At 36.6% G+C, this 144,179-nt stretch overlaps 6 protein-coding genes across 8 annotated transcripts; 2 read left to right on the plus strand and 4 right to left on the minus strand.

Moving 5' to 3' along the window:
• Positions 1–948: 948 nt before the first annotated feature.
• On the minus strand, positions 949–10,766 carry LOC121430992 (peptidyl-prolyl cis-trans isomerase FKBP1A-like). The gene is made up of 5 exons (XM_041628444.1): positions 10,597–10,766; positions 5,806–5,853; positions 4,737–4,849; positions 3,832–3,905; positions 949–2,306 (listed from the first exon to the last, which is right to left on the minus strand). The coding sequence occupies exons 1-5, from the start codon at positions 10,631–10,633 to the stop codon at positions 2,252–2,254; spliced, it is 327 nt and encodes a 108-aa protein (XP_041484378.1). The 5' UTR covers positions 10,634–10,766; the 3' UTR covers positions 949–2,251.
• Positions 10,767–15,050: 4,284 nt separating this feature from the next.
• Positions 15,051–47,243, minus strand: LOC121430469 (HBS1-like protein). 2 transcript variants are annotated; one of them, XM_041627735.1, is made up of 18 exons: positions 47,083–47,243; positions 41,864–41,938; positions 41,177–41,323; positions 40,270–40,440; positions 36,446–38,485; positions 35,613–35,901; positions 31,960–32,053; positions 30,388–30,623; positions 27,497–27,614; positions 26,081–26,302; positions 25,522–25,639; positions 24,005–24,073; positions 23,499–23,603; positions 21,122–21,212; positions 20,111–20,219; positions 19,300–19,400; positions 16,909–17,053; positions 15,051–16,579 (listed from the first exon to the last, which is right to left on the minus strand). In XM_041627735.1, exons 1-18 carry the CDS (start codon positions 47,123–47,125, stop codon positions 16,568–16,570), a joined length of 4,185 nt encoding a protein of 1,394 aa, XP_041483669.1. In that variant the 5' UTR covers positions 47,126–47,243; the 3' UTR covers positions 15,051–16,567. The 2 variants fall into 2 exon arrangements, with proteins under 2 accessions (XP_041483669.1, XP_041483670.1); XM_041627736.1 differs by lacking the exon at positions 36,446–38,485.
• Positions 47,244–55,480: 8,237 nt separating this feature from the next.
• LOC121430876 (putative pyrophosphatase PpaX) lies at positions 55,481–61,493 on the minus strand. Its single transcript, XM_041628300.1, is given in 6 exon segments — positions 55,481–55,626; positions 57,438–57,695; positions 58,320–58,440; positions 58,442–58,592; positions 59,388–59,557; positions 61,017–61,493. Coding segments are annotated over 5 exon segments (780 nt in total). The 5' UTR covers positions 59,531–59,557; positions 61,017–61,493; the 3' UTR covers positions 55,481–55,519.
• A 5,968-nt stretch (positions 61,494–67,461) lies between these two features.
• LOC121430826 (putative pyrophosphatase PpaX) lies at positions 67,462–73,903 on the minus strand. Of its 2 annotated transcripts, none has more exons than XM_041628241.1 (5): positions 73,802–73,903; positions 72,089–72,240; positions 70,985–71,259; positions 69,971–70,228; positions 67,462–68,036 (listed from the first exon to the last, which is right to left on the minus strand). In XM_041628241.1, the coding sequence occupies exons 1-5, from the start codon at positions 73,832–73,834 to the stop codon at positions 67,933–67,935; spliced, it is 822 nt and encodes a 273-aa protein (XP_041484175.1). In that variant the 5' UTR covers positions 73,835–73,903; the 3' UTR covers positions 67,462–67,932. The 2 variants fall into 2 exon arrangements, with proteins under 2 accessions (XP_041484175.1, XP_041484176.1); XM_041628242.1 differs by lacking the exon at positions 73,802–73,903 and adding an exon at positions 73,745–73,789.
• Positions 73,904–80,160: 6,257 nt separating this feature from the next.
• Positions 80,161–83,279, plus strand: LOC121430780 (stathmin domain-containing protein 1-like). Its single transcript, XM_041628174.1, has 2 exons — positions 80,161–80,800; positions 81,617–83,279. The coding sequence occupies exons 1-2, from the start codon at positions 80,455–80,457 to the stop codon at positions 82,234–82,236; spliced, it is 966 nt and encodes a 321-aa protein (XP_041484108.1). The 5' UTR covers positions 80,161–80,454; the 3' UTR covers positions 82,237–83,279.
• Positions 83,280–87,816: 4,537 nt separating this feature from the next.
• LOC121430511 (regulator of chromosome condensation-like) lies at positions 87,817–104,085 on the plus strand. The gene is made up of 9 exons (XM_041627792.1): positions 87,817–87,906; positions 97,557–97,655; positions 98,077–98,270; positions 98,946–99,125; positions 100,227–100,443; positions 101,158–101,316; positions 102,275–102,388; positions 102,736–102,894; positions 103,726–104,085. The coding sequence occupies exons 2-9, from the start codon at positions 97,577–97,579 to the stop codon at positions 103,893–103,895; spliced, it is 1,272 nt and encodes a 423-aa protein (XP_041483726.1). The 5' UTR covers positions 87,817–87,906; positions 97,557–97,576; the 3' UTR covers positions 103,896–104,085.
• The last annotated feature ends 40,094 nt before the right edge of the window (positions 104,086–144,179 follow it).

Below are 144,179 nucleotides of genomic sequence, written 5' to 3' on the forward strand. Positions count from 1 at the left end.
TAAAAATTGTTTCAATGTACACATTAAAACCTCATATTTCAAAAGTGTATATACATATCTACCTCTCTATTTTTTGAGTAGGTAATAGAACCTTCATTATTGAAACTGTCCCTAAAACTGTTGGTGAACGAAGCAGCAAGCAAGAGACCACCAGGACTCATCTGGCGCAGTTGAGAACACCAATAGTTGATGCAATTTAATGTATATAATTCTATACTTTTTTGTTACTTAACATTTATATCTATATTTTATTTCTGACAATTGTAAGCGCTGTGATACTTTTTGTGTATAGCGCATATAAATAACCGTTATTATTATTTTTGCTTGTCATACTAAGCACAAAATGGACTTTTTTTCACAATTCAATAAGTTGAATATACCTTCCTATTTGTTAATTCCATTAATATAATTCCTATCTGACATTTCATGCCAGGGTCCTCTTACACCAGGGGTACCAACAGATAGTAAAATCATTTTAAAGATTGTTAATCATTAATTATCTTAATGCAATTAATCATGAAAATTAGTTCCACGATCAATCGCTGAACTTTGTGCGATGACACACCAAGGTTTACTTTATTCATGTATTTATGCCAGGTGTGTGAAAAATCATTTGAGTTCTTTGTGATATTATTTGAAACTCATCTGGGTACAATGAGGTAAGTCTTTTGAAAGAGGGTAAATTCACAAGTAGAAGAAAAACTACGGCCTCATATAAAGTTGATACAATTATAACAGAGCTGCCAACCCGAACAAGAACATTTCAGTATTTTTAAAGCTGAAAATTAGTATTTTGGCGAGGAAATCAGTATTTTCAAAGAAATACCATAGGACAACACATAAAACTGAAATTTAAGAAATCAGTATTTTGCATGAAACCATCAGTATTCTTCTCATTTTTCAGTACTAAATACTGAAAATCCGTACTACTTGGCAGCTCTGTTATAATGTATTCCTCTATACCCTTCCTGGTGGAGGACTTCAGGGAATGGAACTACAAGGTAAATGAATATCACTGATTAGCAATACTGGTAAGTGAAATGTAACCTTATGAAAATAATTCTCCATTAGAAAGTATCACTAGGGGTTCCATTAATGTCAATTTTATATTGTCGCGTTGGTGCAGAAACGCCCTTATGCAATGCCCTAATGTACGATGATAAGAGCATTTCTGCGTGCATGCAATGCACAAAAGTGTAGTGCTAAGGGCTTTCCTGCACTGACAGGACGATACAACATTGAATGGGTGTAACTGATTATAGGCAGCACAAAACGATTCACCCAGAAAGCGAAATGCACGTAACTCACTGATGTGTACTTTTAGGGCAGTCAGAGCTACCAAGTCTCACGCATTATGCGTGAGACTCAAGCATTTTGGTCTCTTGTTCATCCCCTCAAATCTCTGTCTCACGCAACTATCACAGCCTATCCCCATATACATTGTACACAATGTCTGTGATCTCACTCAGATTCATAGAAAATCTCACGCATAGCTGGTCTTTGAACTTGGCATCTCTGGGCAGTTCCATATAATAATCAAGCTTTTTGGACATCCAATCTGACCCCCCCCCCTTCTCAATTCCTCCTCCAACTCCACAAACCACTCAAACCATAATATGAGGGCATTGCAACTTTTCATGTGACCTAGAAAACTAGACAAATCATTTCAGAGAGGCCTCACAGGTTGTAAAGGTGCCCCTTTAAAGTAAGCCTTTGGTGGACTATTTAGTGAAAGATAGCTAACATGGATCTTGCTGGTGTGAGTGATGTGTGGTTTGGAGTTAATAGATAGGAAGAAGGCAGAGAACCACCTTCATCCACATGAAAACAAACCTATTCAAAATCTTGGAATATGACTGAAAACTTCATGAATGCCATTCTTTCTACATCCATGTGGGAAATATCTAGACTTTCAACAAGTCGGCATTTTGCTTTTCGGATGTCTCTTTGAAGCCACCTTATTTTTCTACACTACATTGTATTCAAGAATTTCCGGGGGTAGTTCTGGCGCTTTTATCTCCTTTCCAAACTTGGCCCTTTTCCACATGACGCAAGACTATGTCACTTCGCTGCATTTCATCGGTCAGTCATTATACTTGCAGTTGCATATATGAATATTCAGGTGCTACACTGTACATAGTATTGATGAAAAAAAGAAGAACTTTCCCTGACTTGTACTTCTGCTGGATGGCAAATATTGAGATAGGATGATATCAGAGTCATAAATATTGTATTCCATTCCACAGAGAAATCACTCTATTTTCAACAGCTCAACTTCAAAGGTCAGCTCTGCATTACCTGGTATAGTGCTAAGATGTCAAGGAATTTTTTTTTTCATTTTATTATCGCTTCATTTATGTCACATTCAAGGCCATCAAAATAACAAAAATACAAATTGTTACGTATAAGAATTTTGCAAGCAAGAGTGACACAATTACAAGAAAAAATCTTCAACATACCAGTACATAAATACTTGACTATAAAAGGCAAAGCTAGTAGAGTCTAGCCTAAGCATAAAAGGAATGGAAAGCGAAACCCAAAGAGTGCGTGGGGTCAGGCTCGGACGGATAAATAATGTATTACACATTGTGGATTCAAAGCACTGTGCGACACCTATCGGTTACAGCAGACAACCCAATTTCAAACTTCGGGGTCGACATCGCAGAACACAGTGCTAGCATTCTGATACTTCACGAATGAAACCCATAGCAAACGTGGAAGAAGAATTCACCCAAAACGGTCCAAATTTCGCAAAGAAATCTGCAGAAAATTTCTCTCTCACTCCTAGATCCTGGTCGACATTATAATAAATTTCGGCCTGTCCGCTACGACCAATAGGTGGCGCACTATATTGGAATCCACCTGGTTCAAGTATCAGTCTGACCTCATGGAAATAAATTGGCAAACAATTTTTTGGTCAACCCTTATGTACAGTAAAAGTGTGACCGAATACAGCTGTGATACATTAATTTCTATTCTAAATGCTGTTAAAGCATTGTTTCAGTTTCATCCCGGCTTATAGATCTGCAATTACGGCTTGTAGACCTGCAGTAACGCTCTGACTTCAATTTCACTTTTTATTTGTATTTTGTCTATGCAGGGGAGCCCTTGTAAGTAATCATGGAAGTATTAAATCCTGAGGAAATCTAAATCAACCATTCAATGCTAGTAAGGTTCCACTGAATGTTGTGCAAGGTAATATCAATTTGATACTCCTTACATGCTTCATGCAAACTAATTACCTTTGACCTAGTTTTGTAGCGCTATTCAATTCAATATTTTATAGGATTCTCATATTCAATTACCATCTTGTTAAAGTTTCATTGAATACTAGACTAATTTTGAAATCAATACAAAATATTGCATTTTCATCTCTGAAGTGATCACTGAACTGAAATTCTACTCCTCAAAACATCAACTCTACTCAATAACCATACATATTTTCATAAGAATTAACAATTCAATAATGTAATAAACAATTCAAAATCTTAGCCTTTTGGTTCAATCTTTTTTTATGTTGATAAGTCAACAAAGTTGAAGTTCTCTGATCTCTAAAGACTTCTGACTTAAATTTCATACTGCTTTTTATTATCTTCATTTGATTTATCTATATTATACAAGATTTGTCGAATTTGGTTGACTTTAATACAGGAATTTGAATTTAATGACCTAAACTGACCTTTGACCTTGACAGATGATCTCATATGTTTATTTTTATTTTATCTTAATCTTAAATCTTGACCTGCTTGAACAACCATACCTGTTATCATAATATTAATATTTGGTATCAAATGGTTTGCTAATATCAGTCATTTATATGTAAAAGGATATACTCCCGGATAACCCATTTTACCATAGCCATAGTCCGGTGAGCACTTCAATTTAGCCTTCTCTCCCAAACTCATCTGAAAGGGAAATCAGATCAAAAATGAATTAGATAACAATGTATATATTTACTTTCTAGAGATTGTTATTGCATATAGTCATTTTAGCTACAAAATGAAAAAGCATACTCTTTGCATATAATGATGAAAACAAAAATAATCTCTCCATCCAAAATCATTCTCCATGTCAATGAATTCAATTTTACTTTATAAGGATTGTTCAATTAAATTTGCAGATTATTATAAACGCAGTTAGGGAAAGCTCTCGGACTAGAAGCCGGAGCTTCAAATATTAAGTTGAATAAATTTACTGTATAAGGATTGTTCAATTAAATTTGCAGATTATTATCAAAGCAGTTGGGGAAAGCTCTCGGACTAGAAGCCGGAGCTTCAAATATTAAGTTGAATAAGCAAAATAAAAGACTACAAGGAACTGGTTGATCAATCATATGGGATGATAATGGATATTATGTACAATTGTAGTAGGCAGTTATTATTGTTTTTTATTCACGGGGGGGGGCCACATTTCACAACCTAGAGTACTGCCTAAATTTGCAACATTGAATAAACTTTAACATTGCAGTGAAAAGCATTTTTTTTTGGGGGGGGCTCTTCTTTTATTTTCCAGCTCTTTTCAGCATTTTGGGGGCAAAATCGCACCCCAAGCCACTCTGTATTGTCCCCCTCTGCATCATAGTATGGTTTTTAACAGCCAAAATAATTACTTTTTTTGTATTTTCACACAATGGCGTATAGTGATATTTTTCTGAGTATTATATTCAGGATTTATTTGCTAAAATGCTAAAAAGGGTTACAATGAATTGAAACACTCAAAAAGTAATTCAGTCATACCTGAGCGATACCTTCATCCATCCCTCTCACAACCTGACCGCTTCCTAGAGTGAATTTGTGAGGCTGGCGCACGATAGACTGATCGATGATCTTGCCATTTGACGTTAGTTTCCCTGTTTGTAAAAGAACATGACAAAGCTCAGACCAAAATTCATTCATCACTAGCAAAACATTATCACCTTTTATAAAGAAAACTGTATCAGCTGCTGTGTTTTTAACATATCAACATGCCCTTACATCATCCCAGGCAGTTTCTTTATGTGTATTCTGGATGTATACTACGGTCAATAATACACTTAACACAGTACACAATCACATACATTTACACATGCTTAAATGATGTCCACATTCTCTAAATGAATAAAGGTATATATCTGCACCAAAAGACAAGGCCATCCATGGTCATTGCAGCCAATTCCTGTCTCATTGGCCTTGAAGAATGGAGTTTTTGGTGCCTATTTAAAAAAAATCTTGTTTGTGTGCTTTTATAAAAAAAAAAAGAGTAATAAAAATGGCCTTACACTAAAAAAGTGCAATCCAAGGCCTGGATTGCTTGACATAATAATGTATGTGGTCTAAATTGAAGAAAATACTGACAATGTGCTAATATGGTTTGTTTAAATAATTTTGAGGAGACCTTTATGATTTGGAGTTTCCAGAAAACAAATATGTAGACAGCCTAGAAAGCCACTCTCTCTTTACTTTTAAAGTTCAATCATACCTACTTGACAAAAACTTTAATGGAAATTATTTTTTACATACATCATTTTAAGAAGTTTTTTAACAGTCAAATACATTCTTTAGGCAAGGCTCCACTCTTACTTCTTTTCTTGGTAGTCCGATCAGTCCACTAATATCATCAATTTCATTTTTTTGGTGGCCCGCAAAGCAAATTTAGTGGCCCTAAGACAATAGAAAATATAATAATATATCAAAACTTTGGGAGCCCAATCGGGCAACCAAGTGTGGGTTTTCACAGAATTTGGTGGCCCGACTCTCATTTTTGGTTGCCCCAGGCCACTGCTAATGTCGAGCCCTGTTCTACGAGTTCATACTAAGAAATACTCACCTACATAATGTATAACACATGTTTGTCCTTTCTTTGGTCGATTCACTCCTATAAAGAAATGAGAAAAAGGAAGGTTCTGATTAAGTATAGTCATGATGTAAAAGAATAGTACTAAACATGCTCTGTATTAGCTCTGTGATGATTTTGAAATATATTTTCATCTTGTACCAATAGCAGGAGCGGATCCAGGAAGCGTGCAAGTCCCCCGCCAGTGCGGGACAATATGGTTGCTGGTGGGGAGGGAGTTGATGTCATTTTCATCCGATATTTGGAACCGTTGGATATTTGGGCACTTTACTCTAGATTAAATACCATTATAACAGTAGAGGCACGCCTGCTTTGGAAAAGGACAAAAGAAACAACACCAAAAAGAGTGTCATTTTTCCTTCCCAAAATGTTGTCTCAATGAGGTCAGAAGCCCATTTGTTTTGTGTGATGATGACTACAAAATCCTCATGAAAACAAAAGTACCGGTAGACAGTGAATTTTTAAAGTAGGTGGTGAAAAGGGGTGATTTTTCACGAGGAATCTGCTTATCACATTTTTATTTGCCATCAACATATAAGTAATCGTTCTGCAGCAAATGTAAACAGAGGTAATTGGTATCATTAACTGGAGGCTATCTCTCAAATTGGATATGGTACCTAGGGTGCGTTTATTCGACACTTTTTTACCCTAGAATCATGATTAGAATCATGATTCAAATCACGATTCTGCAGAATCACGATTGCGTTTAGTCGAAATTGAATATAATCATGATTAGAATCACAAACATGAAACACGAAAAAAGGGGCGTTTGGAAAGACGTTTCTGTAGAATCACGAACGAAAAAGGTCATATAAACGATATCGTGATTTGAATCATGATTCTATGACGTCATTGTGTCGTGCTTCTTCCGGCTTCGACTCAAAGGCGCGCGCTGTGTTTCGTGCAGGTTAATTTTCGTGTAGCAGTATTGCCACCATTTAGGAATTATTATTCTGTGTACTGTACCCCCGGGGTTGTACTGTAGCGTCATTTGTATATTTCATTGTTTTCATCAATCATTTCTTCAAGTTCCAAAGGCACAAATTGGACTGATTGACGATGAATTAACTCAGGGCTCTGCTTGTGCTTTGGGCTCAGCCTGAAGCACAAGCATCCCTTACCGGGATTCACAGAAATAAGACGATCCCTTTCAGCGGCGCTTGCGAGGGAGGGACTTCAACGGAGATGTGGCACCGCCTGTCGAGACAAAATTAACAGAATTCGTGCCCAGTACAGGACCATCATAGACAAGAAAAATCGATCGGGAGGTGGGAGGGAGGATAATGACCCCTTCTGGTTCCCGATCAAAAACAATATGAGGTACAATACACGGAATTCTGGAAGTAAAAGATTTATTTTTCGGAAGCCGAGTAAGCATTGCACTTGCACAAACGTTTGCTCGTTAGCTCCGGCGGCAGCAAAAATCTAGCAGCCGACGTGAAGTTAGAAACACGTGCGAAAATGTTGACCTATACTTCCTGGGTCAAACTGCGCACTGTGATGCGCACTGGATCGGCCCGAATTCAGGGAGAAACAGCGTTAGAAAGATGGTCGTATAAACGCTGATTCTGTCGGATCGTGATTCATGCTGCTGTTTTGAATCATGATTCAAATCGTGATTCAAATCATGATTCTGGGTTGAGGTCGCATAAACGCAGCCTTAGTAAGGACTACATAAGTCTCTGATTGGAGATAATCTCCCACTTGGGAGATAATCGAGATATTGGCAGTGCGCCTCTCTGTATAAATAAGACACAGCCCCATCCTGAACTTGGTGTTCGGACTGCCTTAGGACTTTTAGGGCTTCACTCTTAGCCTATAGGGCTGATCTCCGAATGCAATGGAGGGAGAAAATCAAGAAGGTAGTGGTAACAGGGTTCCCACAGAAATTTGAAAACAGAATTCCGTGACTTTTCCATGACTAAATTGCTGCTTTCCATGACCTGCTTTCTGGCAGTTTCCAAAATCAGACACATTATGATGGCCTCCATAACCTCCCCTTACAGCCATCCATTCCACCCACTACCTTACTCATGACATGTACATCTACATGTACATACATTGGTATATGGTCTGTTTCTGACCAGGGTACAGTACCATATTCATTTCACCAACATCAAGATTCAAAATTGTCTTGAACACAAACTCATGTAATTTCTTGAACTGACAGATTTCCATGAACTATTTCCAAATTTTCAGAACTATACAATTTTGAGGATAACAGGAGGATGGACACGGAGTGAAATACGGGTGTAGAGTAAGAAATTAAGCTATTTTTCTTTCTCCTATATATTTTTTTCGATAATTTTTGTTAACCCACCTTTGCCTCTAGGCAGTAGAGGCGCACGGCCAATATTGGAGACTGTCTCCAATGTGGGAGATTATCTCCAATATCAGAGACTTTTGTGAAGAATTTGGGTATCCAATTTCAGAGGCTGCGTTTATGCGACCTCGACCCAGAATCATGATTTGAATCACCATTTGAATCATGATTCAAAACAGCAGCATGAATCACGATCCGACAGAATCAGCGTTTATACGACCATCTTTCTAACGCTGTTTCTCCCTGAATTCGGGCCGATCCAGTGCGCATCACAGTGCGCAGTTTGACCCAGGAAGTATAGGTCAACATTTTCGCACGTGTTTCTAACTTCACGTCGGCTGCTAGATTTTTGCTGCCGCCGGAGCTAACGCGCGATCGTTTGTGCAGGTGCAACGCTTACTCGGCTTCCGAAAAATAAATCTTTTACTTCCAGAATTCCGTGTATTGTACCTCGTATTGTTTTTGATCGGGAACCAGAAGGGGTCATCATCCTCCCTCCCACCTCCCGATCGATTTTTCTTGTCTATGATGGTCCTGTACCGGGCACGAATTCTGTTAATTTTGTCTCGACAGGCGGTGCCACATCTCCGTTGAAATCCCTCCCTCGCAAGCGCCGCTGAAAGGGATCGTCTTTTTTCTGTGAATCCCGGTAAGGAATGCTTGTGCTTCAGGCTGAGCCCAAAGCACAAGCAGAGCCCTGAGTTCATCGTCAGTCCAATTTGTGCCTTTGGAACTTGAAGAAATGATGGATGAAAACAATGAAATATACAAATGACGCTACAGTACAACCCCGGGGTACAATACACAGAATGATAATTCCTAAATGCTGGCAATACTGCTACACGAAAATTAACCTGCACGAAACACAGCGCGCGCCTTTGAGTCGAACCCGGAAGAAGCACGACACAATGACGTCATAGAATCATGATTCAAATCACGATATCGTTTATACGACCTTTTTCGTTCGTGATTCTACAGAAACGTCTTTCCAAACGCCCCTTTTTTCGTGTTTCATGTTTGTGATTCTAATCATGATTATATTCAATTTCGACTAAACGCAATCGTGATTCTGCAGAATCGTGATTTGAATCATGATTCTAATCATGATTCTAGGGTAAAAAAGTGTCGAATAAACGCACCCAGAGACAGTCTCCAGTTTTGGAGACCAATTTCCTTTGTTTACATTTGCTGCAAAAGGATTACCTTGGAGGCAAATAAAAATGTGATAAGCAGATTCCTCATGAAAAATTACCCCTTTTCACCGTCTACTTTTGTTTTGATAAGGATTTTTGTTGTCAATCACACACAAAACAAATGGGCTTCTGACCTCAGTGAGACAAAATTTTGGGTGGAAAAAATTCATGCTTTAGTTGGTGTTGTTTCTTTTGTCCTTTTGCAAAGCAAGTCTCCAATGTGGGAGATTGTCTCCCCTAATGGAGAGTCTCCCATATTGGCCATGCTCCTCTACTTTTTTTTTTAGTAATCTTTTATTCTCTTCTCTCATAAAACAAAATTGAACATAGTAAAATATAACATTCATTACAAAGTTTGAATTGAACTTACAAATATTATGGTTACATTTGACAATTCTTAACAAAAATGAATTTAAACAATGTCATAAATAAATTCTAAATCAATTCAATTTGTTGTAAATGTCTGATGTACATTCTTTTCTCTTACATTTTTATATATACATAATACATATGTTAATTGAAGAGAAAAAAAAGTACAGCCTAAAATCAAATTATTCACCATTTATCACAAAGAAAACTCTGTAAAGAAACCTGTAAGTTTATTAAGATATGGGATTTATGAGAGAAGATTTACTATTGATAATCTTCGGACCTTCTCGCACACTCACATCCCACCCCCATCACACTCAAAACCGATTCACGCACAAACACCCCCTGCCCACACACCCTTACACCCTTACACACACACACACCCCCGCACACATACCCTCACACACACATACTGCTAGGAGTATCCGAACAAGTTCACGGTCCCGAAGTTCGAGTAGGTGGAGTGTAGTGTAGCGGTAGTGAAGTGGAGTGGAGCCTGCATGGACTTCGCCCAAGGCATTTAAGTTAAGACCGTTGGCGTTGACGTGTACGACAAGATCGGAGTCGAAAAATATTATTACAGCCGTTCCTGATCACGATATTTGGAAAAGGGATGGGCATAATTCACTGTTTATTGACCTTGAAATGTGACTAGATCTACATGTAGACTTGCTATTACATTTTTAACTATTTCTGGCGAGAAAATTAGCTCGAAGTCGGCCGGTGCAAAACTGTATTAGCGCCACACGAACAATCATCACCTGATTTACCCGAATACATCACACAAAACAATACATGTGGGACAATACAATACTAGAGTAGATAAAAGTTAAACGTTAGAAGAAATGTCTTAATATACTAGATCTGTCCTCAGCTTACCATCTCCTTGTTTTATTGTTTCAACCTCAACACCCATTGTTTCTCCACCACGTAGAAAGTGAATTTAAGTCTTTAAAACTACGAAGTTCTCCACAAAAAAGTGCTCCAAAACACGCAAATTCAGTTTCTGCCAAAAAGATCAACAATTGAGCGAGAGTTGACGCCCTCTACGTTCGATGGTCGCACTATAACTTCAAGAGATTTTTTGACAATAATGACTAAAGTTCGACATCACCCATGACATATTGATTTGTTTACGTCCAGCGCATGTGGTCAGCGTGTGTACGTTTATTGCTATTGTCTATTTTCCTTTTTTGAACCTTATAATAGAGGGTGCATGCATGCTCTTAAATATAAATTACTCCCCCCCCCCCCTCTCTTAATATTCATCTCTTATCCACACAAAATCTCCCTTTTCCCTCAATTTCCTCCCTGCTCGTTTCCTTTCTTCAGCTCCTCTACCTCATTTTTCTTGCTTTTCTTTTATTGTCTTTAAGCTCATTTGAGTCCCTTTTTTCTTCTTATTCACTCTTTTCATTTTTCTTCCTCTTCTCCTCCCACTCCTGTTTCCTCCATCCTCTTCTATTCAGTAATTATTACTTTTTTCTTATCATTCTTCTACTTCATCTTCTATTTTATCTCTGTTCTCCATATACCCCCATTCCTGTTTTAATTCTTCATAAATGAATATAAATATACTTTCAGTTCTTCCTCGTGCACTCCTTTCTTCCCCTTGCTCTATTCATTCTTTCTTTCTCCCTCTTCACTATTATTCCTTTTCTCCCCATCCTCTTCTATCCATTCACTCAGATTACCTTTTTTTTTCTTATTATTCTTCTACTTCATCTTCTATTTCATCTCTCTTTTCCATCTACCTCTTAAGCCAAAAATCCATATTCTATGACTTCACTCTTGATCATAGTCCTTACGTCTCATTGATGGAAGACAACATCCACAGAGAGCAGGGGCCACAGAAACGAGGGGAGGGGGCTGGGTGGTCCTCAGCCCCCCCCCCTTGCCAATAAAAGTGTACAGAAACATAAAAATTACCATCTAATTGTGATTTTTTGCATGGTCAGCCCCCCCCCCCCTCCCACTTTCGAAACCGTTCCACGCCCCTGGATATTGAAGCATAACAGCAATAAATCTGGCAAGGCATAACTGTGTTATATATTATCTGATAGCATGTTCACTTTATTCAATATTTCAAAAACAAACTTTGGCTTGTAATGAGTGATGAATATGCATGCAATAGGTACATTATTTAGAGCATCGTAATACCCGATCCACATGAGAATATGCAGATTTAAAACATGGTCCATGGGCCTGTCAGGAGACGCAGTATCTGAATATTTCATCATGACCCACAGACATACATAAATCAAGTCATTACAATTTTCATTTGCTGCATAGGTCTCATACATGTAAAGTAAGATCATTGTGCATGTCACCCATGATCACTAGATTTCTCTTCAATTAAAAACATGGACAGCTTATTCAGGTTCTCCAAATATATTTCCAAGATTCTGTTAGCAAGCCAGTCAGTGGTTTCGATGATACAATCATTTATGCATCCCCCCTCCCCCCAAAAAAATAATTAAATAACTAAATAAATATATAAACAAACAAATAAATAAATAAATATATAAATAAATGAATACAAAATAAAAAAAAATAAAAATAAATAAATAAATCATGAGTAAATTAGGTTCATATAAAAATGCTAGCCCCAACCATATTTCAACAATTTGGTAATTAAGAAATGAGGAATTGATAAGGCAGCCCTCATGAGACTCATTTCATATCCAAAAATCAATTGATGAAAATCTACACACAGCTTTGGGATCAAATACACATTCTTATTGTTGCCAACAACATACATTTTTTTTCTTTCAATTAGAAATAAATAAAATAGACAAGACCATTCAGAAATAAAGTCAACCTTCGAATAAGGGGAGCTATACTGGAATTTTCAAAATGATCTAGATGTGAGAACAATAATTGTGACTTTAGAGTAATGTACAATAAAGTGACGGGTAAGTCAAAAGTAACTTGGACTCATTTAAGGTTGAATAGCATAAAAGTAGAACTTATTCTAGAATGCACTATATCGGATTATGTGCACACAAAAATGAGGCCAGATTTACCAATGCCAGAGGCTGAGGTTGAACAGAACCGCACGAAGGATGATTTAGTATGTGAAATATACACAGTATAAAATCCGAAAGTGAGCTATGGTGTACATCTCTCTTTCTTCATACATTTTCTTCAATTCTGCTTACATTACAAGCAGAGCTAAGGACAATGGTAACATTGGGTTACAATGCTTAGTTTGCTTTTGAAGCATGATCCTACACACTTTTGTATGGTTCTAGTCATTACCAGATCTAAATTATAGTGCACAATAGTTATATAATATTGGATGGCCTTGAGGTTAATACAAGGAAATATTTTGCAAAGCGAGTCCTATATTTCCTCGTATTGACCGAAAAATGGGACATCCAGTATTATGATTATTATTCATACAGAGAATTTTCGCAAATAATTTTTAACTTACCCTCCCGCCCTGAGACTCTGACTCTGCTGTATGCATACAAACTTCGGGGATTCCCCTTCTAGTCGTCCAATATTTTCAATATTGTGTCACCTCGGAAAAAAATATTAGGCGAGTTCAACAAACTTTTTAAGTGGGTCGAGTGCATCAACAAAATAACACTTGAATTTGGGCTCTAAAATTGTCTGTATGAATAATAATGCACTGTATTAGGACTGCATGTCAAAGGATGGACATCAAACCAATCACAGCACATATCACTATACGCTGATGCCTTCCTGGTTTGTTTCAAAAAAACACACAAGATAAATAGTTTCAATGCCTTACTTTTAGATTGACACAAGTAAACTTTTATAAATAATAATATATCTAGGCATTTTATGCTTTACAGTAGATTTACAATGATCATGTCGTCGTGATATATAACAATGGACCAACACATCAATGCATTCAATGTTGTCTCAAAGTTAAATACAACAAAGTCTTTCAAACAATGATCTCTACCCCCTTATTTTGTTGTTGTTGCTATAATAATTAAGTCATATCAGATAGAATTTTCTCCTTCTTTCCCCAAGGAAATACAAGTAGACGCACATGGACTACAAGATCAACTCCCTTCCTCTTTTGCCTTAAAGAGAAATTCCAGTAGTTGCAGTAAACACTGATTTCATGAGAAAGTCTGTAAAACAAGGCTTAATTGTCAGTATATCATCGAGGATCTAGATCTGGTACAGTTACATAAACTGAACTTTGCGAAATCTTGAAATCTACGCTGAAAAATATTCACCCTGAAGATCACCAACACAGATAAGCGCACGTGGGACAATGTATAATTATTGCTTAGAGCGTCGGGCCCGACGCTCTACCCGAATCCTGTGCTTATTTGCTGATTTCTCAGCAATTACACAATTTCTTCCAGAATCCTTTGGCACATGCGTTTTCTTTATACAAACAGACACTTTGGTGGTCATTTCATTGGATTCTGTATGAACTCATTTTGATTTTATCGTTACCAAAACTAGCATTTACCTTTAATATACTGACAAAAGAAATATTGATATTTTGTTCAAATCAATGATTATAAATTGGATTTAAGAAAACAAAAATCTTTTCAAAGAGTGATCTTAGCTACAACATAACCATACAAATACAGGGCATGTTTGTGAAGGCAAATGAAATACTACAAGAGAGTACCTGGAAACTATATCAATATCTTTGTTTCACTTTTCAATAAGTTATTTTAAATCCAACCAGGGCCCAAATTACACAAAGCCTACCACTTATTTATCAGGATGGTTTTGACAATTGCTTGCATTGATCATTATGTACACCATCTAGTATACAGATCAAGGGCACAGGCATTTTCTAAGCATTGTGTTACATAGACTAGGGGTCTGTTTCATAAAACTGTTCCTAACATTATTGATAGCTTTGCAAGCAACTAGTATATAGAGTGCTTAAATGGGTACCAATGTTTTCTTTAAATATTTTAAAGGATGTTAACTTTAATAACATCTGATTATCTAGGCCCAAAGCTTCAGTCTCTGTAGCATTGATTGTTCTATCAACTACATTGGCTACACTACCTAGTAGTGGCACATAAAAGGTACAATTTTTTTAATGAATCCACAGAAAAGACAGTTGTTTCTGTCTACCGATAATCATAACTTCAGCAAATGCAATTAAAAGCAGAAGACCTACTGGCTTGTCATACACTCAGTATTTTGAAGGCCATGAGTCATATTATGAACAGATTAATAAAACAAGCTATTCAAAGAAGAAAATCATCATTCTGAAGGTGATATAGAAAAGAGAATAAACAATCAGACACATGTCAATATAAATTATATATATCTGATTCTATAACATGAGAAAAAATTGCACATAAAAGAGAAATGTGATGTAAAGAAGATATGAAGATAACTATGATCCACAGAACAAATATGAATCTTATCAGATGGATCATATTATCTTGAAACACTGTTAAAAAATAACAAATTACGATTAGAATAGCTAATCAAAAATAGATAAATGTGTGCTTTGTTGTTGTTTTTTGCAATGCAAAGCAAAACTTGTTTGAGTATAAACCTAATATATTTTCTTTTCATAATTTGGTCAATATGCATGCCATGACAACCATAAACAGTTATCGATTAAGGAATATTTATCAAACTCTTCATTTCTATTGAAATTGCAAATGAATAAAGTTAAGGAAGTAAAATGTATGAAAAAATACAAGGAAACTAAAATGGAAATGTCAGGAAACTGGAAAGGAAGTTCACAATGGAAACACTTTCAAATCTATAAGTTTCTTTCAATAGCTGAAAATCAAATGAGAATTGTTATGAGGATAGGTAAAATAAAATAATTTTGTTTGTCACTGGATACACAGGGCTTACCACCCCGGCAACGGCCTTGGGTATCTGATCGGTTGGCCTAAATGCCCATCTCGTATCCGTGCCCTGCTTCTTTCCCCATCCCTTACCATCTGTGCTGAAATATTGATTTATGCCCTCCATACCAATATATCAAACCGGATGTGGGATAAAATGACCCACAAAACGGATAGATAGAGATGCTCATACATAATCAGAACCGATCGAGGGGGTCAATTCCAGAAAGAGCAGCAATAAAAGACAAAATAGTAGATTGCTTTCATTTTTATGAAACAATGCCAAGAATACACAAACATTCATTTAATGCAATAACAAGTAGTATTCTTAAATCAATGTGCACAATGTAGGTACACATACTTTGGCTAAATTGTTGTAAGAGTACAACAGAAGATACAGGAGATAGAATTAAGTGAGGGTTTTAAAACTTTACAAAGACCATCTGAAAAATACATGCATTTTTAGAAAATGCATAGCATGTCTCATGCAAGAAGCTCTCCAGCAAACAAATATATCAAGATGCTTTCATTATTATCAGTGTATATTATTGCTACAGTTACCCCAGAAGTTCAATCAGCCAACCTTACTGATGACAATGTTGTACAAAGGACCAAATCTTCTCAAAGATTCAAATGAAATATGTACCTCCACTTCGTAAATAACTCTGCTCCCTTATATGCATTAAAGTATTTATTTACCCATATTCAAACCAAATGCACACCATTCAAACATGATTTGTTCGTGGCAGGCTGAAAGCTTGCCTGATTATATGACATAGCAATTGGCAATATATGCAAATCCATGACCCCAGATTGCAAGTATTGCAGTTCAATTATGACTAGCTGGTGAATGGAATACTTTGTCCTTAATTAGGTCATCAGGAAAAACAACGTTCATCCATACAGCTGTTACAATAAACCAGTACATTGCAGGTTATTTATCGATTGTCCTAGATCACAGGTAAACTCAATTTGATTGAGACTGTTGACTAGGTTGGCAAGTCAGCTGCTTTTCCAAGAGAACATCAATTCTTAAACTGCAAGAAAGCAAATATCAGAGAAGGTTATATAACAATATCACAGATAGTTTGATGTTATGATGGCATAAACAAAACATTCATGTGAATACTGGAATGATGATGTGGTATCACCGGATGCAAGAATCACTTGAACATTGAAAACCTCATGATTTGGGTTGACAGCATTTATCATATAATAACAAGAATGTCGCTAAGGCGAGCACATAATACGCCCGCTTGTAACAAGGAAATTGGAGTTATTGGTCAAGCAAGAAAAGTAGAAGGTGGCGACTTCACCTTTGATCTTCAATTATCATCTATTATTATTCTTATCATTACATGCATACCTCTGTGACGACACCTGCTGCAATGGTAGAGCCTCCATACCTCAGCATAAACCTTCCTAGTTCCTTATAATCCTTGTAAAGCTCTAGACAAACCGGTCTACTCGTCTCGATCTCAATGATTGCATTCATCTGTTTAGTGAGGCATCTATTACAACAAAAAATAATTTCTTACTTTACACAAGAAAATAGATATGTTCAGGTAATAAAGACTATCATGACCTACATGTATTCCACTTTGGTGGGGGTGATTGTTATTTACCTGATTGCTAACGAAGTACTTGTATGGATGTTTGTAAGCAAGCATCTACAGGACCGAAGGCTTAAGGTGTACAGCCGAGGTAATAATATCCACATCCTTTAGAGACGTAATTCATAATGTGATATGCGGTATTCAAGAACTGTCTATATTATCATTAAGGTCCTCTCTCCTGGTAATGAGGATAAATGGCTTAACAAAGGGCACCAGTGCACAGAGTGGGAATTGAATCCAGGTAAACCAGGGTAACAGGAATCCAAAACCCCTTGCTCTACTAAATGAGCTATAATGCCTCCCTTAAAACCATGACCCCTAAATCTAATCACATTATTGTCAATCCAATACGACCTCATGAACCAAGTTTGAAGTTGATCCTTCAAACAATTCTTCATTCTATGGCGAGAACAAGATATTTCAAAGTATTGCATAACCTGTGGCCTTGATGATGATGTTGATGATGATGATGTTGATGATGGTGATGATGATGATGATTATGATGATGGTGAGGATATTGATGATGATGTTGATGATGACTATGATGATGATGATGATCATATTGATGATTATTTATGATGATAATTAATGCATGTCGATGATGCCACTTATCTGCAAGACATCCAAGCATTGTCACTCCAGCATACTCTTTTTTAAACCATGTTTGAATTTGATACGTCTAAGGGTTCTTTACTTATCTGATAAATAAGATTGAAAGCGGGGGCAGATGTATGGATGGATAGACAACCAAAATAGATGCTTCCAACAAACACCCAATGTGGGCAGAGGCATAAGAGAAATGTTGGTAATTGCAGTACGATATCATATAATAATATTCTGCATTTATACAGTGCGTATCAAAAAAAAGTTTACACTTTGAAAAAGCCCTGGGAATTAAAAAATATACAACATGTGGGTAATTTTTTCACATATAAATATGGGTTTGGGTCTCATCTATCCGATGAAAGTAAAAGTTTTGACAGAATGTTACACTTGAGTGAGCACTGCCCTATTTTGTAAAGCTCGCAGAAATCTGTTTGCGCATGAAATGCTTGTTTTCACGCTGTGTCAAGGGGAAAGGGCGAAATCAAACTTACCCTGTAACACATTTCTCATACATTTTCTCTTGCACTTTTAGTCAATTGTAATAAAAGGCATACATTCAAGCCTTTTATGACAATTTTTGCCTCCCAAATTGAAATGTTAACACTTAGTAAGCACAACCTTAACCCCTTTTGTGCCAGCTAAAGGATATAACTGAATCTGAACAAAATTTTATATCAGACATCTCCAGCATTTTTACTAAGTTTTTATCATTTAAAGTTGGTTTACGTTTCATTTTTCATTTAATACTTGTTTCTCCACACTTTTCCCAAGCTTGGCAATGATTAACAAAATGAAAATCAAGCCTAAGCCATTTCATGTAAATCACAGCTCAGTGTAAAGCAAATATCGTCACGATGGACTCGGTGTGTGGGGGAGTGGGGTGGGGCGCAATGCACTCTTCGAACTGTTTTGGGCAAGGAAACAAGTTTAAAAAGGTAAAAGATATCTTCAAATCAATTTAATAGCTAATTTCCACGTGTTCTTCATGATTAAGGTCTACTTTTATTCGCATAACTATTTCAAAGTTCTGCGCAAATCATTTTTCACCAACTTTTCAAAAGTAAGTGGTGCTCACTCAAGCGGAAATATTTTTTGACAGTTATATCGTCACTTGCTTAAATGGATCTGTACCAATGCTAAAATGTGGAAAAATTGTCAGGATATTATAAATATATAATTTTACAGGATTTTTTCTAAGTGTAAACTTTTTTTTGATACGCACTGTATAGCGCTAATACATCGCAACGACATCTCTAAGCGCTTTACAGACACATTATTACCCCGGGTCATCGTATCCTTGCGAGCCCGCATGCAATGAATGCACCTTCTCCACTCCCTGGGGAGCATTCCAACAAGAGTTCCAAGACTCAATTTCTAGGCATACTACATATTGGCTTTCACATCCTACCGGGTACCCATTTAACACCTGGGTGGAGAGTGGCAAAGTGTGGATTAACGCCTTGCCAAAGGACGCTAGGCCATGGTGGGATTCGGACACACCATGACTATATCATATCATATCATCCATGACTTACTTTGGTTTCTTCTGTACAACCTCTCCCGTGCTTTTATGAAGGACACTCACAAGCTTCTTAATGACAGCTGGCTCACTCACGGACTGGTAGTGGACAAGTACCTATTAAATAAGAATAATAAAAGGAATTAAAGGTCAAGTCCAAACAATAAAAATTTCATTTTTAACAAAAAAGAGAAACATCCGACTAGCAAAATGAATGATAATTTAATCAAAATAGGATGAAAAATAAGTCAGTTACTATACTTTCAAAGTTTCACTTATTCTCACAAAAAAGTGATCATGGGTGGTATGCACAAACAAAACCAACGACATTCAGCGTTCACAATTTATTTTGCATTTTATTTAATGTAGTACTACATATTTGATTTTTTTTTTAATAAATCAAAATTTATCCACGGCAGGAAATAATTCCTCAAAAGGCTGTGTGCACCTGAATCGGTAGCCTAGCTTAGCCGGGTATTAATAATGGCAGGCCGGGGCTTGGACTCCCGACCTCCCGGTTGTGAGGCCGACACTCCACCAATAGAGCCAACACATCGGTAATAATGTATATGCAAAGGTTTGAAAATCACCATCATGATTCATAATGATTTGGTTGATACCTGCTACATCATTAAATCTATCAAAAAAATGTATAAGGTTCTATTGAGAACACACAAGGGACGGAGAGACTAACGGATGTACAGACGGACAACTTAAAAACATGATTCCTCCGGTGACCATCTACGTCGGACAGAGGCATAAAAGATGCTTGGGAGTGTATAACCATAATAGAAGTGAAGGATTCTAAATTGAAAATATTGACTTACTGGAAAGCCCTTGGTGAGAGGGACCTCGATATTGAAGATTACTACTCGAGCTTGGAACCTTGTTGTTGCTCTTATAGGATCATGATGGGAGCAGATAACACTGCCGATCCTAAGAGAGGAAGAGTTAGAAAAAAAGTGTCAATATAAAATGGTGCATAAATGACATACTAATCAGCAGTGGTGTTGTTGTACAGATCTTGTAAAACAATAATATTCACAAAAAGCAACAGTTAGTCGCAAGGGATGCTTCTCTTAACATACAGTAGTTCAAAAAGTACTTTAGTCTGCAAAAAAATAAAAAATTTGAAAATAAGGTTATCTGAAAGAGTAATTCTTTTCATACTGTCAAAATTTGAAGTTGCAAAATTAAGTAGAAGGCGAGATACAAGAGTTTATTTGCCATATTTTCCTGACTGCTTGCAAGTTAAACAAGACTGCTCAGTGTGGACATTCTCATGCTTGAGTGAATCCCAAACTTCACACCATGTTTTTTCCTCCTTTATTCTTTGAAACTCTCATTCAATTTCTTCTCAATTCCATCAAAAACCGAGTGGATTCTTGTTGATTAATTTTGACAAGTTATGTATCACTCTAAAGCGTGGAGCGTTGTGGCCCAGTGGATTAGTCTTCGGACTTTGAAACAAGAGGGTCGTGGGTTCGAATCCCAGCCATAGTGTAATTTCCTTCAGCAAGAAACTGATCCACAAGTGCTGCACTCAACCCAGGTGAGGTAAATGGGTACCGGTAGGAAGTAATTCCTTAAAAAGCTGTGTGCGCTATGAACGCCTAGCTTAGCCGGGTAATATAGGAGCGCCGTGAGCACTAACAAGGTGGATATGTGCGCAATATAAATATCCTATATCATGATTATTATTAATACACGCCTTTTAAAGCTCATTAAAAGTCTCAAGATTCATTTTGAGCGACGTAAGTTTGGTTGTGGGTTGACAAGTCACATTTGTTAAGACCTGAAATGCTTTGTGAAATACCACCTACAGGTGAAATACTTACGTTATATTCATCATATCAACACCAGTAACAACTATGGTAGTGTGATCACCAGCACAGGCCCATCTTGTGTCTTCATCGTGTACTGTGATTACTGGCAAATTAAAAAGAGAGAAAGATTAACAGTGACTCATGGGTGTTATAAGAAAATAACTACAATCCATTACAAATTTATGTTGCAATGTTATTACTGATACATGTAGATTAATTTTGTTTTATTTCCTTGAAATGTACGTGTAGTCAAGGAATTTGGTATAATAGGCCGGGGCGAATATCTGGGCCTTTTAATATCTGGCACTAGCAACTGACCAGCCAATGAAAACAATACACTAACGACCATACAGCAGTGCCATATTTTGGCATGCCTACAATGCATAATACACACACATTGCATACATACGTTGTGCTGAACGTCATGACAATCGAGTTTACCCATTTCCTTATCTAAGAGTTTACACATCTTTCTTGAAGTTTTCAGTGCTGCTTCTGACATTATTTCATGGTGTTTTTTATACTTTGTTTTCATTGAACTAAGGTCAGTGCTGTCATCGTGAAGCGGATGTGACATCGCTCTGCCATCATTTAGATAACTTGATTACATTTCCTTCCTAAGTAAAACTATGTGGCATGACCTCTGGAAATTTGGGGATTTAAAGAAATATATACCAAGCATTTCTACACAAAAGTTAAAACGAAATTTGGACGTGTCCAGTCAGAAAAATATGGTTTGCTGCACCACCTCATAGTCATAATTTACAAAGAGACATGAGAAAATCAATTGTACAAAGGCTTCCCTATAGTGAAACATGTGTTAGTAGACACCACACTTTTCCAGTCACCTGTCTCAAAATGTCGTATTTTGTGTGTTTTATTCACGTGGTCACTATGCACAGGTTTCACTGTACATGACACTATCTGGCCTTGCATTGAAACATTGTAAGCCAAAGCATTGAAAACCTAAAGACCTTCAAAAGGTTTTTCAGCCTTTTGTCAATCCAACCACTTTCTGTTATTAATGTTGTAGTAATATGGTTGTACCCTTTTGTATTCTTTCATACTTCTGTAGTTTTAAAGATAAATTCCAGTTTTGGTAACGATCTCAAAATGACTTTTGATAGAATCTAATATAGTGACCACCCAAGTGTCTGTTTGTATGAATACAAAATATGTGCCAAAGGATTCTGGAAGAAATTGTGTAATTGCTGAGAAATAAGCAAAATAACCGCGGATTCGGTCACTTCCGTCGAGTCTTTATTCCAGCAATATTAATACACTGTTCCACGTGCGCCTATCTGTGTTGGTGATCTTCAGTGTGAATATTTTTCAGTGTAGAATTCAAGATTTCACAAAGTTCAGCTGATGTAACTGTACCAGATCGAGATCCTTGATGATATTCTGACAATTAAGCCTGTTTTACAGACTTTCTCATAAAATCAGTCTTTACTGCAACTACTGGCATTTCTCTTTAACCCTAAACAGCCAGGGAGGGGGGGGGGTGAATCAACCCCCCCTCAACATTTTCTGCGATCATTCCACCGCGCAAAATTGTTTGACCGTGCCACTCACAGAGTTTATACTTTTAAGTCTCGCGCATCTTTTGAGACCAAATTTACGACACCCCGGGTACGTGGTTCCGAAATAACACAACATTTTGTAAATGCATGTCAGACCAAAAATGGTTCCAAAACATGTTTTTGTGTACAAAGTCAATGCAAATTGAGTTTTCTCATCTTATTAATAAAGATATAATCATTTTTACTTTAAACAGCTGAAATCAATTGATTTTAGCATAATTATGCTTCAAAAAAGGTTGTGCAATAAATCTGGTGAAAAAAACAAAGAAATACATAAGAAATTCATAAACAATAAAATACATTAGAAATTGATTTCCAAACTGAAGTTTTTTTCAATTGCGATTGTTAAGAATGCTACAAAGAATATTTTTTACAAAAAATTAGCATTCTAGGAGCCTTATTTAGTGAATTAGAGCAAAAATTATGATTTATTCATAAATTAGCATAATTAATTCATACAAAATAAAATCTCATTATTATATTGTTTAACTTTTTTAATATATAAATTTCATTAAGTTCATTATTTTGGAAAATTCTACCATATAGCCTTGTAAAATTACATCGCACACTACCAGCGTGCATCCCCCCCCCCCCCGCCCCCCCCCCCCCCCTCGGCCACAGAACAGCCAAAAAAGCCTGGCCTACATAGGGTTAATGTAGTTCTGAATGTTTTTATACCATTGTACTTGTATTTTTTTCAGATTGTGGGAAAAAATAAACTTGAAACTAAAATAGACTTGACAATTGGATCACCTTGCAGCCACATTTTCTGAGAGACTCTCAAACATTCAAAAACAATTTCTTACCTTTGATAAGACCATTCTCACCAGCCGGCATCACCATGATCTTCTCTCCGATTTGGAGACTACCTGTTTCTATTTTCCCTGAGACACTCACTCCTGAACCCATACCTACCAAAAAAACAGAGAAAATGTAACCATCCATCAAACATTCTATTGACGTTTAATTTTTCTTTTGCCACCTTTGCACAATAGTGAGTCAGAGTGTTAAAATTGTTTTAGTATCATCTGCATTATCATCATCATTATTATCTATAATACCCATTTGGAACACATACATGTATTAAAAGGGAACTTATTTTACAGGGATTTTGGCTTTATTTTGTCAAACTTTTTTCATTTTGGATTACATAATTTGGTTCATTTGATAACTCTCTTTACTTATAATTCATGGTATGAGATATTATTGTTAAACTTTTCAATTGATGTCCCTGAATTTTCTTGTAATGACCTTATTATATATGAGGAAGGAAATAAATGAAGAAACAAACAAACATAGCATGCATACCCACCTTTGAAAACATCTGATACACACAATCTCATTGACTGTTCTATTGATCTTTTAGGCGGCTTCAATTTATCTGATATGACCAAAAAAAAATAGACAAAGGAAACACATTCATCAAATGAATTTTGAAAAGACAAGACACCTTCATTGCTAGACATTCTTATAACTGCTCTACAAAATATATAAACTTGATTAATTAAATCTATATGAATAATGGCTTGTCTAAACTCTAAATAAACAAATTATTCATCTATTAAAAGAGAAACAAAAGAGCAGCCTCAATAGTGCCATCTCAAGTCCTCAACTATTCAAATCTGGTCAGCATATTAAATGCAACATCCTATAAAGCTGTGTAGTCTTGTAATGTAGACCCACTCGAATGATAACATACTAATTCACCGCTCAATCCATTCATACCACACTAATAATGTTACCAAGTAGCAAAACAAGAAATTACTTCTCAAAAACATTAGGGTTTCTCTGTAAATGGCTAATTCATTCTCTGTATTATTGATGGTTATTTCAAAATGTATATTCTTCATTTCTTATAACACACATTCAATGAGAGACCACGCAAAGTATTGGTCAGTTTGCTCCCCTCCCCCTTTTAACAATCAAATACACTAACATCAATTTATCTATTATTTCTAAGAGAGGGGTTTATTTCATCATTTCTCTAATAATTCATATAGCAATTTAATTATCCATTCCTTTTTTATTGCTCTTTCTTTTCTTTCGTTTAAACTGTGTATTAGTGTATAATTTGGATAAATTGATTTGATTTAAATGATTGAATAAAAGAAAAAGAAGTGACTTGACTTGAAATATTCCTCATTTAATCCCTTCCTTCCTTCTCTCCCTCAGCTGAGTTAAAGTACCTGTAAGGTATAGTACACACATCAAGTACCATGATATGAGTGCAGGTGGGTTTTCATAAAGCTGTTCGTAAGATACGAATGACTTTACGCACGACTGGTGATCCTTTCTTGTGCTATGTGATATCCCTATATAATTGATTTATGACCTAACATGTTCAAACTTTACGAAACGCCCACCAGGTTCTTCATTGAGAAGAGGACAAATAATCAACTGAGTGTGAGCAAAATTAACTCTCTGATCTAGCAGGCAAAATGCATGTTATTTCAGGGGGGATGGGGGGTCAAGTGATTATGGTTACTTTAAGACATATTGGCCCATATTTTGAAGTCAGGTTTAGCTTAGACCATGGTCTAACTCTTTGATAAAATTATGGGAAGCCATAAGTGTCAAAATTTTTATTAATTTGTATGTTTCCTATATTTGCTGGGGTTTACTGTACTCTTTCCTGATTCGTCGATGGTGAAGACAGTCACCTCCTTATACTTTCTACACATTTATGAATGATTTGAGAGGCAAATGAGCTAACATCTGATACCTCTACCGCTAGTGATTTATGTAACAATTGGCTATCCATACTCAAACCACAACTTTAAACCCAAGTTTAAAATAAACCGGACTTCAGAATACAGGCCATTAAGTTACCTATATGGTCTAGTAGGCACGGGCCAGTATACCACGATGTAAGCGCTGGTTCTTTAGCTTTCTCAGATAGATTCTCACCAGTCAAACCACTGCATGGTATATATACCACATCTGATTCCTGTGGGAAAATGGGACAGAATAATAGCAATGATCACCTCCAATAAAAACACTTAAATCTAAATTCAAGCTCTGGTATAGAAATCTAAATTTTTTTTAATGTTGGAAGTAATCCTTTATTATTTATCATACGACAGAAGGCCAATCTAGAAAAATAAATTTCAATTAAATCATTCAGGCTTACTTCAAATCATATTTATTTCACTACTACATGTACATACTTTTCTTTGTATAGCTAACACAGGGAACAACATGTGGGCCACACTTTAAATGGAAATGGATTTTAAGGAATTGTTCTGATCCTCATTTGGTTATTACTCTATAATCATACATCTTCCTGGCCCTGTACACTCTTATTTTATGTTGGTTCACCATTTCAACGACATAAATTTGCATTCTGATTTGATGAATCAATGGAAAACAGAATTCTTCTGGCACTCACCTTGAAGCCTGCCTGCTTCAAGAAAGAACCAAGCTTCTTGACAATTTCTGAGAACCTCTCCTCCGACCATGTCACCGTGTCCAATTTATTGACCCCTACTACCAGCTGCCTGACCCCTAGTGACCTGACAAGTAGGGCATGTTCTCTCGTCTGACCGCCGGACTCAAAGCCAGTCTCAAACTCACCTCTTGTTGCGTCGACTACTAAGATAGCAGCATCAGCCTGATGGATTAGAACACAGATGGCAATGAGAACATATTAAAGGGGGAAGTCTAATATGATATTGCAGGGGAAAATTAAACAAGGACTCGGGGCAAATTTTGTCTCCAAAATGCCCAAAAGAGCCATGGTGAACTAAAAAGAGCCGCAGGATATCTAAACAGTCCAATGTAAACTTTATGACAGTGTAGTCAAAATTTGGCTGGTGAGCTTAAGAGCAACCCTGGAAAGTTTATTTTTATTATTATTCTTGCCAGGTAAATTGTTATCATTCAAACTTTTAAAACAGATACAAATTATAACACTACAAAACCCAGCATTATAATCATTACCAGTTACTACTATCATCATCATCGTCACCTCCGACACTCTACCACCACCATCATCATTATCACCACCAGCACCATTATCACCACCACCATCATCATCATCATCACTATCATCACCATCATCATCATCACTATCACCATCATCATCATCACTATCATCATCATCATCACTATCATCATCATCATCACCACCACCATCATCATCATCATCACTATCACCATCATCATCATCATCATCACTATCACCATCATCATCATCACTATCATCATCATCATCATCACTATCACCATCATCATCATCACTATCATCATCATCATCATCATCACTATCACCATCATCATCATCACTATCACCATCATCATCATCATCATCACTATCATCATCATCATCATCATCACTATCACCATCATCATCATCATCACTATCATCATCATCACCACCACCACCACCATTACCATCAACATCCACACCATCATCATCGTCACCACTACCACTCTACCACCACCACAATCATCATCATCACCATCACCATCATCATCATCACCATCACCATCATCATCATCATCATTATCATCATCATTATCATCACCATCATCAACACCACCACCATCACCAGACCACCTCCATCAACATCCACACCATCACCACCACCATAATCATCACCACCACCATTCCACCACCACCATCATCATCATCACCACCATCAGCACCATTATCACCATCATCATCATTACCATCATCATCATCATCATCACCATCATCACCATCAACAGACCACCTCCGTCAACATCCACACCATCACCACCACCACCACCACCACCATCACCATCACCACCACCACCACCACCACCATCATCATCATCATACCTGAGCAGCACCTGTGATCATGTTTGGGATGAAGTCTTTGTGTCCCGGTGCATCTAGTAAGGTCACTAATCTATGAGTTGTCTCAAAACGTGTTAAACCAACATCCATAGTGATACCCCTGAAAAAGGCCACAATGTTAGATTTCAATAGAAAATGTTCACAGAAATTTGAAAACAGAATTCCATGACTAAATTGCTGCTTTCCATGACTTTCTGTGATGTCCCGGGAGTTGGGATGTCACAAAACTGGGAAAAATGGAAATCATGAACACCAATTATCATAGCAGAGTACATGTATGATCACAGAGTATGAGAGTTGCGAGACACAGCTGCCATAGCCAAGAGGAAAATGCAATTCCATGACTTTTCACAAATTTTCCAAATTCCCTGACTTTTCCCTGACTTTCCATGACCACAAATTTTTCCAGGATTTTCCATGACTGTGGGAAACCAGGGGTGGTATTCTGAAACCCTGTCATAACTTTTGTCATAAATTTTGTAATTTCTCTGCGAGATGTGACACCGCTATGATTGTCACAAATCAGTATTCTGAACATTGTCTTTTTACTGTCATATCTCTAAAAGTTCACGCCCATCTTTTCGGAAGTAAACCAATCAAAGTCATTGTTAGTTTCCAGTGGAAGCCCTTCTAGCCAACAGGAAGGCCCAGTGATAGGTAGGGCGTATCCCCAATACAGTTGCTGGCATCGCGCAACTACGCGAAAATTGATGCACTTAAAGAGAGACAGGGAGCTGTGAAGGAATTTAGAAGAGAAGTAGAAAAAGAAGGAAAATAGAGAAATAAGGGAGGAATTCATATGTGGGCCCTAACTAATTGTAGCATGAAAAAGTAATTTTGTAAATTGTCATGGATGATGAGTGAAACTAATACCACAACTTAATCTAAATGATATCATTATATGCTTGACATTCAGTCGGCAGGGTATCAGGATATTTGCTACTAGAAGATATGACAAAATTTACGACTGCTACCCCCCCTGTCATAACTTTTGTCATATCTTTTGTTGTATTAATTGATTAGAATACCGCCCCTGATTACCATGTGAAAGTCCTTGTAAGAACTGTTTGGTATTCTCTTAAAAAAATTCTTTTCACTGCCATGTCGCATATTTTTAATACTCTTTCAATTTACATATTTTCAGTAGTAAATCTGAGCAAAGCATCCTTTACCTTGTATTCATTTACCTATTTACTTGGATTTTGTTTACCGGTAGGGGAAGGCGGGGTAAGTTGAGCATAGGGGCAAGTTGAGCCACCAGCCCCAGGCCAATAATGAATGAGTCAGACATTGTGGTGGTGTCACGTATTGATGACCCATAGCATAACCCCTAACCCCACCACATTGTTTCCAACTTTGAAACAAAAAGTAGTTTTTTAGAGGGAAAAATATGAATTTTAGCCAAAAAAGTAAAAAAGAGTGTGAAATAGATAAGTGCTTTATAAACACACACGTCTTTAAATATAATAAAGACATGATAATAACATTATTAGTCCAGGTATGGATCTTCATTCTTGTCATAGTCTTTTATATGATGGATGCATAATAAATGTGTGGATACAAAATTATCGCACTAAGTTCGGACTGGGGTAAGTTGAGCCAAACAGCATGGGGCAAGTTGAGCCATGGTAATTCCTATGGTAATGTATCTTAAAAAAACAAACAAACCATAAAAATCGATTGAAATGCAGGCTGAAAGGAGCAAATTTACATGACTGCTCTTTTCCTATTACAGGATGTTGGTATTTATAGAGAATTAGCAAGTGAAAAGACTTTAAACAAAAAATTGACATGCTGGTTCTCCCCCATTTTGTACATAGTTTTTGTGGCTCAACTTACCCCAGAAGGTGGCTCAAACTTACCCCATATATGGGGCAAGTTGAGCCATTTGACATCGTTTTTTTCAAAGGTCACGATGACTTTCAGTGTGGGGAAAGAAAGTTATATATAGGTGGAAAATATTTCAGAAGAATTAAATTTCAAGGCAAGGTACTTATTTCGACAAGATTGTTAATCATATCAATTCTAACATGCAAAAAGCAAAATCTGTCACAACTTACCCCGCCTTCCCCTATACATGTATTTGCTTCATTTGATGTTACACATACTATTTGATGTATATAAATGTAAAGGTATGTTTCTGTTTCTGTTACAGTAGCTCCAGTAAGGACTCAGCAGGCTGTACTAATCCCATTACATAGGAAATATTTTTTAAGGTCCAAGTTTGTCAGTCAGTGGCTGAACTTCTAAACAATAAAACTTCCCCTCTGGCTTGTTTATTAAAGTGGAGAATATGACAGAGCAGGGATTCCAACCTCATCAGCAGGAGCCCAATGCTATATAACCACTATGTTTGTAAACTCCGAAGCAAATCAGCTTCTTGAGTACAGTATAATTGTGATAACTGCATAGAGGTTTTAGGTCCAAGTTTAGTCAGTCACATTGACTGAACTTCTAAACAATAAAACTTCCCCTCTGGCTTGTTTATTAAAGTGAAGAATATGACAGAGCAGGGATTCCAACCTCATCAGCAGGAGCCCAATGCTATATAACCAGCTATGTTTGTAAACTATGAAAATCAGCTTGCTAAAGGGGCTATCTATGCAATAAAGACAGGAAATTACATAGCTGCCAACCTTCTGAGACCAGAAATCAGAATCAAGTATGAGAATTTTTACAGAAGTTGTATACTTTAACATATTTGGCTTTTGATGGAAAAAAGGAGGAATCTTAGGAAAATCATGCATTTCAGGAGGTTGAAAAAGTAATCATTAATAGGAATAGTTACCAGCAAGGAAAATAAATCAATAACACAAATAAATGATTAATCAATAACACAAGTATATAAAATAAATTGAATCCTTGTGTCTTACCTTCCTCTCTCTTCCTCAGTCTCATCCAGCACCCAAGCATAGGCAAAGGAAGCCTTGCCCTGTTTACGAGACTCCGTCTCATATTTATGCATGACCCTCTGATTGACCTGACCTAAGAGGTACAGAAGATGACCCATCAAGGTCGACTTGCCAGCGTCAACGTGACCGATGACCACTAGATTCAGAAGCTCCTTGCCAGACTGACGCTTCTCAAGCTCTTTGGCGATGTCAATTGACTGCATAGGATGTAGAGACAGATGTAAATCAAAGCCAAATCTTTGGTTGCTTCATCACTTTGAGGGGAAAGTAATGTTATTTCATTTTCTCGAACTTCTTGAGTACAGTATAATTGTGATAACTGCATAGAGGTTTTTAGGTCCAAGTTAGTCAGTCACATTGACTGAACTTCTAAACAATAAAACTTCCCCTCTGGCTTGTTTATTAAAGTGAAGAATATGACAGAGCAGGGATTCCAACCTCATCAGCAGGAGCCCAATGCTATATAACCACTATGTTTGTAAACTCCGAAGCAAATCAGCTTGCTAAAGGGGCTATCTACGCAATAAAGACAGGAAATTACATAGCTGCCAACCTTTTGAGACTAGAAATCAGAATAAAGTTGTTGTTTTTTTAAAGAGAATATTTACAGAAGTTAACATTAACATAATTGTGATAACTGCATAGAGGTGATGGCTGAGCAAATTGAAAGATTAAAATCTCATAGCATCTCATATCTACTAAAATTCGATTACAGTATGTCTGTAACACAGAGCATAGCAAGTAATTGCAAAATTGATTTGGAAGATTGATTGCACAATCATTGTAAATATCAATGTAATCAAGTGTAAAAGCCCTCTGGTGAAACACAAAGAATTGTTTTACGTTACCTGTTTAAAAAAAAAAGAAACCAACATAATTTCCCAAATAATCATAATGAAAAAGTCAGCCAGCAACACTGACCAATCAATAAATGCCAAGCAACAAGTCCAAAGCCTGTGTGAAACATCCACCAAGCATTAAAGGTCAAGTCCACCCCAGAAAAATGTTGATTTGAATAAATAGGGAAAATTCAAACTAGCATAACGCTGAAAATTTCATCAAATCAGATGTAAAATAAGAAAGTTATGACATTTTAAAGTTTTGCTTATTTTTCATAGAACAGTGTTTGAATTATAAAATATTTCATTTTTACAAATTTGACAGTAAGGACCAACTTGACTGAACCATATAGTATAAAATAATGCTATAGTTGTTTCACTTGACAATGAGGATAAAATTTGAATATTTCATATTTCATATAATAAAATAGAAAAGAAATAGTGAGTGGATGACATCATCAATCTCCCCATTTGCATACCGGCCAGGATGTGCATAGGAATGTTTTGTGAAATTAAAGCAAAACTTTAGAATGTCATAACTTTCTTATCTTACATCTGATTTTGATGAAATTTTCAGTGTTATGCTTGTTGGATTTTTCTATTTTTATTCAAATCAACCTTTTGTTGGGGTGGACTTTTCCTTTAAGTATCAATGGACATTTCAGGTTCACAAGGAAAGAAGCGCAGTACTTACAGAAGCTTTCCTGCCTTCCTTTCTACTTGGTGTTGATGTTGCTGAAGAATATGCTTGAAGGTCGGGTTCACTACATACATTTGGAAGGGACTCCCTACATAAAAAAAAGAAAGATCAATCAGTTGTAAGAATCAAAGAAATTTTACTAATAGCAGCTGGTATTTCAATAGCATATGGACAAGTTTACCTTGGCTTCACCTTACTATGCAGCTCACTGATAGTAAACAGTGGACTCATTGAATTAAAAGTAGGCTCATTGCTGTATCCTTAATACCAATAATTTAGTATGCTGTAGCTGTTATCTAAGGGGGTATTTATCAGTGGATGCCCTCTCAATATGCAAAGTGAATTAAGCATACAAAATATATGCATAAACTAGTGCTGCAAGTCAGGCGTCATGTTCGGGTTCGGTTCGGTTCGGCAGGGTTCGGCAATTTTTTTCCGAACTTTGGTTCGGTTCGGGGTTCGGCAATAAATGCCAAATTATATTTAACATATAAAAAATAAAGATCGCCAACCCACAAACATGTGATCACCAGCATGATCTGTCATATATTTATAATAAATTTTGTTTCTAAAAAGAATAGTTATGAAAATTGTTTAACTTTCTTTTGTTTTAATCTTTGAACAAAAAAATAAGTCATTTCTACTTTCTTTTTTAAAATGAAAAATAAAGAAAAAGAAAAAATATTGATAATGAGAGAATCAGGACAGAAACAGAATTACAAAGATCAGAATATTTTTTTCATGATTATTTCAAGTACATGTAGCTATGATCATGATCGATTACGATTAGGCCTGGGAGTAAACATCGATTGATCGAATGGTTCGATTGGCATGCCGCCAATCACCAATCGAAAAAAAAAATTAGAAAAATTTACACTAATCGAATGTTCGGTAGATCCTGATTATGACATTGGGATAACTCGAATACCCAAGTAATAATAACAAAAACAAGAAAACAACGATGACAACGGTTTTTGAATACTTCATACAGGTTTAAAAATTATGTTACCGAGGTAATTTTTCAAAAATTATCAATGATTGTATCACATTCACAGTTACACACCAACATGAAAGCGCTCCAAAAATTTTAATCCCACCCGACCTTGCCGTCGATACACAAAATAAGTCATTGTCTGCGTGCACAAAACAATAAGTAAACACACAACCAGCTCACTTGAGCTGATTGGACCTTCGGATAGCCAATGAAACTTTGGGAAACAAAGAAGAAGGCACGTGGTTCCCTTATCAGGAAAGGTCATGACTGCAGAAATGAATTGACCCCTCCCCCATCTGTGTGTGTTGTGTGTGTGAGAGAGGGACAGAGAGAGAGAGAAAGATAGGGTGGGAGCCGGACAATTCCTTTCATGTTTCAAAACAATGCAACCTTTTTATATCCCCTTCACACAATGAAAACGACATTCCAACATGCGCCTGTCTTCCCCAGTACTTTCTCGACTAGTCTCCAAAAATAGACCCAGTTATACATGTAGGTTCAAATGATAAAAAATCGTATTTTTGAAGGTATTTCAAATGAAATATTTTGCAAAATATTTTTTTTTAAAAACATGTGTAGCATCGTGGACAGTGCCACAAGTGGGGGCGGAGACATGGTGTGGGCAAGGGATGAAATTTTTCAAGTGAAATGCTCCACCTGGGGTCAATCTCAAAGAATACTTCATGAATGAGTTGTTTACGTCTTTGGGCTGATTCATTCATATATCACATGCTTAGGTATGATTTAATTACCAGTCTTGTTTGTATTATTTACATTGTATCTTTTAAATTGTCACATTTAATTTGTATTCATTCAATTATGTGAACATGTTAATCTATCATTGATTTCTGAATAAAATGCAGAAACTCCTGCAAAAAAAAAAAAAAAAAAAAAGGGTGTGGCACTTGGAGGATGTATGCATGATGCCAGAGTAACAGCATTGATTTAGGAAAGATTATAATTGGAACAATATACTGAAAGATTTAATCTCATTTCATGTAGTTTCTTTTGATATAAAAATCATGGAAAAGGGGAAAAAGGGCCTACTTTCATTTATGCTAAACATGTGACATTGATGGAGATTTCTTCATAGAGGGGGCACCATAAATTAGGTCACCTATTGTGACTTAAAAGACGTGATTCCCCAACGAACAATGGAATCATTCGATTATTTTTTCAGGAAATAATCGAATGGTGAAAATGACAATCGTCCCAGGCCTAATTACGATGTCATTGCCAACGCAGCTTCTCAAATTGGAAAGTGTTGATCGGGAATGTCGAAACAGTAGACATACAACCTCCACTCAACTGTTATTATACCGGTAAAATTCACATTCCAAAGAATATGAGTGTTTTAGAAAGTCCCTATTTTCAAAAGTGGTGAAATCTGGTCAATGAATTTCTTTAAAAAGATAAAATATCAGTCCAGTTGTCCAGAAAGATCGACGCTACGTGACTTCAAACATATTTCCAACACGAAAAATGAGTACATGGGACTACACTGTATTTTAGTGTTGTAAAATCACCCGGCGTTGATCGTCAGAACTAAGACGGAACTGATAATTCCGTCATTTCATTTTTAGTAATTGACCAGATTAAACCACTTTTAAGAAAATATTGACAATGGAAAAACGTTTCAAGTTCGGAATACGAATTTTACCTGTATAATAGCAACCGAGAGCAGGTTGTTTGGACTTCCTGTTCCAACTTTCCTTACCAACCATTTCCGGAACATCGATCAGGGAACATGCGTTGATTTGGTTTGAATTTTTATATTTTCTGTTTTTTCACCCTCATTCCTTCATCTCTTATTTATTTATCTTTTATATTAATATGGAAATTTCAGAAGGTGGAATATATATACTTTACCATTACTTTGTCAGTCACAAGGAATTAATTTGTCTTGTCTTTTTCTTTTTTTAAAATACAAAACAATTAAATGTACGTCCGATTACAGCAATACGTAATTCAACTACACTTTTTAACTGGGTTAAGCTTAAAATGTCCCCACATTTTATAAGGAAAAAAAATATATTCATGTTTATAAAAAAATTGAGAATGATAAAAATTTAATCAAACTCGAGACCGAAACTGTCATACTTTGTCATTTACGAGGAATGAATTTATGTCTGGTTCTTTTTCTTTATTATATACAAAATGATTAGGTCCGATTAGGATCACGATCGATTATGGCAATACGTAATTACACCACACTTTTATACCGAGTTTAGCTTCAAAATGTCCCCTCATTTTATCAAGAAAAAATATATTTATGTTAATAAAATATTCTTAAGTTGATAACAGTTCAATCAAAGACGTGATGGGAGCTATCATAGTGGATTTTAGAAATATATTGAGTGGAATTCTCTTTGTGCACAATCACTAACCAATATTTTTTTGTTTAATTTTATACTTAAATCTAGTATGTAGTCATCACGCTTACGCATTGCATGTTAACATTTTTTTTTTTTACCGAACTTCCGAACCAGGCCTTTGTGTTCGGTTCGGTTCGGTCCGGTTCGGAAGTGCCAAGTTCGGCGAATTTCTGTTCGGTTCGGCTGCAGCACTAGCATAAACCTTGGTTTACAAACCAATGGAATCAAACCATCTTTGTGAACTGGGGCTTAATAAAGAGTACAATAACCATACTAACCTGCTGCTTCTCCTACTACTACTTGACTCTGATAACCGTGTAGGAGAAAGCGCTCCTTTGCGGGATCCTGCTCCTTCAACCTTCATCTCCCCTTCCCCTCCTCCTCCTGTTCCTCCTCCTCCTTCAGGGGTTTTCCCTTTACTTGTGTCTTCAACTTTGACTTGGAATCCTTGTTTAGGATCTTTGCCTTCAAAGGTGAGTCTTGTGATCTGGGTTGCGGCATCATCAATAGTTTGAGTGACCCGTAACCTAGAATCAAGCTCTGCTGTGTTGTCTGTTCTCTGGGTCCCTTCAAGATATTGGGGGGAAACAGAAGCCACAAGTTAGACAGAGCCTCCAAGGAGAATATGAATGTATCATTTCCTATGCCAAAATACAAATAGACCAACTCGTAGTGTGCAATTCACCAAAGATCTATTCAATCTGCCTCACAAACATAGAGCGTTTTCATTTCACACTTTAGCATAATCATTACTCACAGCAACTTTTCATAGAAAATACGTCCCCTCCCCCAAATGTACAAACCTTTCAATCAATACATCTTAAAATACTGAATAATGGTTTTATAACTTTTATGAGCATATAACTGCCTAAAAAATGGTTTTCCTAATTCAGTTTGCTCTGGTATCGACACATTGTGTACAATATCAAAGAAATTCGAGCACATAGATAAATTATAATTGTAGCAGTTTGTACAAGTTCCTGTCTGTATTTGTACAGAAATTACAAGACATTAATCAACCATCCAAAATGAAAAAAATGACAATCTGTATTCTAATTGTCTCCTCAATAATAGATGATGCAGTAAATCCAATACATGAAAGTCCCCTTACTTTGATTCAGAGGAACAAAAGCTCTCTGCTGCTGTTGTTTAACCATATCATCAGGTGAAGGAATTGAGAAGTCAAAAGGCTTAACCTCTCGCCAACTCTCTTCTTTAGCTTCCTCTTGTCTGCTCTTCTGTCTTTCAAACGAGAACTGCTTGTGGAGGACTCTCCTCTGAACACCACGATACCCTACCCTACTTCTTGCAATTGCTGCAGCTTTGGCAGAAGCTGTTCTGCACTGATGGCAAAGAGCATTCCCGAAGGTCGACACCGGAGCAAATAAGCCAGATGAGTTCAGGTTAGCTTTGGAATGTGTTTTAGGTTTGTGTAAAGAGGTATATGTGGCTTGTTGATTTGATTTCCTTGAAGAGGATAATTTCTCTGACTCTTTCCATGAGGGGATCCCTGAGACAGGCAGCTGAGGTTGCATATTTTCATCAAAGTGAAAAGATTTGGAATGACTTGGAGGTTGAATAAAAGATTCAAAGCCTGGTGGAACACGAGGAGTTTGGAATTCTGTAGGAGACTGTATGCTCCCACCTCTATTAGCAGCATCGGAAACACCCAATGAGCCTAAACTTAATGTCCCTATCTGATCATCTGCTGCTTTCTGCTTAATTTCTTTCCTCGTGTGCAGTTTTGAAGAGCCAGACTTGACAAATTTACCCTTTGAGGTTCCTGATAGTTTTCCATCTTTCTTTCCCAACTGCAACCCAATAGGATCTTTAAAAGTAGTTTGATCAGCAGTTGCTAAATCTGCAAGAGAAACACCGCTTCCTTGGGCAGTCCTGCCTCCGATACCACATACATTATCAGACAAAGAGCCTAATGCTGAGGTATTCGATGAAGAAAGATGACTGGATGCTAAATCTGCTAGAGATAAACCACTAGATGGAGTAGACTTGCTTCCAGTTGTTTTCATACTACTATGCTTGTTGCTTAGCAGATATTGTTTTGGAGATGATGAAAAGTGACTGGACGCCAAGTCTGACAAGGATAAACCACTAGATGGTGTAGGCTTCACACTGGGTGTATTCCTGTCTTCCTGCTTGGTGCCAAGTACAGACTGTTTGGGAGGTGATGACAAGTGACTGGATGCTAAGTCCGATAGAGATACATTCCCTGAAAGTGTTGATTTAAAACCTGTTGCTTTACCCTGCTTGTTCATTTGTGGAATTCTGGAAGAAGGTGAGTGATGGCCACTGGCTAGATCAGCAAGAGAAATGCTTTCCTGCATGGTACTACTTGGAGGTGTTGGATGAGGCACTTTTGATGACAACAGCTGACTTGAAGCCAAGCCACCGAATGGGACGTTAGAAGGCACAGGAATTTTTCCCTTTAAAGAACCTTGTCCAAATGCTAAATCTGCCAATGAGCCTGAACCAGATTTACTTCTAATACATGTACTAAAATCCCCAGATGTCGATGGCTTCCCAAACTCTGAGGAAGTCATTTGACTGGCTGGTAAGATTGAGAGTCCAGTAGAGGGTGCTAAATCTTGTCCAAGTGGAGGGACACGTTCCTTTGTTCCTTCCAAAACTGCATTACTCCTACTTTCTTGCATATTTGACAACTCTGAAAGGCTGACTCCACCAGCTTGCATAGACAAACCAGGCTTAACTAAGAGCCTACTTTGCATCTGACCTTGCACTTGACCTTGCGGTATATACCCCTTACCTTTGGGGTAAAATTGCATAGTTCCTTCTTGATTGACACTACTACAGTCCTTGACATCATTTAACTCAAAACCATGTGCAATGCACTCTTTTAACTGTGGACATGCCCCGCTACTACCCAAGTTAAAATGTACCAGATCTTTATCAGCAGCAACCTTTTCATAGTACGACTGGAATCTACCGGTTGCAGGTTGATTTGCAACAAGGGCATCTGAAAAGGACGATGCATTGGCCTGTCCTTTTGATGACCCAATCTCTTGAGACACGGTTTTCTTTGACCTTTGTACACCGCCTGCCCTACCATCCCCACCTACACTACTCTTTATGACAGCATCTTGTGATTTATTTTTCTTTCTATCTACTGTTGGGTCTTACCTTACCGTGGCCAAGGTTCACATGCAGGAGGTCAAAGGTCACCAAAGAGGTCAAAGGTAAGAGTTCCGAGGAGAGAAAGGAAAATCACGTAGAGAAAAGATAAAGAAACAGAAGGCAAAAATTTAGCATCTATATACTAATTTCATACAATGGAAGCAGAGCTCAACTAAATGTTTTCTAAATATTACAGACCTCAGTAAAAGGTCATATTGAAATAGCAAAGTGATTCCTATTACTAAAAGAATACCATAGCCAAATGAAATAGTGAACAAGACATTGCATATGAAAACATATATGGTTAACAAAAAATCATTAATCAAGAGAGCAGACAAATGGTTTTACAAATTTTCCTTTGCTGATGATGCGCTAAAGAATGGTACGTTCCCATTTTCCCAGTAAAACTGGCATCCCTGTTTTAAGACAAAAGATGTCACCCACTAGCAATGTGTTGACTTTTGCCATTTGTCCACTATCAAATTTGGGAATGTGTTCATCCATTTTTTCACGACAGAGTAACTATGTCATTTTCGTCATTGAAAAATAAAAAAAGATTTACAGTAGATGGTTGACCAAAACCGTTGCAATACACTTTTAAAAATAAAGGTATTTGCAGAGCTACCTTTTATGGTGATATACAATAAACAAGTGGAATGCCTCTGGCCGTCTCACCTGCACCACGCGATTCAATATAGCAGCAGTGCTGACTTTGAAAACTACTATGACTCGCACAAGATGTTCAGTGATACTTGGTTACTCTTATGTCCACATTTTATGAACTACATGTAGACCAATACACTTACAGAGATATGATGGTAATTCAACAAAAAAAAAACAATTCGGCCAAAGTTCATTGACCTTTGACCTTGGTCATGTGACCTGAAATGCGCACAGGATGTTTAGTGATACTTGATTACTCTTATGCCCAAGTTTAATGAACTAGACCAATATACTTTCAAAGTTATGGTAATTCAATAAATACCCCCAATTTGGCCAAAGTTAATTGACCCTAAATGACCTTTGATCTTAATCATGTGACATGAAACTCATGCAGGATGTTCAGTGATACTTGATTACTGTTATGTCCAAGTTTCTTGAATCAGATCCATAAACTTTCAAAGTTATGATGGTAATTCAACAGATACCCCCAATTCGGCCAAAGTTCATTGACCCTAAATGACCTTTGACCTTGGTCATGTGACGTGAAACTCATGCAGGATGTTCAGTGATACTTAATTAACCTTATGTCTAAGTTTCTTGAACTAGGTCTATATATTTTCCAAGTTATGACATTTCAAAAACCTAACCTTAGGTTAAGATTTTGATGTTGATTCCCTCAACATGGTCGAAGTTCATTGACCCTAAATTACCTTTGACCTTGGTCATGTGACATGAAACTCAGGCAGGATGTTCAGTAATACTTGATTAACCTTACAGTTTCATGAACTGGGTCCATATAACTGTCATTTCATTCAATAATATAACCTTCGGTTAAGATTTGGTGTTGACGCCGCCGCCACCGCCGCCGTCGGAAAAGCGGCGCCTATAGTCTCACACTGCTATGCAGGTGAGACAAAAATCTCTATTCTAGGATTATTCAATTCAATTCTATCATACATGCAATACTTATTATAACTCATAGCTCATTACAACCTAAGCTGCAGCCCGTATGAATGAAAAATGAAATGTTTCTACATTAGTAGGCAGTGATGACATATCAGATTAAAAGTAAATGGATACCCTGTAGACTTTGAAGCAGTGGATATTTCTTTTGATATTCACCTGTTCTCGAGTCTATCCGAGTCTTCTGTTTGGTTTCTTGCTTGTTCAGGATAGCATCCAGAGCTCGTTCATAGTCAAACTTGTTGGCAACCACTGCATCTATGAGAACATGTTCTGGTGTGGTGTCACCGACTACATTACGGATTTCATCAAGGCAAGACTGTAATCGAGCTGTTGTAAAGGACGGGAAAGAGTGAGTCACGTGACAATGGCATAGCAGAGTGATACTGGTATCTTTCAAGATGTAAATACCATCAATCTTCTCATTTTAGTCAGAAAGATTGATGTCTAGGGATTTCTTTATAAAAGAAAGCATTAAAGCCTTGCTTAAGTGTCGATGAAATTCCACAAAAAACAACTCGGCTTATAAAATATTTGTGCTATCATGACAAATTTGATATCTAACAACTGCTTTGTCATCAGGAGCTAAAAAATATTTAGTTGTCATTTTCCCAAAAAATCTTCAAATGTTATACAAATGAAAAATAAAAACTTGACAAAAGAATTTCCTATTTGTGCTAGATACATCTTAAACACACATTTCAGATAACACTTTTTTGTTCAGTGGTAACATATCATGATAGAAAATGTAACATAAATCATAGATATGACATTTATATATTTCTATGAAATGTCTGATAATAACAAATGATAGAATACATTTGGCACGAATATTACTTGTTTTTCTTCAAAGAAAATTCCACCAGAAATATACTTTAATCCCAACAGCATCTCAATCATGTGAAAGAGCTTTAAATACGCTCTTTCATTTGATACCAAATTCATCATGGTAGTATTCATATTTCTGCAGATATAGTGAATTTTACAATGTTTGGCAAGCGAACAAATTTTGCTGAATTCCATGGATGCATGTGAAATTTTGGCCATACGATGGACATACATGTACCTTCATCTACATCACTGAGTTTTGGTCGCTCATAATTCCTCGAATCAGCAAGAGGTTGCTCTGAATCACTATTTCTATCATCCTCTCCAATATCTTCTAGGTATGATGACAGTTCATGATGGCCACGACGATACAAGAATTGTTCGGCTGTTTAATCAAATAAGTAAATATTCATAAAATGAATAAAGAAGTAATGATGAAATGGTGATGATGACAGTGGTGGTGGTGACGGTAAAAAGATAAAACAAGAATAATCAAGCTGATGAAAAAATGATACTGATAGTTGGTAAAAAATAAACAAAACTATACAAGTCTTTCTAGAGAAAGATCATTACCATATTATACCCGCAGAAGCACTGCTGAACTACTTGTGCAGAAAATGCTGTACGCAAAAAGAAACACACGACTGTTCGAAAGAAAATAATAACTTTCAAATTTTACTTTTCAACAAAATAAAAGACAAAAAGTTGAAAAATAACTTCTAAATGGTAAATTTTCTCTTACAATACCTACATAATGTCTTAAAGCAATGACAAATATTAAGCCATACTCCTCATGTCAGTCAAATTTATACACATTAAGTTTTCAGCATTCCAAGATCAGATTAATGTTCCTTTCCAGTTGGTACGTCATATGATTAGAGGGGGGTTTTTAAGATTAGGTGGATATTTTTAGAGTGATTTTTACCTGTAGCTGGTGATGCACCATACATGAAGTCATCCTCAACAGAGTGGCCATACACATCATCATAACCTTCATAATCTGCAAAAAATCAATTTTAATTATCAAAATTTGAATCGGCATTCATTTTTAATTTCAAATGTGATGAAAGAGTACAAATTGAAGGGATGCTGAATAATTAAATATTTCTCAATGCAAGCAAATTGAATGGATTTAGCAAATGAATGCCCATCCTTCCTGTTTTCGCCATTTTCCTAGAATGGCAAAAAGAAGCTGCTGAAAAATGCTTATCTTATAAAAGAGAGCCAATGGAGTAAATGAAAAATTAAAAAGGGGCCTAAGCTTTCGATCCTAGCAGAATCTTTGTCGGAGGCAAAATGACAAACATAAAAAGTGGAACTTGTAACCATAATATACATGTATTAAGTTCGGATAAACTAGGAAAGTGGGAGTTGCGCGGCAGCCAAAATATCACAGTTTTTGTTCTTTAAGTTAATTTTTTTCCCATTTTGGTGCATTTCAGTTCTTTTTATATATTTTTATGAAATAGAGAAAAAAATTGATGAGCCCATTGGGGGATTTTACATTGTTAATCACCTATAATGGCGGCTGCACGATCGCGAGCCATCTGTGTACGAGGAGAAAAAATGTTTAAAAACTCCTTTCAGACAACAAAATACATAAGAAATATATCAATCCACTCACTATTTCAAACAGTGAGTGGATGACATCATCAGTCTGCTCATTTGCATACATACCATGCATACTGACCAGGATATGTATATAACTGGTCTGTGAAACTGAGCATGTCATAAGGTGGTCCAATTTCGCGAACAGGGTAAAAATGGTCAAAAATTTTATTTTTTGATATGTTATAGCTATTATCATTCTCTAAATAATGAAAAAGTTTTAAGTCTCAAATATCTTTATTTTTCCTTAAAATGACTAATTAACAGCTAATTATTAGATAGACGTAGTGCTGCAGCCGAACCGCCGAACCGAACGGAAGTTCGCCGAACTTGGCACTTCCGAACCGGACCGAACCGAACCGAACTCAAAGGCCTGGTTCGGAAGTTCGGTAAAAAAAAAAGTATGTTTGTATGCAATGCGTGAATGCGATGACTACATAGATTTAAGTATAAAATCAATAAAATATATATTGGTTAGTGATTGTGCACAAAGAGAATTCCACTCAATATATTTTTAAAATCCACTATGATAGCTCCCATCTTGTCTTTGATTGAACTGTTATCAACTTAAGAATATTTTATTAACATAAATATATTTTTTCTTGATAAAATGAGGGGGCATTTTGAAGCTAAACTCGGTATAAAAGTGTGGTGTAATTACGTATTGCCGTAATCGATCGTGATCGTAATCGGACCTAATCATTTTGTATTTAATAAAGAAAAAGAACCAGACATAAATTCATTCCTCGTAAATGACAAAGTATGACAGTTTCGGTCTCGTGTTTGATTAAATTTTTATCATTTTCAATTTTTTTATAAACATGAATAGGCCTGGGAGTAAACATCGATTGATCGAATGGTTCGATTGGCATGCCGCCAATCACCAATCCATTAGCAAAATTTACACTAATCGAATGTTCGGCAGATCCCGATTATGGCGTTGGGATACCTCTAATACCCAAGTAATAAAAATAAAATGACAAGAAAACAATGATGACAGCTGTTTTTTACAGGTTTAAAAATTATGTTACCGAGGTAATGTTTCAAAAATTATCAATGATTGTATCACATTCACAGTTACATACCAACATGATAGCGCTCCAAAAATGTTAATCCCACCCGACCTTGCCCTCATACACAAAATAAGTCATTGTGTGCGTGCACAATAATAAGTAAACACATAACCAGCTCACTTGAGCTGATTGGACCTTCGGATAGCCAATGAAACTTTGGGAAACAAAGAAGCGGAAGGCATGTGGTTCCCTTATCAGGAAAGGTCATGACTTCAGAAATGAATTGACCCCTCCCCCATCTGTGTGTGTGGTGCGTGTGAGGGAAAGAGAGAGGGAAGGATAGGGGGTGGGAGCCGGAGAATTTCTTTCATGTTTCAGAACAATGCAACCTTTTTTATATCCCCTCAACCAATGAAAACTACATTCCAACACGCGCCCGCCTTCACCAGTACTTTCTCGACTAGTCTCCAAAAATAGACCCAGTTATACATGTAGGTTCAAATGATAAAAAAATCGTTATTTTGAAAGGTATTTCACATGAAATATTTTTTTTTAATACATGTGTAGCATCGTGGGCAGTGCCACAAGTGGAGGCGGGACATGGTGTGGGCAAGGGATGAAAATTTTCAAGTGAAATGCTCCACCTGGGCTCAGTCTCAAAGAATATACTTCATGAATGAGTTGTTTACGTCTTTGGACTCGGCGGGGCTGATTCATTTATATGCAGGGGTGTGGCACTTGGAGGGATGAATGCATAATACCAGGGTACCAGTATTAATTTAGGAAAGATTTTCATTGGGACAATAAACTGAAAGATTTAATCTCATTTCATGAAGTTTCTTTTGATATAAAAAAATCATGGAGAAGGGGGAAAAGGGCCTCATTTATGCTAAACATGTGACTTTGATGGAGATTTCTTCATGGGGGGGGGGGTCACCATAAAGTATAGGACAACTATTGTGACTTAAAAGACGTAATTCCCGACGAACAATCGAATCATTCAATTATTTTTCCAGGAAATAATCGAATGGTAATAATGACAATCGTCCCAGGCCTAAACATGAATATATTTTTTCCTTATAAAATGTGGGGACATTTTAAGCTTAACTCAGTTAAAAAGTGTAGTTGAATTACGTATTGCTGTAATCGGATGTACATTTAATTGAAAAGACATAAATTAATTCCTTGTGACTGACAAAGTAATGGTAAAGTATATTCCACCTTCTGAAATTTCCATATTAATATAAAAGATAAATAACTAAGAGATGAAGGAATGAGGGTGAAAAAAACAAAAAAGATAAAAATTCAAACCAAATCAACGCATGTTCCCTGATCGATGTTCCGGAAATGGTTGGTAAGGAAAGTTGAAACAGGAAGTCCAAACAACCTGCTCTATCGCTATTATACAGGTAAAATTCGTATTCCAAACTTGAAACGTTTTTCCATTGTCAATATTTTCTTAAAAGTGGTTTAATCTGGCCAATTACTGAGAATGAAATGATAAATTATCAGTTCCGTCTTAGTTCTGACGATCAACGCCGAGTGATTTCACAACACTAAAATATGCAGTACAGTCCCATGTACTCATTTTCGTGTTAGAAATATGTTTGAAGTCACGTAGCGTCCATCTTTCTGGACCAAGAATGGACTGATATTTATCTTTTTAAAGTAATTCATTGACCAGATTTTACCACTTTTCAGAAAATAGGGACTTTCTAAAACACTCGTATTCTTTGGAATGTGAATTTTACCGTATAATAACAGTTGAGTGGAGGTTGTTTGTCTACTATTTCGACATTCCCGATCAACACTTTCCAATTTGAGAAGCTGCGTTGGCAATGACATCGTAATCGATCATGATCATAGCTACATGAAATAATCGTGAAAAAAATATTCTGATCTTTGTAATTCTGTTTCTGTCCTGATTCTCTCGTTATCAATATTTTTTTCTTTTGATTTTTTTTATTTTCATTTTAAAAATGAAAGTAGAAATGACTTATTTTTTTTTTTTTGTTAATTAAAACAAAAGAAAGTTCAACAATTATCTTAACTATTCTTTTTAGAAACAAAATTTATTATTAATACATGACGGATCATGCACGAAATTACTTGTTTGTAGGTCGGCGGTCTTTATTTTTTATGTGTTAAATCTAATTTGGCATTTATTGCCGAACCCCGAACCGAACCAAAGTTCGGAAAAAAATTGCCGAACCCTGCCGAACCGAACCGAACCCGAACATGCCGCCTGACTTGCAGCACTACATAGAGGTCAATGTAATTGTGAATTTTGAAATGTGTTTTTCTCAAATTGGACCTGCTGCACATAAAATGGTGTCAAAAGTTAATGCAACGTTGGATCACCCTAGTATTTTGCAGTTATAATCTTTAAACATCAGTAATTAAATCTGTACCAAAAATAAAATAATTATCTATTATTGTATGCATATTAATTATACTAATTAATTAACAGTATTTAATTTCACATTTTTGCCCCCAAAATACCTGTCACTGTATTATATGCTTGGCAAAATGACAATATCATGGGTAGAAATGTTTATTGCAATGATACACAACATTTGTACTAAAAATTAAGATTACAAATTAGATAATTAACCAAATCTCTCCGGTTTACTAATTGATTAGGTTGCAGATCAGAGCTGACATACACATGTATTCCAATGCTGCATATTTTCAAAATTGTCAAATTTTTATGACATTTAGTTGTTCCCTGTTTTAAAACGCCCAGAAATATGAGGATAACAGTCATATTACATATTATAGTAAGTTGTTAATTAGGTTTAATTAATATTTTATCATTTACCACATCCACCGGCTCCGCATCCACCGGCTCCGCCACCCCTGTTACTTCAAACTTAATGTGCTATAGTTTTTGTTCCTGATATTGTATTGATTTAATTCATAGTAATATATTTAGCCTATAGTTCTAGCTTCAAAATGAGATATTACTCAATAAATTTGGTCAAGATACTGTGATGTAGCAACAATTTATCCATGGCACCGTGTGGAAAATTGTTCATACGCCACCCTTTTTGCATACCCAACTTATGAAATGCGACCATATAACTGTTCTGTGAAACTGAGCAAATATGTCATAACTTTCTTCTTTTTCATCCAATTTTGATTAAATTTTCAGTGAAATGCTTTAATTTATTTTAGGTAAATATTAAATCTTTATTCAAATAAACTTTTTGTTGGGGTAGACTTGTCCTTTAACAAGTTTAAGTTTAGTTAAGTTTCATTCCTGTTTTGCAAATTCTCATAACCATTTTAAAACAGTCCAGCGATTTCTGCCAGGGTCTGGCATGACAACCCGAGACTGGGCTCCCCGAGCGCGCGAGCGCGCGATGCGATCCGACAAGTTTAGGATTAGATACTGTATTACTAACAGTAACACGGTGTGTAATATGTGGGACTTGGTAGGAAAAGGCTCTCCCAAGATCGCGATCACAGGAAATAAGTTAGCATCTGACCATCATGATTCTCAAGTTAAGTGCATAGTTACCTTCATCAAAGTTCTTCCCTCTGATATTTCTATGGCGTGCCATTGATCATCAATCTCCTAGGCACAAAACCGCAAACAACAGAACATCATTAACGTAGGATCATCTCAATCGTGAACGTGTTTCACATAGAATTCCACCATATTTGCTGACGTACACAACGCATGCGCACACGTACGTAGGTACGTAAGAAGGAAAGAAGGAAAGAAAGAAAGAAAGAAAGACAGACAGACAGAAAGAAAGAAAGAAAGAAAATTAAAAGAAAATTAAAAGCAAAAAAAAAACCTTTAACCTTCACCAATAATTAAATATTGGAAGTTTACCCTGACAAAAGGTTTGACGTAAAAATAGCAGATATAACAAAAAAAACATTGCCGAAGGTTTGAGAAATATCCATTAAAAAAAATTAAAAAGTTATTAGAATTTTATATTATTTGATTTGTGACGTCATATGCGAGCAGTATTCCACCATAGCGGTCACAAAATACATGAAATGTCACTTTCTCGGAAAATTTATAATAGCCTTTTCTGTCGGTACCCTTTATCATGATGCAATAGACAAATCATTTCACACCGATCATGAAATAAATCATCAGGAACCACTAAAAAAATCCATGTATTTTTGTATATGGGCAGCTATGACGTCGATCACAAATCATTCTAATAACTTCTTAATCTTTATGGTTTCCTCAAACCTTCACCAAATGAATATTTTTTGTTGCTATTTTTACAACAAATTTTTCTTCAGTTACCTTTTCTTTCTCCTCAAACCTTTTCTCTATCTCTTCTCCCCATTCCTCATTTTTTTCTTATTCCATTCCTCCCCTTTGTTCTTCTTTATGTTATTGGCCTTTTCTTCTCTCCTCACACCTTTCCTCTAACTCTACTCCCCATTCCTCATCCTCCCTATATTTTTTTTCTTTATTTACTTTCTCCATTTCCCGGCTTTCTCACAGTCTTAACTTGTATTTCTCACCACATATTCTCTCTCTCTCCCTTCTCCCTCAAGTTTTCTTTCTCCATTCTCCGGCTTTCTCTCACTCTTGTGTTCCTCACCACACATTTTCTCCATCTCTTCTCCCTATTGCTCATCCTCCCTCATTTTTTCATCTTTCCAGTCCCCTTTCTTCTTCTCTACCTTTTCTTTACATTCACACCATTTTCTCTATCTCTTCCCATTCCTCACATCTCATTTTTTCTCCACCTTTCTCTCACCATTCCTCCCTTTCTCTTTCTTTCCTTTCTCCTCATAAATTCTCTCCCCCCCCCCCCCTACTGCTCATCCTCCCCAAAGTTTTCTTTCTACGTTTCCTGGCATTCTCATACTCTTATCTTGTGTTTATCATCACACATTTGCACATTTTCTTTATCTCTTCTTTCCATTCCTCCCTCTCTTACCTTTTGTCTCTCCTCATGCAAACTTTTTGTTTTGTATCTCCCCTCTCACCATTCGCCCATCATACCTTTTTCTTTATCCTTACCCTTTATCTGTCTCCTCTCTCAATTCTCCTCTCTCCCTCCTCCCCCCCCCCCTTTCTGGCTCCCTTCCCCCCCCCCCTCTCTCCATCTGGCTTCCCTCCGTTTTCCTTCACACCTCTTCCCCATCATAGGCGGATCCAGGGGGCCCGCCCCCCCCCCCCCCCCTATTGGCGGAGCAAGAAAAAAAAGGGGAAAGATAGGAAAAAAGAAAAGAAGGAAAAGAAAGTAGAAAAGAAGAAAGGCAAACATAAGAGGAGGAAGATGGGTGAATAAAATAAGATGAGAAGACTTGGAAAATATTTTTTGTAATCATGTCGAGATATAAAATTTTCGCTCGCGCTTCTCATAGCCTTATAGCTGATTTACTTATCTTACTCAATATGGAGCTTAAAATAACAAATTTTGAAGTCAATATACAAAACATATTTTCAGCTGGGAAATAGAACTTTCATCATTTTGTTTGATTTACAAACTAATTTTTTTTTTAAAGTGCTCTGTAAAAATTTCCGTTTTATGGTCTGAATATTAACATTTTCTGCTTGCGCTCGGCGAAATTTGACAAGTCGGGTACCTGTTATTTTTCTGTATTCCATAAAGTTCTCAAAATTTCCCTATTCGGGTCAGATTGTCAAAACGTATCAGCTAGCGCTACACGCTCACATTTTGATTAGTGAGTTATGTATATCTCAATATTAATTATAAAACAAACTACTTAAAATCACCATATGGTGACAGTTAATCAAAATTTCGGCTCGTGATTTCCTCTCGCATTGATAGATATTAACTCATGCATCTTATTCATACTTTCAAAAGTGCTTTAAATGTCCACTTTTCAGGCCATAGTATTAACAGATTTCGCACTCTCATGCTTAGGAAGAGAAATAGGAAGATCGTCATTTTCATATGACATAATGTCCTTATAGAATGTCCCGGTCCTTTGTCAAAACTCTAAGTAATAATAATGAAAAATATCAGCTCTTTTTTAACTGTGATACATATATCCACCTCACAGTTTAGTTTATATACTTATCCTATATACTTATTCTTTCCACGATCACAAAAAGTGTTAAGAATTTCTATCATTCAGGTAGGAATGTCAAAAATTTTCAGCTTGCGCTTTGCGCGAGCAATATTTGAATGTTGAAATATGTAACATCTTCATGACTAAGTGCAAGCAGTCCTTAACAGTCAGGGGCTTTAGGCCTTAAATTTGAAGTTTTGGGGACAGAGTTTACAAAAGCACCAAACTTTCCCTATGTCACTATTAGGTCAATAGCTTCATTTTTTCCAACAGAACATGGTGTTGAAAATTGCATCTTCATGCAAAAATATGCTAATTTATGCAAATTAGCAGTAATGCATGAAGCCATATGCCATTAGGAATTAATTAATAAAAGTTTATAAAAAAGATACCAAACTTTAGGAAAGTCTCTATCAGGTCAATAGCTTTAATTTTTCCCACAGGACATGGTGTTGAAAATTGCATCTTCATGCAAAAATATGCTAATTTATGTAAATTAGCAGTAATTCATGCATGAAGCCATATGCCAATAGGAATTAATTAATAAAAGTAAATAAAGAGATACCAAACTTTAAGAAAGTCTCTTTTAGGTCAATAGCTTTAAATTTCATTATCAAACATGATATTGAAAATCATGTCTTTATGCAAAAATATGTTAATTTATGTAAATTAGCAGTTAATTTATGCATGAATAGTAAAAATTAGTAAAAAGGAATAAAAAGAAACCAAACTTAAAGAAAATCTCTATCAGATCGATAGATTTAATTTTCCCTATCAAACGTGCTATTGAAAATCCCGTCTTCATGCAAAATATGCTAATTTATGTAAATTAGCAATTATTTTATATGTATAAATTAGTCCAATTCCAGTGGGTATTAACAGTGGAAAAGGGGCCAAACTTTTGAAGTACCTCTATCACTCAGTTCAAAAGCTTCAATTGTACCAGCAAAACATGCTATTGAAAATCCCGTTTCCATGCAAGAGTGTACTTATATTATGTAAATTAACAATAATTCATGTATGGAGCTGTATTCCTTTGACTAATCAAATATTACATAAAGGCATTTAGCCGTATGCCAACGAGAACAGTGGCAAAATCGAGCCAGAGCGGCCAGAATATAGAGTCGAATTTAGCCCGAATCCTCCGATCATCGCCAAATGACGACCTGAATAACGACCCGAATCGAACAATTATGCCCGAATTTGCAGAGTACGCCACAGAATTTCCCGAAAATGTGCCAGATTCTCGAAATGGGCTATAATTTACCGATTCGGCAGCGTTCTGGATGCCGTTTTTCTAATTTCTGGCCAATTCGTCTCACTCGTCTATATTTTTCTTTGTATTAGAGTAATGATTCCTACGATATGGGGGGGGGGGCAAGAGTCGGACCTTTACTCTACGACTGCATACGAATAGGTCTTAATCTTCCCAAAATACCCCGAAATGCCTCCCAAAATCCAACCGAATTCCATCGGAATACATCCCGAATGTGGCCCGAATGGAATTTATCGTAGCCACACTCGGTGGTATTTTGGAGGTATTCGGCTGGTTTTGATCATTTGAAAATGACCTGAATTTTTCAGCCAATGTTCCAGAATTTTCTTGCATTTACGAAGGCAAAACAGAATATTCCCGAAACCACCAGAATACGTGCATGTATATGGATGGATTCGCAGCTGATTCGGTTCCGTTATAACCCTAGCTTTAAGCAAAGGGTTACACCAAGTTGGCCAATTCTGCCCAAAATGGCCTGGATTCGGTACTTATTAATCTCGGATTCGGGAAGCTCCCGGAATCGATTCGGAAGGATCCGTGACTATTCTGTTTTCCCTCCCCAACGGAAACATTTGTGGAGAGATTGTGCTTGTCTTAAAAATTTTAAAACCAGCCGAATATCCTCCAAAATACTCCAAAATGAGGCCAAGACACATTTCTTTCGAGCCACATTTGGGATGTATTCGGATGGAATTCGGTTGAATTAATTTTGGGGAGGCATTTGGACAATTATTTTGGGAAGTCGATAGCTCTGATTCGGGACCTATTCCAGACAGATTCGACTCTGATTCGGCTTAAAATTGATTGGGAGAATTTGGTCTTGGTATTACCTTAGTTTTAGAGATAGATATCAATTCATAAGCCAATAAAGAAAAATCACTGAAATTATTCGGGTCACCGTCAATCAATGGATGACAGAAAAAGAAGGATCGGGTCTCTTTGCTCAAATCTGATGTGTCCCTGTTCCAAAAAAATGTACATTTAGTTGTAAGAGGTGCAGACATGAACAGACATGAACTATCCATATACCCTCCTCTTTCTTAGAGGGGAAAACTCTACTTGGCAAAGAAATCTGACCTCTTGAACTGCTTTGAAAAGAAAGATGAAATACTGTTTATCTTTTCCATATGATTTCTGGGTTTTTTTTAATTGTGAAAGGGGTATGCACAGGATTTATAATTTGCATAAATTTGCATTTTAAATTATCAATCACGATGCTCTCCTGAGTCTCCTCTGGTCGCATGGGAAGTCACCATAATGAATAAATTGTCTAACAATGTCTCATACGCATGGTGTTGTGCTTGTCCCTCGGTTTAAAACTTCAAAAAAGGATAGTTGATGAGTTTTACACATATTTGCATAAATTTTGCATAAATTTGCATTAATTAACATTGAACGTTGATTCTTATTCAGGAAGTGTACAGAAATCAATCTATATTCGATGCCCTGTCAAAATAAATCCCAAATACCCCTCCCCCTCCCGAAAAAAAAGAAAAGAAATGGGCTTCTATAGAAAAGTTTAGGTCTGTACTATACATATATAGTAATTCACGGTGAATAGTGTGATTTGCATAGTTTTGCATAAATTAGCATTATGAAAAAGGATTCCAGTCATTGATATCGAGGCATCCTATCAAGAATTAATGCTTTTGGTACCAGTGACACATGTGGAAAAAAATTGTGATTTTGACAATTCTATATGTCGATATATGATAATACATGTGTTTTAACATGTGATTTGCATATAATTTGCATAAATTAACCTTAAAAAATATTGATTCATACACACCAATTTTATAAAAATCGACCTGCAGTTAAATGTTTAGCAATATAAGACCCAAATACACAAAAATTGGGCATTTAAAAATTATTTTTAGTGAGATATGGTGAATTATGAGTTTTTTGCATAAAATTTGCATAAATTAGCATTTTAAAATAGGGTGCCCTTCACCGATTTCGGGGCACCCTATCTAGAATTAATGCTTTTGATACCAGGGACCCACATGCAAAAAATGGTGCTTTTGTAAATCCTGTCCCCAAAATTTGCTAAGGCCCCTGACTATAACAGGTACGTTTTCGATCAGTTCAAAACGTATATAAAAATGTTGTGCTCGCGCTCTGCGTCACACTTACTCATCCTTTTCATGATTTACAAAATTTGAATAGTGTCTCGTTCAGGTCTAAATCTCGATTTTTTTTGCCCACTCTTCGCCCTCGCATCATTTGTTTAGTTACATACCTATTCTGTTACAAAAAGTGCTTAGAATTTCCATTCCTCAGGTAAAAATGTCGCGCTCGCATTATTTGATTTAAAAAAAATATGTAACGTCTTCATGGCTAACTGCAAGCAAGTCTTTAACGGTACCTTTTCCATCACTTCATTTCTGCTCGCCTTCACGTTCATAGTAATCATTCACTTGCATGCACATCTTTTTCAGGATAACAAACATTGCCCAGAATGTTCAAAATTTTAGGAAAAAGTACATAAGATTTCCAAAAAAAAATTAGCTCGCGCTTCACATTATATAAATAAGGATTATGGTATACATATTTATGTTTATTCGTAATAAAGAATAGAGCAAAGTGACTATTAGGACTACCCCTTCATAGAAACCAAAAATCCCGGCAAAAATCATATTCGAGCTGCCAATCGGGGAAAATATGGCTGAAAAAAAAAATTCCGCCCCCCCCCATTGGCGAAGGCTGGATCAGCCCCTGCCTCCCCATTATATTATCAGGTTACTGATTTCCATTGTTAGTTTGCCTTTCTTATGAGCAGTGATTTTAAAAACATAACAGAACAGAACCATAATAATATTCATGACTTGAAATAAAATAATGAAGCAGAACACATATTACTGTTTCATATAAATATATTATATTCTATAAGTACTTTGTACAATAATAATTCAGTTTTACATATGATGAAATTCAGCATAATATAAACAGAGCTATGTTGGGTTTAAAAATGAAACCCTACTTCCCAACCTTCTCACACGGTTAATGCAAAATCAGTGACAATGGATTCCCATCACTTGAATTTAAAACTTAGTAGCAATCAAATATTACCTTGAACATGTTTATAGGACCATGATTCACCAATAAACTTGAATGGAAAGTTTTCAAATTGGTTCCCTTGTAGGCTTAATGCAGACAAAGGAATCAAAACAAATACATTCAGACATGAATATCGTGCTAGTTTGCATCCCATTTGTTGTTTAAAAATTCATCTAATTTATGAAACCTGTAAATAAAAAACTTAGTATTTTTTATTTTCTATTTGAAGCATTAAAATAATGCTTTCTTTTCCAATCTTGGTATAATGATACTAATAATTAACATTATTTGTACAGCGCTTATCACAAAACATGTCTCTAAGCGCTTACATGTAGTTAAATGTTTATATAAATCTTTTCTCTGGCATGCATGTACATGGTACATAATAACTATAAACATAATCTATATCAAGTGAAATCCACTTCACGTAAAATTCCAGACAAAGATTTAGAAACAATAGACTCATTTACCTTCTTTTAAATAATCAATAATAAACGAAGTATCAAACCCGGGTATCAAACAGTCCGATATCTTGAGGAGCTCTTCTCTACTGACAAGTGAAAGACAAACTCAGGTTTTTGCAACTTTCCCAACCAATATGGAAAATGGATGAAGAAGATCTTAAATTGTCTGAGAGTTTTTTCTCTTACTTCCTTTTGAGTTTTCTCCCTTTTCCTTGCTTTCTTTCCATCTCTGTCCCCCCCCCCAACGATATGCCCCCTGCCCTTACCTAGACACGCCACAAGCTGGTGTACCTACCAAGTTCCATCATGGCCAACTGTGTATTAGTATTAAGGGTACACTCAGATGAGAACATTGATGTAGAGTCTGAATATGGTTTGCACAACATTATGAGCACCTTCAAGCTAAAATAACTGGCTAAAGTTTACCTCTGGGAATATCATGAAACCTCTGGCCAGTGTTATCGATAAAACTACTTTCAGCCAGTTAATTTGAGTTAAATTGCTCCATTATGTGGCAGTTGAAAATATGCTTACATAAATATATTGTGTAAAATCATATCCTACATAAAAAGAAAAGGAGTGGATATAGTGTTCACAAAAATATACATTTCAATAAATATCCACAAAGAAAATACACTCTGTATCACTAAAAATAAACACATTTTTTAAAATGTGATAAATAAATTATGCATAAGAGAACCCTCACTTCATAATGTTTCCCCAAGTACTATATATGTACAGTTAAAATAAGTCAAATAAGGAATTTGGGGTTAAGAAATGAAATCTTCACAACAAAAACAAAAACTGTCTAAAAATTGTGCACAACATGTACGAAATTCCCGAATTTACATTGAAATTTAGTAAATACACAATAAATGATTTTGTCAGTAAGCATTAGAATGAAATGCAGAACAAAGTTTTGGTATTATTTGGCTTCCAATACATAAAATGCTAGCAGTGTCTAAGATTTAAAAAAAAAGCATACTATATTTCAGCATAAAGCCATGTTGTTGATGCTGCAGTAGCATTAGTAGCACACAAAGACATCTCGTTTGGTCACACTGACATATGAAATTTGCAGTACAGATTTTCGATCTATTATTGAGCTTCATAGAAGCCATAAAACATAGGCATCTCATTTCTTAGCAGTCACGACTCAAGATCAAATCAGCTGCTTCTTCTATACTCTCAACAACAAAGTCAGCTTTTTTCTCAAGGATTCTCCTGTCGACACCCCCAGTCAGGACATCTATAAAGAAAGAAGAAACCAACAGAAAGAGCAAAAGAGAGATTAATTCATGATGCCATCATTGTTTGAATTTCATAAGAGAAATATTCAATAGTTTGTCAGACATTTAAATATCAACCCTTTTTTCTAGAAAAGCAGGATGATATGCTGATTTCTTGTCTACAACTTTGTTTCACTTTGTCCAATGAAAATTCAATTAATCAGCAGTTCATATACATAATAGGTGCTAGACCAATCATATACATGTATTAGTCCAAATTTAGTACACAAAATGTTTTTAGAAAAAATAGGATGAGACCTTGTGGGACAATAATAAATGAAAAATAGATGACGTGAGAGTATAAACAAAGAGGCAATTCACATCATGCCCTACTTCCCAAACTACCAAAAGAAGCCGACTCAATATAATAAAAAAATACACAAAGTTTGGTAATCAGAGGTCCATTACATGTATGTCTAAAGTGAAGACAAATTTTAGTCTTCCTGCTATTGTCTGAGACTAAGAATAATAAAATATTATGAACAAAAATAAAAGAGCTCAGATCACATCAAGGATGACGCAAATGACGTGAAAGTATACACAAAGAGGCAATTCACATCATGCCCTACCTCCCAAACTACCAAAAGGAGCTGACTCAATAAAATAAGAAAATTATACTTATTAATCAGTGGACCATTATGTCTAAAGTGAAGACAAATTTTAGTCTTCCTGCTATTGTCTGAGACTAAGAATAATAAAATATTATGAACAAAAATAAAAGATCTCCTATCTATCACATCAAGGAGGCTGGTGCAGACCATTAAGTCTTCCTGCCATTGTGTGAAAATAGTCTGCTGTGCAAACCCTTTTACTCCAGTTCAGAGTCTGAATGTGCAGCCTATTCATGCCTCGTGTACAGAGGGCCCTCTCACACAGGAAGTAAAACAGCAAGTTTTGTTTATGCTGGTCTTTGAATAGAGATCCACTTGTTGATCAAAGTTTCAATCGGGGTCTGTGCCTGCAGACTAGTGTGAAACTATGACTTCAAGATTTGAAAGTGACTTTGATCAATTTTGCCTTTTGGGGTTGTAATTATTTAGAGAGGTGTGCTTCCTTGTAACTACAGATATCAATTCCACCCCATCCCCCACACTGCGTCAGATGTAAAGGGACAGTAACCAAGCTAACATTAGTGGTTTTTTCTGTGCTTGGCCAACTATGTTAATTTTTACTATTCAAGCACAATTTTTCATGATTAGCCATATAAAAAGAAGACAACAAAAACGTTGAACTTCCACCCTTCATACACTAGTAATAACAATAATTCATGCTTCAGCAATCAAAGGTCCATTAAAACCACAAGAATGGTTTCCCTTTTAGTTTTCCCCATCAGTCATAACAAGAATTTGTCCCCATAGTGTAAGCCAACCTGCTAACACTGACTACTTTGTTTTCTCCTAAACAGTCTTTACATCAATGGGAAATGTTTGCTACACAATATATGACCTCTTGCAATAAGTGGTGATCAACAAACCTTCATCAAACAGAACTATCCAGTGAGGAAAACAGGAAATAAAACAACAATTTTTATGAATCCTATAATTGCACCTTCTTTACATGTTAGCCTCTGCTTTTGCAAAAAGGTAGACCTCCATGAACAGTTTTCACACTGATTGATATTCATGGAAAATGATCCAACTCCTTGTGAAAATCAACAACCACAGAAAAAATACCATTTTACCTCAATTTATATCAATTTTTTCTGCCTATTTCTGGAAAACCATATTTTGGGGGGAGAAATGTCTAACTGAAATTCAGAAGAGGTACTTACTTATGACAAGGCCACAATTTGCGTTCTTGCCGCACATAGCATCAGTGACGGTGTCCCCTACAAAGACTGCATTCCGAGGATGTACTCCTAGTCTAGAACAGATCTTCAGGGCGGTGTAAGCATCAGGTTTGGGTTTGATCCCAGCATCGTTTCCACAGACAACCATGTCAACGAGGTGAGACACGCCTAGTCTATCAAGGGTCCCCTCTGTCATGATGCGACTGTCTGCTGTGTCTACGGCAATGTAATAACCCTCATCTAGAAAAGGGAGATAAAACAATAACTACAATAAGGATTTTCCACTTTTTATACCATATTTATAGTTTATAGTATAAATGACCTCTCGCACTTTACATTTCAGTTATTGAGTTACGGCTCGACCACAAACAATGTATGCATATCATCCACTCCCTGAGGTGCATAATACAACACATGATTTAACTGCAATGCACACTCCAATTGCTCTAATACCTTACTGGAAAATCATGTAACACCTGGGAGGACACTGGGTGCAGAGTGGGAAAGTGTAGATCGATAACTCAGTACCAATACCAGACAAAACAATATCAATTGTCTAGGTATATTCCAACAAAAAAACCTGAAACTTATACTGTAGATAAATGTCTGAGATTGAAGAAAGGCTTGCAAAACATATCCTTGATCTAAACAGATTGTCAGATGGGTCTTGGTGTTGCAATAATGTAACATTTTTCCCCTTTTTAAATTTTTTAAAATAAAAATTATCTTAACCGCCACGAAGAATGCAATTTAAATCCAAATAACTTCATTCTAGCTGAATAAGAAAAAAAAATCAAGCACACAATTCTCCAAAGACAGGACTGGATTTAGTTTTTTGTAACATAAGAGATCAGTGATCATTACCTCTAAGCCTGGTGAAGATCTCATGCACATCTCCAAACTCCAGGAGCTCTCCGCAGACTGCAGCATTACCATCATCAAAACACTCTTCGCTGATCAGACGAGCTCTCTCGGGTGAAAGCCCCCTTCTTGACAAGGAGTTCACACAGGTACTCGAAGCAGACTTGGTTGGTGCACTCCATCAGGATTCCAGGACCAAACACACGGGCATCGATGTCAAACCCCATCGCCTTATAGATCTCATCTTGAAGAGAGAGTCCAGTGGCAGCCTCCATTCTGTTTGACAGGATATCAGTGAATTACAATTTAATAATGGGCCCTACGTTGCAAAGCCATATGATCTAGGGGTTTGCACGAACCCCCTACCCCCTTCCCCTGGAAAAGTAAATAGTGGTCTACCAAAAGTACAAAAAAAAAAAAAAAAACTTTTTTCTGAACCCCCCTTTTTTTTTTGGGGGGGGGTTGATATTCCAAAGGAGGCAAATCGTCCATCTACCAGTCACCACTTTTGTCAGTGAGAACCAAATATTAGAACAAGTGAAACCTCTCCCATACAGTATCATGATCTGAATCTGATATGATTGGAAAATCTAAAGATAGGTCTATTTTATAATTTAAAAGAAAAAAGTTACATCTAGATACATTTACATGTACTATGTAGGTCTACCGTCTAATCAACCAAATAATGATCATAAAAAAGTATCACAAACAACACTCTAGCTAATATGAAGTCCAATTTGTCTTATGATGTGATTAAAGTGACAGTGAGCCTGTGTCATTAAAATTTGCGTAATTTAGTATTAGCTAGCACTGCAGTAACCACAACTTCAGTTGAGAGTTACTTTAATTCAAACTCAGGTTCAGAGGTCTGATTAATCAATCTTGTTGTGATAAGAAATCTACAGTTAAAAGCTACCGAGATCCTTCAATCTGATTGGCTAATCGCAAATTTGTAATATAAATTGTCATTTTTTATTGATAACAACTCTTTATGAAACAGGGGCCTTGAATATGATGGGCCAATGCCTTGGACAATGGGCTCCATAACATTAAGTTTGGGTCTTTTCATACCTTTCAGCTGTCTGGATGAGCCAAGGTGCCCACATGGCATGCATACAGGTGAGGGTTCCATCTTTATCAAAGATTACAACCTTCTTCTCATCACTCATTTGAGTATAGAAAGGGCTGATGTAGTTGTCAAAGTTGTTGTTCATCTTGAAGAATCGTTGTGCCCAAAATGTCTGTAAAATAAAAGTTAAAGAGAAAAATGTTTTTGACTAAATTTCAAAACTTTGTGCAACCAGGGAAACAAATAGTTTTTATTGGGGGCTCTGCCTCTGGATGATTTAGCCCCCTAAATCAATGTCCCCCCAAAATGCCAATTATTTCATAATCATATTATAGGCTAGTCTAGCCTAGACCTAGAATATATATCTGAATTGAATGAAGTCTTAAGACTTCATTCAATTCAGATATAGGCTAGACTAGATGATAGATCTAGGCCTAGGCCTATATGATAATGAAATGAATTTTGCAAGGACTGTCAAGTTGCAGTTCACCCATTTTTTGACATGGTGCATGGGCCATGGTGTAGATTTTGATTATGATCAGTTCTACAATGTCATAGGGCCTACTCATAAATACATGTACATTGCAATCAATTGCCAGCTGCAAAGCCAATGGTCTTTGTTCATTTCAAGAGATGAATAAATACAATAGCAGGGAATTAAATCCTATAGAACTAATTTTTACTTTAGAATTCTATCAGCGACCTGGGGTGGTATTCTGAGGTCATTTTATCTTTAAAATATTTAATTTTATCTCTTAAAATGAAATTGGTATTCTGAGATGAGATTTTATCTCTCAGATAAAATTTCAGATTTTATCTTGCGTATAAATTTTATCTCGCGTATCTACAGATGATACGCAACAACCTGCGTACACATATCCATCGCGTATCTGGCCATTGCAACGCAGATGATGTGCTTGCGCCCATGTTACTTTGAAGAAAAAATAAACTTAAAAGAGGGTAGGCCTAGAGGCTATTTTATCTCTGCGACGTTGATTTCACCAATATTTCTAGAAGTAACCCCAAATGGTGACATGAAAATGAAGAAAAATTATAGGCCTAGGCCTATATTTATTGAGAATAACACCTTTACGTTGTTCCTGTACAATCAGAGAGTAGGCCTAGGCCCTATTTCATAAGACTTTTCTTGACTAGGCCTAGGCAATAATATTGTCTTTGAAATGATGCTTGAAAAGATGGGATAAAGACTTTGAAAAAAGATGAGTATTGTCCTTTTTGTTAAAAAGAAATCTCTGTAAAGACGCATAGGCGTATAGTGCAAGCGTATTTGAAGTCAATGAATTGACGCAATCTCACCCCTTTGCCACACCTCCTGGTGGAATGGATTTTAATTGGTTGAGTGATATGAGAGCTATAAAAGCGCGTTTCTAATTGGATATTGATTAAAAAATATTAGTGTCTTACAGAGATAAAATGAAGATAAAATGGTTCTCAGAATACCAATTCGGAGAGATTTTAAGGGTATTTTTATTATCTCACTGATTTTAACGGAGATAAAATATATTTTACTTTAGGCCTATCTGAGATAAAAATTAAAGGCCCCTACCAGTACACCCCTGCAATTTGCAATCTCTCCTGCTATCCACCAAGGCACCCCTTCAGTAACTTACCTAAAATAATCTAGAAATGAGAATATGCTTGACTTCTTCCAGAAAAGTGCTGAATATGACTCGAGTTGAATTAACGTCGACCGGACCCGGGATTGGATTCCACAATTTTTCCAATTCCACTTCCACTGAGTGACTGACTAGGCAGTAACTCGCTCAGCAACTACCGGTACCTACTAGTACTACTCACTGATGATCTTGAACAGTTGAAGCCTATATCTAGTGTTCTTCTAAGTTACTTTGCAGAATTGAAAGTAGAAACTTCGCACAATGAAAATTGTGGTGATACAACTACAAGAAAGAAGTTTGATGACAAAATGATCAGCGGCAGATCATCGCACGGATTACAGTTCTGATGTTAACATTACGGAACTGTAGCCCAGCAGCGCGCCGAGCCGTACGGCGCTAGTGACACATGCGTGGCTTGGTAGAGAGCTTGCATGAAACACCGGTGATCAGCTGTGCATTTCGTTGTTTACTCATGCCGGGGAATCCCTTCACACATGTCTGTCACATGCACAGTCGTTGTAATAGTCTCTGTCGGACACAGGGTTAAAATGTTTACATTACTTTCTACCAACTTTCCCTTCTTTTTTCTCACTTGGAACTTTGATTCATGCATAAATTCAATTAAGCAAAAGTGTGCAATTTATTTATTGCACCAAAATTACAAAATATGTTTTATCTTGAAGGGAATTAACATATCACAAATTAGAAGGCAATAAAATCAGCTGAAAGCCAAGACCATCACTAATAACTGAAGACAGGCAGATACTAGCGTGACGTCATGCAGGGTCAGGGAATACCGTTTGATCATAGAGCCCCGGCATAGAGCTATCTGTTTGATGTTTTGTTCTGTTTTGTTTTAGTTTATATTTTTTTATTTCCAGGCAAAAGACAACAAGATTATGAAGAAATAACCACCGACTAGTGCCTGAGGCCTAGCGCCTGAGGATGACTAAAAGAAAATCTGGTTTCCGTTATCAAGCTCTGGTTGGGGCTGAAATCAGGGGGGTGTTTCATCAATATTTTTGTCCGACAAGTTGTCAGATCTGACAACTTTCCTGGATTCTGATTGGTTGAGAAGCACTGTTACTATAGTAACTGTCGGATAAAACAGGACCTGTCAGATAAAACGTCCGACAAGTCCTTTCATGAAACGCTCCCAAGGCTTCACCCCCCCCCCCCATCTCACAATAACAAAAAGTTGATTTGAATTAAAAGAGTAAACAAGCATATCACTAAATTTTCACGAAATTGAATGTAAAATGAGAAAGTAATGACAATTCAGTTTTGCTTCTAGGCCCATAATACAGGGTCAAAATGTTTTTATTTAAAAAAACAAGTCTTTATGTTTTAATATGTTTTAAATCATTTTAAATATTTTTTCAAACGAATGATGTAATTTTCTGAAAATCAATTAAATTAAAACTTAAAACAGTATGATTTAAGCTCTTGATGTTTTAAATACATTTTTGGAGGAAGAGATGACTACAGTTTTTTTACTGAATTTCGAACAGAAAAATTCATATTTCCCCTAAAATTACTAAATCATTGAAATTGAATGCCTAAAAAACCCCACTAAAGTAAGTTGAAATTTTCTATCAAATTTATTCCTCATACCCAGGGTTAAGGAAAAAAAGTAGTGTGAAAAGTCAGAACTTTGCAGAAACCAGACGAAAGCCAATTACAACCAAACTTGTTGTGGAATAATAATTATTATTTTGCCATTCAACCATTAGAGATCGCACTAATAATATACATTGCTATAATAACATACATCTTTCTATAAGTCAACTTGGCAAAATAACATATCTCGGGATCTCTGCTGACATGCAACTTTGTAGAAGTCATTGGCAAAATAACACTAGAATGAAAGCAGTGCAAGCACAAACTCATATATAATAACAGGACTAGACTCCAAAGACTCTGTCCTTGTAAGGCAGCCTAGGCGCGGATCCAGGGGTGGGGGGCACAGGAGGGGGCATGTGCCCCCCCCCCCCCTTTGAGAAGGAAAACTAAAATTTGTAATGTAAAATTGCAAGGTGCGCACCCTCTTTTGAAGTTGAAGACTTTTTTTTTGCTCATCAAATTTTTTTTTGTACGAAATATCCTTATTTTGTGGTTGAAAACCTTTTTGGGGGGGCTTGTCAAAAATTTCCTTCAAAAAATTTGCCCCCCCCACACTTTTGGAAAATCCTGGATCTGCCCCTGAGCCAGCTATACATAGCAAATCTAGACTCACTGCTTCAGACTTTGCATTATGGACTATTGCGAAATTGCGAAAATCAAGGGTCTAAATCCGTAGAATAATTACCTATCCTTTTTTCAGTCAGTAGTGTGATATGAACAAAATAGTAGTGAGGTTAGGTGTAAAAAATGCAAATGAAAAATTTTCCAGCACCTCCCCTGTATGTGTAGTTGGTAGTGGTCCAACTTTCCTGACGCATTTATACCAGGCAGGGTGGGCAGTCAAATATATTGCTGACCAAGGAATTTCCAAACACCCCTAAACGAGTTTTTCTCTTTGTGCAAAATAACCCTCTAGACAAGTTTTTCACAGGCTTTATTTACACATTTTGGCCCCTATACAAGTTGTCGGCCAAAATATGACCTCGGGGGGAAAGCTTGGGAAAACAAAAAAACATACCCCAAACACGTTTTGCTAGTCTTTAAAAAAATAAAGTTTGGGGAAAAACATAACCTAAATATGTTTGACCCCGCGACTGACCATTGACCAGTCTCTCAAAACTACCCCTTTTCTTGAAAATCTCTGTTTTTGATACCCTTAATGAGCCGAAGCGCGGACTACGCCCCAAACTGAAACACACCCCTTTAAACACGTTTTTGGGGTCACACGTATGTACAGCAATATATTTGATTTGACTGCCCCCCCCCCCCCCCCCCCCCGAATATTTACACTACCAAAATCTGTTGATTTCAAATTTGCCCCCTCCCGGAATCTTGGATCCGCCCCTGCAAATAACCATAAATGGTTTCCTTTGTTCTTCTGGGCCTTGGTGGTTGAATATTTAGATCTGTATTTATGATATTCACTTGGATAAATCAGAAGTCACACACAAAAAATATAATCCATTAAATCTGAAAACTGAAGCACATTAATTGTTAAAATTCCAATTTTCTTTAATATTTTGTTACAGCACTGGGTGGCATATCTTTTGGTGTACATAAAGAGAAAATACTATAAGTTCATGAGGCAACATTCACATAAGATTTGAATAATATATATACATGTAGCCTGATCATATCAGAAATTATAAATGTACAGAATACATACATACTAATAAAACCACATAGTAAAATTTCATATTATAAATCATCAAACAATAAGACTTTCAATACAGTAAAAACTGTCTATTAAGGCCACCCAACATACAGAGAGTTTTTTATGCAGCCATTGGAGACAGGTGGCATGCATTTCTTTCAAATGGGAGACAATGTTGGTGGCCACTAAAAAGACAAGATAAAAAAGCCTGGGCCCCTGTAACACAAAAGTTAGTGATTAATCGCTAAATAAAATGGCCTATCAAGATCATCATTGCATGCACACTTTGCACAGTACACTGACTAGGAACCAATCAGAATTGTTCTTTCATATTAACAACTAATCTCTTTTAAACCTCTGTGTCATGGAGCTCTTATCATATCATAAATTTCATTTTTTTCAAAATACACATACATCACATGGAATATTGCACAACTTTATTCCATATGATTCATCTAAACCAGTTGTAAGCAAGGCCCAAGGACTGTCAGCAATTGGATTCGATCAGGGTCAGTAGCTAGATTTCAATGGCCAAGGATAAGACCCCTATTTATTGCTTAAAGGTCAAGTCCATCCCATAAAATTGTTGATTTGAATCAATAGAGATAAATCCAACAAACAAGATGCTGCAAATTTCATCGAAATCGGATGTAAAATAAGAGTTATGACATTTTTAAATTTTGCTTATTTTTCACAAACCAGTTGAATGCCCAACTCAGCGATATGCAAATGAGAGTCTATGATGTCCTTCATTCACTATTTCTTTTGTTTTTTATTGTTTGAATTATACAATATTTCAATTTTTACAGATTTGACAATTAGGACCAACTTGACGTAACATAAATGTTAAAATAATTTTAGCTCCACATGTTCAGGGAGGAATAAAATTTTGTTTCACATGACAAGGAGAAAATTATAATTTTTCATATTTCATATAATAAAATACAAAAGAAATAGTGAGTGTGTGACGTCATCAGTCTGCCATTTTGCATACCGACCAGGATGTGAATATAACTGTTTTATGAAATTAGGAGAAACTTTTAAAAAGTCATAACTTTCTTATTTTACATCCGATTTTGATGAAATTTTCAGTGTGTGCTTGTTGGGTTTTTCTCTTTTTATTCAAATTAACTTTTTGTTGGGGTGGACTTGTCCTTTAACCAAGGCAAGCCTAAGACCAATTACAAAGTTGAATATTTTAAAAGGATTAGCTTTACCAACGAACCTTGTCTTGAAACGAATCTGTTTACATCCCCGGGGGGGCCACTTACATTGATGAGTGGATACCATGCGCGACCCCAAAAATATGTAAAAAGGATGTCTTTTTCACGATAGGGCACGTTACGTACGTAACGTGATAAGGGTGTCAAAAACACAAAAATAATGAAAAAAGGGTATCTATTTCGCTAGGGAAATTAAGTGTTTAGGGTCGAATTTGCGGGGATGATAAATCAAAATTAAGATGTTTTATAAAGGATGTCCTTTTTGCCCCAACACTTTGTGTTTAGAGTCTGATTTGCGCGAGGTGTAGAAGGTGGGGTCGTACTAAACCAAGTAAGGTAAAGCCGACGACTGAATGACCCGTAACAATAAAACATTCCTGTACTTGTTTAGGGGTTCATTTCAGGAAATATTTGCCAAGAGTATCGTTTTGTTTCCAATACTTGTTAAGGGTAGGGTTTCACATGCCAATACTTGTTAAGGGGTGCATTTTCGGAATACAGAAATTACGTGTTTAGGGTGCTTTTTGAGACCCCATGGTCGTGGATGGTATCCACTCGTGAATGGAAGTGGCCCCCCGGGTTTACATCGGAGCATGCACTCCTCACCTATTGGTCATGGAAAGTTTCCACTATTGACCACAGAAAGTTGGGCAGTATGTTTCAAATTCCTGACCACTTTCAGTTAGTCTAAAAGCACAGACTCTAATTTAAATAATTTGAATACATTTTCAACTGTACTGTAGTGTACTATAAGCTTGGCTTATATGGCAACCCCTGCAACCTTCTAAAAATCTATATATATTAATAAAAAATGCAATTATGTTCAATGTTTTGATTGTCAGTTATACGTATATTATTATTGTATTTTCTTCGTTCATGTGTTTTTGAAAAAGTGTTGCAGAAACCAATAAATGAAATGAAAGTGGTCTAAAAAAGGAGCTGATGATCTGTGTCAATATTTTGGACTTTGATATTTTAACATACTACACTTCATAATCCAAATTCTTCTCTTTTGGACCAACATTCACACCACTATTGACAAAGTGGGGTCTGTGCTGCATACTGATGCAAGTGGACCAAGATGGGTTCGGCTTTTCATTCACATCAATGGATAGGAGGTACAGGGTCTGGCCGAAATCAAGCCCAAGACTACCTCTGGAGGTGGTCTCAGGTAGGTTTGCTAATAGGTGGCCCAAGGTTGGTTTGACGTGTTTACATCTCTTCTTTTTGTTTCTCACTCTCTATCTCTGTTTTTTTTAACCCGAGACGGCCTCTGGTAAGCAATTTTCTACATCTGGGATGAGAACGATCACAAAATAAACAAAGCTGATGTAGATCAGGGGCCTGTTGCATAAAACCTTTTACCAGAGAAAACTCTGGTAAAAACTGAAAACTAAGTTTAGTCTGATTTCTGCCATTGACTTGAACACAGGGCAAAAACTCCGGTAAAAACAACCTGAGTTTTCTCAGGTAAAAAGGTTTATGCAACGGGCCCCAGGTGGAAATTTAGCAATGTGCCTACCTGAATGAGACATTCTTCTTGTGATATTTATTGTAAATCACACTAAAACATACAATCTTCACTACACAAAATGAACATCCCTGCATAAACTCTACAATTAAAATGAAAAAAGGTAGTCAATTTATTGAATACTAATGGCAAGGAATTTCAAACATTCATGAATGAAAATATTCTGAATAAGGCATCCACACTGAGTTGACAATGTATGTTAACTACATTTTCTTCAAGCTCACTTCATAAATATAATTTCATTTATTACAAACTGCCCTCTATAATGCTTTCCATTGTGATTTCCAATACTCTGGCTGTTTGAACCGTCCTATTCCAAATTTCCAACCCCATCCCCCCCCCCCCCCCTCTCTCTTTTTCTTCCCTTGCCTGCCACATACAGTACACTGTGTGTCAGATGACTTCAACTCATGGGCAAATTATTATTTAGTGACAATAAAAATGCAGTTGAATAATACTTACATTTCTAGGATCATTGATCACTGACACCAATGTTCTGTAAATAACATCATGATTGCACTTGATACACTTTACATGCTATTTGAAACAATTAACTTTTTCGAAAAAGAGAAAGGAATATGGATATGAAAAAGCCACCAATTGTTGGATATTTTTGTGCTGTAGGATTAAAATGTGCCCTTCATAAAAGTGAGCTTGTCCTAAAAATAACAAACATGAAGGCCTGTTATCCAATAGAACATTGATACCAATTTCTCAATAGGAAGCATGTATGATGGAAAAGTTTACATCAAGAATATATTTGTATGAGCACATCATTATCAGACTTTGGTATATAAAATCACAAACATAAAACCACTATAATATTACTCATCTGTATGACTTCAAATCTGTATGACTTAGAAGCCATACAAAGATACGTTAATCCTGGTTGAGTATGAAATCAGCTGCTTCTTCAATACTGTCAACAACAACATCAGCTTTCTTCTCCAAAATTGACTTATCTATCCCTCCAGTAAGGACACCTAAAGAAAGGAGATGGCAATGAAAATAAGGAGAGACACAGAAGTGAATATTCAGCATTTAAATGTATGTGGCACTTACAAAGCTAAGGATTATTTACAGTACATCTCTAAACACAACCAAGTTCACATCAATTGTGCTCAAGAGGCGATTAAAAGGAAAATAAATTCATTCATTCATTCATGTTGGCTTCATGCATGAGCTCTGTTCTGGGCAGACGGATGGATGGAAGGGCAACCCAGAAGCATGATGATTCTGCCAACAACTAAAGGTGGGAGGAGGCATTAAAATACCTCAAAAGGTGCAGGGTTAGGGACTACATGCAGTTCAGTGCTATATCAAAGTCAGAACCATAATTTGGTAGCCTATGACCCCTAACCCCCACGCCGTTTTGACCCCTTTCGTAAGAGGACATTATTATCCTTCAAAAGGTCAGTCGTATTCAAGACAACCAAGAGAAATACGACCCCACCTCATATTAAAACACAGACAGGTAATTATGCAGGTATGGTGCAAGCAAGACTATTCTTGCAATTCAACACAACCATTTCAATGTACTGGAAGGATTGGTTAATACATGTATCTCTCGGTCAGTTACTGGCAGGGATGTAGTCAACGTCGGTAGTTTGGAGTCATGAGGCCACTGAAGAAAACCTTCTTCTATAGACATAGTACACAGGACTTAGGCTGAGGCCGGGCCAAGGTCAACAAAATATGGCCTCAACTACATCCCTAAGCCCTATCTTACAAAGAGTCATGATTGATCTGTTCATCTTTCCAGCAATGACATAATTTTTTGTCCAGGAAATTTGCATGATGTCTTTTGCAAACAAAGGCAAACAACAGCAAATTGTCGAGAAAACTATGAATTTACGAATATATCCATCATATCTAGACAACATTTTCAATTAACATGCATTTTAGATGTGGGCGTTGCTGGCTTTCAGTAGTTGAGACTGATCAGGAGAGTGTTTCATCAATATTTTCATCCGACAAGTTGTCAGATCTGACATCTTTCCATGATTTTGATTGGCTGAGAGGCACTGTTCCTATGGAAACTGTCGGATAAAATGGGACTTGTTGGATAAAACGTCCGACAAGTCCTTTCATGAAACGCCCCCCTGATCAATCGCAACTGTCTGTAGACAGGACCCTGATCATCTTAAACTATATGGAAATCCAGCAATGTCATAAGTTTTTCTCCAGGAAATTTGCATGATGTCCTTAGTAAACAAAGAGAAGCATGGTAATTTTCAAGAAAACAGTGAATGTATGATTATACATCACATCTAGAAAATATTTTGAATGTGCATAATAGATGTTGACGTTGCTGACTTTCCATAGTTGTGGTTGATCAGATCAATTGTAACTCTTTGTAAGATGGAGCTCTGTGGTGACTGTGTAAAAGCCATTTAGGAATAGATCAAGTTCAGAATATATTTTAATAATAATAATAATAGCGGTATTTATAAAGCGCCTTTTTCCTGAGGATACAAAGCGCTGCTATTATTACCCCGGCTTTAGCTCGAGCTGCCATCACCGGCGCTCAGTGCATGCAAGGAATTAATCCTGCCGGGTACCCATTCACCTCACCTGGGTCGAGTGCAGCACATTGCGGATAAATTTCTTGCTGAAGGAAAACACGCCATGGTTTGGATTCAAACCCACGACCCTCTGTTTGAAAGGCGAGAGTCAGAACCACTAGACCACGACGCGCCAGCGTTATGATACTGATATTTTGTCATGATACTGTATCTGATACACTTTCTACTGAAAGCAATGTGTGCAATTCCAATTCCATTGTATGGCATTTAAAATTACTGGTACTAGAGGTAGAGTTTGAATATCAGTAACTTAGCTTTTTCCAATACCACTTTACATCTCCAAGACTCCCTACTGTCAATAATAAAATGAGGGTTCACACGATTCTACTCACTTATAACAAGGCCACATTCCGCGTTCTTTCCACACATAGCATCGGTGATGGTGTCTCCAATAAAAACAGAATTCTTCGGATGTACTCCTAGACTAGAACAGATCTTCAGAGCGGTATAAGCATCAGGTTTGGGTTTGACGTCTTCATCGCTCCCACACACAACCATGTCAACCAGGTCAGACACACCTAATCGTCCCAGGGTATTTTCGGTCATGATGCGACTGTCGGATGTGTTCACAGCAATCAAATAACCCTTGTCTACCACAGAAAAGAGAGAAATAGATAAATGATGAATAAATAGCTACCATGATGGCCAGCTCTTATAATAATGAAATAAAATTCATGTTAATTATCAAGTTCTGGATCTATTGTTTAAAGGGCAGGAAGTATATTTCTAGAAGGAATAACAATAATTATTGTAGCAGGTAAGCAGGGGATGCTTGGAGAACAATTTTCAAAACTAGAGTGACTACCATGGGTAACCATGACACTATCATTATTATCTGTTATTAAATTAACATAAACACCAACAAAATAAAAGATACTATTCTAAATGCATGGGAGAAGGCATTTTAAGAAAACATTCTTTTCAAAAACTTTTACATCATTTGAAAAAATCCTATTCAAGCTTTGTTACTTTCTAAAATCATATGACAAAATGGACTCAGGGGGGACCACTTCCATTATATGAAACTCTAATAAGAACTATTGCTTCAAAGTGCCTTAAACAATAAAAAAAAATGTTTTCCACTCTCTGAATGTCTCAAATATTCAATTTTCACAAGCCTGTTGAAAATTATTAATTTCTTCTTTTTTGGGGGGCAATTCTGATCCCCTTTCACTGTAAGTGCATTCATCGCAAGATCATGAAAACAACCCTTTTTACATGCTTTTGGGAACTAGCATAGTGCCTACCTTGCAATGGCAGCACCCATCCCCTCTCCCCCCATCTCTCATCACCAACTGACCCATGCTTTGCTAACCAAGAAACACCAATTCAAAAATGTTAATTACCTCTCAGTCTTGAGAATATACTGTGCACATCACCGAAAGGTAAGAGTTCTCCAATAAGAGCAGCACTGCCATCCTTATCGTAGCAATGGACAGACACGTCCCTAGCTTTTTCGGATGAAAAGCCTTTCTTTTCAAGAAGACTAGTCAGTGACCTAATGCAGACCTCATTGGTAGACTCCAAGACATGACCTGATCCAAATTTACGGGTGCGAGGATCAAAGCCCATATCCTTGTAGATCTCATCTTTTATGCCAAGTCCTGTGGCAGCTTCCATTCTGATGGCAAAACAATGAATTTCAGTGAATTTTAACAATCTTGTAATTATGGTAGATATTTTTATGGCTGAAAATAACTTTGGGATTCTTTAGATAAAACGCGAAGAGCCACAATCATGCCCGCAGGAATATGAATATGGCTACATGTCAACAGAGGAACCTGAGTAATGGCAGAACAAAGTGATATTCCATCTGATCCTGTGCCTATAATTAAGGATGTTGAATTGTACATTAATCTACAGTGACCAATCTGTTCATTTCATTATTAATGCAGCATGCTGAAAGAGGGGAAGCAGTGAAAGTAATACTTTGGTATATAAAATACATAATGACCCCTACACACAGACATGTTGGTAGAAATTATAAATCAGGAAACAACAGCTCTTTTGATACTCCATATATGAGTGATCATGCTTCCCCCAAAAAAAAACCTTCCAGAGAAACACAGGCTTCAGAAAACTTGGGATTTGTCTTCAAACATTTATTCATTTATTTATTCTTGAATATATACTGGGTGGCCTGATCAGTATAAAAAACATACAATATATATGAAATACATAGTAACAGGACATTATGAGATACAAAAAAAAACAAATAAAAAGTAAAAATACAAGAATATGTTACAAGATACCTGTTCAAATGGCAAGATACATCAATAAGGCATTATAGTCAGCCACTCTACAGGAGGGGGGTGGGAGAACTTTACCAAAGACTGCTACCTATGAAGAACATCTCAAAACTAAAATATGAAGAATACGATGAATTTACTATTCAAATCTCTCCAAGTCTGCAAGTTGTACTTTATAGGGAACCATACTTAAATGTTTACCTCTCTGCCACTTTGACCATCCAAGGTGCAAGCATAGCATTCATACATAGAAGGGTTCCATCTTTGTCAAATATGGCCACTTTCTTTCCATCAGTGGCTGCAGTCCTGATGCCATTTGTGCTCATTGTGAGTCCACCTCTGCTAAAAAGAGTCTGAAAGATACAGAAGGTAAGATAAGAAAATCATATAATAAGATGTTATAAGACTCTATTGCCTCCAATCGGAGTTTGAGATTCTAAACATCAATGAAATCCCATACTGAATTTGTGTGTATAAAAATGAACTGATTTAATCCTTAATGGTGCATTGAAATTCAACATTCATTTTTTTCTTGGGGGTGTTTGGAAAATGTTTTAATCAAATAGGATATGCAATATGAAGAAAAATTTTGAACATTCTCAAAACTTTGTTGCGAGCAATCACCCAAGACTCACCCGCAAGGCTTAGCCTTGCACAGAACGAGAACAAGGTTACATCCACTCATTCAATGAACTAGCCTAGTTCATTGAATGAGTGGATATAATTATAACCTTGTTCTCAGTTATATCTCCATGTGTGACAAAATTTGGCAATGAGTGGCAATGTTTGGCTTATTTTCTCTTTTTCTTTGGGACAAATGCTTGATTTTCTTACACTGTCAGTTTTCATCACACCTATTCATCATATAACTTGGCTCTTATGTAAATTTAATTTTTTTAATTATTTTTTTCTTAATTTAAAACAGAGATTGAAAAATGAAAATTTTCTTGCCATATTACTTTCCACCAATAGAGGGCGTACACAAAAATATGCCCAAAATTAAAGTTTCTGAACGCTCTGGTGAATACAAAAATTATTCCCACATTACTAATGATAAATAAATTAAAACTGTATGGAAATTAGTAATTTTGGCCACAAAAGTGATATTTTAAGGATTTTTTAAAGTGTGTGCTCAATACAGCATTGGCATACCATAGTCCTACCTGTAGATTCTCCACAGGCCAGATGGTAGCAGTGAACAAGTCCTACACTACTGCATTGCCATTGGCCTGTCCATATAGATATAGTCATTGAACCTGTATTCCCCACAGGCAGGATGGTTGCAGTGAACACTCATTCAATGAACAAGGTTACATTCAATGAACAAGGTTATAATATAACCTTGTTCTCAGTTATATCTTCATGTGTGACAAAATAAGGGTGGCAATGTTTGGCTTATTTTCTCTTTTTCTTTGGGGCAAATGCTTGATTTTTTTACACTGACAGTTTCCATTAGACCTGTTAATTCATACTGCTTGACTCTTATTTAAATTTGATTCTTTATATCATTTTTTCTTAATTAAAAATAGAGATCAAAAAATGAGAATTTTCTTGCCATATTACTTTCCACCAATAGAGGGCGTACACAAAAATATGCCCAAAATTCAAGTTTTTGAGCGCTCTGGTGAATAAAAAAATTATTCCCACATTACTAATGATAAATGAATTAAAACTGTATGAAAATTAGTAATTTTGGTCACAAAAGTGATATTTTAATGATTTTTTAGAGTGTGTGCTCTATACAGCATTGGCATACCATAGTCCTACCTGTAGATTCTCCACAGGCCAGATGGTAGCCACTCATTCTGAACAGGCCAGATGGTAGCAGTGAACAAGTTGCAATGTTTGAATGATTACCGTTACGCAATGAAAAACATCCCCAGAAAACTCGGTATACTTTGACAGAATACTCACAAAATAAGAAACACGCTGGGCAGAACGAATCATCAAGATTCCAAATCCAGTTTTTTTGTCACAGAACTAGAAAGTACCTCCAGTCTCGACGTCGGTCTTAAATTGAATTGAATTTCCGAAACAGCTGATTCCAGCGTTAGTCTTTACTATGGTAATTATATTTGAGTTTATTTTGAAATGAAAAAAATAAACCCAAAATCATACACTGTGTTTTTAATTCATTTTATTAAAAGAAATATTTACAATTTTACTTCATTTTATAGCAAATGAAATTCGATAAATTCAAATATAGCGACAAAGTCTAATCAACCGGGCCTGGGAACAGACTAGGAGAAGCCTCGGATATATGAAAAGTTACAACAAAAAAAATATCCTTTTTGAGCTTCGAAAATTCCTTAGATTTGGTTAAAATTTCCCGGTTAAAATTCCTTGAATTGATGTTTTGACTAAAAAGTGACTTTATTTGTAGTAGCGTAACGAGCCAAAATTTTTAATGGATTCACTCACAAGTCTTACAGGGCAAAAATTTTAAAAGGCTGCGGTAATCGAGCGAGGCGAGCAAACAAAAATTGCTGATCTTTTAAATCTAGAAGTAAATACATGTATATTGTCATATATTTTAACAATTTATTCAAAAACGATTAATTTCCTCCTTCTCCGATCCTTTTCTTCCATTTTTTTTTGGGGTCCGTGCCCCAACTTAATTGCCCCTTATCTCATCTCATCTGTATACGGGAGTGTTGTGGCACAAAGCTGAAGTTTTTAGTAATTCCAACCTGAAACCGGGGCAATGTTGATACGCTTTATATAACAATAGCATGCTTTTTGGACAAGTCCAACCCAACTAAAAGATGATTTGAATTAATAAAAAAGAAAAATCCTACAAAGAGCAAAACTGAAAATTTCAAGAAAGTTATGACATTTTAATTATTCGCTTAATTTCACAAAACGGTTACGTGTATATATATATATATATATATGCACATCCTGGTAGGTATGCAAACCCGGTATGCAAATGAGGATCACGTCATCCACTCACTTTTTCTTGTGTATTTCATTAGAAATATTCTAATTTTTCCTCATTGCTATATGAAACAATATTTTATTAGAGATCAATTCCTTCCTGAACTGTGGAATTAGAATTGGTGGATCCAGGGGGAGGGGCACATGCTTGTCTTTTTTTTTTCGTGGACGAAATCGCCTTAATTTGCTTTTTTTTGGGGGGGTCAAATTTTTCCTCGGGAAAATGTGCCCCCGGGCCCCCTTCCCAAAAATTCTGGATCCGCCCCTTGTTTTAACACTATGTTAGTTGTTCAGTCAAGTTGATCCTTATTGCCAAATATGTAAAGAAATTGAATATTGTATAATATTGAAGCAATAACAACAAACACAAAAGAAATAGTGAGTGAGTGACATCAATGTTTATTTTAATTTGTATGTCACTGAGTTCAGGGGCGGATCCAGGATTTTCCGGGGGGGCACATTTTCCCTGAGGAAAAATTTGACAAGCAAAAAACAAAACAAAAAAGGTAGTCACTTTCAAAAGGGGGGCACACTTGTGTTTTAAAGGCATTTTTACATTACAAATGTTGATTGTGTCTCTCAAAGGAGGGGGGATGAGCCGGATCGTACCCCCCCCCGTGAATCCGCCAGTAACTGAGTGGCCTCCATTATAACTGTTTTGTGAAAAATAGGCGAAACTTTAAAATGTCATAACTTTCTTATTTTACATCCGATTTTGATGAAATTGTCATGGCGTTATGCTAATTTGATTTCTGTCTATTCATTCAAAGCAACATTTTCTGGGATGGTCTTTAATTTTACTAATCGCTCAATCCTAGGCAGTGTGGAGTTGATATTACTCCGCTCTCCTGAAAGGGGGGGGGATACATTTTGTAGTTTACAGGGACTCATGCAGAATGATATTAGCGCGCAGCGCGGGCTGAAAATTTTTGATTTCCAGCTCTTCTCTTATTATGAACATTAACCAGGGAAGTGCATTGACCATGATCATGATGGCCCACGTATTTTGAACTCGGGTTTAAATTTTTTTAAATCAAACCCTGGTTTAAAGTTGTGGTTTAACTATGGAGAGCCAACTGGGAAACAAATCTCTAACACTACACATTCAATTGATTAACTCATATGACACCCAAATTGTTGTTAATTGTCTAGGAACGATAAATGAAGTATTTTTAAATATTTTCTTCATTATGAAAGCAAAGTATTAAACATAATAAATATACGATAGAAACATATTTTTTTAATTTTTGGCTCCCCATAATTTTAGCACAGCGTTAGACAGTGGTATATTATTGTTAAACTTGACTTATTACGGGCTGATGTGTACGCCTATAGGTTTGGCTAAAGTCTGCCATCTAGTCTTTTAGGTGAAACGTAATATCATCATAACCACTGATGATATTCAAATCAAGTGGACATAACTGGATTGTGGCTTCTGATTTCCCACATTATGTTCAAATTACAGGCAAGTTAATGTTCACGATGAGTTATGCAATAGAAAGATGCATCAAAAGTGTAAACTCCCAGATCATGTTATACCCCCACCCCCCCCCCCCCCCCCGCAGGAAAGTAGCTGCAACCTTGCCAAGTTATTAGCTTGATACTCGGCCTACTCAATAAGAGACATCAAACGGTGGATAAAATTGCATGGGTTCTTTATAAATTTTGGTCACGGGGGGGGGGGGCACCGCACGTACATATATCACTGAATATATACACTCCTGCCAGTAACATGCCCCTATACCCAGTAATTGACCATTTGTCTCTGATTTAATTGCTCGGATCGTATCGTACGGCCATATTTGTACACATAAAAGATGAATTTAAATGTGGTGTCCCCAGTGGCGGAAGTATGGGTGGGTTGGGTTATAGTAGGTTCCCCCCCCCTCCCTTGGACTTCCAAGTAAAAAGAAAAGACCTACATTTAGCAGCAAACGCCAAAATACCTTCATTTTACAGTGAACCTGTTTTTTATTTTTCTATTTTTTTGCTTGTGAAATTTCTCGGTACCAAAATGACCTTCATTTTGTAGTTAAGCCTTTTTTTTTTCTTGTCTCGGTCGGGCGATCCTTGAAAAAAAAACTTGATCCGCCCCTGGTCCCTGCACATCAGCCCTATATGAATCTTCATCATCATTACAGAAAAACAATAAAACAAGCCAAAACAAACAAAAAATTACAGAACCAAAATAATCATGTACTAGATGCAAATTAGGGCAGTCACGGATATCGTAAAATTTGTTTACCTTAAATAAAAATTTTAGTTTTTGACCTCTTTAAAATATAATTTGGTGATAGATTTGACATATCGACATTTAGTCAGAAAAAACATCACATTTTCCCTTTAGTTTTCTCTTTTTTTGTTGGGGGAGGGGTCGTGGAACTTTTGGGGCCTTCAGCCCCCCCCCCCGTGTACACCAGTGATATAATCCATGCAGTGACGGATCCAGAATTTTCCAAAAGGGGGCACATTTTACCGAGGAAAAAAATGACAATAAAAAAAGGTCTTCACTTTCAAAGGGGGGGGGGGGGCAAACTTCTGTTCTAACGGTATTTTTACATTACAAATCTTAATTGTGCCTCTCAAAGGTGGGGGGGACACGGACCGGCTTTGCCACCCCCCCCCCCTGAATCCGCCAGTGTATCCATGGTTTATCTCTTTCCGGTCCTCTTCTTTCCATCGATATAATAAGGTTATAATGACACCTTGAATCTGAAGCGGAGATAATATCCTTCAAGTTCCACGAGACAGGTGACTTGGCCTTTAAACCGCCATAATCCTACAATAATGATTTTTGACGGATCAAGGCTTCATTCGAATCGATTATTCTTCAAGGCAGGTATTCTCTATGTGTAAAACCAAATCGATACGATCTTCGGTGTTAATTAGATAACTCCTCTTTATTGTCCATCAGGGATTATTTTCTGGTCAGGTTCAAAAGCACTCAGAGATGGACTCCTGATGGGGAGAGGGGGGGGGGGGTTGTGGCTAATCGGTATGAGACAGAACTCACAGGGGTCGCGAAACGGTGTGAGCTAGTCGGAAGTGCATGCGAGACCATTTTGCACGCACTCGTTTGTTGAAAAAGTGGGGAGGGGAGGGTGGGCTATAGACCATATCACCTCTCGATCTGCCATACAAACATACCCCTCACTCTCCCTTTCCCAACTCCCTTCTCTCTCCATACACCACTCCTTCCTTTTCTATGCTCCTTCTCAACCCTGGCCTGTTTCCTTGGTTCATCTGAATAACCATTTCCTCCTTCCCACCTGCAAATGTTGGTTTGAAAGGAATTTTAGGTCACAAGGAATAACAGCACGTCGTACAATCTCCCTCCATAAGTCAAGAAAAATCCTTGGTTGCAGAATGCCTTTATTCTCAATCTTCAGCAATTATAGGTGTGATATTCTATAAGAAAAAAAATCAACGCCAAGTTTGTTTCTCCGTAGATCAAAAAATGGAATAGACAAAGTAATAATAAGAAAAGAATATTAAGAAAAGGAAAGGGGGAAAGGCCAACCCATTTGAAATGCATATCTATTTTTCATGGTGTCTTAACGATTGATGAATGACAGGGCAGAAATCTCTCCCCAAAGTTAGGGAAACCAAAAAGTAACGTCATCTCGTCCAAAATACGTTTTATTTCGATTTGAATGATGTATTCCTTTCCATCAGAAATAGGGGGCATTTGATATTGATAATGTGTCCCCTACAATTTGGGGTAGGGGGACGCATCCCCCCCTGGGATTTCCGCCCATGATGAATGAAAACATTACTATTCGGAGTTAATATTTTGATGTTGAACATATTCAGAAAAAGGAAAATAAATTCGGTTAAATCCCACTTGCATTCTACATCTGCCAGACCACACCGACCGATATGATATGCTATTCCGAGCTTTTATAAGTTTGCAGCAGAATAGGGATCAAATAACTAGCTCCATCTCAGATTATATGTTCTTAAGTCGATTTAGTTGGTGTGACCGTATAGCATAGTTACATACAATATCATCTGGGGCCAGTCACACAAAGCTTAAAAATCATCGTAGAAGAATATCTTTACGATTAACTAACTACAATGTACACCCAATCGTAATTGTATGATCAATCACTAAGACATTTGGCAGTGTTTCGGCTGTAAAAACCCACTTATATTCTTTATGTGACGGGACCCCGAAGTCAAATAACCATGCAGTTATCTCCTCTGTACATGCATAGAACTCATTTGATTATAATCATGGCATATTTACACATCAGATTGTAGCCAGGCGCCCGTTTCGTTTGGAAAGAAAATACATTTATTTTTAGAATAGGCACTCATTAATTCGAGGGGAACAAGGTCCATTTCTAAAGCAATTGGGATGACATTTGGCAGTGTTTTGGCTGAAACGTATGTCTATAGCAGGGGGCTATAGTTGGAGTGATTTTGAAAGTGGGGCCGAGTTCAATGTGATGCGTGAGGAGGGGGTGGGGGTTATAAAATCACGATTTCATGGTCACTCACGTTTTTTACAAGCTCCCCTCCCTCCGTTTCCTGGTTTCCGCGGCCCCAGCGCTACATTACAGGCCTTTAAAATCCTAATTATCATACTGTTATCTTATCATTGTTTATCATTATTATTGTCATTCTTATTGTTACTATTATTGTCATCAATATCATTCTTCTTATTATTGCTATCCTTATAAATATCATCTTAGTTAGTAATATTAATAGGTCCCTATCATTATTTCTATTATAATTATTACTTTCATCATGATTATAATATTGCTGCATACACTCTTTATTACAAGGATTTAATATAAATCCAGATCGGCTGTGAATAGTGACCAGCCAAATTTTGAATTTATTTTTAATCTTGTGGATTAACTTTTAAATCTCAAAAGATTTAAATTAAAATCTTTAAGATTTAGATTTGAACCATCATGGTTTAAATCTAAATTTAATATTTGGCTGGACACTAATCACAGCAGATCTAGGTTCATTTTAAATCCTTGGAAGAGTGGTATACTGCATCAGCCGCTATTATTGTTGCCTGTCAGATATAACTCCCACTGCCAATGATACCACGCTCTGATTGAGGGGCTACCTTCACAGACGGTGTCTTAATCAAAACAACAATCCCCTCAGATACCTAATATTATTCTATTTACTGGGATATCCCTCGTCTCCGAGCCTTGGTTTCCCCGATTCAGAAAACCCGCGCCGACGTTGACGGCAGCATAACCACAAATAATCGATGTGATGGTTACGTACCATAGAGACGAGCCAACAATAGACATAGCAACGGTCGACGACCAATCACCGCGCTCGTCACCGGGTATTTTATCGCATGTACTCCACCAGGTGGAGTATATTCCACCCCGTCTACTGTGAGAGAAACATATCCGACAAAAACGCTCTTCGGGAAGCTATAATACTTGTCATATTTCGCAATATCACGGGTATGATATAGACCTTTCGACGGATAGATAAGTTATCCGAGAACAATTGGAGTTAATTCCACGACAATTCTTTCAAGAAAACAATTATAGTCTTGTGATCGACATAATACTTCGCAGCCTGCGTTCCAATGCAGATCAGAATATAGTTTTCTATATCTTCAACAAATTTGGACTCGCTTCAAAATCACCATGGGTTGCAATAGTTCAAAGTCAACTCAAGTCATGGAACTTGGTCCTGATGGAGAGGTCGTCAGTCGAAAATCGTCTGCGTCGTCGAAACGGGGCAGGAGTGCCGGCAAGACCGTCCGCGATGTCAACGAAAACGCAAACGACGTCGAGGTTCTAAATGATAAGCTGGGATCGACGGGCTCGTTGGGAAGTCAATTGGATACTAAATCCCAAGATCGTTTGGTTTCATCGGCGACGAGCAAGATCTCGAGAAGGACAATGGACAGTGGATTGGAGGCTGACTACGGAAATGTGATCACTGAATATTCACATCCAAACATGATTGATGACAGGCCTGAAACACCAGGTAATTATCGAATTAATGTTTTTTTGCAATTTCAACTAAGAGAGAAAATGTAACGGAACTTTTTATTAATAATGTTAATTGATATATCTTTATCAGTTTACGGAAAATATTTTGTTTACATAATACAAAATTTTCATCTCAAATCCATATGGATGGTTTGTTGGCTATTTCTGATGGAAACGACTCGTTATCGCACGAGACAGCCAAAATAATTGATAAGCTATAGAGTTTGATAAAACGAAGACAAGTATAACTATTTCTTATGTGAAATGTCTTGTCAAACGCTGGAAAGTGGTAATATTGTTTTGACGTTAGTGTGATTGATAGTATAGTTAAGACGATTTTTAAACTTTAATTGTCAAATACATTTTAGATTTTTCCCCATATGGAATCACATCACCCGGCTTCGCGAGACCCACGCTTTACCCTTTTCTCATATTGATCGGCGTTGTGACCCCGATCTTATTTACCCCCAAACAATCACAAACTCGTTCCCTTTTGTTGTCGTTACACGTAGTATTGATTTGGATTCTTGAGAGGGGTAAACAAAGGCACCCGACAATGAAAACCTCTGGATCAGTGGGTCTATTGTGACCTACTTTGCCGACTCGGCACATCGACCCCCTTGGGTTTGGGTTGTGATGGTGTTATGGCAACAACGCCTTGGCTGATGTCTTTTACGACTTACAAAATTGCCCAGAATTTTTTTTACCCACTTCCTTCGAAAGTGATAGAAAAATTTAGTTGTTTTTTAATGCTTGTAATTTTTTCAACAGTATAATTATATTTTCTTCACTTTTTTATTCATTTTATCAGACCTGTTTGTCACTGGGATGAAATGCGAATCAAGGAAGAGCAGTGGTAACACAAAGGCTCGCAACGCTCAGACGACGGAGCAGATCTTGGGTGAACTCAAGTCTCAGGGGATCATCAGCACTTCTTCAACAGCTCCACAGATCGCACCAAAGAAAGGCGGTACATCCTTCGATGTCATGATCGCTATCGACTTCGACGAGCTGAAGAAACCTCCTCCCAGGCTTGCCAAGCTGAAGAAGAAGAAGAAGAAGTCCAAGAAGCTGACCAAAGAGGAGGTCGACGCCAAGCTGAAGGCCGCCGAGGAGAGGCGAGAGGCTAAACGCAGTAAGCTCCGGGCCAAGTTGGACACCATGAAGAAGGAGGCCGAGGTGCACCAGAACAGCGAGGCGCAGGAGGAGGCGCAGAAGAAGCAAGTGGCTGAGAAGGTCAATGAAAGTCTAGATCAGGCGGCAAAGAATCGTGAGGCTAAGTTCAAGGCCATGAGGGAAAAGCTAGAGCAGAAGAAGCGGCATGCGGAGAAGGTCAGGCAAGCCAAACTGGCCAGGATGGCTGAAAAAGAACAGAATGGTGACGGCGAAGAAGCAGGACAGAAAAATGAAGAAGAGGTGTCTGCTGTTTGAAAGGACAGTCGATACACCACCTGTATTCCTTGATACCTCCTCGAGATGCATGAGCAGTCGGGTCAAAGCCATAACGCAATATTATAAACGCTGCCAATTCTGTGCCATTGGTTTGTTGACTGTAACCCGATGGCCTTATGCATCTGTTATATGAGATGATGCCCGTCTATTCGTCAAAGATAACTTGTTGAAAGATCAATGGACGATGTCCATGGCAAGGGCAATTTGGTGCTTATCAATACATGAACATTGAAATATCATGTCGATAGGTTGACGGTTAAAATTATTTTGACGGCATGCTTAGCACATCTCGTGAAAAAAAGTAAATTTGAATTTCTATCGTATTACTATTTTATAAGAGATGATATTTAGATTGCCAAAAGACGCAGGCCTAAATATCATACGAAGTTGATACAGTTCAAATTCCGTCCGCGATAACTAATTCAGGTATTACAATTGATAAATGTTTTCCAGACAAATCCGTCCATTTTCTGGTAGACTTATTTTATGTCATATACAGAGCAGGGCTCTAATATAGATTCGTGACACTGGATGTCAATATTTTAATGAATTATTTTTGCTTTGTACTTTTTTCGTTATTGTTTAATATTATGATTATTACTCCTGGTGATGAGTGCATACGTTATAATGGCATATAATAATTTTTTGCTAAGAAGAATTCCCCTCATATACTATTTCACAAAATGTACTTCACAAAATGTACTTCCTTTACAAGGCGATTGATTTATAAGAATTCAGAGTATATTTCTAATTTTCAGTATGAGTTACCAGAGTAACATGGGACTATATTTAATTTTCATCAAATTCTTATAAATATCAATATACCAGGATAATGATGGGAATTGCCTATTGCTGCATTCTACAAAAAAATTGTTTACATATTCATTGTTTAAATGCCTTTATAATTATGTCATTTTACTTATGTTTGAAACATGCTATTTATATGTTGTCGTTCATAATGATTCATTGTGCTGAAGATTTGATATTCACTGTGTGAATGAAATAAATGAACAAAAATATCATATTCATACATGGCAATGATTTTTTTTTACCATTCACATTGTTAAGCAATATTACTTCAGTATTGATAAACCATGTAAGATAATGTGGCCTAAAGTTCAAGAGTGGAAAACTGTATTTCACTCTTTCGGAAGAAGGTGAAAGGGGGATGAGAGTGTTTAAAAATCGCTTATGATGTGAGTTGAAAATTAGATGAGATGTGTTGGGGATGCATTTGTCATTATGGTCGGGGAGCTGACAATGGACCAGAGAGACAGAGAAGTGGAGAGCGCACCAGAGGGGGAGAGAAAGGAGGGAGAGAGTGGATAAGTGAAGATAAGACATTTTCTGTCTGTAGTCGGTTTAGCCCGTGTGACTGCCTGACTGGTATAAAGAAGAATGACTTATGTAATCGCGAATAAGAGGGATCGAGAGGTGACATAATTTTTCGGGTTAGGAGAAAATTTTTGATTAACAATAATGGGAGGGGGGTCTAGGGTAGCATTGTAATTCCTCTTCCCATTCATCTTATTCCTTTATCATCATCTTCTTCTTTTTCTCCTCCTCCTCCTCCTTGTACTACTACTACTACTTCTTCTTCTACTTCTTCCTTCTTCTTCTTCCTTCTTCTTCTTAATTCTTCTTCTTAATTCTTCTTCTTAATTATTCTTCCTCCTCCTCTTCGTCCTTTTCATCTTCTTCCTCTTCTTCTTTCTTCTTCCTCTTTTACGTCTTCTCCTTCTTTTTCTTCTTCTTCTTCTCCTTCTTCCTCTTTTTCGTCTTCTTCTTCTTTTTCTTCTTCTTCTTCTCCTTCTTCAGTTTCGATAAACCATGTAAGATAAAATGTGGCCTAAAGTTAAAAAAAATAGAAAACTTTATTTCATGGACCTCCAGCAAATATGCATTCGTCGGGAATCTGACGATGGACCAGAAAAAGGGAGAGGGAGAGCCGGGGAGGGAGAGAGTGAATTATATTCTCGGGTCAGGCGAAAAGTTATGATTAACAAAATGGGGGGGGGGTCTAGGGTATAGTATTGCACTACCTCTTATTATTTTATTTTCCTCCTCTTCATTCTCCCCCTTCTTCTTCTCCTCCTCCTCCCCTTCTCCTCCTCCTTTTCTTCTTGTTCTCCTTTTTCACTTACTTCCTCTATTACTCTTCCCTTCTCTCTCCTTCTCTCTTTTTGGAGGGGGGGGGGCTTAATTCCACCTTCCTCCTCCTCCTCCCCCACTCCATCTCCTTCCCTTCCCATTTCCTTTTCTTTCTCTCCCCTTCTCCTCCCATCATGTTTCAATATTCTGTCGATTATTAATTCGATATTTTTTTAAAGGAAAGGGGCAAGGGTGATTCTTCTCAAAATTTGTTATTCATCTGTGAAAAAAGACTTGTTACATTATGTATGAATTTCGACTGGACTTTCAATGAAACACTCTTGCCACTTCAATGTTTATTGCGTCAGGCGATGCTCTTATTACCCATCACCGAGTTGATTATTTACCGTTGCTAGGTGACAGCTTCCGTTCGGATCGCCCCGGTTAATTATGGTCTGAGAGGGTGAACGACAGCCGATGTAAGAAAAAATAAAACTGACTTCGATATTGTCATTATTGAGCGATACTTATTACATTGAACTTTACCTAGAAAATACGTAAGCGACTTCGAGGATAATTGATAAAGGCCTTCAAAAAACGAAAGGAAAGGAAAGAAGCACAATGCTTGCATTTGTAGCCTATACGGCCGAACACTAAATTTGTATTTGTTTGTAAATGCATAATATTTTGCAATCATTTATCATTGCATTGGGTTCTTTAGAGTAATAATTTATGGAGAAGTTTACAAGGAGTTTCTCTCTCCTCCCCCCTCTCCCCTCCCTCTCTTTTTTTTTATCTCTCTGTGCTCCTTCCCATTAATTCTCTTCCACCTCGCCACTCTCCCCATCCCTCTATCTGCTCCCACCCTTCTCTCTATGCCTACATTGTGCCCCTCATCCCTTTGATCTCTCCTAAAACTCTTCTTCGCCCCCTTTTGTAATAATTTCACCTGATTATCATTCATTCCTTAATCAGTTCAATGACATAAACAATGGCGTTAATGATGCTGTACTTCATTTCACAGCTCCAAAATTAGCATCGACAGGTCTCATCTTTATGAAGCCAAATTGCATGCAGACTATGTACAATGGCCCCAAAATATTAAGCGAAACTCCAAAATAATAGCTTTTAATTGGTTAAAAATCAAGTTTCAATTTAAATTTGGAGTTGAAATTGATTGCAACTTTCTCCAATAGGTCCCAAATCTACACAGATATATGAAATCACATAAATAAAACACCACGAATCAATATTTATTTTAAGTTTTCAAATCAGCAACTGGTCAACTATCAAATACATTTACGTGTGTTTTCTCGCATTCAGAGAGTGAGAACGGAATACTCCCAGATCCTCCCGAAACGTGCACTCTGATTTGAATCGGTTCCGAATCCACAGAATCTATCCAAGTCAGGCTGTCACATTCTGGCAGAATCGGTCCGAATTTATTCGGGATAATTCCAGGGCCCTATAGGAACGATTTCCCCCTTTTTTTATTATTGGTGCTGATGTAAATTTGACAAGCAAAAAAAAAGTTCCACTATGAAATGAAAGCGATTTTGGTTACATTTTACATTACATTTTCCTTTTTTCAGGAGAATAATACTTTATGATATTATTTCCTAGGAATCATATCAACACAAAATGAGATGTTTCTATTTTATTATGAAGAAAAAAATGCTCCCTTTCTTTTTTTTTTACCCCATATACGCCAAGTATTTCCCCCTTTAAATATTGGGTCATTACACTTCACTATAACAAGTAAGAAGCGCGAACAGAAGGGGAATAAAAGGAGAAGAAGAAGAAGAAGAACAACAACAACGCCCATCAACAAGAAATGATATACCGTTTACAAAGATAACAATGATATACAAAATGAAATATTGTTTGCATGATTCATCACAGACCAAATGCTGACAGAATGTAAAATGTAAGATTTAATAACAGAGTGCAAACGGAAATTATATTGTCTATATAAAAATAAAGAATTATGAAAAAAAGGTTGTATTTTGATTTTGGATCTTAAAACTTGACCCAGACAAATATTTTATTTGAACCTAAAATTGAAAGTTTCTTGGAATCTTGATTATTCCTTTTACTTATTTTCAATATATTGTTACTTGTTTCTGTTTTGACTTTGTTTCTTATCTTTCATCACCCACTTTATTTGTTTTTGTATATAGGTTTCCGTTTTTTAGACTTATCCGATTGCCAAATTTTGAGTACTGAAAGCAAAATATTTAAAACAATTGCAAACTAATATATATACTGGCAAACAATGATTACAAATTGTCAGTTGATGTGTAATGCAACCAATTAAACAGAATGATAGTTACACAGATTTAGTAATCCACATCCGCGTTTTAAGCATCACTCTAGAGACTAGAGATATATAAGTCTACCTCCTAAATTTCAATATCATAAAGTTACTGTCTTAAATGACACGAATTCATTAGCAGAGGCATCGATCATAAGGGCAAGTGCAATCACCCAGAATGAAAATATTGGAGGGCAAACGTAACTACCGATTTGCTTCCCTCCCACTTTTTTTTATCTTGAAAAGAAAAAGGGAATGCAAATATTTTATGTTTTTTTAAAAAAGCATTGGAAAGTAATATGAAACTATCAAACTTGACATAAAAAACAAAGTTGGCAATATAAACATTGTACTTAAAATACCAGCCAGTTTGGTCATTTCTAAAATTGTATATTTGCCCATCGACCCCCCCCCCCTGGCCCCATCCTGAAACGTGGACAACGGATTACCATTATAGTTTCTTTTTAAAGTTATGTGAAGTGGAGTTTATTCATATTATTCACATGATAAGAGATAATGAATTTATATCAGAGTTAATACATAATGCTTATGGGGGGGGGGGTCATCATAGATCATTAATTGCTTTAATTGTAGATACCCACTTTTCAATTTTTTACTGGTCCGAAAAACATAGACTTGAGTTTATTTTTGGGGCTGTTATTGCTGCCCCCTAAGAAAAACAGTACACACACATACATGTACACCGGATTGAGAGCCATTTTTAAATTTACAGATGATGAGAAAATATAATTTGTATCAGTTTGATATATTCTACTGGTCACGTCGAAGAAAAACAAATTGGCCTAACGAGTTGGCGGTAATAATCAAATATGACTGGTCGCCATTAATTTTCAACAAACAACAACAACGCTTCCAAAACAGACAGAATTAAGTTCAAAAGCATTAGTGTTACATGTACAATATATTATGATTCTCAAAGTTTTTGGTACATGTATATTGTTTGGAAACGATATTGAATTTGCTGTTTGTGTTTTTATTTGTTCGAATAAACTCAACCTATAGGCCTACTCCCTACTCAAAGAAAGTTATTGACAAAATTATTATAACCACTGACTAGAACAAAATCCGGAAAATTCCATACGCATGTGGAATCTCATCCTTTTTTTTTTCATTTATGACTTTATTCGCAAAGATACCATCGAGTTTTAAACGGAGGCGGCAAACGTGTGCTACGTGCAACTCTTTTTTGTCGGAGAAAACAAAATAAAGCTTGGATTATAAAGGTCAGTTTCTAAATATTGGCAATATTACTTGTTTTGACAGATGAAATAGGTATTATTATTTATGTTTAAGGTGCTTTGTATGTTTTGGTTGTGAGATAAGCTAAAGAATATTTCGAACAAACTTCGCACAATTAACATACCGCATACAACGGTATTATGAATATGTGGGCGCAGTGTTTCTCCTCGGCCTCCCGTCTTGGCCCGTCGCGCTTTCAAGCGTTGCGGCCGCGCTATCGCATTTCCTGTACCACTACATGTACTACCAGCTGAGACTGAGTCACTTTTTCAAGCCATGCGGCGCGTTACCATCTCTTATTTTCCCTTTAATATGTGACTTGTGAGGCCATTCCATGCTTTTGGTCCAAATTTGGGGAACTGGAATGGTATTCTGAGATCCATTTTTAAAATTCAGATAAAAATTAAAATAAAATAATTTTAATTTTTATCTCCGTCATTGGCGTCAAAATCAGTGAGATAAAAATACCCAGGGCCCGTTTCTCAACACCTGGACAAGTTACTCATATCTTTATCCACCAACCACGGAGTTAGTTCCAATCTTACTAAACCCGTTTCTCGAAAGGCTTTCTAACTAAAATACCTTGATATCGATATTATCGGTAAAAAGAGCAGATGAGACGTAGCCTTAGTCACAAAATAGCATAATTTTCAAAAAGAAAAATTACAACAAAATTGCAAATATTGTGATGAATTGGGAATTTCATCTTTTAAAAATAATAGCACATGTATAGCGATGCCAAACCAGCCGCGCGTTCGCATCGGTATGCTCTGCCCCTGTGTAAAACATGGTCTCAGAAAACTCTTTTCCAGTCTTTAAATATTAATTCAGTAACACTCTGACCCACAAAAATCCGAAGATTATTAAATTAAAATAGGAAATTTTCACTTTACATTCTGATTTGAGGTTAGAATCGCCAGATATTTTGCACTTGAAATGTGTCTTGAAAACTGCCTGATCGTACGATGCGCGCGGCCATTTTGAATCTCAGAAGCCAAAAGTGGAAAGTACTGCTCATGTCATAATCATGTGACACACAAGATTTTGACTTCCACCAGTGTTTGTGGCAATTTGAATCGTTAGTTTAGTACTTTTGCTCTGAAATTATGTCTAAAAAATCCGATTTTTTTTGCATTTTGATATCATGATTTGTTGAGATTTTGTTGATATGGTGATTTGATGATGACATGAATGATTTGACCCCTTTATCGTACCCCTACACATAAAAAAACCAAAAAACTCCCAGCATCATGAGATTCTTTGAATTCTAAGCTTTGTAATGATACCAAACTTGTTACCAATTAGCAAACCGCGAATTACCGCCAGCGGGAAAGATAAGGGCTTGCACTGTCCCCAATCTGGAAAATTCAGGGTCAATACAGAGACTGTATAGTCTGTTGAGTAGGGTTGTTTGGTTTTTGGTGATTATGTAACAGATGGTGATGTACCTTTCTTGCCCTTTTAAACCCTGATTATGGTCCAAGGCCCCATTTTTTTTTTTGCCTGATTTATTATGTCTAGATCTATGTTTACCCCTTCCATAATTTGCCCCAGGCCCCTGCGTGGCCTATATGTATGCAACCCGCCCCTCACCCATAATTGCCATTATTACTCGTCCCAACCCTATTTCTTTTTTTTTTTTTGGGGGGGGGGCCTGTAACACGGACCCCAAACTTTATTGGCCCTTGCCCCCTGACCCCATTTTTTTGGGGGGAGGGCTACCCATTATCGGTACTTGTCCAACGTCACCGGCCCGGCGGCCCCTACCTATCCCGACCCATTTTTTTAGCTACCTTTAAGCCGTCAAATGTTACTGGCCCCCGCCCCTCCCCCCATCCCGGCCCCTGCCCCCCCCACCAGCCCAATTTTTTTTTAGCTTTCTTTAACTTGTCCAACCTTACCGGCCCCTGGCACCCCATCCCGGCCCCTTGGCCCCGACCCAATTTTTTATTTCTTTTTTATTTTTAGCTTTCTTTAATATGTCCGACCTTACCGGCCCCTGGCCCCCCTCCCCCATCACGGCCCGTGGCCCCTGACCAAATATTTTTTTTTTTTTTTTTTTAGTTTTCTTGAACTTGTCCAACCTTACTGGTCCCTGGCCCCATCCCGGCCTAGGGCCCCTGACCCATTTTTTTTTTTTTTTTTTTTTTTTTTTTTTTTTTTTTTTAGCTTTCTTTAACTTGTCCAATCTTACTGGCCCCTGGTCCCCCTCCCCCCATCATGGCCCGTGGCCCCTGACCCAATTTTTTTTTTTTTTTTATTTATTTTTCTTTAACTTGTCCAACCTTACTGGTCCCTGGCCCCCCTCCCCCATCCCGGCCAGTGGCCCGACCTAATTTTTTTTTTAGCTTTCTTTAACTTGTCCAACCTTACTGGTCCCTGGCCCCCATACCGGTCCATGGCCCCTGACCCAATTTTTTTTTGGAGAGCTTTCTTTAACTTGTCCAACCTTACCGGCCCCTGGCCCCCCTCCCCCCATTCCGGCCCGTGGCCCCCGACCCAATTTTTTTTTTTTTTAGCCTTCTCTACTTGTCCAACCTTACCAAATCACTTTGGAAGGCCAGAAAGGCGATCTTGTAATATTCTCGATGTTGAATATACTTGTTTTGGGGAAAAATAGTATAACAGAATACATCTTTTCACAAGTGAACATTCGATCATCTTTGAAATGCAGATGATACGTGTGTGGAATACTTTACCACTGACCAATTCATTGATCAGGATCAGGCAAGTTTCATGCATAATGATAATAATCAGTATAATGGTATTTCATTTCAAGAATGTTAGAAGCATAAACTGAATTGTACAGAGCTTTTACATGTAAACAAAAGAAAATGTAAACTACATTTTAGTACTTAATAAAAAATAATATCAAGTTGTATTATACAAATATACAGTATACAAAGCATGAAAAAGCATAAATTTGGTAATGAATGCAGCTGGACAAGTACTTCTGCACTTGAATTGTTCATTACATAATCGTCTCATTTGCATATTTACCACTTTTTGTACATGTAGAAGATAATATTCTATGAATTTGTTCTTTTGCAATTGAACATCATATCACTGATGATGATACTATTATCCAATTTATTTGTAATGAAATGCCATACACAAGAACAAACATCATTGTAACATATATTGTACTATATTGCATCATAATCTCATTTGCATATGCATATTTAAATACATGTATTCTGTTTGAATTTTAATATATTATATTAGTTTAATCAAGGAATAGGCCACTTGACATATTGTTGGTGGTTAATTTCCTCATACATGTAGTTTGAAAAGAAATATTTTTAACATACATGTTTACAATATGCGTATCATTGGCTTTGCATCATAACCTCATTTACATAAAGATATATGGTATTTTAAATTTGCATATTAAATTATATGAAACACTCTTTTTTTAATATCATATATTGGTTTAATCAAAGAATGGGCCAATTGACATATTTTGGTGGTTAATTATCTCAAAATCACTAGCATGGGTGAAACTACAAAGGCAAATACACATTCCGCATGAGCGGCAGACATTTTTAATGATATGCGTGCATATTTAATTAGATATTTGCCTAATTTGCATATATTAAGAAAAAAACGTAGTCTTATTGTGAAGAGCAGGTCACAAGCTTCAAAATGAATGGTCACAACATATGTATACAGTAGATATTTAAAAATGATGTGGCATCGCTAACATGTATATTATGCACCATACATACTTAGACCATGAAGACTAGAGGCAATTGCTGAGAATATGGAATTATGAATAATTTATCTCGTGACTAAAAAATCACATGTGGACGTTGAGATGGGTACCCCCGGGATATCCAATTTTAATAGTTTACGAAAGTAAAACCATAACGGTTTTCGTTGTAAAATGATGATAATTATACGGTATTTTACGATTCCAAACATCATCAAAATATAGTTTAACAGTTTTCTTTTAAATCTTAGATACTGAAACTTACGATTTGACAAATTCTATGCATAAATTCGAGATAGAATTTATCAAAATGTTTATAGGGGTCTGAAAATAACAAATACGAGTCCATTTATGGATGGCCTGACGTGGTAGAATCTTTATCGATTAAATTGTTTTACTATTTCAAAATGAATGGTTTTGTGGAGTATTACCAACAGTTTTTGTAGATTCTTTGTATTACAATGATCATAGAATGCATTTTCCAACTTGTTTTTGGATGTAATTTCAACATCTATGATTGATTACATAAGATTATAATTTTCACATTTCTAGGCACTTTTGCATGTCATAGTCTACCCACGTGATGCCACTACGTCATTACGAAAGAACTTGTGACAGGTTCGGAGGTGTCATAAATATTTAGTGAGGTTGTTGTACCCGATCTTGGTTAAGTGGGCTTCGTGAAACGGTTAGCGGACAAGTAGCTCACTATCTCCGATTTAGTCAAGAAGTTAGACTTATGACGGTGTTGAGAAACGGGCCCCAGGGGCACTTAAGACGGTGTTGAGAAACGGGCCCCAGGGGCCCGTTTCTCAACACCGTCATAAGTCTAACTTCTTGACTAAATCGGAGATAGTGAGCTACTTGTCCGCTAACCGTTTCACGAAGCCCACTTAACCAAGATCGGGTACAACAACCTCACTAAATATTTATGACACCTCCAGACCTGTCATAACTTCTTTCTTAATCAAATGACGTAGTGGCATCACGTGGGTAGACTATGAGTATGACATGCAAAAGTGGCGAGAAATTTGAAAATTATAATCTCACGTAATCAACCATAGAGGTTGAAATTACATCCCAAAACAAGTGGGATAATGCATTCAATGATCATTGTAATACAGAGTCTAACTATGAAAACTGTTGGTAAAACGGCACAAAACCATTCATTTTGAAACAGTAAAATAATTTAATCGATAAAAATTCTACCACGTCAGGCCATCCATAACTGGACTCGTATTTGTCGTTTTCAGACCCTATTGACATTTGGATAAATTCTAATCTCTAATTTATGCATAGAATTTGTCAAATCATAAGATCGGTATCAAAGATTTATTTTAGAAAACATTAAACTATATTTCGATGATGTCTGGAATCGTAAAACATTGTATAATTGTCATAATTTTACAAATAAAACCGTTATGGTTAACTTTCGTAAACTGTTAAAATTGGATATCCCGGGGGCAGTCAACGTCCACATGTGATTTTTTTTGGTCATGAAATAAATTATTCATAATTCAATTTTTCAGCAACTGAATGCCCCAGTCTTCATGGTCTAAGTATGTATGATGCTTGTACTTGTAAATTTCCTTCCTCCGGTCTACAGAGATCGGCGGCAAGCCACAGGGTTCAGGTTCTTTCTTAAAATGATTTTGCCGGCATAGATGGATTTTCAGAATGTACCTTAAGCAGTGACATGTCAAAGAGGAAGCAGAAGAAGAGGGCAGGGAGTGTGAGGGGAAGAGAATGGAGGATGGGAGTATGAGGGGGTCATTTCCAGTGAAGTCATTTAGGATGGATGTAGGCAAGTCAAGGTTCTCAAGATGCTGTAGAAGGTCCAGACGCTGCATCAAAAAGACTGGACATGAGGCAAGAAAGTGGGTAGTGGTTTCTTCCTCCAGAGAGCAGAGCTTGCAGGTTGGGTCTGGGCTCTTTCCAATGGTAACTAGGCGTCGTTGTGTGGGATAAGTGGACGTAAGCAGCTGAGCACGTAAAATCACAGCTGATCGAAGATGGGTCGATAGGGAAGAAGGGTAGAGTAACGATATCTTGGGAAGCATTGAGAGGTTACTCCAAAGGCTGAGGGATGAGAATTTCTCAATGCACACTCTGGCTTCTTCCATTTGGGCATCATACACTCTGCTTCTGCACAAAGTTTTCCAACAGTGGTATGAGAAATCTTCAGATAAGAGAGATGTGAGTGAGGGAAGGTTGTACTTGGACAGCAGCTTATTCCAATAGATGATAGTAGGAGTCTTGGTGGAGAAGGCATGGAGGAATGAGCGAAATTCAAATCTAATATGATCAATGTTGAAGAGTTGTCCTATCAGGAGAAAAGTGTTCAGTTCAATCTCTCGGGAGAGGTGAAGTAGGTCGGTTAACAGGAAGACAGAGATATTGGGGGCAGATCTCGGTAGACCCAACAGTTTCTTGAAAAGGGAGTGTTGGGCAGAATCAAGTTTGTTGAGTGAGGATTGAGTGAAACACAGGAGCTGTGAGCCATAAGTCATTCGGGGTAGGCAGAAGGTTTTCCAGAGCTTTGCAAGGGTGTGAGGGAGGAAGAGGTTGTTGCTGCTGTTGCTTCCGATGATGGCAAAGAGGGTGTTGTATCCCTTCGTGATTATGTGTTGAGTGTGGTCATACGGGATGGATGATTTGATGATGCCAAGATGGGGATGATGAGAGACCTCTCTGATTCTGTCACCATCAATGAAGAATTGGCAGGGTGGATGGATGCTGCACTTTGACTTGAAGACGAGGATGGCACTTTTGGAGGGATTGATGGAGTATTCCCAATGAGTGGCGTATTCATCTGTGGCATTCAGCATTTGCTGAAGTTCAGTGGGAGAACTTGCGAGAAGGGCAACATCATCAGCAAGGATTTAGCAAGCATAATTTACCTGTGCTATTATTTTTAAAAGATGTAATTCCCAATTCATCACAATATTTGCAATTTTATCATAATCTTTCTTTTTGAAAATTATGCTATTTTGTGACCAAGGCTACGTCTCGTCTGCTCTTTTTACCGATAGCATCGATATCAAGGTATTTTAGTTAGGAAGCCTTTCGTGAAACAGGTTTAGTAAGATTGGAACTAACTCTGTGGTTTGTGGATAAAGATATGACTAAATTGTCCAGGTGTTGAGAAACGGGCCCCTGGGCCTTATGGTGTTTTGAGAACAATTTTATCTTCATTAGATATAAGAATGTAGTGTAAGACACACCGGCACGACACACCTACTTTTGATTCATTATCCAATGGGAAACACACTTTTCTATACTTACAGCTCTCTCATCTCTCAATCGATTAGCCAGGGGGCTTCTAGAGAGAGTAAAAATCATTTACTGTAAGGTTACTCTCAATGAAGCCAGGTATCCCTATCCATTCACATGCGTGTAGGCCGCCAAAACCTTAAACTTTCGCCCCTGAGATTTCTACTTTCCTTCTAAAAGATCTAGCCCTAAATCATGTACATGGGATGCATTTCAGCACCATCAATTTTATATTTTATTTACCGAGTTTAAATTAAAATCAGAGTCGGGAAAGAGATGAATATTCTTCATTTTTCTGATAGTTTTCAACTATATCAAAATAATTTCAAGAAATTATGGAAAAAAGAAGGACATTTCATGGATTTAAAGATGTAAAATTTTAGCAATTTTTTTTTTTTTTAGCAGGAGTGCGTACGACATCTTGTAAACGTATTGATGTGACCCAGGCCTAGGGCCTAGTTTCACCACAGATTAATTAATAGCTAACACAGCTATTGTATATACAGTATACAATGTTAAAAAAATCTACAATTTATCATACATGTATTGTAATGAATTGATTTGAGCTCCTCACGGAGAGCGATTCTGAGGAGCTCAATTGAGCTCCTCAAAAAAATATAAGGAGAGCGATTTATTGAGCTCCATGAAATTATAAACGTGAAGGCCTGATACGTGTACACCATGATTCATGAGAGCCATTTTTAAATTTACAGATGATGAGAAAATATCAGTTTGATACATTCTACTGGTCATGTCGGACCAATAAATCTGACTACATTGTATTTCTGAAAAGTTACTGGCCCAACAGGCATTTTTACCGCTCTGGGACCATCGGACCAGCACCAGTGTCGCACACTGCGACCAGATGCAGACCTCAATTTCATTCATGTTCTGCAATTTCAAGTTTCTTTTCAATGAAACGGGAGAAATACATAGGATGTATTAAGGCTTCTAGCATGTTCAATGTTAATTTCAAGAGCATTGAACCTGTTCTCGCATCTGTTTACATGTGCATGTGTATCATATTCACATGATGCACAATGTTGGATGTAGTCCAGATTGGACCTTGTTGTTTGGAAGTGCCCTTTCCCAAAAGCTAACATAGAGGGCACATGTCTCCCAATCTCTAATCAGGGAGCGAAGATGAGTGGATTGGTGCTGATTAGAGATTGGGAGACATGTGCCCTCTATGTTAGCTTTTGGGAAAGGGCACTTCCAAACAACAAGGTCCAATCTGGACTATGTTGGATGTGGCATTTGTCACAACCTGTTTGAGTTTGAAAGAAAATCTGGGTTGATCTGCCTCCTTCAAGATTGAAGATTCTTGCAGATATGGTTGACGGAATGTGTGTGAGTACATGTACATGTAGATGGGTTCAGGTACAGTGTGCATATTTACAAGGTGCAAGTAAAAAGTATTGGTGTTTTAGCTTTAGGAGATCTGCTTTTTGAGTACATATAAGCTTGATGGAAGACCATTCCATGCCCTGACAGTTTTTGGAAAAAGATTGTTTGTAGAGTTCTGTCTGGTGACAGGTTTAAGTTAAAAAAATATATTAAAAATCTGATTCCATTGAGGATGTTTTGTTACATTATCAAATCAAAGAAGTTGTGCTAAGTTGATCAAAACAATGGTCAAAAGTCACAGTATTCCAGTGATGGCATCCCTTCTGCCATGATAGAATTTTGTCTCGCCGTGCCCTTGGCCTTGATGCATTTCGATACAACTGTATGTTAGAGACTGGTTGGCAAAGTATGGCAAACAATGCGTTTTAAAGCAATATATGATAGTGTAAACATCTATTCAAGTGAAGTGGTTACAATCAGTCAGAACAACACTAGTACATGTACTTTCCTGACCAACTGCGATGTGTCTATGATGTCTGACATATTTGATGGGCCATCTGTGCTATTTAGCAACTTAGAAGGATAATCCGGGCTGAAAGTATGTAAAGCTTAACAAATAGAGTAGAATTCACTGAGCAAAATGCTGAAAATTTCATCAAAATCTGATAATAAATAACACAGTTATTGAATTTTAAAGTTTAGCAATATTTTGTGAAAATGGTCATCATGAATATTCATTAGGTGGATTGATGATGTCACATCTCCACTTGTTCTTTTGTATTTTATTATATGAAATTAGGATTATTCAAATTTTTTCCTCCAAGAACTAAAAAAATTGGATTGACAACTTATTCAGTGCGTTATATAGTTATTGCTGCAACTTACATGTACATATGTATTTCATTATAAGGGAGACGTATTATTCACACAAGTATGAAATAATGTAAAAAAAAAATGATTTTATGTAATAACATAAGAAAACGGAAAGTGGAGATGTGACATCATCAGCCCACCTAATGAATATTCATGACAACTGTTTTCACAAAATATTGCTAAACTTTAAACTTCAATAACTTTATTATTTGTTATCCGATTTTGATGAAATTTTCAGCATTTTGCTCAGTGAATTCTACTCTATATATTAAGATATAAATATTTTCAGCCCGGACCATCCCTTTAACAATGTCAATGTTTATTCTTAATGAATTAGAATTAAATCCAAATTCGATCTGGCCATTGTGTACACGCTTTTGATGTTGATCCCTATTTCATTTCTCTTTTTCTATCCCCTTTATTTTAAAGATTAAAAAAAACACTTCAAAATGCCAGCCAAGAGAAAAGGACAACCAACACCCAAAGTCAATGGCACCACAGAAGAGGTGGTTCCCAAGAAAGTCAAAGGTTAGTATGACTTCTCCTTTTTTTCAGTCAATTTTGTGTGTTTTAGATATGAAGCAAATAATAATTTTCTTCTTTTTCAATGAATTCTTCAGTGTACAATAATGATTTAAAAACCAGCTGGAAGCGGGGATACTGCTGAAAAGCATTGAACATCTCCAAGATTCCTTGATCACATCTTATGTAGAGACAATCCAAGTTAATTTTGCTGTATTATGAACCTCTCATTCATGAGTCCAATGCTCTAACCACTAGACCACATGACCCACACTTTTTTTTTGGGGGGGGGGTACTCAAAACTGATTCAAATGGTACAAATACAGGTTTATACATGTACAAGTCATATAACAAAAAAAAAACCTTTGAAAGTGACCCACAATTCAATGTATCTATTCATTTTGTGTTTGAAATTATTTTGTTTCAGTGTCCCACTGGTCACATCAGAGCGAGCCAGGTGTGGTGCTTGCCTTTGGCCAGGGTGACGTTGGACAGCTAGGTCTTGGTGAAGACATCATGGAAAGAAAGAAACCCACTTTGGTCAATCTGGATGGAGCTAAGAGGGTTGTGGATGTTGTTGCAGGAGGGATGCATACTGTTTGCATTACACAAGACGGAGAGGTAATTTCATGATTAATTTGACTTAATTGATAAGTATTCAAAATAAATCAATTGACTAGTACTTGTATTTCTACACACAAACCAAATTACCAACCTCATCTCGGGATGTAGTACTATACCCTGTCTTTAACCTAACCCTAAACGTAACATAAGCCCTATTGCATTCCTAACCTTACATCTTAGAGGTTACCAAGTCCGGTGCAATTGAGTACCGAAGTGATGACGTCACAAAAAACCTGTTTTTAGCATTTCAGCATTTTTGATACCATATTTTGGTAGAGCATGATGCTTCCAGACTTTGGTGGGAATCGGTCCATGGGGGCCTTAGATATTCTGATTTGCCCTCTTGTCAAATACTCTTAAATACTTCAATTTACCCGTCAATCGGGACCGCAGAAATCTGTGTTGACTTGGCCAATATTGGACTAAATATGGACCGCTTAAGGAATGGTTTGTGTATAACTTTATATCTGCATCCTCATGTCTTTTCAACATGTTCTGAATTTTTTGGGAACATATACTGCACATTTAAGCCCAAGAAAACTCCTTTATTTATCATGCTGCATACCGATAATGAAAAAAAGCTAGTGCACTTTATGTCCTGCATGAGACACTTGAGCCCACAAACATTGACTTACTTCTCATGACTGTTCTTTTGCACAATATAAATTTCAGGTGTATACGTTTGGTTGCAACGATGAGGGTGCCCTAGGACGCGACACCAGTGAAGACGGTTCAGAGTTCTCATCGGGGAAGGTTTTACTCGATGCAAAGATCGTCCAGGCAACGGCGGGCGATTCACACACAGCTGCTCTGACAGAAGACGGCAAAGTTTATGCATGGGGTACATTTAGGGTAAGTTGGAGCCGGGTTTGATATTAAGTCTAAAGATATGGCCTTGGATGGCCTTGATCATTGGCCCCAATGATCGGCCTCAATGCTTTTTTCACTAGACATTTTTTTAACGCCTTAATTTTTTACCTAAATTAGAAATTAAGGCTTGCTATAGCGATTCACATTTCCCTTAGATATTGAATAATGGAATGAGAAAATACTGCATACTTGAATTCACTTTAGCAAGATTCATCTATACGGCTGGCTGAACACAAAGAAATCATAAAGTTGTTTGCTCAATTTTTCTCAAGATGGTCATTCCCTAATCAAGTGGACTCACAAGGGTAGCAATGATCAGTTTATTAAGATGACGATGTTTCGATCATCATGTGAAAGGAATTAGCGTTAACTGCGGTCTAAGGTACGATATTTCTGAATTTTTTCGTAAATATGGATGTGATTTCTTTTTCATAATGTGACATTTTATGTACAAAAAAACGATTGGAAAATCGGGTTTCCGCCAAATGTTAGATCTAACGTTAGTGCTAATACGTTGTCTGTACGTACGAGCTCTTCAGTCTATGTATTGGTGAGTGAGCCAACGCGGTTCAGCGTAACAACCAAAATACAGAGACTGAAGCTTTTGGTCTACATTGTATTGAATTTTTGTGGTTTGTGCGTTTCATATTCACCAATTATAAATACCATGATATGACAAGGCACCATCCCTGATAAATAGGTAATTTTCAACATTTGCTATGTATGTAATGTTTTCTTTTTTTTAGCTAAGACACACTAATATGGAGATGGGGTAATAGAATAGTGGTTAGGGATGACATATTTCATAACCCTTTCCATAGGAACTGGGTGGGTTGGAAAAATGTATGTTTAATAGCATTTGAAGACAGTTTTCTTGTCTGAAACTCATTTAATTGTATTCAATATTGTGAAAGGCGATAATATGTTCATTGAAGTTTCAAGCTCACAACTCACAATATAACATCATGCGCCCTTACGACACATTGTAATGTTGTCATGTTAAGCAGGGCCCACTGGTGGAACAGTTTTGGGACTGAAGTGGCTACCCTTGGTAAAATATGACTTTATTATTTCTTTTTGTAGGATGGTACTGGTCCGATTGGCTTGACTGTTGATGGTTTGAAGAAGACACCATACTTGATTCCTCTGGATGAGACATTCGTTCAGATAGCATCCGGGAACGATCATCTATGTCTACTGACCAACAGTGGTGAGATCTATACCATGGGTTGCGGTGAGCAGGGTCAGCTAGGGAGGATAGCAGAGTGCTTCTCAATACGTGGTGGAAGGAAGGGCGTCAGTAAGTACTTCAAAGTCATTTCAAATATACAATCTGCTCAATGAAACAAATGTGATATACTTCGTATAATCTAGAGGAAAATGAGTTTTTACTCCTGTTCTTAGTTTTTAGAGACAGTAATAGGATTACTGGAAAATTAAGTTATTTCACAGAACTAAAATGTCTTAAAAAATCAAACATGTAATATACATGAAGTAGATTTTCAATATTGATTCTTAGTGCGATTTATGTATTATACTTTTGTTTGCGTGGGCTGCCAATGCGATTATGTTCCAGAGTGAAATACTCCATAAGTTCATAGTTTTTCTCGTGGTATACTGGGCTTTGAAAAGTATACCTTGTGATCTAAAGTCTGAAGTTGTTTTTTATTATGCTATGACGTGCAAGATGATCACCACAAACTATTAGGAAGTGAAATTTTATATCACCTAAATCATTGCTAGGATCGGGGTAATGAAAACGAGTGGGCCTTCAGGACTTAATGGCAATATCATTTTCAGACAGTTTCTCTTTGCCAATGGACAAATTGGTGCCAGGCGGTGTGAGATTGCATCAAGCGCTCGTAATAAATTTCCAGTGGTGAACAGTGTCAACCTGTGCTAACGATCATACTAAACACTGACGACCTGAACACTGATGACATTATAGCCTCTGACAACAAATTCAATAAATATGAAATTGTAACTTATTCTTCATTGTTTTACTATATCCCAGGTATTCTACTAGAGCCATCTGTTGTTATCTGTAAGAGAGTACGAGGTAAAGGCAAGGTGTTGTTTGACGGTGTCTGGTGTTCCAATTACTGCACATTCGCTAGAGTGAAAGGAGGAGGTGGTATCTACGGATGGGGTCTCAACAATTACCATCATTTAGGTGAGTGGCACTTAATCCTACTTTGATGGCCTCATGCTGAATTTGGTTTTTGGGGGAGGGGGGCAAGAGGCGTAGATTTTTTAGACAAAATTAAAAAGCAAGTGAGCGAAGTGATCAAGCTGCTTGTCATGGGGGTGCTTTTGCATTTCCTTAAGTAACATTGAAACATTTCACGACACTTTTTCTTCTTCCACTTTTGGTGAATTTTGTGACAATTTTTCGTAAAAATGTTTCTAAGCAGCAAGTGCCCCCCTAACTCGCTGCTTACTTTACAGCCATGCATACATTCTTTATGAAGGTGACTTGGCTGTATTTCATAAATGTTGATTTCAATTGAATTAAATAATTGCATTTCTGTTGAAAAAAATATATGCAGTGTATGTTATTCAATAATTTCTGAGAAATGTAGATGCACGTAATGCAACATAAAAATAACTGGATTATATTTCATAATGATTTTAAATGATATGGATAGTGGCATTTCCGCTAAAAAGATGCAATGTACATGTTATTCAATAGTTAATGGAATGTGGAGTTGGTCTTAATGCAACATTTAACACGACAATGACTGGACTGTATTTCATTAATGTTGATTTTAATTGAATTTGAATGGTAGCATTTTCATTGAAAGAAAATACGCAATGTATGATATTGATAACTTATGAAATGTGGCGCTGCTTATAATGCAACATTCAACAGGAAAATGACTGGACTATGTTTCATAAATGTTGATTTCAGTTGAATTGAAGAATGTATGGTGTTGCTTGTAATATAGTGTTCAACAGGAAAATGAATGGGATTTTATATGATGATGATAATAGATTTTCCTTTGATAAAAGCTAAACAAATAAGCCACTGACTCCTCATTGATCTTTCTACCCTCCCACGTCCATATTCCCTCTCCTCTCCCCCCCATTCTTCATCCCTCCTCCTTGCTCATTCCCCTTCTCTCATTCAGGTCTAGAAGACATCAAGTCTTGGTTCACCCCTCAACCCATCCCGTCTTTCAATGATATCAAAGTGGAATCAATATCAGGTGGACAGCATCACACCATTCTCTTAGACAAAGAAGGTAAAACATTTTATGTGGTTCAATTTGGTGTTGTGGCTTGTATTTGATTTTGGTCGTTTTAATGGTGTGAAATTAAACTTGCCATATTTGTTGGACATTTTGAAGGGGTATATAGGAATCGGCGTATGGCCGGCCGGTCCGTTGAAAATTTTGCCCTTCAAACTATTTTCTAAATTTTTGACTGATTTTCATGAAATTTGGAACACACATTGGTCTTGGGGTAAAGATGTGCAAGACACATTTTTCGCATTGTGTTGAATAGTTTGTTGCCAAGGTAATGACATAGGACAGGGGCTATTTATCAACTTTAGCGATATTACTAGTTTTCTTTGTTTTAAATTGATCAGGTCACATGTACGCCAATGGCAGGACTAATTATGGCCGGCTCGGACTGGGAGAGGACTGCGAGGAATCTCACATACCAGCTCTTCTTTCATCGGTCAAGACTGAGAAGTTTACAAATATCGGATGCGGTGCTAGCGTTAGCTTAGGGTGTACAGATTCAGGTGAGTGTGATTGAAGTAATGTTCAACAGAGGATGACAATCCATTCATGAAAAAACTTGAAATAGTAAGAAAATAAAATGTAGATATTGTAAATAAAAAATAACCATAACAATAACAATTTTACTACATATCTTACTTTTCAATGACCTATTACTTGATTACAACAATTTTTTCTGGCTGTAGGGGATTTAAGGTCACAGCAGTCAATATTTGAACACTTTAGAAGTTAGAAGTGTAATATATTTCTCATCTGGCAATGGTTGATGCGTACATGTTTATTACTCGTAGTACAGAAACTGTCTCGTTTGGAAAACACCACATTCAACATGCCTAATCTAGATTATTCTCCTTTTTTTGGTTTAAAAAAAATACCATTTGTGGTAACAATCTCAAAGTGAGTGAACAGAATCCAATAAAATGACCCCCAAGTGTTAGCATGTATAAATAAAAAAATATGTTCCTAATGGCTTTGGAAGAAAATGTATAACTGCTGAGAAATTAGCAAAATAGGCACAGAATTCCATCAAATATCGGGTATTTTTCCAAGCAATAATGATAAACTGTCCCATATATGCTTTTCTGTGTTAGTGATCATCAGAATTATCAGTTTTGAGCTAAGATTTCATGATTTCACAGAAATAAGTTAACATTAATGTACGAGATCTAGATATATAATATTATGGTGTCAATAAACTTTGATAGTTAAAGACTTTCTCATGAAATAATTGTTTGCTGCAACCACTTTCTTTTCCCTTTCATAAAATTTAAGTGGCATCTCTTGATGTTTTACTTTAGTAATTATTTTTTCTATCCATTTTCTGAATCCACCAGGTGATGTATATGCCTGGGGCATGGCAAGCAATCTTCAGCTCGGCAATGGAGACGAAGATGAAGACCTTCACGTTCCGACCAAGATCACCAGTAAACAATTAGAAGTCAAAAAAGGCATCAAGGTCGCCGCCGGAGGACAGCACACGGTCATTTTAGCCGTTGAAAAGTAGCATTAGTCTTTAGAGAGTAAGAATGATATTAATGTATCGTTACTAGGGTGATAAAACCTTGTTCTTTTACAAATCTTGAGCATTCAGACATGCATGTAGCTTCACCAGAGAGCAATGCTTCAAGCAACTTACACAAAGCCAGGTGGTTAAATATTAGGAAAACAGCCTGTTGAAAAACCAGTGTTATAAACCATATGAAAAGATGCCATAAATCACCAGGGGACAGGTTTAATCACCCTAGTTTAAATATGAGGATCCAACATTTTCTGTAACTATTGATTGTGTATCACACCAAGTATTTCATTAAAATTTAATCTTTTGCTCTCAACACCCCAAAAATCTTAAGTTACCTCTAAATTTTCGGCTGCTAAATGCTGCCTTCTTCAGCGACGACCGAAGTGGCCCGCTTTGACCTAGTGATGTAGTGATCAATAATTGGGTTGTAGATACTCAGAAGCTTGTATAGCCCTCCATCCCTATGAGAGTCACCCAAATAGGGTCACTTCGGTCATTGCCGAAGAAGGCAGCAGTTAGCATCCAAATATTTGAAGGAACCTCTTCAGATTTTTATTTGTGGTGAGAGCAAAAGATTTAAATTTTATTTATTTTCAACCAACACAGATGAACTTTCATGATCGTAATCCATTAAATGTATCATTGAAATGACACAAATCTAAATCAGCTGGACAGGTAATATGCATTTTGTAATCTCACCAGTGCTATCTAATGGCATCCTTAATTTATAGTGAAAATTGGTTTGTAACCGGGCAATGTTTCATGCTGTGTGTCAGCACTGATAAGTCCTCAATCCCTGACAGTTGCCATAGAGACCCAGGGCCAGTTTCATAAAGGACTTACAACTGTTGTAACTTTGCCATTATGGTAGCTACCATGGTAACAGGGCTCAGCAGCCAATTAAAATCAAGGTTACCATGGTAGTTGCCATAGTGGCAAAGTCACCATAGTTGCAAGTCCTCATGAAACGGGTCCCTGGGCTTTTCCACAAAACCAAGGATTCCACTGAAATTGTCGGTGCTGACAACTTTCATAAAATGCTCCCTGATGTGTCTATTGAACCCCCATCGTGCGCTTCCATGTAAAGCATAGGGAATGTGTTGGACCCTTGTATTTTGTTGTAATTTTTAAAATAGTGTACAGCTTAATTTTCCACTATGACTAAAACAATTTATGTCAACCGTTCTCTATATTGTGTGTCTGTATGTTTTTAATCCACTGTAAGCCTTGGAATATTATGTTTTTCAGATTTTAGTGACCTGATTTTCTAATACATTGCATTTACTTTATTTTCATTACCTCAATATCGTGCCATTGATGCTAATGTCGAGACAAATACATAACAAATACAGCAGTCAATTTGATCATACATGTAGTTATGTTCCTACAAACATCATTCTTATATACATTACCTGCACACAATTTAGAACACAATCGTACAGTGAAATGAGAATTGTGTTATGTAAGAAAATGTGTATTTTTGCAATAGAATCTTAGCTGTATTTGCCAAGATTTCCATGTATGAAAAGGCCCAAAATAAGATGCAAATTTTTAGTGAAACATTGTTGGAATCCATCATAAGCATTATTACAGTCATTTTTAGTTATTATTCCTTTTAACAGGCCAAGCCCACTCAACAACAAGTTGATTTAAAAAAAACACAGGAAAATCAGACCAGCATACCACTAAAGATGTTATAAAATCGGATGCGAAATAACAAACTTATGGCATTTTCCATATTTGCTCATTTTCACAAAGTAGTTCTCTCCTGGTTATCGTGCAAAAGAGGGAGTTGTTTCCTTCACACACTTGTTGCTCTTTTTTTCAGTTTTATTTTATCAAATATGATTGTTTCTTTTTTTATGAATAAGATATTGAGGATCTCCACTGGATCAAATAATGTTAATTATTTTACATTTTCTATGAGGATTTAAACAAAATTTAATCGTTATTAGTGGAAAGGATTTAAATATTTCATGTTTCATAAAAGTACAAAAGAAATAGTGACATTGATTCCCATGTTTGCATACAATCCATGACGTGCCTATTTTGTGCCAATAAAGTGACACTTAAAATGCCATAACTTTCTAGGTTTTGCATCCAATTTCAATATTTTCAGTGCCGTACTTGTTTGATTTGTCATTTATTCAAACTGTCTTTTTTACGTATTGGTGGACTTTCAACTCATGCAGTTTGCTTGTTTGCAAGATACAGATTTCAAATGTTACTCTTAGATAGTTGCAGGTAAACTTTCCTGTTGCTCCTACATATAAATTTATTAGAATGAGAGGCCTGGGGAGCACAATAATCTTTTGAAAGCCTGGTATTTACTTTTATGGTGCATCCACATTTTATGTTACTGTAAGCTTTATGTAATCACACACCAGTGTGATTTGCCGGTTGTGGTTCTTCAAAGTCAAGAAATGAAAATGAAAAGAAAAGAAATGAAATGAAAAATCAATCCATGTCTCATCATTTTAACTGGTATTAATGTTTGGTTTACAATGGAAGTAGTATTGTCCACTAATACTTTCTTCAACGATATTCATTGATACTTGTGTGTGATAAAGAATTACTAATATTGCTCTTCTATGCAAGCTTTCTCTATATATCTATCTGTATTAAAAAACATAATGAACGAGAAATCAACGTGAATGTAGAAGCTCTTTTAAAAGAGGATGAAATTTAATGTAAAGCTAGTCAAACATAACTTGGCCTGTTTAACAATACGCAGAGTATGGAAATCACTGTCAATGGAAATATATGTTTAAGACTTGATGACAGACAATACAAATTGTATTATCTGGCATCAAGTCTAATATATATATTTCATTTGCCGATTCTCGTAAGTACTTCAAAAATTTGTACTAATTTACGATTATAAGATTACAGGCATGCCATTTGTTGATGGGTTTAATATTAAAACCTTGTCTTAAATCTTATCTTAAACTTTTAAAATGTTGAGGACACCACAGAAAAGACTATTTTAGAATTTATGGCAATGGTAGCAATCTCATATTGTCTAAACCATATCTAACCTGTCGACACATATTTCGAGGCAACAGAAGGTTAACCATTTAAGATATAACTGAAATGTAACATTTTTTTAGTTGTCATTTTAAAAAGGCCCACCAACAATTTGTAATAATCCTGTCTTCAGTGAATTAACCACCTCAACTGCAATAGTATACATGAGAAGTTCTCATTATATTTTATCACCTTATTGCTGCTCTAAACTTGTAGTTTGTTTGAATCCATTATCATAGCATCATCTTTGCACATGTTACACATTCATATTTTGAAAATTCTTTCTGTAATTTGTAGGCAGATAAGTGTAAAACAATCCTGCATAAATTTAATTATCACCAAGTAAAGCATATTTCACACCATATAATGCAAGTCATCGAATTAATCTCGTAGAAGTCAAGTTTTCACCAATGAATGCAGACAGATTTTGTGGTTGAAAAAAGATCAACCTTGGCAAAACATATCTGTAATCGTTGTAGCTCAGCCAAATTTAACCAAGAATTAAATAATGTAATCTCTAATCCCAACAGTGAGCTATGATAATGATAATATTAATTATAAAATTAACGCGACTTTTATCTGTCTGCTTCCACAAAATCTTAGATTATACGTCATCGTTATGTAACACCATGGTTCCTGTAATTGTTTTCAGTTTAATTTCGGAAGACACAATTGTTTATAATTATGATTAAAGTTGAATATTTTGTACAAAATCAGTGTGATGTTGCCGTGTATTTTGTAGAAGTAGAACTTGCGGGGGTAAAGCTTTTTCGTCAGTTGCTCCTCGGCTTTGGAATTCTCTACCAATTCAACTTTGTGATTGTAACAACATTGAGACCTTCAAATCTGAACTAAAGACCCATCTTTTCCAGCAACCTTGTGAATAATGTGTGACATAGTGGGGAGTCTGCGCCTTTGAATTTTTTTTTTTTTACAGATAAATGGAACTATACAAATGCGGTTCATCATCATCAAATACCAATTTTTTTTATTCCAAATTCGATAAAATAAGTAATTTATCTTGTACATGTATTTTTTTTATAAGTGCATTGATGGATATCGAGAGAGAGGAAGAGAAAAAAAGGAGAGAGGTATATAGGGATGGGAGCAAACAATATACAAGTCTCTGATCTGGCATTTTTGTATTGGCTATTACAACAGCATCTGCCCTTAAACAAATAACAGATTTACAATACTGGATATTCTATAAGTTAGGAGTTGACAATGGGGGTTTCCGACGGAGGAAATTCGATAACCTTAAAAATTTGCCTTTTCCTCAGCTTTGTTTCATATCCGTGACCCTTGCCGGAATTGAGAATTAGTGAGTTTACAAGTAACTTAACCTCGCAAGCGCCGTAGATGGCGCACTTTCTAAATTTTATGGTATGGTAGACAGTGATTGATGCCGGGATCAAAATTGTATTTGTTTCCAAATTTTGTCTTTTCTAATTTTCTGTTTAAGAACTTTAAGTATACATTTTTAAAAATTTCCTTTCCCTTAAGTTTGTGCTTGTATCCCCATATGTTCCTTTATTTTATTATTATGTAGCCCCGGAAGTACAGGCACTAACCTCTTAACGGTTCTTTAAATTATTATTATAGGTGTTTACATACATGTAAATCTCTTTAGTAATGCATGCGGCCTTTGACTTTTTCTTTCTCGCAAATCTTTTTGTGTTGTCTTGTACGTTGTTTTTTGGTAGTGATAACGATGGCTACTTATATAGCGCACATGGTCCACCTTTCGGTGCTCATGGCGCTTGAAGAAAAATAATAAACACAATAATTTTTTTTAAATGGGAGAGGAACAAATTAGTTTTCAGTTAGGACTTGAAGGTTCATTTTACTCTTTCATGGTTATTTTTTTAATATGCCTATTAATGAATGTATATCCTGATTCTTCATTTAAATTCAATTTCATTTTCTATTTTTTTAAAGAATGCAATCAAACTCTAAGAGAGAGAGAGAGACGGGGGGATACTCTTAATAAAATAAATAAGATATATATTTATAATAAATAAAATGAATGAAAGAAATAGATACCTAAATTGCAATAAAAATATAGTAAACAATGATAATTCACGTTAAATAAAATCTTCGAAAATAAAAGAAACATCATAGGGCCTATAATAACAGAGAGAAAAAAACGACAAAAAATGAGTTTAACGAAGGGCATTTGGATATTAGGAAGGGCTCATGATATTAATTGGGGTTAAAATGGTCACATGTCTTGCCACCCGTCCATCCCCGGCGCCTGTTATTTGGACATCTTGATGGTGATTAGTGCTAATCTATGCCCCTAGACACGCCCACGCCGCAAGTCAAACTTTTCTCAGCTACGGCGAAACCCAGTTAATCCACCCAACATTCTTAGCGATAGACTTCAACACTAGTTAAAGGGTTGAATGAACGAAAATTCAGATTTCTGGTCTGAATATTTTTCTGCACATAATCTAAAACTTGATGTGAAGTCACTTTTTAAAAGAAAAGGGGTTGTCATGGTTGAGTGAACACAATTATTCATCAAATATAGTTAGAAATCAAACAATATTGGCAAAAATCGATTGACTATATGGCTTTAATGAGGAATACAGTGCAACACAACCAACTATAGAAATTCTTCATTAACACACACAAAAAAGGGGGGAAAAGAGCCGTTTATCCCGGCAAAAAAGTGGATTCGAATAAAAGAAAAGGAAATAAGCATTTTATTATGTACAAGTTTTTTCTTAAAAATCGGATTTAAAAGTAAAATAAAACTTATGACATTCTAAACTTCTGCTTATTTTGTACAAAACTGATATAATCATGGATCTACTAGAGGTCCATGATAATGCACAGTGATGAGAGAGCTGACGATGTCACTATTTGTTTTTAACTGTATAAAATATAGAACATATTATTTTGGTAGATTTAACAATAAATAACCTCTTCATCAGCATTGCACTTCATTGAATCACGATAATTCCATGTAAGGAATAAAGCAAATCTTTGTAAGGAAAACTTGCAATATTCCATATCATAAAGTCTACTCGCCGACTCAAGCCAGCATCTCCTCATCCACCCTACTAGTCAAGCTGTTTTCGACGCATCAATCTCTTCTGGTTTACAGTCCTTTTCAGGACTACATTCAAGAAAGAATACTCTTCTCTCAAATCTCCACTTTCTCGCCTATCCATTTCCCTCTTTCTTCTTCTGTCCGCAAACCACATCAAGCGATTGTACATGCCACCATGCAAACCTTCAAACAACATCTGAGAAAAGAAATAGTAAAAAAGGGGTAACGTCATCACAGTCCCCTCATTTCCTAAACTAAAAAAGTGCTGTTATGTGAAATCAAGCTAAATTTTAAAGTATCCACTTTTTTTTCAATATCCGATTGGGATTGAATTATCCGGGGGGGGGGGGGGATCAAATATCTTGCTGTAGTGACCAATGAATTTCCAAACAACCCCTAAACTAGTTTTTCTCAGTGTGCAAAATAACCCCCTAAACAAGTTTTTTCGCGGGCTTTATTTACACATTTTGGCCCCTAAAAAAACAAACATACCCTAAACACGTTTGGCTAGTCTTAAAAAAAGCTTTGGGGAAAAACAAACGTACCCTAAATACATTTGACCCCGCGATTGACCATTGGCCAGTCTTTCAACAATACCCTTTTTCTTGAAAATCTGTTTTTTTATACCCTTAACGAGTTCACGCGCGGACCTCGTCCAAAACTGAAAAAACACCCCTTTAAAAAGGATGAGTTTTTTTATTGGTCACGCATGTGTACATCAATGTATTGGACTGCCCCCCCCCCGGGAATTATGTCTGTTTTTTCTGTTGATTCATTTCTGGGATTGACTTAATTTTCTAGGATGAAAATTTTATAAATTTATGGAGCATTGTTTTAAAAAATGTAGGTCACAGAGTAAAGAGTTTAAGTACGCAGACCAAAAGTAATTTAGAAATTCAAAAGGTTATGAAGGTCAGTCGAATATTATGGCTGGGCAATTTTCAGACATGCAAAAGCGATGATAGCGAAGAGCAAACTCTTGTACTTCCTCGGGGAAAATGTCACTTTGACACAATAAAAAAAGGAAACAACTTTATACAAAAGGAGAGGTTAACGGTTGCAGGAAGTGCGAAACGATCTGGTTTATTCAAAATTACACGATTATCCTGTGAACATAATTATTAGTTTGTGTAAAGAAACATATGGATCAGGTCGATAGAGGTCGGAAATACGTCGGCTGCTACGCAAGAGCAATGCTAATGTGCATGCATTTTTGCAGGCAGCGTCGTGAGCATGAATTGCATTAACCTCCGCGTGCATACTGTACGCAACAAACTTAGAGGACGATAATAAGGGGCTTCCTCTCGAACTCAGCGAAAGCCGACAGCTCACTTTCCACATCCATTTTCGTTTTGGCAGTCACTTGGATCACATAGCCATGGATCAGACGTTGTACCACGGAAATCTTGGAGCTCGCTTGTCGATAGCAGCATGTTTTCTGCTGATTTTCATCACCCAGACTCGTGGACTGACATTCACGGACCCCGAGCGATCGTACGTTGTGTACAATCCTCCCTGGAGTCCGGCGGGCAAGTGCAGGCGATCAGCTTGCAGTTCCGCACGGTGACGGGAAACGCGCTTCTTTTTGCACACCATTATCTCAGGGAAAATGAGACAAAATACAGTTTTGAAGTGGACCGTTTTGCGGTGGTTTTGCAGATTATCTCGGGGAAAGTCAAAGCCACTCATTACTTCACAACCATCCAAGAAAGGTAACTATAGTATTTGATTTGCAAATTTTCCGATAACTTTTACAATCGGAATCTTGGAAAAAGAAAAGAGATGAGCACAAAAATTAAAGAGGGGCGTAATTCTTTTTTTTAGTACACGTATTTGAAATGGTCCGTTCATGAAATAAAAATTACTGTGAGATAACAGAAAACAATGCATGCTGTTTGGAAATGGCTAGTAAATAATATCATTTTAAAAAGGTGAGAGGTAGTGAGAAAGAGAGTTAGTTTTAGAGAAAAGGGAAAAAGTGTGCTAGAAAAGTTTGGGTACATGGGAGGGGGGGGGGGGGGCGTTGAAGGAAGAAATACCAGGTAACTGAAAAGCTGGTTTTGAAGTAAAAACAAATAAAGATGTGGTATTGCTGGTTAGCACAATTAGAAATTCATCTTGGCATGCTTGGAGATCTTGAAAAGGTTTGGCAAAACTGGGCATTAGAATGTACCGGCCTCATTGCCAAAGGAAACATGAAATAATGTGAAGCAATCCTGTGAACAAATGTAGGCACTAGTAGTTTTAATGAAATATGGAAGATAATTAGGGTTTAGTCCACGTTGAACTTGTACCAAATATGAACACAAGAGGGTTGCAATTTATGCAGGGGCCGCGGAACAGGTGGGGGGTGGCTGAAGCCCCCCACTTTTTTACAAAACCGTGAACAAAAAAACGTAAAATTGACCATAATTAGGATTGTGATTTTTAGCATGGTCAGCCCCCACTTTGAAAAACCATTCCCCGGCCCCTGTAATGTATATAGATAACCTTATAACTTTATAGTAGCATGGGACACTTCACAAGACTGAGAGACAGTGTGTGAGGTAGAGTCTTAGCTAATAAGTGCCTTCAAGGAGCTTCCTCTTCATTGTCTTGTTTAGGCTTGCTAGACCATTGGCAACTTTGCAACTGATGCATAATGATCTACATGTAGCAATAGCCTTATAGGATGCACACGTTTTCAGTTCAAAGTTTGTTAATGAATGTGTAAATTAGTCCCTTCCCAACAGGAAGGGGTGTAGATCTATAGTTCTTTGACTGGTTTGACCCATCAAAGCCAAGGTCTTTTAGTCAGGGGCCAATGTGTGGGAACTTGGGAGGGGGCGGGGGGGGGGGGGGGCTATAATAGATAAAAAATGCATGGGCTTTAAAGTGAAATTTGCAGTAGCCTAGGTATTCCTGGCACGTTCCAATGGCCTCTTGGCATGATGTACTTGACTTTTGATAAAAATACCTACTTTTTTCGGGGGGGGGGGGGGGGATGAAATGACCATTTATTTCTTTTGAACTCATTGTCTAGATAGGGTTTGCTTGTTTTGTAAATAAAATAGGTACAATGTATAATCCAAAGATGTCAGAACCAGTAACAATGTGAAGGTAGTGAGCTCTGAATAAATAAATTACATTGTCAAATTTAAGCTTTTCAACAAGGTGAAGATAATTTTACACATATGAAACACTGTGAAATGTTATGTGGAAACACTGTGTTCTAAATCTCACTAACAATTCCCTGTTCTTCTGAACACACTGAAGATGTCGTTAACACACTATTGACACACACTGCAGGATAGACCTACTGTGGGAACTATTCTTACTGTCATGGAAGTCATGAACACAGCTGTGAAGATATTGTCAGCACACTGTGGTCACAATGTGAAACACTGTTGAAATGTGTTCTCTCCATCTTGGAAATCATTAATTAACTGTACACACACATTGTGTGACACTGTTCCTCATGTCAGGGAAATCATAACATATCAATTTGTTGTGTACAAAAAACGCTCCTTTTATAAGGCATAGAAATGGGACGTTTAACGCACAGTCACTAATACGCGCCGCTGTCTTCGCATCGTGCAGGCAGTCTACGTGTATAGTGGCGGGCTGCTACATTGCGGTGCAGGGGTGTTCAACTTACATATCGTGAGCGCACTCAGCTGCGTGTTTTCACTTCTTCTCCTTTCTCTCCTTGTCATTTTTCCTCGCATTACTTGTTTTCATAAATTTCCCTCTCACTTTCCTTGTTTTCTCACTCCCTTCAGTTTTGTAACTCTTCTTGATCACTTGCATTCATTGGCACACCCCCGGTCAAAAATGGTACGGTCCTATCCAACATACACTCAAGTCGTCGCTGTACGAATAAATGAAAACGTGCAAAATTCTTCACGCGCTGCGTTGCCTAGCTATGCGTGTGTACTGTGTACACACAATGCCATCGGCTGAACCCGCCAAACTATAGTGACCAATTATTGCAAAAGCTTTTGCAAATGTGAAAAGTGACAGAGGTTTTTTTTATCCAATCAAAATCATTCTTAGGTATTCGCAATCTACAGCATTTTCTGCAAAATGTCTTTTTTTGATAGGGTCTATTGTGACGTATATATTTTTTTACAACAATGTGAAGTCGCACCAAACGTTTCGTTTCCCGCACTTGCCCATTGGCTCATGTACAAATTGATTTCCAAAATCATCAAGAATGGTTCCAAAAACCTCAAAGTGACAGAACTTAATTTGACTAAAATTAAATGAAAATCATATCATGTTCAAGGTGAGAATTTCCTCTATTCTATTCTGTTTTGATAGATCACCTTGTTGACGCGTTTGGGAGATATCTTAGCAAATCCCTCAAAAACGGCGTATTTTCTATTATTCTCCATAGGGAAATAATTTAACACGCTACGCACTGCAAAAAAGGAGCGCAAACAAATTGATATGACACACTGAAAATATTATTAAGACACTGTGGACACACACTGTTAGACACACTATGGGAACTATGTAGTTTATATCATGAGGGCAATCATGGACACACTGTGATCTCACTGTGGGGCACCACTCTTACTATTAAGGAAGTCATGAACACACTGAAGATATTATTAAGACACTGTGGACACACACTGTTAGACACACTATGGGAACTATGTAGTTTATATCGTGAGGGCAATCATGGACACACTGTGATCTCACTGTGGGGCACCACTCTTACTATTAAGGAAATCATGAACACACTGAAGATATTATTAAGACACTGTGGACACACACTGTTAGACACACTATGGGAACTATGTAGTTTATATCATGAGGGCAATCATGGACACACTGTGATCTCACTGTGGGGCACCACTCTTACTATTAAGGAAATCATGAACACACTGAAGATATTATTAAGACACTGTGGACACACACTGTTAGACACACTATGGGAACTATGTAGTTTATATCATGAGGGCAATCATGAACACACTGTGAAGATATTATTCACACACTGTGTGGAAACTTTGTTCTTTCTATCGGGGAGATCATGGACACACTGTGGACACTGTGGGCACTGTTCGTTTTGTTAGAGAAATCCTGAACAAACTGAAAATATTTTGAATACACTGTGAACACACTTTAGACACTATCCTTTCCATTATGGAAATATTTAACACACACCCTCACATGCACCTACCCTCCCTAACAGACACAAACCCCACACCCTTACCCTTACAAACTGTTACTTCCTTCAGAGAAGTCAATTAGTACACTGTGGACCATACATTGTGGGAAACTGTGTGGGGGCACTGTGTTCTTCCATTACAGGTGAACCATTGAGTTCAGGGCCCCGTCTTACCATGGACTTAGGCCATTGGTCTTAAAAAGAGTTACGTTTGATCCAATCAATTGTAACTTTATGGAAATCCATCAGTGTCATAATTCATTCTACAGGAAATTTGCAAAATGTCCTTCGTAAACAAAGGAGATCACACCAAATTGACTGGAAATCAATGAAATTATGAATATACATTCATATCTAGGTTAAAAAACAACAACGAAGCATGCATTTTATGTGTTGTCATTGCTGGCTTTCCATAGTTGCGATTGATTGGATTAATTGCAACTCTTTGTAAGACAGGGCCCAGATAATGTAACATATTATAAATTCACCACACCACGTAATCCAACTTCTGTGAAATCTTGGGTTAGTGAAAACCTGTCCCACGTGAGTAGTGGAATCTTAGACCAGGAAGGTTTCCTGGGGAGAACTTTAGGGCTTGGCTGTGGGTTAGTGACTCAAGATTAGTCAAGACCATGATCATAGAACCATTTCCTGCCCCAGGAATTACAGTCCTAATCCTAGATCGAACTCCATGCAGAAAGGTAAAGTGTACATGTAAGTTCAATCACTGAACATTATACCTGACTACTGGATTTAGATTAAACAGAGAATCTAGTATCTGAGGATTGGGCCTGTCATAGTAAGGGAGAGATATCATAAATGTTAATTTTCTAATGATAATTTTATTGGACATTCGTTAAATGTGTGCGTACAGTAAATATGTCATTTTGAAAATGGTCCCAACTCTCGATAATTACCAGGTTCAAGTATGCGGATAGCATTAAATGAAGCTATACACAAGCAATGTCAGTATTGAATGTATTGCTAACCTGGACTTCCTCCCCCTCAGGATTTAGGGTCCTCATGACAAAAACACCTCTGTGTAGGTTTGACTTAGGTGTATTCATATTGGAAATACTCCCCAGGGAGTGGAGATGGTGCTCCATGAATCTAGAAGCCTTCACCCCTTTCTAATAGCTGATGTGTTTGATGATTTCAAACGCTGTCCCTCTACATTTATAATTTATTGAATATATGTGCATTATTATCACAGCTTGTCAGACAAGGATTAACTTGCGCCAAAACCTGTGCAAGATATGGCACATCGTTAATATTACTATCTATTTCGATTCATATATTGTGCTTAATTTGGCTCAAACTTTATGACGTTACAATGTTTATTTACTACTTTGCTTAAAGGGGAATTAAACCTTTGAAACAAAGAGGCTTGTGTCGAAAAACAGAATATCAAAGAATAAGAACATAAAAAATTTGAGAAAAATCAGACAAATAATGAGAAAGTTATGAGCATTTGAATATTACAATCACTAATGCTATGGAGTTCCTCCTATTGGCAATACGACAAGGATGTGTGATGTCACATGTGAACAACTTTCCCTTTGATGGACTATAAAATACCCTCAAAATGTCTCTTTTTGCTTTTTCTTATGGTGATACAAACTCTTTATCCATGATATATTCTTTAAAAATCTGTATTACATGCCCTCCTATAGAAAGAACACATGATCTACTGATAGATGTGATAAAAGAGGCAATTTAAGTGAATATGTAATGGGGAGAGTTGTTCACAAGTGACATCACACATCTATGTTGCATTGCCAATTTGAGGATCTCCATAGCATTAGTGATCGCAACATTCGAATGCTCATAACTTGCACATTATTTTTCCGATTTTTGTCAAACTTTTGTTGATCTGTGTCTTTGATTTTTCTGTTTTCGCACAAGCTATCTAGCATTAGTGATTGTAATATTCAAATGCTCATAACTTTCACATTATTTGTCCGATTTTTCTCAAACTTTGGTTGATCTGTTTGATTTTTCTGTTTTCACACAAGCTATCTTGTTCCTAAGGGTTCATTCTCCTTTAAATTTGACTTGATAAAGTAATGTGAACTGCATACATGTTTAAGCGTTTTGCATAGTCAAATATGATGCAATTCAAGTAAAAATACTTACAAAATCATTACTTTCAATTGAATAGTGGCCCAGGGATGAATAATTTGATTCATGATTGTGGATTGATTACCACTTAACTTTGCAAGGTGGCAGCATCAGGAAATTAAACGAAAGGTGAAATCATCTATTCTAGAAGCCTTGGATCTTTTGTCATTCATATTGAAATTTAGCTGTGTAGTACCTGGTGTAATTACAGAATGATATATATCACTCAAGAGGCCGGGTTACTTTTCAAAATGGGAACTTGAAGTGATCATTTCTAAACAGGCCATCCTTTGCCATGATCCTCAACCTTTTCTCCTGATCTGTTGACATGTGGCATTTAAACCGTACAATATCAAGCAGCTTACACCAGCAAACCATAACTCTGAATTGATTTTGTAAGTGACAGACTTGTTCAAAGGGTATTTTCACAGCATCCTGCACCTCCATTCTAGTCATTCCATCAATATTTTTTAATAAATTATTGATATCCATAATAGAAATAATATAAAAATCACAAAAATCCAAGTTTATTGGTACTACCTTAATTCTGAGGGAAGACAGTAACCTATTTATGGCTGTAGTGAGATTGGACTCCGTTCTAGATGAGAGGAACTCTTGAAAGTAAAGAGGTATGTTTCTTTGTGCTTGGTTGAATTATTATTTGAGACCTACACGCGAGAAACATGTGACGGACTAAATGTGTGTCCATGTAATTCTATGATATTGAAGAGGGAAAGTGTAACTTTCCAGGAATAATCTCTCCATGAACAACTTTGGAAATTAGATTGTACAAATTGTTATTGCACTTTTGCTTTTTTGAAGGGCCAGCTGTGTGGAAAGATACCCAAATCTAAAATCATGAATAATTATCTTAACGTTGACGGCACAGAGATCGTAATTCTCAGTTTCACAAGTCTTCTTAATGTTTTTATGCATTGACCCAGATGATTCTGCAGATTTAATTCATCAAGATCTAGATTAAAAGGGCTGACTGAGGCATATCATGAAAGGCCTAGGGCCTGCTCCATAATCATTTGGTGTCATCACATTCTGTTCATCACATTCAGATACTTAAAACCTTTGGAATCAGCTACCATTAGGCAAGGAAATCATCTCGATTTAAAGTTTATCTCTCTGTTCCATCTGCTCTTGAAATTCATATTTTGATTTTTACGTGACATCATTAAATCAGTTTACTCTGACTCAAGTTATCATTCTACCAAGTTGCAGTATTTCAAGCTGTACTGTTTGCCTCTCAAAGCTAACTTCTTAATGTATTTACAAATAATGTAAAAACTTGAATGATTCACAGTGGGCTATGATACATAACTATCATAAAAAAGAAAGACCAAAACACTTTTCTGCAATGTGTTATTTGTGTGTTGCACCTCGAGCAAGTCACCCTTTACCTTCTATGTAAGTTATATGCCCTAAAATCTATAGCTGTCTTGTATAGAATCTTTGTTTATGATGATTTTGCTCTCATGGTAACAAAGTACCACGAACAGGTTCAGCAGACAATAAAAAATCAAAATTTCTGTAAGTCATTATGGCAAAGGTACCATAACCATTATCACTTATGTGAAATAAACACTACTGCTGCCAAGATCACCATTCATATAAAACATAGTAGTTTAATTTTTCAAGAAAGCTTTTACAAATTGTAATACAATCATGAACCTGGTGTAGAGCAACTAGTAGTAATATGCTTAAAAATGATTACAACTAGATCTTCAGAACCATTAATTCATCTGTATTTTACTAGGAAAATAAAAAACTCGGACAAATGGTCTCCAACATTTCTAGTGCAGGTTATTCAATATTGATTGATTGATTGATTTTATTCGTCAAGAATATCACAGGAGATTACAATGAAATTGAAGAATACCTTGACAGGGTAGCCCATGAAAGCCGAAAGGCTTATTTCCAATGGGGTCCTATAGTTAGTATAAAACATTAACATATTGTAACAAAAAATATAAACTACAACAAGTACTGGTGGGTGTTTCATAAAGCTGTTCGTAAGTTAAGAGCGACTTTAAGAACAACTGGTGATCCTTGTGGTAAACGGTATTCATTGGCGATGGTTATGTGCGAAAGAATGGATCACCAGTCGTTCTTAAAGTCGCTCTTAACTTACAAACAGCTTTATGAAATGGCCCCCTGGAATATGGTCATAAGAGCGACTTTAAGAACGACTGGTGATCCTTTCTTGTGGTAAACGGTATTCATTGGCGATGGTTATGTGCGAAAGAATGGATCACCAGTCGTTCTTAAAGTCGCTCTTAACTTACAAACAGCTTTATGAAACGGCCCCCTGGAATATGGTCATTATCATAGAGGATATAATTATTCATGACAGAACAACATTTTCTTTGCAAAGTACTGTAGTATTCATTTTAATCAGATGCAAATTGCAACTTCTCTCATCTGTTTTACATGTTGCCATCTGGACCTAGATTGTCCCTGCATAAAGCCTCTGGGATATCACAGAATTCAGCTGCCAATGTGTCCATGGGTAATCTTACAAACATTGTAGGTAGCCTACAGGTACTCGGTTGACCCCTCTTCTAAACTTGGGTCAGGTTCTTGGGCGTAGCGATGCATCCGGGCTGTCAAGTCATTCTCAGAGAACTGCAACAAACTTCTAGAGATTGGCAGGGAAATTGTCACTGAAGGCTGGGGTTATGACTGATCTAGACGGAAATGAGGCAGGGGGTCACAATATGGTCATCGTGATATGATTAATACCTGTTCACAATTACGACAAAAGCAACAATGAATTTGAGAAGTGGATAGGGGAACTTGAGGGACTGGCTCTACTCCAAACATTCAAACTTGTCCACTCATGCTGTACTTTCTTCTTGAAGAAGTGGAAGTTCCAAGTCTTACCCATGTTTTATAAAATATATTCAGACTTGGAATAGTCAAAATAATTCTGAAAAAAAAATCAACTAGTAAGAAGAGCCATGGAAAAAACCTTTTTAAAACCTTTATTCTAACATCATTACTAGACATCCCCCAACCCCATCCCCAATCATACCCCATGCTAATGATGCTCTAGTGTTAACCTAGCATAAAGGTAGTATTAAGATGATGTTGGATTGCCGCTGGGTATGGCATGATCTTCTCTCCTGTTTGACTCAACGTGCTCAAAGTAGATCAGGGTGAACTTGTCTGAACAGCTTGGTTCGGCCCAGGCCATGTTCACATTGATATACATACGGTGTCTACTGTCTGCAATACTTGGATGATGCTAGTGATACAAGAGTGGGGGCACTTTAAAAAGGGTTGTTTTTCATTATAGGGCAGTTAACGTTTGTACAGTGAGTGAAAGGGTACCAAATTGGACAAAATCAGGGAAAAGGGGTATATTTTTCAACAGGTTTATGTGTATGGTGCTGGAAAGGATAATATTTCACCTTACATTCAAGACATTATTTAGGGTGGGTAAATGGTACAAAGGGTTACACTTCGTAATTCCAAAGATTCTTTATTCGGAAGGTTCGTAATTCCGAAACATGTAAATTGCCTATACCTCAATGTACGTTTGTGGCGTTATTCCGAAGGTTTGATAATCTGAAAATGAAATAAGGATCGATGTTCCGAAGGTTCGTTAGTCCAAAAACGAAATAAGGTTCGTTGTTCCGAAGGTTCGTTAGTCCGAAAATGAAATAAGGTTTGTTAATCATTACACTTTCGGACTAACGAACCTTTGGAATTACAAACCTCATTTTGTTTTCGGATTAAGGAACCTTTGGAATTACGAACCTCACTTTGTTTTTGGACTAAGGAATCTTCGGAATTACGAACCTCACTTTGTTTTTGGACTAACGAACCTTCGGAATTACGAACCTCATTTCGTTTTCGGACTTACGAACCTTTGGAATTACGAACCTTCAGAAATACGAACCTTCAGAATAATGAACCTTCGGAATATCCGAACATTTGGAATAACGAAGCGTCAGAATTACGAATGTATGCGGGTACAAAGTACATGTTTATGTTACTCTGATATCAAAGCAAACATACTTGTTGAATGGGCACTTTTAAAAACTCTTGGACGGGCATGAGGACCACCTTGTGATGTCAGGGACCTAGGGGAGTGATAAAAAGCAGATGATCCGACAGGGCATTTATATACTTTTCATGAGTAAATCTCAGTGCATTACAACCAGATTTTTTTTTTTTAAAGAGTGACATGAAACATGCCTATAGAACACACTCATCCCATCCCTTGACCTCGCACATTAACTAACACAGGCTTGTAGTGCACACAGTCAATTATAAGAACGTGCTTTGGCTGAAAAAATCAATGAATCTCTTCAATGACAATTGAAACGAACCGCCATTTGTAAATTAGAAACTTGAATTGGAGCATTAATTTGACCTATATATAATTCTTAGGAATTTTAAAAAAATGAAAATGGAATGTAAACACATTTTAATGTTTAACGATTCTATTTTATGATTTTTTAAGTATATAAATCTAAACACTGTGCAATTACAGTGCAGATGTCAGCCCACTATGAATACCATGAAACACATCTTCAAGAATACTTAGGTAACTACTCTAATTTACTGAATAAAAACCTGTTATATAATTATTTTCTTCAGTGTTACAGCGGGAATGGATGTCAGCAACGACCAATGGCATAATGTTTCCTTCAGCATCACCCCCCGCAACAGGCGTCATGTCACTCACCGTGGATGGCCAGACGGACTCTGTGGAACTCAATGCTTACAAGTTTGCCTCTGCCTCTAGCATCCTGAGCGATAAATTTGGAAATAATCCATCGGCTACTGTTTATTTGGGAGGTAGGTTGTTAATAAAGTGAATTTTCTTTCTTTTCTTAATTCACAGGTTTTCAGTGACCAGAGGGGGGCATAGAATAGGAAAAAGTTGTTGAAATTTTGAAGAAATAATGTAAAAAAACCGAGAATGAAAAGTGAAATAAAATGGAACTGCATAATACAACTTTGAATAATGAAATTAAACAAGATAATATAGCGGAGAAAGACAGACAGAAAAAGTAGAAGGGTTGACTGTATGAAATATGATACAGATACAAAAATCATTTATTGGTCAGTGGATAAGTCCCACACTTTGAACCATGGGGTCTGGGTTCAAATCCCACCTCAGATAATGTATCCTTTGACAAAGTGTTGCCACTCCATACCCAGGTTAATGAAATGGATACCTGACAGGGAGAACTTCCTTAAATATTCCAGCACCTGTTCAGGGAATGTGCGCTATAGAGGGGTAATAGAGAGCAGCAATTAGAAAAATTGGTACATGTATTGACCACTTGTTAAATGTTTCATACAAGACCAGAAAGGCCTATCATTATTATTTTAATTGGAAAAGTAAGTTGGATTGGCATTATAGGAATGACAGCAATTTGGAAGAGAAACAGTTTGTGGATGTGACTTATGAAAACAATGACACATAGTCACTCACATACTCCCCCCAAAAAATTTAGTGGGACATATGGGTGATTTGCCCCCAAAATGTACAAAATATGCCTTAGTTTATTAAGTAAATTTGCACAAACAAGAGTTTGATAAATCGTCTCTTTATCGCCCCACAGTAAAAATTGAGAATCCTTTGATGTACTGCACTTCCAAACACTCTGTATGGCTATCTACTTGAGATGTTGATGTATTGTTACTGTGTGGCATGCACTGCATCCTACACAGAGTTTAAAAGAGGTCACTCTCATTTATTGATCGGCAAAGCGAATGTGTCACAGCACTACCTCAAGACTGAGAGAAAAAAATATTGAAATTTGAAAGAGAGAAAGAAGTGGGGGGGGGGGGGGGTTGTGAGAGAGAGGGAGGGGGGAGGGTGTGTGTGTGGGGGGGGGGGATAAAGAATCACTATTAATGTAATATACTTTTCAGGAAAGGTGACTTTCTGGATGTTAGTTGCCACATTTCTCATTCCCCTGTTGGGGGTACCTTGCTGATGAACCCCATCATCTTCAGTTTTCTTGCACTACTGACTTCCCAATGACTTCTCCCAGCCAAATGTATCACATCATGTGACCTCAGTTCATAATATATTAATAGTTGGATCCATATATATATTCCTGACTATCTGATAATCTGATGTTCTCCAACTTTCCTCATTTCTTGCTCGCTATATTCAAATTCAGTTGGCAGCTCGTGCAAATGACGGATTTCCTCCCGTTGATCCCACGCGTTGAAATGTGTGTAGGCAAGGACTATGTGCAAATTATCTGTGTTCACTGCCCCAAGACATAGCAGTTTCCTTCTGTGTGGAACACACCATGTACACAAAATATGCACGCTATGATAGGGGTGTCCTTTGCCTTCGCAATTCAGGCAGCCTTGGCAATGTACAGTGCGTTCGGACCCAGAAAAAACGAAACCGAGATTTAGCGATCATTTATCATTACTTAATCATAAATAAAATAGACAAATGACCTATCAATTTAAAGCTTAGAATCTCCTCTTTCATCTGATATTACTTACATTATTTCTCATTCACGCATGAGTGAGCAAATACAATTTGAAGAAAGGATATCAAAAACTCATTTGGAGGGGGGTATCTGGGTTTCAAAAAGAAAACCACATTTGTGAAAAGTTCAATATCTCCTCTTTAATTTGATACCTAAATTACAGAAAATGGTCAAGAAATAAGAAAGTTCTGGTCATTTGAAATAAGGCTTGAATTTCAATAATTTCATAAAATGAAGAGGTTCTCCAGGCTGGCTTTCAAACTCACTCGACACTCCGTTTTGTTGACGATCAGCCATGCATTGAATCTTTTGTTCACCATGTGAAAGCTTCTGTGGGAAACCGGTGAAAACACGTTTATCTCATGAAATTATGGAAATGCAAGCCTTATTTCAAATGACCAGAACTTTTTTATTTCTTGACCATTTTCTGTAATTGAGGTACCAAATTAAAGAGCAGATATTTAACTTTTCAGAAATGTGGTTTTCTTTTTGAAACCCAGATACCCCCGCCAAATGAGATTTTGGTATTTTCTTTTTCACATTGTTTTTGCTCACTCATGCGTGAATAAGAAATAAGCTAAGTAAAATCAGATGAAAGAGGAGATTCTAAGCTTTAAATTGGTAGGTCATTTGTCTATTTTATTTATGATTAAGTAATGATAAATGATCGCTAAATCTCGGTTTCGTTTATTCTGGGACGCACTGTATAAGCAGCCTTGAAGAAAAAAATCATTTCTTTTCATTTTATATTTTTCTCCTTCTGATTCTAACATATTTACCACAGTGATCACAAATCCTGGGGGCAGTAACGCAAAGCTTAGCATTCATCGTAAAACATTTTTATAATGTGATTGATTGCATTGACTACAATGTGCAATTGAATGCAAAAATCAAGGGTACAATTAATCAATAACCTTGGATATATTCTCTCCTATAGGTGTCAAGTTCATATAGTTTTCAAATCACTCGAATAAGACAAAAACAAGATCTTTGCCATCATCCTATGAATTTTAGAAGTATGATTTTAGTCCAAGTTGCCTGCATTTTTTTCTTACCATATTTTGATTTCATCACTCTCTATGCTTGTGCATGCCCATTATTATGAAATAATTTTCGTGAAGATCCCCAAAATAATATATCTCATTTACTCTTTCACAAATCTTTCCAAACCGTTTTACTTCTAAATTACTCTACAGAGCTGTATAAGTCACATTATCATTATCATTTAGTATTTTTAATGATCTTGTGATTGTAAAGAAGTACTTTATTTCACACGTATTCCTTCATAAAAGGACAGAGATTTTGCCCAATGAAATTTTATTCAAATGTTGTGACATCAGTTTTAAGCTCCTATGCAAGCTGGAATGATTGTTAAATCTGTTAAGTTGTGACTCATTTTTTGTGACCAGACACCTGTTCTCTCATTTGCATAAATAAGAGTTAAGCATTGGATGCACCTGAACGTAAGGTTATCTGAGGGCTTGATCGAGTGCGATTGGAAAACTTGTTTATTATAAGCAAAGTGTGCATCCTTACCACGATGGGATCTTGTGAGAACAGTGCTTCAAGTTACTGACCCCTCATCCTTCCCATCCTGTCTTGCACACTAAATTGGCAATGTCTCGAGTTACCCCAGCCAACAACAGTTTTCCTCATGAGATTGAAGACATGGCCATGCAGTCTTCAGGCTATAGCCAAGTGTAGGAGATTTCCCAAGGGTTGTTCACACTACAAGTTCTTTGAACAGGGTGATTTGTTGTTAACATTATCAAACTTACTGGGCTTTCACTGGCCTTCAAGTTCAATGCATTACCTGGGTAATGGCTCAAATTTATATAAAGCAAATTTTTGTTGGATTCACCACTGCTTTATTCAAAATAACGCTGAGCCATGACCCAATTACCTTGATTTATAGATCGGAATAAATGATCTATATCAGCCATTGAATCTATTGGCTGGCACTGTTGGAAAATATTTTGGGTCTACTCCATGGGGATAAATCACTTAGATGTACAGTTTACCCCAATCATTATATCATGCAATGAAATGTCTACCTCCATAGTATACTACACCCCTCCTCTATCATAAATGACTCATCTTTTGTAATATATTAGATAGTACATGTATGCCAATCTGAAAGGGCTGTGAGGGGGGCAACGTTGCACCCATGGTGCGGTAGAGGGGTAATGAGCGCTTCCATCTCTGGGTCTCCTGGTTTCCTGTTAGGCTAGCCAGCATTTACACAGGACACTCTTTCCTACGGTAGATCATGGTAGTATGAGTTGTATGCAGGGATAATTTGGCCTAATTGTCATTTACGGAACATTTTCTTCAGCAGTGCCGTCGTGGGGATTTATTATGAGGTCTTGTTTTGTATGAGGATAATTTGGCCTATTTGTTGTTTACGGAACATTTTCTTCCAACAGTGGTTGTGTGGATTGATTAAAGAGGTCTTATTTTGTTGAGTCAGATTAGGATGCTAATTAAGTGCCTCTTCTTGTTTAGTATCATGATCTCCATTTGTATTACATCTATACAAATTGTACAAAGCAGTTTATGCACACCATAATCATCAAATCTGAAAAATATGTGTAGTTGTTTTACATATGTGCTGTTGCTTCTTTCTCCTCCTTCTCCTACCATTTCTTCTTTGTATCCATTGTTCTTATTGCGGTCTTCTTATTTTTTCTTCTGCTACCCTTCCTATTCCCGCTTTCCTTCTATTATATCTTATTTGATCTTACTCGTTATCTTATTTTTCTTCCTTTTTTTCTTCTGCTACCCCTCCTATTCCTGCTTTCATTCTATTATTTCTTATTTGATCTCATCTTATTTTTTTTCTTCTGCAAACCCTCTTATTCCTGCTTTCCTTATATTATATCTTATTTGATCTCACTCATCTTTTTATTTTAACCCTAAATATCCTTCTGAATAACTACATGTATTTCTTGAGTTCCTTCAGCAAAAGCAATTTTCAAATTTTCCACTGTTGCAGTTGTGCATGACAATTTAGTAATAACACCTAATGGTAATGCACATGATTATACTCAGTCCTGAATTTACAACAATTAAGCATACCAAGTATAAATAGTCATTAACCGTGACCACGTTATTATTTCCTCCAAAACCACAATTGTTTAATCACCAGTCAACAATATCCCATAGTCTCTATATGGAATCACTGAAGCAAAAACATTCCTCTTACAATGATTGTGAAATATTATTTGCTCTGTTCTATTCTGAAGAGTGCCTTTTATGAATTAATCACACCGATAGCAAGTGTGATGAATGTGTTACATTGAGAATTGCCTTTGAAGAAAAAGGATATTTTACCATTTAGAATATTCAGATTATTTGCGGTTTCATTTTCTATGAAATGTCACAAAACGACATGCATATCTATTTTATGATATGTATTTCACATTGATTTTTGGTTTTATGTTCTGTTCCTACACCAGTTCAATGCATGTGGTAAACTATAGGTAGATCTCTGGGTGAATTATATTTCATCATTTTCCAAAGGCACAATTTTCAATTTGTTGAGACTCATTCTAATGGCTAAAACAATGGTCCCAGTCAAAGATTAAATGTTATGCTTGTACATGTAGCTTTATAGTACAAAGTATATGAGAGTTGTGTTTGTAGTTTTATATGAAGAGAAAGCCCTACATTACATTGCTTTTAAATTAAAGAAAGAAAGAAAAAATAATGATGGTCTTTGGGGGAAAATTGTTTCTACAAAAAGTTAAAGGCTATTTTGTGAAGCAAGAGCAGTAGCGGACAGTGATCCGGAGGAGACAAAGCATCGGGGGTGGGGAGGGGGCACTGTATTGTCTGTGAACATTGCTGTGGCCCCCCATGCTTTTTCTCCTCCGGGTCACGGTCCGCCACTGAGCAAGAGTATATTTGAAATTTATAGCACATGAGAATAGAAATATAATGTTAAAAGAATAGAATGATAATATCATATTTGAAAGACAAATCCTGGGGAAGTGGTTGTAATAGAGACATGCATTGATTGATGTGTCAGAGACGATGGGGGGGGGGGGGGTCAGGTTAGGGACAGGAAAATAAAGTAAATGGCAGTCCATGCACTTGCTGGCTATTTATTACAAAGTGCAACTCTGCATTATATTCCATTATTCTTGAATGATAGTCAAACACTTCTTGAGCTCCTTTCAGCAAACATCTCTTCATATCTCCAAACCAGACGTCACTCTGCGTTTATAATGTGTAAATTGATGCTCTTTTTACCTCGAGGTTGTAAATTGTAATGCATTCTTTGCAGATGTGCCTGTATTTTTTTCAAGATATTTTTTGTCTTGGTGAGATTACTTCAGGATTGGAAACGAGAAGAATATTTTAAAATTCATGAAAATGAGGAGTTGTCTCTGAATACTTGTATGCTAATTATAGGGATTTCTTGTTCATGCGTCAGAAATCTATGCTACTATACTTGAAGGAATGTCGTTTATTACTTGTTTCATCTTTATTTATTTATTTTGTCTTGATTGAACAGTCACCCCATCAGTATTTAGAATACTGTTATGAGGGAACTCTGCATAAGATTAAATACATTTAAAATGTACATGAAAATATTCAATGGTGAAATGAAAGATTGGTGCAAAATGATATTGAGACTAAGAACTTTTCTACAAGTAATAAAAAAGAATAAATATTCAAAACATGATTTATATAATGACATCAATATAGATGTTGATCTTTGATTAAATTATGATCAACAAAAATAAAACAATACACCAATTTATTCTAAATTACTATTAACAGATTAATTCTGAGAAAATATATAAACCAATTGTAATGAGATAAATCAGGACTAAACTAATCGATGCTTTAGAAGAAAGTATTTCAACAACAATTAGATTTCACTTTCATTGTATTGGACGTGAGAAGGAGATCTGCGTGATATTCCGGGTTAAACCTTACTATGGACCTTTATGTGTAGGCATATAGATTCTATAGTCTAATAGTGAATAAATCTGATTCTCTCTATGCCCTGATGAATGAATGATATGACCGTCTGTGGTTTCCATCTGCATTCAAATCCTTATTTCTCAATTGAATAATTTTCATTTCTGTGTTACATACAATTATTCTGCCCTATGTTCAACCATTAAAAGCCACCCACTGAAAACCATTAATCTGAATTACACACTAATGCAGTGCTTTCCGAGCCAATCACTCCGCCCTGTCGTACATCTTGCAAACATAATTTCAAAGAGCCTGAAGCCTAGGAAGAACCTGTTCAGACAAGGGGAAATTGGTTTAAATCTTGTACAATGTACATTCATTGTTTGTTGTGTGTAGACTATAAAACCGTTCTCACTGCGTTCCTAAAACGGGTTTACTGGAAACTAGTTTAGTGGAAACTAATAAGTATGGTCGAAGCAGTCTTTGAAGCGATTCTCCAAACCAGTTCAGAAAAACCACCTCGTGATGTAGTTTTCAAAATCGCTTTGCCTCGTTAAACTGGTTTTAGCGTAAGTGAGGACACATCTTCGGAAGCGATCTTCAAATTCTTTTATCACAGAACAGGTGTGGAATGCCTATGCTGCGCTTTTGAATATCGCATGAAACGTGTCACCCCACTGAGAGCGTTTCCATAACAACAAGACCGCTTATAACATGAAGTGATTTTGAAAACCACTTTCATGTGATCAAGTGAGAACTCAAACAAAGCGATCTTACAAACTGGTTTCCTGAATTGGTTTCCAGTTTACTAGTTTTAGAAAGCGTAATAAGAACGACTTTCTCTCACTTATTGCTCCTCGTCTGAACATATCCATTTTCAATTTTGTAGAATTTGCACTGTCATGTGCAGTCACTGACCTGGAGAACAGACATCAATCCTCAATCTTCATGTATGTACTAATTTCCATGAGACAGTGTTTATAAATATATAAGAATCTCGTTTATCGTTTATCGTTGAACTTCAAGAAGCTTGATTATTTAGGCCCTACAATGTTTTAGATTCATTATTTTCTATAAGTTGAAACTTTCTTGCTCTGAATAGATTGGCAGTCAGTTAGATTGAATATTTCTTTTGAATTCTTGCGTTCTGTGCACAAATATTCATAGAAACAAAGATTGTTTTTTTTAAACCAGGAAGCAATTGACTCAAACCTTTGTCAATCATTGGATTGAAATAAAAAACAACAACAGAAAACCAGACTAATATAGGTATGTTTAATAGTGCTTGATAAGCCTATTACCTGCCTCATTTACAGAAAAAAATGACCACATTTTTTACTAAAAGAACATATAACAAACATCAAACTGAGAAACAAAAATTAAGAGGAAAAAGAAAACCATTTCAAAGCCATTATCTCCTCATAAAAGAGAAAACAAGCAAATTAACAAACTAGAATATCAGTGCGAGAATTTAGGAAGAAAACAAAGAAAGAAGAAAGCCCAGCATGGAATTCAATGTCTTTTTGGCATGAGTTCTTTTAATAATTTCATAAAAACAAAATCAATTTCTCTGCTGACCAATTAGGCCTTCTATGTGTTCTCAAGGACATTCTTGCATTTAAGAAGTTTTGTCAATATTGTGTGACTCAGCCAAAATATTTATTGTGTTTAAAAACTAATAGCTTGGATGAAGTTAATTGAAGAGTGGTAATTGTTTACATTGCAGTGAAGCATCAGGAAATTATATGCATTATGGCCTTGTATCAGTAATTGGCAAAAAATTGTTGGAAATTTTGGGCATCAATGTTTCTTCAACAATCTAATAATGGTAAGTTTTGCAAGAGCGAAGAAACTATTTATAATGAAAGCAAAATGGGAATACAATGAGTTTTCATGAGAAATATTTCCAGGCATCATTGGCAGTTCAACAAAAACTAGATGATATATCAAATCTTCAAATGCCATCATTATGCAGTAGCTTGCGAAGAAAATGAATCATTCATTTTCAATACCTAAGTACTGTTGTGGGCTGGATAGAGGGGCAAACTAGTATCGAACAATATCTGATATATTATTAAGGATAATACCGCGGGACAAATTATGCAATTATTACTGGTATGGGACAACATGCTGGGACTAAGTTATGCACAGGGCATGGTTGCTGAAGAAAAAGGAAGGATTGGGAAATGACATGTAGTGGATTTCAGTGGCAGTTTCAAGCTCAACAATTCGTTAGTGACATTAGCAATTTAGCCTGATGGTTTGTTTACATTCCATAGTATTATAGTTTAAAGGTAAATGCTAGTTTTGGTAACGATATCAAAATGAGTTTGTACAGAATCCAATGAAATGACCACTAAAGTGTCTGTTTGTATAAATAAAACGCATGTGCCAAAGGATTCTGGAAGAAATTGTGTAATTGCTGAGAAATCAGCAAATAAGCACGGGATTCGGGTAGGGCGTCGGGCCCGACGCCCTAAGCAATAATTATACATTGTCCCACGTGCGCTTATCTGTGTTGGGGATTTTCGGTGTGAACATTTTTTTCAGCGTAGATTTCAAGATTTCACAAAGTCCAGTTAATGTAACTGTACCAGATCTAGATCCTCGATGATATACTGGCAATTAAGCCTTGTTTTACAGACTTTCTCATGAAATCAGTGTTAACTGCAACTACTGGAATTTCTCTTTAAGTTGCTTGTGGTTAGGGGTGAGAATGATAATATTGTGAACCAGTACCTGTACTTTTGTTGTCTATTATTCAACAACAACGATAATATATTAATAGCTAAAAGTATTGAGGTAAGTAGTTTTGTTCCTTTAGAGTCTTTTTCTCTTTATATTCTAAGAAGACCCAGTTGGCCGAATTTACAAAGGTGATTTTCACAACCACCTTTGTGAATTCGGGCCAATAAGCTCCAGGGTTAATCTTCACTTCTCATTAGTGTGATGTATGCAGCATCCTGACCATAACCACAACCATCACCACCCACTCCACTACCACCAGAATGATGACAGACATCACCATCACTACCACCACCATGATGATGATGATGATGATGATCATCATCATCATCATCACCACCATCATCTTCATCATCATCTTCATCATCACCACCAACAACATTATCATCACCAATGCCACCACCATCAGTACCACCTCCAGCATCATTATCATCACTACCATCATCACCACCACCACCACCACCATCATCATCATTACCATCATCATTGTCATCATTATTATTATTATTATTATTATTATTTATATACTGCGCTTTTCCCAGAATGGCCCAAAGCGCTTACAAGAAGAAAAGGAGATTATTACAACTATACAAATGAAAACGTACAATCCTAAAAATCTCATCATCGTCATCATCATACTCATCATCAACATCACCACCACCATCAGGACCACCTCCAGCATCATCATCATCATCATCACCATCATCATCATTTTAATCAGCATCATCACAACCACCATCATGATCATGATGATCATCATCATTATTATCATCATCATCATCATCATCATCACCACCACCACCACCGTCATCGTCGTCGTCGTCATCATCATCATCATCACCACCAGTAGCATCATCATCATCACCACCATCAGCACCACCTTCAACATCATCACAAATATATTCACCATCATCATCATCACCCTCATTCATAGGGCCTATCACACATCTCTCTCATCACAGCCAAGCAACTCTCCAAGCATCATCATCCCATTTCCCACAATACCCCCCTTTTCAGCGAAATCAAGCGCATCCATCCAAGCACAGTATAGGAATGACCAGAACTTGTCAGGATATCAGTGCTAATAAATTTACCCATTTCGCTGATAGCTGCTTCTCTCTACTGGGGAGAGAGAGAGAGAGAGAAAAAGAGCGTTCTTGTCCAGCAGGAGGTTCTATAAAGTAAGCCGATATGGTAATGGAATCTTAGGGTAAACGATGTGAATACAAAATGATATTGGGAGATGTGTATCTACCAAGTTGTTTGTCTGCTCATTTGTTGCTGATAGTGCCTGGATGTTCTTAATGAATTCCGCTTTTTAAGGGTGATCATTTTCTTCTGAGAGATATTGAGTGTTTCAAAATAGAGCAACTTTGATATTGCATTTTCCTCAACTCCATGCTGAGCAATCGTTTGATTCCATATAATTTTATTGGAAATTGTTATCATGATGTAGTATTTGTATTAAAATATAAATTGATGGAATCATATTAAAATGGAGATATGTGAGACCTGATTTGGCAAGTTTATTGTTCTTTTTATTCATGTATGTTTTACTGCATTCATTACATTTTTTCTGTTTCAAAATATTCATATATCAGGACAGCTATTTAAAACTTCATTTGTTCATCTAGTATTCTTCATATATTGCAACATTACTATTTTAATTGCTACATACGTACACATATAGATTAATAAGATACAAACATGACCAATTCCATTCCCTGCAGGGTTCTGGTGGTATAGGCTATTCACCCTCTCAAATTTCTGTCTTCTATATTTTGATGCTTGGGGATTGATTCAAGGATGATTTTCTTTCTTTGACAATCAATCATGATTTTTACTATTCCATTCTTGGATGATTTTATTGTGGACTGAAGCTATGCAGTGGCTGTGCATATCTGTGTATATAAACAGTTCTACATAGGAACTGTAGTCCAATTACTCCATTCTTGTTCAATTGTTGATGACAACAGTGTTGTTGAAAATTATGAAAATGCCATTAGATTGTACTTTCTTCCATTTTACTTCATTTTAATTTGTTCTATTTCATTTGATCTCAGTTTGATTTTATTTGATTTCTCTTCCTCTTTCATTTCATTTTATTCCATTTCATTTCATTCCATTTAATTTATCATTTCATTCAATTTTTTTCATGATTTCATTTTCTTGGTTTAATTTCATCAATCTGGAATTATTTGTAGTTTTGCCCAAAGCTAAAAATAAGTGTGATTATTTCAAACATCTTCAGTTGTTAACCCTACATTGTGTTTAATCGTACACAGATTTGAAAGTACAATTAGGAGGGAGGAAATATTGACTTCTGTTGTTTTTATAGTGTCATGTATTAGGATATTGATGCTGTTAATGATGCAAAGAATATTACTTATTAGTTTCTTTTCAATTTCTGTGGTACAAGGGCAAACGAGGAATATAATATTATTTTTTTCAATTTTGATTGAATGACTAAAATCACCTCAAAGAAGCAATCATAACACTTAAAATGTAAAACTTTGAAGGGAAATCTTCATCTTGTTATATTTTCCACTCAAACTCTAATGAGGGATAAGAAATGAATTTGGTAATTGCAGTTATTGTTTATTTCACCCATATGATGTAACAGGGTGCTTCCTATAATGGATCTTTTAGAAAATCAGAATTCAAATCAAATGAAGTATTTTTTTTATATGATTGTGACAATTGAGGTTGGCAAATGATAGCAGTGCATGGAAGATGTATTTCCTGGTCATGCAAAGATGGAGATTGTATGTAGAATATTTGATGAGCTGTTGCGGAATAGAAACCTTCAGGCCATCATCTGGTGATTGTTGTGGAAGATTAATACTGACACTCGCAGAATCGGTTGGTTGAATAGGAGTAAATAGATTTGACGTATCTGCACCAGCCTAAATTGATTACAAATCATTTGCTCATGACTAGAAGGTTGGAAGTCTCTTGGATTAGAATTTGATGACGTTACAAGAATTATTTTTACTTTTTTAGATTGCATATAATTCAGTCATCTTTCTAAAGAAATGAATAATTTTGTGCTTATCAATTATTATTGCAAGCATGGAACTCACTGATTACAATCCCCTGTGAAATTGCTAAGAAAAGGTATAAGAATATTTTTTGACGAAAGATGAATAAAGAAATCATTTTTTTTGACGAAAGATGAATAAAAGAAATCATTCTTATGAAGAAAGATGAAAGACGTAGGATAGGAAAGCATAACTTGTGGACCAAGGCCCCTCTAGATCATTGCATTACAGTTTATACATGTATGTTAACTTTCAGTATGAGGTGTGGTTTGATAAATTTTGATGGAAATGGAAAACATTTGGCACTGACAACCACCGAGGAGTGTACTTTATACAAGTACAGTACTTACACGTTCAATACGCAAAATGCTCTTGATTTGTGAGTTCTCATTTGAGAGCAAAAAGCCTTACGTAGCGGTTGTGTACTTCTCTGTGCACGAACCTCAATTGGGCCAGAGGGGTTACGGAATTTAAAAATAGACGAAACTCTCGGGAGGAAAGCTAGTAGAGAAGCTAATAAATGAAGAGAAAAGGCTTGTTATGTAATTATGGAGAGGGAACGGCGTGCTAGAGAAAAAAAGAATCAGATAAGAAGAGGGATGGGAATTAAATTATGCAAGATATAGAGATATAGAGATGGAGTGATGCAGTAATGGGGATTGTGATGATGGTTTTAGAATAGGTAGATACGGATGGAGGAGATTAGAATACGGGAATTATGTTTCCTGAGTGAGAATGTGTTTGGATCATCGAAGTAAGGAAAATGAAAATATTTAGTCTGAAAACTGGAATAATTGGAATATGTTGAGCGATGCTTAGTTTAAAAATAAATGTGTAGGGAAAATATTGGGAGGAGGAATCAGAGAAGGATGGGGGGGGGGGGTGGGAGAGAAAGATATGAAAGAGTGAAATGGATTTTAAGATTGCATGTGTGTGTGTGTGTGTGACTGGATTGTTAGGGAGGAAAATGAGAGAGAAAGAGAGGGGGAAGCTAAGAAGGATAGATAGATAGAAAGATATTTGGAGTGAGCAACTATACTGCATATGATTACGTGAAGAGGAAAATCGATGCCGTGGATGAGAAGTGAAAATATCACTAAAAGGCTTTGGGATGGGTAGTGGTGGTATTGCATGCTGTTGAGTGAACCCAAAGTGAGTTCTATTTAGATAACATCTCCTCCTCCCATGCCATCTCTCTTACAGTCGTATCTTTCCCCCTTTCATTTAGTATTCTCCATCACATCTTGGCCCTCTGTTTTCTTTTTTTTATTTGCTTTATTGCTCTCTCTTTCTTTGTTTTTTACTCTTCTTTCTCTAGATCACATCCATTCCCTCATCCCTTCTTTCCTTATTCCCATATCTAGTTATAAAACTCTGCCCATCTTTCCCGATCATCCCCTTCTCTCTCTTTCCCCCTCTCTCTTTCTTTCTCTCTCTATATTTCTTTCTCTATACCTCTAACATTTTCTCTATCTCCTATATTTTTGTCATTTCCTCTTTCCTTTTCACTCTTTCTTTCTTTCTTTCTTTCTTTCTCTCCCCCTCTCTTTCTCTCTCTGTCTCCCCCTTTTTCTCTAGTTCTCCCTTGCTATTTATCCTGCACTTGAACTGTGTTTCATCCTGCTGAATGATGAATTTGGCTTTGAGTTCACGTTCAGATGAAGCGAGAATACTGACCAAGAGAGATAAGGCAATACATTTTATTAACCTGTCAATTACCGAATTTGATGATTCCCGTAGGCTTCGTTCAGGGATATTCCGTTTCCAGTGGGTAACGGGATCCGAATATAAATTCTTCATGGAGCATGTGTCAGAGCTGCTATTGACCCAAGCTATTGACCTGATGTTGTATAAAACTTGAACCTCTTTTTTCATGAAGCATTGAATATATCCCACAATTTCAGCAACAAGTTAAATTGCTCAATGGGGGTATATGAATTACTTGCACTATAAACTTCATCCATTCCAAGGCTGATGAGTCCTGAGATTCATCATCCGTATCTGTGATTACTTTGTAAGGTGAAAATGTTTTATGTTGAATTGGCTGGTTTATCAAATAAAAAAGTGCATTTGCTCTTTTTCCTCGTTGATACTCTTAAGTTGCCATTTTTGTTTCTAGATGAGTGCATCTTGTGTCAATTTTTTATAACCAAATTTAAAGACTGCAATTGAATGGTTTTTATTTTGTTTAAAAAAATGTGTGAATTTATGTAGCAGACTTGGAATTACAAGGAAAATTGAAATGACACAATAGATAAAAGTGTGTTGGAAACCAAAGGACTTTTTTCATAGAATATTTAGTTATGTTAGTAGCTCGATGATATTAGTTAATACCGATCACAAAATGTGTTATGTAAGAGCTATCACCTGCCCTACGGTATGGTGACATTCAGACCAGGGCTCTGTTGCGTAAAAGTTACTACTATGGTAACTACCAAGGTAACGCTGATCACCGACCAATCAAACTCAAGGATTCCATACAAGTTACCGTTAGATAGCAAAGTTACCATAATGGTGTTTTTATGCAGTAGGGCCCAGATCATTACTCCCATACCTGTTGTTTAGCTAGTATGGATAACAGTTCGTGTTGTTGGTAATGTTGATTGGTAGCTATCACCTGCCCTTTCCTAAGGTGACATTCAGACCAGATCATTACCCATCATGAACCTGTTGTGTATCTAGTATGGGTAACATAGTTTGTATTGTTGTTGCGAGCTAATATCGTCTGGTAGTCACAACCTGCACATCCCTGTCCTTCATGTGACCCTGTAGCGTAAAGCTCAAGTCACTGTCAAGCATGATATCATCTTTTGATGTTAGGCAAACAGCCAGGTAACAGACAAACCTGACGTAGCTGACTAACCATGCTTGAACAACGTTGGTTAACCATGCAGTCACCAACAGGTTCAGGGTACTGTTTCACAAAACTCAATTGGTGTGATATTTTGGGATACTTACAATTGCTGTTTTAAGATACTGAAATTGGGGCATTGGATTGGTTGATAGCAGATTTGCCAGAGAAGTTATGCACTTCTTCCTGAGCGTCATGAAACAAGGGGGGGGGGGGGACTGCACAACCTGCACCATGTCAAACCATGCCTGAATTTCTTCACCAGGTTCTGAATATGTTTTGGATATTAATAGAGGCAGCTCCATGGACTTACTTTGCCATCTGATTGTAACTGCCATTGCAACATGGCTCAGAAGTCAATTAAAATAATGAAATAAAATAAAGTGTATATGGCACTTTTCTTCTTATGGGGCCTGGTGGGTGTTTCATAAAGCTGTTTGTAAGTTAAGAGCGACTTTAAGAACGACCAGTGAACCTTTCTTACGGTTAAATAATCACCTATGAACCTATAATGATGAATATCATTCACCACAAGAAAGGATCATCAATCGTTCTAAAGTTGCTCTTAACTTCAGTTTTATGAAACACCCAGCAGATTGATTGATTTTATTTGTCAAGAATATCACAGGAAATTACAATGAAATTGAAGAATACCTTGACAGGATAGCCCATGAAAGCCGAAAGGCTTATTTCCAATGGGGTCCTATAGTTAGTATACATGTAAGACATTAATATATATACTGTAACAAAAAGTATAAACTACGACAAGTACTTGAATATGGTATTAAAAAATACATACATATCCATCAGACAAATAATTTTCAAACATCTGAAGCAAACAATCTTCCCAATATATGAAACAAGATTATATTTTAACACACCTTACATTATCTACAATATTAGAAATCAACTTTACAAACAGTGTGTTTTTACTGGTAAGACTGTTTTCGAGTAGCTTCCACTTTTAGGTGCTTCTTTAATGCACTCTTAAATTGAGGAAAGCAGGATTTATCAAGGGATTTTAAACAAAGTGTATTGTTTCCCCTGTGGCCCCTGCAGACCCAACTTTAAGATTTACCTTTACAAAGTTCAAAGTGTCAGCATGGATGTGATTGGGTAATATAGGAGGCCTGTGAAAAAGCAGCAATCACTCTTCATTGCCGGTGATTTTTTTGAGCGAAAGGAGTCGTGATTTGATTTGAGATCAGAGGAAATTGGGTTGACTGGTAGGCAATGCTCAGTTGTCTCAGTCATTGGATATTTCGAGAGCGGCATTTGAAAGGAACGGTTAAGTAAATGCTAAATTTGTTTTTAGTACTGGAAATGAAGAGGGGTGCATTTTATAATGAAATCAAACTGAGTCATAATGTTATTTTGTATCATCTATGATGATATGAAATGACTTTCGAAAGAGTGTTTGTTACAATAAATCCTTAAACACTCCTACTATTCAAACCAGTCTTTTCTTTACATCACACAGCAGCAAAATCATAGTCATTCATTGAATTCTTCAGTCACCATTTGAAACTTTTCTCATCCCATTATTATCCCTTCTTTCTCCTGTATAATCTTGTAATATTTTCTTTTGATTTTCAATTTTTATTTTATTCAATTTCTTTTCATTATAAAAATAAACAAAGTGATATAATACTGTACAATCATGACACACACATGCACACACAGAATAGCAGCCAAAAATGCAATAACTCTATGGCTGACCCAAATTGAATGTGAATATATAAATAGTTTTGCATTTTGATAAATATATCTGGTGTTTCTTTAGAAAATAATGTCAGATTGTAGATTGTATATTTCTGTTTGTGTATGTGTGTAAAAGTAAGTAATGAATACCCGTTCATTGTTTTTATGTGACTAAATAAATGAACTCAGCTCAGCAATACTGAGCAAAACCTATGAATTCAGTTTAAAAAATACCTGAAAGTCATCAGTGCAGAGTTTCCTACAATACCCTTTGTTTAAAAGGACACTGAAACCCATCGATAAACAAATTATCAAAATACAGTAAATCAACCGTGGCAAAACCAGCTGAAATTCTTTCATACAAAATAATTGCATTGCATATATATAAAACAATATGAAGCACATTCCTTTAGTGAAGGAATGTTATTTTTTTTCATGATAAAGAAATTCTTCAGATTTTTGTTACTGAGGAATCATATTGAATCCTTTTTTAACATAAATTACACATAGGGAAAGTAGGTAGTGTTATATGTATATGTTATAATAATCTCATGTTGTCCCCTTGCTTGTGTCATTTGCTTATTTAATTTTCATTTGTTCAGGGAATATATTTACAAACTAATACATCCTTAAATATGAGAGACTTAAGAAAAAAATACACTGACATAGAACATACAAGGGTTATGAAATAAATCAGTTGTCACCCGTTAGTCTGGGTTGATTGATCAGGAGAATAAAAAAAAAGATTCAATCAAAATCTGGGATACTTCCGAACCGTGTTTTTATAACAAGAAGGGAAATTCCCAATGCTGCAGTAATAACCATCTTATATTCTTCTCTTATGAACTATTTGGCATATCCCTTTTGTGTTTCCCATGTGTGTCCTGGGCATTGTATCTTAAGTAGGTCGGCACCACGCAAATCATTCCTTTTGCATTTTCAGACTATATTCTTAAATAAGAGGAGCATTCAATCACAAGTTTGTGGTCATTCTTTCTCTGAAGCCATTCATTGGAAACTCAAACTGAAATCAAAGTGTATTGATTTAACAAAAAAATGAATATAATTTATGTACATACAGTGTAGGAGTTAGGAATGGAAACATGTAGGCATTGATCCATGGGGGGGGGGGGCAAGAGTACAAGGGGGGGGGGCACCAAGAGTACAGTATGTGACCCCTTTGCTCAAATTTGTACCCAGTGCCTTGAACCTTGAATAGTAATCCCTTCTGCATCTTCAACGCTATCCCAGGATGAAAACATTGTGTGTATCAGTGCAAGGTGCCATGGTGAAGTATTTTGAAATTTCACTTCTATGCATTAAAAATGAATATGCACCGTGCAAGTAAAAAACTGAGTAGTACCCTGTAGTATATGTACTATTTAGTGCCTCCAGTGTTGGCATCATTTCTAACACAGTTTTAAGTGATAGGTTAATTTATTTTCTTTTTAGGTTATTAAAAATGAATTACCACCCCCACTCGATTCATATCTTGGGAAGATAACCAATTGTAAATGCAGTGAAGTTTTGTCCTATTTTTTGTGAATGGGATTTTTTATGGGTGAGATTATAAAGAAGGGTGGGAAGAAGGATGAGGAGGGGGAGAGATAAAGAAAGAGATAGAGAGAGAGAGAGCTAGTCATGTGTGTAGAGAGGTGGTGCCCCTCCCTTTTTAGGTAGCAGGTGTAAATTAACAAAAAAAATCCTTGGAAATTAGAACAAGAAAAGTATGTTGTTTTAAATTGTCAATGAATATTGAAGAAAATTCTAAAAAATTAAGTGGAATATTTAACCTTGACTCATTTCCCAATTTCTGGAGCTTCATAACGGTCACCGATTAGTACCTGACACACTTAAAAGTTTACTGACAAGAAAAATCGATGATAACACAATTCCATGTATACAAAGAGGAAGTTTGTGCCCACCCTTGCTGTATGATAATATTACATGTCTTGATTGTTGCCCCTGGCAACTCAGTATTTGCAGAATACAGGGCAGATTATTCGTTATGAAATATCCAGTTCAAGTGTTTTGAAATACAGTGAACTTTTACCGTGAATCATGATAATACCCAAGTTGTAATTAGTCGAACGATTTAAAATCAGTATGATTTTCATTCCAAACGTTAAGACTTTCATGTTGGTTCATGCAAGCCAGTGTCACAAATTCTTTGAAAAAATTCAAACAACAATTTAAATTGGTTGATGGGTGTAAGTTGAAAGAAATGTTCACATAAGTACTTTCTTGATTTACTTTAATACTTGATCTAGGCATACAGGACAAACAATGATATACTTTCTAGGCAAATATTGCCATGTGTGCTGTATTTAAAAACAATTCCTTTTGTTTGGGGCAAATCCAAAATGAGATGAAGAAAATCTGTATTAGGTGGGTTTAAGCATGATAAAGTTAAAGTGTATTCATTTCTTTTATAAGTACATGTAATAACTACAATCGACAGAATTTAGGTTTTGGCCGATGAGTGGCCAGCTTTCGTAGAAACAGTTCTCTTCCAAACCAGCTTATGAAGCATTCACGATAGTTTTCAGCATTATCCTTCCCCTTTCATTGAAGCGACAGTCTTAAGGTTTCATTCCATTTAATTTTAATACAGATCTATATTTTCTGGAGTATGAGCAAGCCCAGGGCTCCAGTCTTGTAGTCATATCTTATTTCTTATAGTTAACCAAGTGATGAACCATCCTTGCCGCTGCTTTGGGGAGATAGCAGCGGGACTGGGACAGCTCTTTTTGCCTCTGGCCTATTCTTCTTTTGTTGCTAAATTCAATTGTATCCATTCTTTCCTTGGTGATTGGCCTATTTTTTTATATGCTTCTGTTGACATCATCCATGTGTTGAAATAGAATAAGAGACTTGGGCAGTTGTACAATAATACTTTAATTTCCTTGAAGCGATTACATGGGTTTACATTTTTCAGTTTGACAGCGTGAGTTTTCTCCTCTTACGTCAGGACAATTGGTTTAAGGATGATAACTACTGTAGTGTTTGTCTCAATATTTTCGAAGTTTATATTATTTTCATTCAAAATACAAATGGCATACAACCTACATGTACAACTATTGAGAATTTGTGATAAATTTGGAAATTTGCCAACTCGTGTAATTGTGTAACTCTTTATAAAAGATAATAAGATATCTGTGTATATTCCTTTGTTGTAACGTTATGTAAAGCTTTTAATCTCAACACAAGAACAAATCTTGGAGGGTTACCTCAAAATTACCTCCAAGATTTTTCTTGTTCTGAGATCAAAAGTTTAACGTTTTGTTATGTTTAACCAATATAGTATGACATTTTGTTATTTTTAACCAACATAGATTAACTTTTATGATCATACTCATTTTTTGTGTTTTCTGTATATGAAAGGTGAAAAGTTGAAGTTCAAAGTTGCTTTATAATGCTTGACTCTTTGACGACGCTTTCTTCCAGTTTGCAAGGAAATTTGTGGTTAACTGTCTTCATCCTCGGGACAACAACTTCTTTTCTTTTGTCCTGTTGTACATGTAAGCAACTTCAGGAAATGGGTTGTTACCACTTAATAATGCTTTCCTGCTGATACCTCTGCAGTGTTAATGACACAGGAGAAATGAGTCAAAACAGCTATGTGGACTTACATCATGTAAGACAATGAAGAAGATTTATGTAAATACCTACTTATTATGAACATGAATCGGATATCTCCCATGTTTTTCTTCCTTAGTCTAAACTGTGTATGGATTTTTTTTGTTAAGAAAGTTTATGTTTTAGGTGAAATGAGATAAAGAAATGAGCGAGAACAAGTCACTCTCTTGATCATACATTATAGGCGTTAAGAGTATTTGAAAAAAGCCTTATTAACAAAAAATCATTCTGTATTCGTACCATTAATGAAATTTATTTGATATCTAAGAAGTAAAAACTTCAATGAATAACTGCAGAATATATGCATACTTGTACAAGGGATTTTGCTGCTTAAATCCTGTCTTTTACTATATTTTTGCTCAATTACAACTTCAATTATCTTGAAATACATTTGATATCTGCTGAAGTTGTGGGCATGGTAATGATATCAATGTAAACCGACCATTCCATTGGGATATGTAAGATAATAGCCTTGCCTGTTCACAAGGCTTCATTAATGTTAAGTAAATGCCAGTGGGATCCTGTATACATCCGTGGGAGTTCTCCTTAAGAGTGGTGCTAGATTAGGGGTAATAGTATGAAGGGTTAAGGGGTGCAGCTGCACCCCTAGTGATTGAGGGGGATTAGGAACTCTACCCTCGAGGGCCGGGTGGTTGGAGGGAGATTGTGTAGAACTGGAGCTGAGCGCTATGTTCATCTGACATGCTGATGTCTCATCTTCAGATTAGCTCAGCAACCATGGAGGTATATATGGTCGCATTTCATAAGTTGGGTATGCAAAAAGGGTGGCGTATGAACAATTTTCCACACGCTGCCATGGATAAATTGTTGCTACTTCACAGCATCTTGACCAAATTTATTGAGTAATATCTCATTTTGAAGCTAGAACTATAGGCTAAATATATTACTATGAATTAGATCAATACAATATGAGGAACAAAAACTATAGCACATTAAGTTTGAAGTAACAGGGGTGGCGGAGCCGGTGGATGTGGAGCCGGTGGATGCGGTGAATGATAAAATATTAATTAAACCTAATTAACAACTTACTATAATATGTAGTATGACTGATATCCTCATATTTCTGGGCGTTTTAAAGCAGGGAACAACTAAATGTCATAAGAATTTAACAATTTTGAAAATATGCAGCAATGGAATACATGTGTATGTCAGCTCTGATCTCCAACCTTATCAATTAGTAAACCGGAGAGATTTGGTTAATTATCTTATTTGTAATCTTAATTTTTAGTACAAATGTTGTGTATCATTGCAACAAACATTTCTACCCATGATATTGTCATTTTGCCAAGCATACAAATACAGTGACAGGTATTTTGGGGGCAAAAATGTGAAATTAAATACTGTTAATTAATTAGTATAATTAACATGCATAAAATAATAGATAATTATTTTATTTTTGGTACAGATTTAATCATTGATGTTTCAAGATTATAACTGCAAAATACTAGGGTGATCCAATGTTGCATTAACTTTTGACGCCATTTTATGTG

This window comes from Lytechinus variegatus, chromosome 17 (genome assembly GCF_018143015.1).
Source record: "Lytechinus variegatus isolate NC3 chromosome 17, Lvar_3.0, whole genome shotgun sequence".
Taxonomy (NCBI): Eukaryota; Metazoa; Echinodermata; class Echinoidea; order Temnopleuroida; family Toxopneustidae; genus Lytechinus; species Lytechinus variegatus.

Excerpts from the sequence above, each read along its gene's own strand:
- LOC121430826 (XM_041628241.1), bottom strand. The coding sequence starts at position 73,834 with ATGATTCGTTCTGCCCAGCGTGTTTCTTATTTT. Across the intron at positions 71,260-72,088 it reads ATGGTCAAAGTGGCAGAGAG|AATGGAAGCTGCCACAGGAC; the intron begins GTAAACATTTAA and ends TTTTGCCATCAG. Across the intron at positions 68,037-69,970 it reads GGAATGTGGCCTTGTTATAA|GTGTCCTTACTGGAGGGATA; the intron begins GTGAGTAGAATC and ends TCCTTTCTTTAG.
- LOC121430511 (XM_041627792.1), top strand. The coding sequence starts at position 97,577 with ATGCCAGCCAAGAGAAAAGGACAACCAACACCCAAAGTCAATGGCACC. Across the intron at positions 97,656-98,076 it reads GGTTCCCAAGAAAGTCAAAG|TGTCCCACTGGTCACATCAG; the intron begins GTTAGTATGACT and ends ATTTTGTTTCAG. Across the intron at positions 98,271-98,945 it reads GCATTACACAAGACGGAGAG|GTGTATACGTTTGGTTGCAA; the intron begins GTAATTTCATGA and ends TATAAATTTCAG.
- LOC121430992 (XM_041628444.1), bottom strand. The coding sequence starts at position 10,633 with ATGGGTGTTGAGGTTGAAACAATAAAACAAGGAGATG. Across the intron at positions 4,850-5,805 it reads ATGTGTTATACATTATGTAG|GGAAACTAACGTCAAATGGC; the intron begins GTGAGTATTTCT and ends TTTTACAAACAG. Across the intron at positions 2,307-3,831 it reads AAAATGGGTTATCCGGGAGT|TATACCAGGTAATGCAGAGC; the intron begins ATATCCTTTTAC and ends ACATCTTAGCAC.
- LOC121430469 (XM_041627735.1), bottom strand. The coding sequence starts at position 47,125 with ATGGCACGCCATAGAAATATCAGAGGGAAGAACTTTGATGAAG. Across the intron at positions 38,486-40,269 it reads TCGGATAGACTCGAGAACAG|ACCCAACAGTAGATAGAAAG; the intron begins GTGAATATCAAA and ends CGGTAAGGTAAG. Across the intron at positions 25,640-26,080 it reads TGAAGCAGGCAGGCTTCAAG|GAATCAGATGTGGTATATAT; the intron begins GTGAGTGCCAGA and ends ATTTTCCCACAG.
- LOC121430780 (XM_041628174.1), top strand. The coding sequence starts at position 80,455 with ATGGGTTGCAATAGTTCAAAGTCAACTCAAGTCATGGAACTTGGTCCT. Across the intron at positions 80,801-81,616 it reads TGACAGGCCTGAAACACCAG|ACCTGTTTGTCACTGGGATG; the intron begins GTAATTATCGAA and ends TCATTTTATCAG.